Source organism: Simochromis diagramma, unplaced genomic scaffold, assembly GCF_900408965.1.
Source record: "Simochromis diagramma unplaced genomic scaffold, fSimDia1.1 OVJJ01000501.1, whole genome shotgun sequence".
Classification (NCBI taxonomy): domain Eukaryota; kingdom Metazoa; phylum Chordata; class Actinopteri; order Cichliformes; family Cichlidae; genus Simochromis; species Simochromis diagramma.
Genome location: NW_024387320.1, coordinates 4,832,908 through 4,937,428, shown reverse-complemented (window position 1 = coordinate 4,937,428; position 104,521 = coordinate 4,832,908). Strand labels below are relative to the sequence as shown.

Genomic DNA, 104,521 nt, shown 5'->3' with positions numbered 1-104,521 from the left:
TGTCTTTCACATACAGAAAACAGGCACTACGTGGTCGAGCTCTCAAGGATTTCAATAACTACACTATAAATATACATCGTTGAAAGGACTTCTTCCACGTGTTGCTTCTGTGCTCTTTGCACGACTACCGTCTCCTCATTGGTCAAACTCGGACTTGTCCCGCCTCCGGGTCATGATTGGTTTGCCTGGAAACCAAAGTGATGGGCTGATGGCTTGGATAATGAATATTCATAATACCGGTCCGCACGCTACAGCCTCACCCTACGTGCCTCAGCTGTGTGCTTCATCGGAACAGAATGTGGGATGTGGTGATGTAATCTCAGCGACTTTTTTACCGGAAGACAGCGGTACACTGTAGGTTTACAGGACGGCACGTTGCACAGTAAGTGAAGTTTGGGATGAAATTGTTACGCGTAAATACGCACCGTGAAACATCGCGTGTATTGGGCTTTAATTGACGTCTGAACTCGATTTTGAGCTTTTTCTCGAGCTTTGCATCGGTGTTTGAGGTTTACTGTGGAATGTGTTCTAGTCTACCTGTCAACATAAAGCCACGCCTTTTCTAGAGAAAGCGCCAAACCTCTGTTCTCTGCTCTGTGCCATTTCAGGTCATTTGGGTCCGATTACTCTTGGTAGAACTCGACAAACAGGTTGTGGCACCGCCTTGAAACTACCTGTGTGTATATATCCCAGCGCTTTCGACGCGTTTCAGAACGATCGAGAAGAGCAAGCAACTGAGCGATAAAGCTCAAGAACCGAGCACGACCACCAGAGCAAGTCGCATGATTGCTTGAGGGCAGCCAATCTTCGCTGGAGCATTAACAGAAAAGCAGCCTCTGCGTAAAGCCGATCAGCGCGGTATTACAGCTGGGCACACACAGAAGAGAGGAAAGCGAGACAAGACATTCGGATCATTGCTTTCACGTTTGGAGGAAAAAAACAACTACCGCCAAGATGATGATGCAGCTGCAAGAAACCACAACTCAGAAAAACTCCCTCTTCAACGCCATGAACAGCTTCATCGGGGCCGTAAAGAACATGGACCAGACCATCCTGTTGCCCAGCCTGCTGCGGGATGTCCCGCTGGATGAGGACAGCCAGATGAGCTCTCTGAAATCAGAGGAGGACGAGGGGGACATGTACAGCTACTACCAGCTGCTTAAATCTATCCGCGGGGAGATCGAGTGGGGAGTCAGGCACGGCACCTCCGACGAGACTCGCAAAGAGAGCATGAAAGTCACTCGCTCTCACTCCTCGGTGTCGATGTCCTCCCTCTCTTCAGCCTCATCCGAGGAGGAAGACGAGATTGAAGACGAGAATCTGCAGAGCCAGTTCCAGTACCATCTCACCGGGCTGCAAATGGTGCTGTCCAAGCTCACTGACCAGGCTAACTCTCTCACCAAGCGCTACAAGAAGGAGCTTGGCATCGGAGGTTGGGGCCAGTAGAGCCCACATAAACTCTGACGCACAGACTCTTTTCGTTAACTGAATGACAAAAGTGTCTTCTTTGAATAGGCCTTCATGCTGCTGCTGCTGTTACTACTGATGAAATTCATGGACAAACATTTGAATGGTAGAAAAGAAAGCAGCTATTTTTATCTACAGGCCTAAATGGTGTTGGTCTACTTTGTGGTCTTGACTGTAGATGTGTTGATCTTGGAGAAAGCATTTGCGTGCTCATCACACTTGACTATATTTTTGCACTCCAAAGTGTCACACGCAGAATGCTTTCAGCTCAAGTGATCCACAGATGAAACGTATTTAAGCCTTTTATTTAATGTGTAATTTATTACCTCACTCTGTATGTTTAAGAGCCAGATGTTATTTCAAAGTTGGAGAAGAAGTGGTCTGTTGGATCTTAGACTGTTCTTCTGAACCACCTCACTGACAGGGATACTGACAAAAGACTTAGCGTCCTATCTGCGACACTGATGATGTTAGTGTGTTCAGATGAACTGTATGTATTGACTGTTGTTTTAGTCTAATGTGTCTCATGTAAAGTTCTTTGGTAGGAGGCAGATGCTTATTGTAGCTGCCCATGATCGCCTCATGTCCTAAATGGTCAATGAACTGGAAACGATGGATAATTCTTCTGGATGGAGAATAATGAGGTTTTCCATGAGATACATTAGTTATTGTAATTTTACCCTGTTATGTCCATCTGTCAGTTTAAGCCGATGCTTTTGTATGCACCTTATGCCCCATTTTTGTACTTGGTAATATTTGTCTTTAAAATAAACTTTTATAGAAACTTATTGCACTTGTTGTGTTTTGTTTTTTCTTTTTGTAAAATCACTGCAGTTTTACATTTTAGATAAAAAGTGGGAGATTATTATAGCGTATTATTTTGTTTTGTCTCCCTCCCCTCACTCCCAACCTTTGTGGCAGATGGTCGCCCTGCCTTGAGCCTGGTTCTGCTCTCAGTTTCTTCCTGTTAAAAGGGAGTTTTTTCTTCCCACTATCGCCAGGCACTTGCTGATTGTGTGATTGTTGTGGTTTCTCTATATTATTGTAGAGTCTTTACCTTACAATCTAAAGTTCCTTGAGTTGACTTTTGTGAACAGATACTATACAAATTGAATAACTATTGAGTAAAGAAGGCAAAAAATGGAGTTATTTCTTGATTTTTACTTGTGATTTGCTTTAAAGCTAAACACCTAACACAACTGATCTTTCCTCTTTTGATCACAATGAAAGCCTGTAGGCTATTCTTAAACATTCAGAGTGTTGGTAATGTTAAGAGTTGCCACAAATTACGCATTATAAACTTGAACCATCTTTTTAAAATAATATGCAACATGAACATGCATCCAGAGATGGAAAGAGCCAGGTTATACATTACAAAAGAGAGAGAACGGAAACATCCAGACTTCCTGGTTGCATTCAGCTTCAATCCTTGACTTTTAAAAACGACTGGTTATCTCACAGTGATGATGGTTGTGTAAAGTCATTGTTCTGAGCTCTTATCAGCTGGTGACAGATAAAGTATGAGTTTTGTTCGAGTTATTTTATCATAACACCCAAATATTTTGTTGCTCAACTGCACTTTTGTTTTGTTTCTTTTTCTTTTTTGATCATTTGTGTTGTTGTTGGAAAAAAAAAAAAAAAACAGGTTATGACGCTGTAGCATTGTCTGCATTTTCTAAAGACAATCTCTGGGGAAAGGTGGATCTCAAAACCAGCAAGGGAATTAGTTGATCTTTTTGTATTTGCAGTTAATAGACTGCCAACATATGGAGCCTGACCCAACAATACTGCAGTTTTGTCCGTGCTATGATAACCTCTCAGGTTAAAAACCAAAAGATTCACAGAAAGGCATTCTGACCTTCAGATTTACCACAATTGCATTCAGCCATTTGGAATTTAAAAACATGTTATAGAGTAGAAGTAGAAGGAATGCTAACTGTCAGTTAAGTTTCGAGTGACAACACCTTAACCCAACTGGGCTCTGTGTGATAAAAGACTGATAATATTACATGTATTTGAATGCGTCGAAAAAGACTTGTTACTTCCTTTTCTTAAAATCTCATTGTTTCCTCTGGATATTTCCAACTGACTAAGTGTATGACACAGAAAGAAAATATGTAAAATATTTTAAATTACATTGTTCAATCAGCATTTTCCTGCAGTCTGGGAATACCTGTGGCAGTTAGGTGTGCTCTGTAACTACTTTCATCAAACTAACATTTTACAGTATGTAAGCATTTTGGAATGCATGAAAAGGAGTGCCAAGTCTGTTGTGAATGTACACATGTGTTACACATGTGTTACACACTAATGTAACACCCAGAAAACACCCAGAAAACAGATTTCCTTCACTGAGGTAGTGACAACCTCAAAGACCAGCAGGTACAGCTGGAGTTCCAGTGTAACAATAGGGCAACAAAGATGCACACACCCACTTTCCACTTTGATTCTCTGTCTCATTCACACTTGTGTAGAACTGCAGAAAACAAAAAGCCACAATCATCAGCAAATAAGGCAATTTGAAAGGAAAGGTGACATTTGAGGAATGAAGCGCACTTAGTACATTCATCTCTGTGATGCAGCCAAGCTCTCTACAGCTAACTGAAATAAAGATGTTTTCTTTTGACTTTTATTTAACTTGTATATTTAATTATACCCAATGCAATGCATGAACAAAATCTACAATAACTAATAGAAAGCTACTAATGGCTACTACACTGGGTATCTCTGCCTGTTTGATATGGCAATGGCAGATGCTCTTCCTGATGCAGTCCCAAAAGGAAAAATTGCTCCTACGAATGAACTGGGAATCATTAGGTTGTTAAGTGAATGTGTAAACCACTCCAATATTGAGACACAAAACATGGAATGAAGTGAAAACATTGCTTAATTTTCTCTTGCCTGTCTTGTTTCAGAGAAACATAAAATTTACACATCCTTTAAAATGCATATAAATAGAGCCTAGTCCACAAAAATAAAAAAATCTCCAAACATACACACCTTGAAAATACATCTCAGAGGTTTTGCACAAAATCTAAACCCTGCCCATGCGAAGGACAAAGGTAACATGCTTTGCTACATTTATCAGTAGTCTAAATGAGCTGGCAGTTTGTAAAAACATCCGCTGAGATAGTACAATCTTATCTTAATCTCAACCTTAAAATGGCTACCAGAAACGACCAGAAAGGCTTTTGTTGTCAGTCACCAGACAGTAATGCTGCAACATGCTTTAATGGAATCACAAGGTTATGTTTTGTGGGTTGTGCTTGTTTATGTTTGTTTAATTATTTGTGCCCATAATCACGTTAGACATGGGGGACTTTGCGACCTCTTAGTTGCATACTACAGGTTAACTGGTATGAGATATCTTGCTTAAATAAACATAAGAATGCAAAACTTTGTTCATGTGAACATTCACTAGCTTACTCAGCGTAAAGGTTCTTTTAATTTTGGGGAGATGTTATGCTATAATAAAAACAATCTTGTTATTTCATCATATTTTTATGGTCATATAAACCTTACACATTTCACCATAACACATCAGGACAGGTAATGTTTCTGCTTTATTGTCCCTTTGTTAAACTGGAGAACAAAGGTATGGTATTGTATATTTATTTTGAACATATTGAAATAGTGCAACAACAACAGAGAAAAGAGAGACACAAAAACTGAGCAAAATAAAACGAAAACAAAACAATAATACTTATAAATAGCTTGCATGTTCAAAAGGGAGTAGGAGGAAGCATAAGCTCATTTAAACCCACCCCTTTCCAGTATTTGATAACTAATCGTCAACACTTTTTCTTTCTGTTTATGCCCCATCCATCATAAATTCTTCCTTTGTTGAATGTATTTGCATTTATAACCCCACTAACACGCCAAAAGATATACAAATTTACAGATATATACATATATAAACATACATAATAGTGGGTCAGAACACCTGATCAAAACCTTACCTCATCACTGTACTTTTCAAAAACCATAATTTTGTATGGCTTTCAGAAACATGGGCTACAAAACGTCTGCACTCGATTTTTTCGCAAACAGTGTCTATCAGTTTTGTCCCCTTGCGCACACGGTAGAAACAGGAAGTTAATGGAAAGCTACAGCAAAATAAAAACAAATCGAAGCGAAATTGGCTGAAAATCGCTGCGAATCAAATATGGCCAGTCCAGATCCAAAGTCAATAAGTAACGATTCACGCTGCATATTTTTTAACACTCATTCAGGAGACTATCAATGCGTAAGTAGTTGACGTCAGTTAAACTTCAGCTTTTGGCTAATTAGCTAGTTAGCCGCGAAACGTTTTACCGTTTTTCTCTTCTGGGGGACTCTGCTGATTAAAAGAGAGTAAAAGAAATATCTCATCCTGTTTTTAGTTAATGATTAGTTGATAAACAAAGACCTAACCCCTGCTTGGTTCCTGCTGCTAAGCTTTGGCACTTCACCCGATTTCATAGGCATCTCCCATGCTAGCTGCGGCTAATCAACGTTAACGTCATTTCAGAAACCTACTGTGAGGTCCACTGGCTCATTAAACGATAACTGCACTCACCCACACTTAACCAGCCTTACACTGAAACACTACTGTCAATACGTATTGTTAACATATCTTAGTTTATATCTAAGCCGTAGGCTTGGAAAGAGTACGTTCATATGTTGGTCTATATAAAAATGATACGTGAGCCAATTTAGTAATTTTAGATGTTAATTAGAATTTAAATTCATTCAACTCAATTAAATTTTCTTTTTTAAATGAGTGCCACCACTCATAGATTTCTGAGGAAGCGCTGGATCGTTCGTGGAGAACCATTTAGGCCTAAATGATGTGTGCTATCATTGGGCTGCTTGTTTACTAAAACAAAGTTTGTTTACTTTACCAAAACTAGAAAAAGTCGATTTTGAAAAATATTCATTAAATAATCCTGACCACCAAGTTAATGTAAGTAAAAGATAGTCACCATTATGCTGAATACTCATTCAAATTCAATGCAAATTCAGACAAGGCTTAATTTATATTAATGTAAGCAACTTTTCAAATTGTCACACCTTTTATTCTTTCTTTCAGATTTTCACAATGTATACACAAGTCTTTGTTCAAATACATTTTATAATTCAAACTATAAAGAGGCAATAGATTAAACGCTTTTGAGATTTGAGATAAACCATTGTTATTAATTAAAATAATATAACAAGGTTTAAATATACTGAATTTTTAACATTTATTTGCAGTGAGTTTTTGTTTTTTTTAGATTTATGGTAGTGCTAGACCTAGAATTAGCGCTTTCTGAGGAAAGAATGTCAGCTAAATGGAGTTACCTAAACAAAGGAAGGAAACTGAAAATAATTTGTCTTGTTTTGGTTATTTTGGTAACGGAGTTGCATTGATTAGAGCGACAGTCTCGATCTGATCAGGACAGAAACACAAAAGACTGACTGACCTTTGTTTTACCCGTGGTGTTCGCACATGATCCGATCATATCACATTCTGTTTGTTGTGTCATATCACTGTTTATTCTCTTCCTTTTAAACGCTAAATAGGTTTTGGTGGCGGGGTTGCACATGGGGTCATGCATAATTACTGTTCTTTAAAATAGGTTGGTGTCAAATAAAATTGTTTAACAGTTATAAGAGACATGTATGAAGAAATGAAAGCCACATAAAAATTGTATTTATAACTAATTTTACCTCTTGACATGCAGTTTGGGCATCAAGAAGTTGGGACAAGACAACAGGTCATTCTTGGGGTTCTCAAGAGCTATTTTGTATTTTAAATAATATTTTGGAACCCCTTTATAAAGCTAACTTTACATTTTGTTGGAGAGCAAGAGTAGTTTACACAGCAAATGCGTGTTTTAGTATTTTGTGCATGGAATATTTTCAAGTTCCTGGGTGGGACCAGAAGTGTCCTTGTAGAATGGCTCAGTAGCTTTTACTCCACAATATTAATTTATTAGCAGCAGCTGTTTATCCTCCTATAAATTAAACTACTCAGTCTGTTTGAAGCAGTTAATGTTTGTACAACATGAAGGTAGTGCTAACATGTTAATACATCAGTAGTAATTATGCAGTGATAGAATAATGTAACAGAGTTTTATGCAGATATTGGCAGCATATCTGCGGTCAGTGATCCAGTTTTATATTCTGAATATCTGATTGTTGTTCATTGCCCTCACAAAACCCACCACCTCTTTGAATATTATGGTGTTTGTATAGTGTCAAAATGTGTCAGAGAGTTGTGGGTTTTTTTTGTTTTTTTTACTATGGCAACAGCAGTTGCTTCAGGAAGATCAGTCTCTTCCTCAGCAGGGGGTTGGCAAAGGGCATCATCTGTCTGAACTGCTGAATCTCCTCTGCCTGCCACCAGTCCTTTGAAGCTAATTAAGAATACTGCTGGTGTTTAACCTCCTCAAATTTCCCCATATCACTTCACATCTTTGTTCCTGTTGCTGGCCCTCTGTTCTTTGCGTAATCTGGATTGAAAGTCTGATGGTAGGCTACATAGAAACTGCTCCTCTTATCTCTAATCCAAGGCCAAACCCTGCACTCTGGCGGCTCAAACTCTGTGTCATTCCTCTGCTGCTTTGGGGCTGTAGTGGTGTTGAACTGCCTTATGACATAGACAGAAAGCGCAACTGTTAAAACAGCATCTATCAGCCCTGTGCTAATATTTACAACAAAAAAAAGAGACAGAGAGACATGGCAAACAATCACCCTAAACCCAAAGCGGCTTGAGGGTTCAATCAGCACCTCTCTGCAAATTCAAGTGCCAAACCTGGATACTATAAGGCACTAGACATACAGGTGGTATGGAGTGTGCACGCTTTAAAAGGTCATTGATAAATACATTTATCAGGCGCAGCTTTCTGCCTAAACCAAAGTTGACATGAGCTTGGGAGATTAGATTGGAAAGACAAAATCAGTACTTTTTCTGGTACACTAAATTTGCTTGTGTGAGAAGGTGTGGGTCTCGTGTGCCAGCAGTATCAGGCTGCAGGTTATCATCAGTTCTTGCAGCAGCTCAGCTGCGCTTGATAAAGTGTGCTGCAGTAGGGCTGTCCTGTGCGGCGCCCAGATCAGTAATGATGCAAAGGTAACTGAAATTTCTGGGGAAATAGCTGACTAACCCACATACAGATGTTCCTCAGTGAAGAAGGTAGCTATCTGAGTTTTCGGACAGTTTTTATTCATCGATTTCTTACTTTATCCTCTCATTATTAAAGATTGTGGGAAAGATGTTAATGCACATGTTTTTGTTGGCTTAGCAACACCTTGACAATGAGCCTTTCAGTTTGTGGAAATGTTTTGTTTTCAGACACATTGGAGGGTTTTCAAGCATGAGCGGCCCATTTGAGGTCATGTGAAATCAGATTTAATTTTAATTCTTTAATTAGGCTATTGCAATTTGATTTTGATTTTTGTTTTTTGTCAGCCATTCATAGGTGGACTTGCTTGTGTGTTTTATGCTTCATTGTCCTGCTGCATAACTTAAGTGCACTTGACCTTCAGGGCCAGACATTCTCCTTCAGGATTTTATGGTAGAGAGCAGAAGTTGTGATTACATCAACATCTGAAGCAGCAAAGCAGCCCCTGACCATCACACGGCCACCACCTGGCATGATTGTTACTTGTGTTGTATTTTGAGATCTTTTAGCCTATTTCACTTTGTTAGATAAATTATATTTAACTGATTTGTCAATTGAGCAGGTCTAGCAGTAATCAAGTCCGGTTGCGGCTTTTTGAAAATAAACAGCCTTTTTCCTCAATAATTCAAGTCATCATTTAATACCAGATCAAGATAAGTGGAAGGAGACATATGGCAACAAATATACACCGACCCTCTGAATGGATTCTGCTACATCGGATGCTTTGCAAAGAATTTGGTGGATTTAACACAGTGTGTGGTTGATTACCTTTAGAGCTGAAATCTTTAAGTATTTAACTGATGGGTTCATCAGTTAAAAAATATAATTAGCAATACAGTATAGTTTATACACAATCAAATAGGAAAATTAATAAATACTTTCTTGTTCCAGCTGCTTAATTGTGGGGATTTGTTGGGGTTTTTTTCTGACTCAGCCCCCGTGCCTAACCCTTAATTACATAGTCATAGTAAACAGCTATATATGTTAAAATAAGGCTGTTTTCACTGAAGGTTCATTAATTTGTCAGTTTTTGGTAGGAATGAGACTTAGAGGTACAACTCACAACTATGATGTGAGGAGAAAAAAAATAAATAAAAAAATGGAATTATGAGCTTTTGTACCCTGAGTGTTGTTAACATTCCTGCAGTACTACATTGGAAGTCCTTCACATGAAACGAAGACAACAGGAAGGCCACACAGACAAAAAAGAATGTTTGAAAAATATGCCTTTAAATAAATGAAATCTTTCCTATCTTAAAACCTTTGAAAGCCTTAACTTCTAAGTTATGCATTAAAGGAAGACTTAATTTTTTGCAGTAAATTTCCATCTTTTTTTGAAAGGGCTGGATATGACGCAGCATTTGTTTTTTGCGGAAGTGATTATCAGACTGATCGAAGGAGCTCCTTGTTATTGTTGATGTGTCCCTTCCGAGAACACACATGTTGGACGTGTGCAAAGGGCCAGTGCAGCGATGTTGCATGTTGGATTGTGCGGACGTGCCGTTGTCTGTTTTGTATGCAAGGCTTCTGCTGCTGGCTCGTTCATCTACCCAGACTGACAGGACTGACTCACATATAATTCATTCTCATCATTCTTTCGCTTTCTGAGATCAGTTTCAGGTTGCACACAGCTTTTAGCAGAAAATGTAGAGTGTCAGGTTCTAGCTGTGTCTGTGTTTCATTTCCCAAAGCTTCCTCAGAAGCCCTTTCTTTATAGAGCATTAAAATAGGTTCATGGACACTGTAGATGTGTCAGGTGCCTCCAGTTTTGATGCCCAGGTTGCCATAAGTGTATGCAAATCCTGTTCTTTTTTTTTTAAGCTTGCATGTTTGCATTTATGTACACAAACACAGAGAACACATGCTAGAACAAATGGCAGACGTGTAGCCTGAGCTTATCAGGCACAGCGTTTGTACATCTGATGCTGTACGTGCTTCTAGTGCTTTCCAGTGCTTCCAGTAGATCATACAGAGTACACTACAAGGAGTACGCATAAGTCAGCTGAAGATGTTTATATGTTGTTTTTATGATTAGTGCACGTGACCTGGACACTAATAGATTCATTTTTTTTGTTTTGCAGGGGGTGATTTTAACAGTAAAGCGAGCCACAGGAACCTTCTCGTTAGTAGGATGGTGAATATATTTTGACTTATATCTTCCTCAAATTATTCTTTGTGTTCAGGGGTTGATTTTTTCTACATTGCTAAGTATTTAAGATATACAGACTGAGTGATGTGAGAATTTTGAAGACTGTTACCAATATTGGTGTTTGGCAATATAAAAAAGAAATTTGATTTTATTTTTCTCTTTCAGACACAAAAAAAATATTTCTTATGCGTTGCTTATTTACTTGTTTACACCCTGCCTGATTTGCATGGATCAGCTGGTTGCTTTGTTTTTGGTGTTCCAAAGGTGTGACAAGGAAGTTGCAGACTGCCCTCTGATGGATAAATTATGCAATGTCAATACTCAAAACATGGTTGAAGGGTGTTTCTCAAATTAAGGATGACAAAAGGATGATGTATGCATCGCATTTGCACTGCTCACACTGATCTAAAATTTGTGCTTTTAACCAGAGCCACAGAGTTGAAGAAGGACTTGATGACTTGATGAAAATTGAAAACAAAAAAGAAAAAGAAAACAAAACAGGCAACACATGGGGCAGAATCCATAACACGAGGGATGACTGCAGTATTTTGAGCTACTTTGACAATGAAAATGAAATTGCAGTGCTTGTGTTCTCAGACTTAGCAAACTTGTAGATCAAACCCAAAAATCACCCTTCTGCATCCTGTTTGCTTGACATTTCTTTAAGAGTATTACTTACTCATCCATGAATGGATAAATTAAGGTAATCAAGTGGCCATCAGTGCATTATGTAGTACAGTCAGTGATATTTTCCAACACAGTATGTAGGTGTTAGTGGTATTTGATGTTGGTGATAATTTGCTTAATAGGTCAGTGGCCTTTCCACAGTATTACATATTTGGCTAAGCTGCTAATTAGAATTAGTCATATAACATTTATAGAATATAATTAAGAGTGCTTGATGATCTTTTTTGCATTCATTTTTGGAGATGATGTGGGTTGTGTTGGGGTGGATGACATTATAACAGCAAAAAATTCAGTCACCTTTTATAGGAATAATACCAATAATGAACACTGTCCATGTAAAGCTTCCAGTGAGCCTTGAGGTTGCTTATGTAGGTAGAAAAAAAATAGTTGAAAATAGTAATGAAACTAAATAATTTATATCAAATTTTCTGAACCCCCAGGCTGATAGCATTAAGAGTTTAAGTGGACAATTATTTTAGTTAGCAGTTCATATATTGGACTCTAGCATTGATACTGCTTTGACTTTACAACATTTAACCCAGGTGGTCCTTTGTTGACACGGATTAGGCCCTCCACACGACTCTAAGCAAGCCGTAGCGGTTTAGTTTTTATTAATTTCAGCCTAAACAAGCTTTCATGCTTAGTGATCTTACTACAAGCTAAACAGTATTAGCAGTTAAGAGTACAAGAGAGCCCGCAGGGTTACGTGCTGGAGTTGTGATGATGTATAGAGCAGTAATTGGTCTGTAATGCTCAAACCGGTGCCCTTGTAATTAGCCAATCTCACTGATGTTTTTCTTCTCTCTCCTCAGCGTTTTCATGCTGTTTGTAATCTGGCTGCTTCGCAGGTATCACTCTTTGGCGCAGGTAAATTTGTACCTACGGTGTTCAGTATGTGTTTGACACTTCTTTTCCTGTTTGCTTCATTGCCAGCAGAAAGATGTTTAATTAGCCATGGCAAATCTTGGCATAATTGAATCCAATTAAAATGCACCAGATTAATGAAATGTGGAGTTAATTGACTTAATGGTCATTCTGCGATAGTGGTTGCCGTCTTGGTTTTTTTTTTCTTTATTTGTTTTTTCTCTCTCCAAATGAAGAAGTTTAAATATATATAAAAATGTTGGCTAGCTTTTTCTCCACTTTTTCATTCGTCGAGTCAAAGGGAGTTTTTCTGCAGTATGCTGCTCTTTCTGTTTTGTGTTTTTGAGACCATGTGGAATTTTTTGTGTTTTTTAAAGCCGGTCCAGCAGGAATGTCAGGTTTAGAAGCAGTGCATATTATCCTCTTAATCTGAAGTAAATGACAGCTTAGTGTTGGGCTCTGATGGATCCTATTACCTCTGGAGCAGGTTGCAGGGAGTGACCTCACATCCCTAATGCTCTTCCTCCTCCTCCTCATCCTCCTCCTCTGCTCCTCTTATGCCACATAAACCTTCTCCTTTAGTCCATCCACTTTCAAAGGTTATCTGTCAGTCAATAGTCTTTAGTGCTCTCAAGGCCCTCCTGCGCTCTTTTCTTGTCTCCACCTCTCTCTGTTCACCCCCATCCTCCCCACCCCTCCTCCTGCTCTGTAGCCTTGGCCGGGTCACTGTGGGACGCAAATTGATAAAATACTCTGTGTGTGTGTGTTTGTGTTTGTTTGTTCATTTGTCTTTTTGTGTGCAGCCACTTCCACACTGCGTTACCACCTTTACAGGCAGAATTTAACTAACATCTGGCGAGCACAACCTTCCCTCCGGAAATTCTGCAGCGTACAGATTATTGATTCATTTCATATAAAATACAATGATTTTGCTCTAAAGCGAGTGGAAATACGGAGACTCTCTCGTATCTGATATTTTCACTGAGTTGTCACCAGGGATCCCAGTCTGTCAGTTACATCAGTGATCATTCGAACAATAATTTGCCCCTTCTCTCTAAGTGAATATAAATACGCAGTCTTTTTTTTCCACCTTGGATGTTTTCTTAGAGAATAATCCTTTGTCTTTTTTTAAATTTCCACTGTACAGAAGATGATTCTTAGCCTGACTGTAGCCGCCGCCTTTGACAGTGTAGCATATGTCATGGTGAGTTACTCTTGTGTCTTCCACTAAACACACACGCAGTCTTTTTTTGTTTTCAGCGGTTGTAAAAATGTAAAACCGTGCTGCTTTTCTTTCTCTGCCCAGGGTGAGTCCCAACCAGATGGATCACTTTGTGATTTCCAAGCCTGGTGGCTAACGTATTTTGGTAAGAACAGTTTAATTGAGTGTTTATTGGTGCAGTTTGCATGACAAGCATGTGTAACAATAGACATCAAGCAAAGACATCAGATAATCTCCTGATATATAAATATAAGGGGAGTTGTTTGTGCATTCAAGTGAGCTTTCCACTGTTGATCAAATAACTGCTACAACCCTGCTTTTCTGTATTAAAATAGATCCTTAAATCAGAAATATTCATTACTTAGAGATGCTTACTCATATGTTGGTAATCAGTCTGTTTTTTCTCAGTCATAATATGAATGGATATGTGCTTTTGTTGCATTTGGCATTGTGATTGTGGTTATTCTGTTTTATGCAATGGATTTAAAATTAATTCAGGGACTGTGTCATAGATAGCCAGATAAAATTCCGTTAATTTCCACCCAGCGCGTCCTACCCTGAGTTCTCCAAAAAAGGCAATGATCATTGTTGCTAACAAAGTGGTTAGGCCGGCTCAGCTTTTACAAGTATTCACACACAAATATGTGCCAAGTATGGGTGTGTAATATTTGTGACTGTGTTTTGTAGTCATTGGCCTGTTGCTACCTTTTTAGTGTACCTCCTTCAAACCAGAGGGCGGTACATTAAGAAGTGTATGAGGAGACGATTCTCCGCCAATGACAATACAGGACTTCTGATTTCATTTGTGACAACCGGGCACACCTCAAGGTTCTTAGTGTTCATTTGCTTCAGGATTCTCGGGTGTATTTGCTTTGCTTGCATTTGTTGCAATTAGCGTTGATTAGTTTAAAGATTCTTAGTTAGGACTGGCTGTTAATACGACGCTACACCAGGCTCGTTTTATTGGTCTCGCTGGCAGACACTCACCTACACGAACACACACGCGCGCGCAAACACACACTCAGATTGATGCAGGGTAATGGGCGGTGAGTTAGTGCTGCAGGGTTGGTGTGTGTCACCTTGGTTTATCATGAGGATCCTCGCGCTGAGGACAAACGGGCGCACATAAACACCAGCTGAACCGGCACTTTGTTCTGTAGCACAGCGTCGAGTCTGGCGGGAGCCGCAGAGCACAGCTCCGCTTTTAACTCCCACCAATAAAATTTTATGAAATGTGTTTGAAATAGAGGAAGGCGGTATCAGGGGCAGCAGCGGGACAGGAGGTGAAGCCGAGCTGTATGTTGTCCAGCTCGAGAAAACCTTTGGCTGCCTTCTGCTTATGTAAAATGCATTAGCTATTGCAGTGACAGTAATTTATTAAAATAATGACATAAACAGCCATTCTTCTTCTTTCTTGGCAATCGCACAGCAATCCCAAAGGTTCCCTAAATATAAGGGGAGCATGCGTAGTGGAAAATATATTTGTGTAAATGCGAAGCTGTCCTTCTAGACTCTTCCTCGTCTCTGTGTACACCCATTTTCCCGTGCTGCTGACTGTGCCTTCCTTCTCCTTTCTTTATATCTTCTTTTCATTGTTTTAACACTCGCCGTAGTCCACTCCGCCACCTCCACCCCTGATTACCCTGCCCCTCACTTTACTGCTCTTTTTTTCTCCCTCCCTCTCTAGTCTTATCTCCCTTCTGCTTTTCTACAGTTCATCATTATCTCTCTTTGAGCTCCTACCTCTCATCCATCACCCTAAGCTACAGGTTTCCCTCATATTACTGCTGAATGGGCCTTCATTTATCAAAAAGTGGAACACATGCACACACGCGCGCGCACACACACACACACACACACTCACTCTCTTTCATACATAGGTGTATGTTTGGACACACGTTTGCAGGTGCATGCTGTGTGGCAGCGAGCTGTGTTGTAATTTGACCTTGGTGTTTTTCTGTGTGTGCGTGTGTCTGTAGACTGGAGTGCCTTGGCTTGGGTTTGCCTCATCACACTAAACCTCTACCTCAACCTGGTCAGAGAAATAAGCACCAACAGATATGAAATGTAAGTAGGGAACTACTTAAGGATCTTTTTTTAAAATTTTATTTGTATAACTTCTTTTGATTTATCGTTTGGTTTGTTGTGTCTTTAAATGTCCTTTTTTCTAACCTGCTTCACAAAATGTAAATGTATTCAAATTGTAGTGTTTCAAGAGAGCAACGACAATTCCTCATATTGGAGAGGATGCAATCACTTGTTTATCACTTATCAAAGATGTCACTGATTGTATTTTTTTCTAATCTTGCCAGTTATTAATAATTTGATCAATTATTTAAATTTAACATAATCCGTTTATCCCTCGTGTGCATGAACAGTTTTTTTCTTTCTCTCTGTGTCCACATTTGAATGTTTATTTGTGTCTTGTTTTGGGCTCTTCCTCCTTCGCGTGTGTCTTGTATGTCCATATGCATGTTTGGTCTGCCAGAGCATGTGTCTCCCCACAGAGCATTGACAGACCCCTCCTCCTCCTCCTTTTATGTTCCAGCCAGCCGACACTCTAATTGAAAAGGGAGTGAGTGTCAGCCGTTAAGTGCGTTCTAGTGTGTGTGTGTGTCTGTGTGTGTGTGTGGGCGCGCATACCCATCTTCACGCTTTGTGGCTCTATGTCTCTATGTTGCTGTCGCTCAAACTCCCATGAGCACTTTCCATGGCGCAAGTGTGAATTTGCCTATGTGTGTGTGCGTGTGTAATATTTTTGCATTTTTAATGCCTAATGAAAGCTTTGTGAGAGAAATGCACAATCTGAAGGGGGGGAAAAAGACGCAACTATGCGTGCTACGTCAAGCCAAATTGTTAATGGGCGTATCCTGTTGAATTGTCTTGGTGGTCCAGAAAAAAAAGTCCCACCCTTGTGTGCGAGAGGGTGGGCCATTAAGATGTGTACGCCACCCACCACCACCCCCATGGGAGTTTTCCTGCATTGATTAGCAATACGCCAGACAATATAATGGTGGTATAACTCAAAAGGTGACGGTTTTATGGGTGCTGGCAAGGGGCAAACTTGGAGGCCAAAATGAGCTTGCTTCAGAGCCTTATCTGCTGCATACCTCTTATAAGTCCTGGGGGAGCAAAGTGGGAGGAGGATATATCTGTATATTTGCGGCTGGTCGCACATGATGTGAAGAGGGGGAAAAACACAGCGCTTTAATAGTAAGAGCGAAGCAAAGACGGCGTGTCAGTGGGGCTCTCGTGTGTTGACTCTGCGGAGAGAAGCTGCATGTGTTTAGGAGGCAGTATGTGGCTTTGCATGCATACGCAATTACGTCTCAGCCCCCTAACCCAACCTCCCACCCTCTCGCTCTCGCACTCACATTCACGGGGACGACACAGCGCGATGGTTTATGAATGAACAAACTGCTAGAGGAGATGGAGAACGGAGGCCGGATGATCTAAGAATGATTGAAGTGGATGCAAGAGAGGATAGGAAGTGTGCACACGCGCTCGTGTGTGTGTGTGTGTGTGTGTGTGTGAATGTTTATGAGGATTTGAAGTAAGAATTCGCGCAAACCGAATGTGCTGGGCGATAGAAGCTAAAGGGGTGGGGGCGGTAGAGGAGTGGTGTGAGGCAGTGAGAAATGAGATTGAGCCTCGAGAGAGATTTCTATATGAGCTCGTGCGTGTGTGCGTCTGCACACGTGTGGGTGTGTATGCAGGTGTGTGAAATGCGGCACGCATAGCAGTCCTGCTGTGCCTCATTAAGCCCATGTTGAGCGCAGCTCCGGACCTCGTCATCTCCCTCTCAAAGCACTGCAAGTGTGTGATGCGTGTGTTGCAGCGTGCATGCTGGTGCATGTGTGTTTGGGAGGGGGTGGGGAGTGAGGGCTCTGTGAGCTCTCAGCATTGATTTCCTGACAAGCCCCCCCACATATGCACCAGTTGTCATGCCATACACTGGCAGCACCGATTTCACCGTTTGTATCCTCCCGCCTTGTCTTTCTTTGTTTTGTTGTTTTCTTTCTGGCCTCTTGCTTGCTTGTTTTCATCTTTCTCACACACTTCCTTCTCATGTTCGATCTAAAGACAAACTCTGTCTGGATCCATATATTTACTATGTCTCTCTCCCGCCTACTTTTCTGTTCTATTTAAACCAGCAGCCTTTCCTTTCTTCCTGCTCCTCCCACACACTCAGGGCTGTCCATCAGCAAGAGGGTCGGGGAGAGGGGAGCGTACAGTGCGCCCCAGTGAAATAGAGTGATAAAGTGTGTGTGTGTGGGTGTGTGTGTCACACAACTGGAGTGGGATTGAGCGTGTGTCAGCTGTGTCACCACTGCTCGATTGACCGTACTCGGAACAAGTCAGGGCAGGACTTCCACTCTATTGACCAGGCGACGCTGTACGCTCTATGAAGTATCGACTCCCACACAGACGCCGAAGACACTGGCGCACACACCTCGTCTGGCACACACACGCTCAAAAGGCCGTCACCGTCACTGTTATCATTTTTCATCGATAGCCTGTATGAGGCTCTCCAGCCTCCTTAACCTCCTCCCTTTGAAAGCAGACTGTTTTTATAGTGCACAAACATATTTTAGGTACACAGTTACACTTAAATTGTCCATCCACTAGGATCCCCTTGAGTGAGAATCTGCATCCTGCTTGTGGTTTTGATGCAGGGATTTCCACTGAAAATCATCTTTTCCCCAACAGTTAAGCTAATTATGGTTTATATTACCATGAGTAATTGGCTGTCTGGCTGTTATAGACATTCGTCTGGACCTGAAAAATGACCCTAGTGTGAGTGCCAACAAAGGGATGAAGTGAAGAAGAAAAGAATTGATTTATTTATAAGCTTTTTTTTTTCCAGGGAAAAACCTGCCGAACCCTCTGTGCTCATAATGAAATAAATGTGTTCCTTTTATCAGGTTTTACCATCTGATGGCGTGGGGGGTACCTTTGGTCATGGCCTCGCTGCCGCTGTTCAAGGGTTACTATGGCCCCGCAGGAGCCTGGTGGTGAGTACGCCCCAGCTAGAGTGTAGTTTTTGTGTTTTGTCAGCTAGTGACCGTGTATTTTCCATTAAATGTCTTTTCTTTCAAGGGAGGCCACAGCACTGGCCTCATTCCAACTCTAGATTTGCTTCAACCATTATAGGAGTTTATGTGCTTAAAATTGGCAATTATCAGCACATCTGATCACAGTGCAACACCTCCTCGTGCTCTCCGGTTCTTGTGGTAAATGGGAAAGGCATTATTTGTTTGGAGGGTTGTTAAAGGGGGTGAGGAAAAGTGGAAGAGGCCAAGGAGAGGAGGCGGTGGAATGAGAATTGGGACAGAGCCTTAATCTCCGGGCTCGGCTCTCTCTTTCCACTCTCGGCTTATTAATAGCTACAGCTGCACAGCTTCTCCCCTCTGCAGTCACACAAGTCTCTCTTCCGCTCACGCTCTCCCTTTTCCTTTGTAACCCCCTCATCGCTCTCTCTCTCTCTCTCTCTCTCTCTCTCTCTTCCCCCAGCTGGATCACAGACGATCACGTAGCCTGGAGATTTGGGATGTAAGTAGACCCTTTCAGCACCGCCATCAAAGCTTCCCCCACTGGGGGAGATGGGGAGGAGGAGGGAGGAGAAGGGCTGTCTCTGCGGGGAAATGTGAAGGGTTGCATGTCAGGGGAGCCTGCAGGGTTTTTTCCCCCTTGGTGCAAGGCCAAGAAGTGTGTGTGTGTGTGTGTGTGTGTGTGTGTGTGTGTGTGTGTGTGTGTGTGTGTGTGTGTGTGCGTGCGTGTGTGGATGTTCCTGTGTCTGCCTCTGCCTTGTCAGATTTAGGGGAGTTGCTACACTGTGTATTTAAGTGTTTAGGACGGCTATGAAGGATTATGCCTGTCTACTGCTTTCTGCAACTGGCCCTAAGTCTGCAAGGGCTCTGCCAATCTGCCGGTGCAGACACGTAAACACACACACACACACATACACACAACAACACTTTGCTATGAGCCAAGGTAATCGCGTTGCTGCTCGCAGCATCAGCAGGGAATCAATCTTTTTAAACAAATAAGCACACAAACGTATACACACACACAGAGGCAGACTCACTCAGACAAATACACACACGCACACATATATAGAGAACAACACATAGCTATCAGCTGTGCTAAACGAGCCCATGTCTCTTTTATCAGTGCTCCTCTGCTCCCCGGCTCTTTCTAGTTTTCCACGCTGTCGTGGCCCAGGGGGACGAGCCGCTCAGAGGATCAGGGAATCTTCATTAGCCTTAATTACATCAAACCAGACGAGAGATTAGAGGCCAAGGCAGCACCCGTCAACGGACAAAAACACATGCACTCAAACACACACACAGCCTGCCGACACCTTGTGGGGGGCAGAGGCTGTAGCATTAAAGGTGAAAAGTGGAAAAGGCGGGAGGGGTAACATACAGAGTCTAGTTGGACGGAGACAGGGAATTATTCAGCACGAGAAGGAAAGAGGATCGGCATTGCAGGACGGGAAGGAGAAGGGAGTCAGAGAAATAGATTGTCCTCATGTCTGCCCACGCCCTGTAGTGTGTCTTCATCAGAGTTCAGCGAAGCGCGCGGGCAGAACAGAGGAGGCAGGGAAGGTTTGATGGAGGAGGGGGTGTGCGAAAGGGAATGAAAAAGGAAGGAGAAAGCAAAGCGGAGGACAGGGCTGTGTGATGAAGGTGCAGAGTTTCAGGGCTTGAGTCAGCAATTGGAAGCACTCGAGCTTAGCTGAGTCAACGCTCTTAGAGGTCCCCCATCGGTGTGTGCCACGGGCCCCACTCAAGCATAAGGCTGAGAAATAACAGTGAAAATAACTTTGCAAGTGGAAGTTAATGGTTATGTGGTTGTTTTAGCTGCATTGCTTTACAGATGTTACAGAAGTCTGTGGATCTGATCAGTACTTTGGTTCAGATTTAAATACGCAAAAATGCGTGCAGATTTTCTTACAAAATGCATTTTTATACCTGTGATCATTGTTATATTCTTTTGCAGCACTGACGTTCTTCACAGCGGCAATGCAAGACTTTTTTTTATGCTTCCCATGTTTACTTACCATTTTGTCCACACCTGAGAAAGTGTGCATAAGGGCACTAAGAGTTAGCTTGGACTGGACACCTCATTTCTTTGCTTTTGGTCATCATGTGTTTCCAGTTATGTTTTTATTAGACATGCCCCTAAATTTGAACCTAGCCTATGTAGTAATTTCAGTAAATCTCCTATTATTATAAAGTGCTGTCACTGTCTGTTTTATATTGCAGTCTATGAGTTCGGATGTAACATAAGTGGGGGCTTGTCCGGGATTTGACCCATACCCATAGATCTCCTGACTGATTGATCTCCTGGCTCTTTACTTCAGTTCTAACATGAGGCTACCATTTGTGGTTTTAAATAACAACAATTTTAGCACTCACACGTAGATCTTATGCTTACTTCAAGTATGTAAAGGTCCAGGTGGGACAGAGCGATGTTAATTTGATGATCAGTGGGTAAATATGAGGCTCCATTTGAATTCAGTTTGCTGTCCATTTCTGTTGTGTTCACCCAATGACGCTGCACGCTTGGGTTGCCTTTAAGTCAAAGCACCTCTAGCTAGGCTGTAGATACCTTATGGCTTTTCCATTAGTGCATCAAGTGAGACCCGACCTTCACCCTGAACACACTTCTCCTCCTTCCCTGCTTCTAAGTCTCCACCTCTCTTTCTGTCTGTCAGGCCATCCTTTCTTGCGTAAGTGGTTGATCGTGATCTTTCACTGTGTGCTAGGATCTCCCGGGTCAAAGCTGACGGCTGCAGTTGATCATTAACCTGCATAGACGGGTCTCTACCATGCTCTCGTCTTCTAGCAGGCACTTCAATTAAGACTTCTTTCAACCGAGCCTCATTCTTCACTTCAGAGCCGTACTGGAGGGAAGGCCAGGCTAAGGCCGAGTGATTGAATTTGTGCACATCTGCGATGATCTTTCTTTCTGCCACTTTCAGGCAATCCACTCTTGCTCACTGTTGTCCTCTGAAAACCCCACTGTGGTTATCCGTATTTCTATCCATCTTTCCCTAGTCGATCTATCGGGTGCAACGAATTTCTGCTGTTCCTTTCATTCTCACTGCGACCTTATCCCTCTGCTTCCCTTTTAATCACCCAGAGCTTCTTTCTTATTTCTGCTCTTTCTGGTCCTGAGCCGCAATCCGCAGTCATCTATCCACCTTTGCATCCTCTTCTCTATTCATCTCATCACTTTTATCATCCTCTGCCCACTCTGAATCTTCTCTCCCTCTGCTTTTACTTCTTTCTCTGTCTCTCGCCGTCTCCCTCCTGCTCTGACTCTCTCTCTCCGGGTAGTGCTCAGCTGTAGAGCACAGCGGACTCTAATGGCAGATCATTATCATGCTAATTAGAGCACTTTGTAGCTGCCGCCCGTCATTCTCTCCTCCTCACAGCCCCCCACACTATCGTTAAAAAGGCCATCCCTCCTTTTCCCCTCTCCACCAACCCACCCACCCCCCAAGCTCGTCTTTCCATCATTAACAGGACGTGCGCTGGCGTAATTGGACGCTGTTTATTCCGGAGAGCGGGTTATTAAATCACACCGGGGTGACGCTCGCACAGGTCTCCCCCTGAAACGCTTTCATCAGTGTCCCATGCCGTTATTGAACCTGCACAGATGCACACATGCAGATGCAGTCATACCAGCTTTCAAAGACAGGCAGTATCCTTTGTCTGCCGATGTTCCCTACAAGACATAAAGGCACATAAAGGAGCCTTTCCCTCAGCCTGTTTCCTGCATTGAAACAAACGCCTACTGTATCGGATTCCTCCTCCAATAAAAAGTTTAATTTAATAATGCTCAGTGAGTTTCTTTCAGTCCTCGGGCATGGAGGACAACCATGGGTGAGCACAAAATAGACAGACGAGTCAGTGTTTCGGTTTGGAGTTGGCATGTTCGTCCAGTGTCTGCGTGAGTTCTGTCTGAGTAATCTGGCTTCCTCCCACAGTGCAAAAACATACACATTAGGTTAATTTGTGATTCTAAATTGCCCATAGGTGTCATTGTGAGTGTGAATGGTCATCTGTATCTATGTGTTAGAACTGGGATAAATTGCTAGCCTGTCCAGGGTGTACCCTGCCTCTCAGCTGGGGTTGTCTCCAGCCTTTCCACCACACTGAATTGGATAAGCAGAGGAAAATGCATGGATGGGTGAATTATTGGATGTTTGGATTCTGCATTTGCCTATGCCAGGGACTTTGATGATCTCTGTTGGACATTCATCCATTTTATAAGTGTGTGTCTGTAAATTTAAGGGTCTGAGACAGACTCTTTATTTTAATAGTCAGCTGAACCATTTTGTCTTATCATGAGTGCTATAATTACTCTTGGTGGCCTTGTTCAGTACTGTCCAGTATGTTTTGCCTGTGTCAAGTGCAGGTGCAAGCCAGAAAGTTGTATTGAAAGTTGTATTTGCATGCATAGGACGACACAGGTGGGGGATTGGCCAGTCATATTTCATGTCTGCCCTTGAGACTTCTTTAGATATGAGGTAGGTGACAAACACAACAGTTGTGACTGCTCAGGGTTACCTAGACTGAAAAGACAAGTTGTGACCAGGAACCTGTATATCAAAGTGAGACAAAGACCTGTTTCACAATTACAGGGAGAGGTTGAAACTCCTCTGAGCTTCCCTCCCAAGAGGTTGCATAACATAAGACTGCCATTCCACCAAAAGTAATCACCTTCATTTCCCCTGCTCGTCTTGCTCGCTTTCATCCGCTCTGAAATACCTGACATATCATTCTCCCACACCTCCCCTTTATAAATTGCAACCCTTGTCCCATAGGAATGCCATGCATTTACAGCATTGTGACTTTGCTGGAATGATCTTTTGTTCTTCATCTACCTCTTGACTCAGTATGTAAAACTATATGGAGTGAGGTCCAGAGTTGCCTCGTCAGGTTTTTTTACAGTCTTTGGTGACTGTGTACATACTGTGTGCCCTTTACGCATCAGCTGTTTAGAATAATGCTTTCTAGTGTCAGCCAGCGAAACAGTCTCACCTGAACTGGTTATGGAAAAAGTACTGATAAACTCTAACCTTTAATTTCTTTTTTTTAGCTTAAGTTTTTACCTGTTAAGTTGATATAATCAGCTTCTTAACAAACAACTGCCTATTTAAATTCCTTCTTATAGGGGCCTACATTATTATAAGAGTAATGTGCCTGTCTGCTTGGTGAATGCATGTCGTATATTCACGGCCCATTTGTTCTTTCTTGGTCGTTTCCCATCCTCTGAGAGAAATAGCTGCCTCCTCAGCTTGTAAATGCTCTTAAGTGTTTACCAGCAAGTCTTTAACTATATTTCCTTTTGGTGCTGAGCAAGTAGCACGCAGTGGACTTCAAGACATTTTTTTCCAAAAGTGCAACACTGCTGCAAGTAAAACTGGTGGCCAACAGCTAAAAATTGAACTGCAGAGCTCTGTAAAGCTAAGGAAAGCAGCACAGAGGTGGTCATTTGCTGTAGCTTCTTTCCTCCAAGCGATGTCGTTTACTTTATCATAATGTTTTTACATAGTCATGTCATAAATGTATGTTATATAAATTTGTAAGTTGGTGTATACACTCATATTGATAACGCTGCCTAGAATGAAAAAAATGTATCTGTAGGCAGATCATGAGCAATGATTTTATGCGACACGCCAGCTAAACATAAGCTTTTATTCAAGCCTGGACTAAATCCTTTAGCAACAGGACACGTGGCTTGCTTTTGTGTTTTCCTAAGGTGTGAATTCCTTAAGAATACATAAGAGTATATCACAGTAATCATAACTTTTGATATTGTTCATGTGATTTCATGTCAAACTTTCTACAACTGAAGCAAGGAGGCTAAAGAAACAACCTCCACCGACAAAACAGCAAAAATGATCTTTTAATAATGTTTCTCGTTTGGAGTTTTGTTATTGATCTGTTACGCCTGTGCTTTGCAGATGGTACGTGCCTCTTTTTGGCCTCATCTTCCTGATGATCTTCTGCTACGCCAGGATCATCTGCGTGGCCAATAAGAGAGTGAGTACTCAATATACGTCTATTTCAAGACAACTTAGCCGAACGTGACGGCGCTGTGAGCTTTTAAAACCTGGCATTAGTGGAACTGCTCTGTGGGTGTACTGATGGGGTGGGGGTGTAAATGTTCTCACTGAAGTACAGATATAAGATAAAATTCCCCAAAACACTATGCGCTATGAAACGATCCTATCCTGTTGATCAAAAGTCATGTAAAGGATAAATGTGGTTTGTGGAGATTTGAGAATGTGTGGCATATACTTAGCAAAAGTACATGAATTCAGACAACTAGACACATTTAAACAATTGTGATAATTTCATAGTTTGCTTTCGTTTTCATTTTCGCTTCCAGTGCATTTGGAAAAGGTAATAATGGCTGTTTGAATGTCAAGCAGCTCTTTAAGGAAGAGAAATGACTACAGGTCAAAACTGCTGAGATACAGTTTACAAGAAGCTTGCAATATTGTTTAAAGGTAGCAAGGAATAATCTCATCTAACTTTTTGAGTGAGAAATGTGTTTCGAGATGCATTTCTGGGGACTTTTTTCATACTAGAGTAACGGTGTCATAAAATGTCGTCCTGGTTCTATACTTAAAGTAATTTATCAAGCAAGAATACCTTTCTTTCACTTGGTGCAGCTGCTACATTGTGCCAATTTCTGCTTTTTTATTCATTTTAAATTGGTTTTTAAACTGATGCTTGGACAAAACATAAAATATAATGGCTTTGATTTATTAATTATGCTAACATTTACTTGGTCCAACTACTAGAATATGAGGATTTTATGCTTCTCTAATTTTTGTGTGACTCTAAATTGTCTACTTTGGCTAATTGGAATTGATGTTTGGGCAAATAAACTGTCTGAATTGATATAATTGTGGACTTTCAGTTCTTGTGTGATGGGCATTTTTTACTGTATTCAATATTTTGTACTGCAATCCATTAAATTGTGCAGGAAATCAGATAAGTTCATTTACCACTTAGTTGATGTGCTCACCATGGTAGCTTGTAGTTTTGCGTTGCTCTTCATCGTGCTCGGTGTTGTAGGAGCCCAGGGGCAGCATTCCACAAAGTTCGCATAGCTGCCATTCCCCTGATCTGACGACACCCCACACTGCGGCCGCTGGAACAGCGACGGTAGACTTACGTTGCCACAGTATGCTCGTGAGTTTTTGACGTGAAGGGAGGACGAGGCCAAAGCCTCATCAGACTCACAGTCGTTGTGTTGCTGTTGAATGTTAGCATTTATTGCTTGGGCTGCACAGGGAACGGTGGAGTGAGAGAGATTCTGCAGATAGCCAGGCTGCAGGAAGACGACAACGGAGACAGACAGCAGGTAGCTGAGAGGCAGGGAACGGGAAAGAGACTACACTCTTTATCACGCCTGCGATAAAGAGAATGAATGAATGTCGCTGGTTTCCAACCTGCATCTCATAACTCATTCAGCTCACAGTATTCAGCTATCACTCCCTCTACCTCTTGTCTCTATATCTGTTTCCCACCTTCCTTATTCTGAATCCCTTTTTTGCATTCATTTGTCACTCTCTCTCTCGCTTTCTCTGTGTTCCCGCTCATTTTCTCTTCCCCCCCCTTTTCCTTTCCCCCTCCATGTCTGTCTCCCCCTTTCACTCTGCCGTTTTGCTTTCTCTGTCGTATTTATGAAGAGCTCAAGCCTTATCTCTTTTCAGCTGCAGGCTGTCTCACTTGAAAGAATTTCAAAAGCTTTGAAAGCAGGGTAGGTGGCGACGCTATGGAGAAAGGGATAGAGACGAATAGGCTGAGTGAGGAGAGGTGGGATGTTAGCTGGACGGAGAAGTTTTTCCACCTTCCGATTTCCCCGAGACAGATGGGCGTGGCGAGGGAGGGGGTTCCAAGTCCTTTACACCCAGATTGTTTAAAAAAACAAAACAAAACAAAAAAAAAAGAAACAGGACACATTCTGAGTGGCTGTGCGAGTTCATAATAACTGGAGGGATTTGAAGGCTAATGAGTCATTTCGGGCCACACAGAGAGCTCTGGGAGTGTGTTTGTTTTACAGATGCAATTTGTACATGTCCACTCCCTTCCTTCCAGCCCTCACCCCTCAACACGCCACTAGCATAACCGCTTCCCTTTCAGTAGCGTGGCTTAAGAGAGACTGCAACGAAAGCCGGGTATGTGGAGACCTGGCCAAAGCCTAATGATATTGCCACTTATTATCAGCGTTTGTTGATTTTGATGGATAGCGGTGCTCAGCTGGGCAGCAGAGGGCTGCTGTGGAAACAAGTTGAATCTAATGACCAAACGGCTGTCCTTTTTTTTTTTTTTTTTTTATCCCCGCACTGCACAAACACCACGGTCACACATAGATTTACAATGACAATCACGTCAGCACCGAGAAACCATGGCAACATTGAGTTAATAAATAGCAGAATAGAAGAGCTGTTAGTGCATGTTGTTCATGCTGCCTTTTTGTTCATGCGTATGAAGCTCGCACAGGGCCTCCAGAGATTTGTCTCTGATGTCTTGGGTTACATAAACCTTCTGGCTTCATACAGCCCCCTCCCTCCTATCCCACCATCGCCAATCCCCAGTCCTGTGCATGGTTGTGTGCATGTGTGTTCCTGCGCCTGCCTGTTGACATTTTCCATTCATTCCCCCGAGAGAGGACGCAGAGGAAGAGCGAAAACTATTCCCACGTTCTTTCCAAAGGCCTCGTGTCTGCCATGTTTGCTCCACTTCTTTTTTTCCCGACACTTTTTTCTAAACAAAATTCTCTTTTTTTTTTTCTCCCCCACGCAACCCCCTCACACACACCCCTACCCTCCGCCTTGTTTTCTTCTTCCTCTGTCAAATTGTGTGCACTGAAGCTGATCAGGGTTTTTTTTGCAAGATGCTGGGAGCTGTTTAAGAGCTCCCTTCTGCCTCTAAGCTGTGCGCTCGGTTGTGAATTGGGTAATTTTGCTGAGGCGTGTGAGAAGGTGGTGGGATTTTGCATTGATGTGGTAGTCAGTGTGATATTTGTTCAGGTTTCTCACTGCAGGCAATGACCTCTAAGCACAATGTCACTCCTCACTAGGAAAACCCATCTGATTAAAATCGTAAAATCACTGAAATTTTTCTTCTTTTTTTCCCCTGTTTTTTAGCTGCCCTGACCTCTTTCTTCCTATTTTGTGTCTTTTCTGCACAGATGCAGTCATGGCTGGGAACTTTCAACCCAGAGCGAGAGAGGCGCAAGGTAATGGTCTGACCATCAAATTTCTTAGCACATACACGCACATGTACACGTATAAACACAGAATGTGAGGATTAGCGTGTCTGTAGGATTAGCTCTTGCCTTCACGCTGGGTAGGTGTCAAACACAGCAGGGAGCAATTTGACCTCTCAAATCTATTCCTGTGTGAGCTCTTGTGTATGTGTATATAAATGTGTGCATGCACGTAAAGGTGTGTTTAAGCTTCATTTTTAAACGGAGCAGGAGATAGGTGTAAATCAAGACAGATTGAGAAGTGCGACATGAGGAGGAGGAGAAATAAGGGGAATAGAAAAAAGGAAAATTAATTGGGGAGAGGGTTAACCTAGCCTAGTCTGAAGGGGCACTTCACTGATTTTACACATTAGTGCTGGGTTATGCGTGAACAGAACTATCTCGCGAAAGTAATTTTTCCGATCGCGGCAGGACTCAACGTGACTGGAGACATAACTTTATTTAAATGTGTAAACCACTACACAATGGAGCCACTGTTTAAATGGGAGGACAGTCAGTTCTGCAAGCTTCTCATAGTGTTGCCACAACACACGAAATATTACAGAAATTAAATAAAGGCTGTAGGCAGGAAGGGTTTATGAAATAGCTGGTTGCATGATGGAAATCTAAGATGCTTGACCTGCACTTGAAAATTAAAAGCCTCTTGTCTCCGCTACTTTGATTTTTAACAATTTTCTCATCTCTTGTGAGCCACAGAGTTTGGAAAAGCTGAACAAAAGTAGATTTCTTGAAAATCCTGGTACTAGAAAGTGGATCGTTAAACAGGTTTTTGCCACGTCTTTTTACCTGGTTCATTGACTGCTCATGATGCATTGTTCACCAGGAAGACTATAAAGCCTTACTTCTCCCTAACCAGGTGCTATTGAAACAATATGACTAATGCATAGTAGGAAAAACTAGCAGCAGCAATCCCTCGCACTCCCTCCGCCCTCCTCCCTCCTCCTTGTTTGGTGTTGCCTCTCCGCCCAGCAGGGTGAGGTGTCGGAGGGCAGGTTAGGGTTAAGGTTATGTAGATGCTGCCCCTAAGTGGCAGACATAATTACTGCACGGTGAACTGGCGTAACCCTAAGCGGAGTTGCGTGTGCATGAATGTGTGACCACACACACATAAATGCACACACACACACGGTCTTCATGTGGGCTAATTGCTATGTGTAGCACAGAGTGTAAATAAGTCAGCAGTGGTTTTTATCACACTCTCTTTCCTCGTATTTCTCTTTCCCGGTCACTCCGCTCATTTCCATCTGTTTTTTTCCTCTCTCCCTGCCTTTCACTTCACGCTCTCTCTCTCTTTTTCTCCCTGTCTTTCTCTTTCTGTCTTTCTCACCCCCTCTCTCGCTGTCTCTCTCACTGTTGTGCTCATACCCAGCATGAATAAAGCAGCAAGCCAGGTTCATGGACATGAATATTTATGAGAGTTTATGCACGCGCTGCGATGCTTTAAAACAACAACAACAGCCTCCCAGATTGTGCTTGCCAAACCAGTGAGCTCCTGCTCATGTGTGTACGAGTGTGTAGCAGCAGGTGTAAACTAGAGAAAGCGATTCCTGCTGGGTGTCTGAAGACCGCTGGCTCTGGTGATTTCCATTCACTCTGCCACGTCTCCCTCCTTCTGTGCCTCACACATTCTCTGTTACTGTCACACGCACACATACACTCAAACCCCTAATGCCCTGTGTCCACACGCATTTCCCAACCCTTTTTTTTTTTCCTCCCTGACTCAGCGCAGCATCATCCCCCCTCCCGCTGTCTGAGTGCATGTGCGTCTGCATCTGGCTGGAGTGGTGACGTACGTAACTAGCGCTGGCAGTTATCAGCGCTGTAAGTCACATGTTGTGACCCATCTGTGTGTGTGTGTGTGTGTATTTCTTGAGCAATTTGTTTGTGTTCATGCATGAGCACACATGATTGCCACAAGGTTTTGAAGCGGCACAGGTCAACGAGAGGATATTCGGATGACGGTTTTTCAGCACCCCTCACACATGCGCGCGTGCGCACCTTTAAATACATTTGCACAACTGCACACACAGCAGCTCAGTCCCGTCGGGTAGCAACAAAACTGGCTGAGCAAACAGCAAGTCGCTTGTTCGTTATCTTCTCAAGATGTTTGTTTACCGATCCACACAAGCTTTGCCTTGAGTAACAATGCAGTGGCCTCTACTTTTATGTCTATACAAGTGTGTGTGTGTGTGCGCATGCATGCACAACCTTGCAAGCCACTAAGGGTACGCTCTATGTGTGTGTATTCTAATTGGTCTATCAACTTTTTATTTTATTCTTGGCCAGCATATGCGGTTTTTCTCTTAAGGGCTCTCAGTAGGACGTTTGACTTTTTGACAAAACACACATGCCTCCTTTTTTTAAGGGATCAGCTGTCCAGCTGTTAAACGATCAGCAGTGATATACAAATATATGGCTGGAACACAATATTACTAAAGCAGTTCTTCCTCTTGTGTTACGTTATCGATGCCCTGCCGCCAGACATCTGTATATTTAAACGCACAGGGTGTCTAAAAGGATTCCCCACCAGCTTCACTTACCAAAGTCGCTATTTAATAAGTCAGGCTTATCAAATTAATGGTAGTAAAATGAATATAAGTGAAATAACTTTCAAAGAAGATGAAGCAGTTCACAGAAGAGGAAAAAAGCAGACAGTGGCACAAGTCAAATTAAAGAGCTAATTAATTTAATTATTTTTAAAATGTATAATAAAGTTCATACATAGATAATGACAGCATGCATACTAATGCATGCTAATCTAACACAGATATAATGTATTTTTGACGACTGCCTTGTAATAGCCTAAATATTGCAGAATCACCGTATCGTGATATGTTAGATATGGTGAGCATCATACGTGATGCAGCATGCAAAAGCCGGCCAAAGACACAGACCGAGAATCCCCACTGTGCTCAAAAGCAGCCAAGCAATGACACAGTCATTAACAACCGGGCTTTCCAACTTCCACTGCTCTATTTTAAATGTTAGTTATCTCAAAAGTATGTCCTGTCTTAAACGTTTTTTTATGCACAAGCTGCAAATAAATGATGCAATATTTTGACCCAAACCCTCATCCAGCAAACCTCTCAGCTGCGAGGGGAAAACCCAGAGCTCAGCACAGCCACACACACACACGCACACCTGAGGGTTTGAGCTGGCCAGTTCGCCGGCAAAATTTACCGATAGTGATGCTGGTGACTTTTCTGTGTTCAGCCTACGGCGATGAAGCTGTGTGGATTGTAATCAGTCGCCGTTTTCTTGTAAACCTAGCCAAGTTTTTTTTTTTTTTTATCAGAAGTGTAATCAGTTACGAATGAATGCACAACAAAGGAGTGTCTGTTTGCATCATTACTAAACCACAGTAATTCAAAGAATCGGCAACGTTTGACATCTTCAAGGTAAAAATAATCAGCAAAAGAGCACTTTCAGGACTTCTCAGCCATGTTGGCTTAAAAGTTGTAACTGAAAGTCTGAAATACTGCAGCAGATGCTGCTGCTGCGCCTTATGTGGTACAGCTTTTTAAGGAGAAACATTTTCCATCTATTATGTTATTCAGTTTTAGTTCCTGAATTTTACTCCCAAAAATCCTTTAAAAAGTCCTTGAATTTAATGCTAAAGTGCCCTCAGTAAACCCGATCCTCTTATTTTTAGAGGAAGTTTTTCCTGAGACGAGCGCAAGCCCGGGTGAGTGCTGTGCTTGGTGGTGGAGGGGATGGGTCGCTCCCGATTGCTGTCTGTAATCTAGCGTGTGTCATTAACGTTGGGACCGCTGCGCCCTCTTCACATAATTACGGTTTCATTCCCCCCTCTGCTTCCCAAGCAGCGCAGGGGCCTCTGACACTGGAGGACTGTGATTAAAAACACGAGGCAGCGGAGGCACTTTACCCACACTCTTCCTGTTTCTCTTCAACCCTTCTGCACCCTTTCCTTGGCTCACTGAAATTCCTCAAATGCCTGTTTCTACGCCTCACCGAAATCTGATCTGAGATTACTTGGCTCCAAGCAGTCTTTGAAGTTGTTTTTTTTTCTGGATTTATTTTTTCCCCCCCAAAATATACACACACATGCTCACACAGCCACAAATTGCCTTTTGCATGCAGCATCCTTCAGGCTGTCCTTTTCCTCTTCCTCATTGCAAAATTCTTTGCAGTATACGTACACTCAAGTGCCCAACCATACACACACCATACACACAAGTTAGCAATTGGCAGATCTTGACACGGCCAGTGACGTCAGGGCTTCCCGTGATAATAGATGCTAATCGGGCTGAGCTTGGTTTTTGCCTTGGGGTTGTGCTGTTAAAGACAGTGATGTGGAAATACGACTGGTCTCTGTTCAGTAGATCACATACAGCCAGCCTTTCTCACACGGTGAAACACCGCCTCTTGCATTCGGTACCCCCCCACAAGAACACACACGCATATATGCGTTAGATAAAATACCACTGGATTTCATCTGAATTGTTTAAAATGCTTGCGTTAGAGCCTGACTGCCTCAGGGTTTTTCTGGTGAGTAATTAATTTCCTCCATGTGGGGGTAGAGACCAGAGCTTGTGGGCCTGCCTCCTGGCTCCGACTGTGTGTAAGTGTGTGTGTATGAGAGAGGGAGAAAGAAAGAGAAGGAGGCTCTGCGCTGGCTCCGCTGTTGCGACCTAGCCTTGAGGAGGAGGAGGGGGGCGAAAAAACAGCACAGCGCAGAAAATCAATCCAGGGGCCGCGCTTCTCAGCCTCTTCCGGACGCAAGAGTCCTCCTCTCCCGGGAATTAGATAACGGCTTGTAAAAGCTCTCCACCACCAGCCTCTCGCCCCCCTCCTCGACTTTTAGCTGCTGCTGCAGCATGTCTCTGTCTTCCTCTCAGCTTGTCCACGAGATATTGAATTCATCCCCTTCACATTTGCTGCAAAGTATTTGCTTCTCGTTTAATTGAAATCCCCGCTTTCTTCTTATAACTGTGTGGATGTTGCGTATTATCAGCAGGTTAATATTTTATTAGGTTTTAATTGGCCTTTGTTTCTCGCCCCTGCGCTCTGATCTTCCAGTGAAGACACTGACGCTGCGCGTGCACGTGTATGTGCGCGACGCACAGGCGAGACGAGAGCATTAACGTGAGCATTTGAGTTTCTCTACATGGGTGAGCAGCCAATTTTCTCTCATCTAGGTTTCCTTGGCGGAGGAGATCAAGCCGTTGAAGTGGTATCCCTCCGTTTACCTGCTCGTGTCCATCTTTCCCCTCATCAACAGGTAACACACAGACACACACCTGTGCAGCTATAAACTCTGTTGTTTTATTTGCATGGGGGCTTCACTCTGCTATCTTATCTCCTCCCACCCTCCAAGCCCTGATGTGCCTTTCCCGTTCTTTAGCTCTCTCTGTTATCTGAACTCTCGGAAAGCACTGCTCTGCCTCTTTCCATTCGTAGCAGTTGAACGCTAAAGGAGGGTGTGTGTGTGTGTGTGTGTGTGTGTGTGTGTGTGTGTGTGAGTGAGAGAGAGAGAGAGAGAGAGAGAGATGGAGGTATAGAGCGTTTTATTGGCTTTTATAAAACCTGAGCTTCGTCGGCTGAGGGTTGGGTGGGAGGAGGCGGGTGGTCCAGTAAATGATAACCCCAGCGCTGTTATTACTCCTTCCCTCCCTTTCCTTTCCTTTCCTTACTCCTCATCTCCCTCCCTCTCCTTCTTCATTTATTTGACCCCCCTCCCCATCTCAACACAGCACTGGTGTGATTGACAGGTCAGGGTTACTAAGTGATTAGCTGCAGCGGCTCTGCTTGTCGCCACGGCGATGTAGGCGGAGACACAGGTCAATTACAGGGTCAACGTCTTTCAAAGGCTCTGCTCAAACACTGCCCATCACCCTTCACCGCTCGCCACCTCACCCTTCCCTTCTCCCCCCATTCACCTCTCCATCCATTCCAGACCCTTTCCTCCCGTGCCCCGGCTGTCGGCTGATGAAGATGACAAACTGCATCCTGTGCTAACGCTGCCCCCCCCCCCCCCCCCCCCCCCCCCCCCCCCCCCCCCCACCTTACACACACCACCCCCTTTCCCTCCCTTAATGCCACTTTCCCTTCCTCTCGCCTTCTTTTACGCTCAAAAAGTCTTTGTTATTGTCCTCTTATTTTCACTCTTCCTCGCTCAGGCGCTCCATCTTTCTGCTGCTGTGTTTTTATGTCACCCCACTCCACCCCCTCCCTCCCTCCCTTTTTCCTCCTCCTCCACTTTTCCTCTCCTCAGCGACACAAAGCCCCCCTCTCTCTCTCTCTCTCTCCCCTCTCTTGAGCAAATACGCTCTCGCTCAGCTCGGCTCTGCCTTTCTCCAGAGAGCGAACGAGTAGAAAACGGGAATGAATTGCTCTCTCGTCGTCGTCCTCCTCCTCCTCCTCCCCCGTTCAGCAGCGCTGGCTGTATATATCTCCGGCTCCTATTAATTTGTTAGCCCCCCCTCCCCTTCCCCTACTCACTCGCCTCCCTCCCCCTGCCTCATATCCTCCACCTCTTCCTCCTCCCCTCTTTCTCCATCTCTCCCTCCTTCCTTCCCTCCCCTCTGCTGAGTGCTGGAGTGTGTAAAGTGTTTGTCACGGTGTCGTGCCGATGTCGCTGTGCTCTGCTTCCGCACGGCAGACAGCCTTAGTGTGTGTGTTTTGTTGTATATGAGAGCGTGCGTGCGTGCGCGTGGGTGGGTGGTTGGTTTCATGTCGAGGCGAATGTGCTGTCTCTGCTTGTTCCCCTGTGTGTGTGTGTGTGTGTGTGTGTGTGTGTGTGTGTGTGTGTGTGTGTGTGTGTGTGTCGGCGTGAATGCGTGCGCACTTGTTTGTCCGCCTCAACCAGAGTGTGTGCTTCTTCGCGTCTGCCCGCGACAGCTCCCATGTGTTTGCGTGCGTGCGTTTTTTATTTTGTGTGTGCATGCCTAGCGCGTGTGTGTGTGTGTGTGTCTGAGTGGGGGATTATTTCTATCTGAGCTCCAAAGCCTCCTAAACAGGGCTTAGAGAGACGGCCCAGGGCAGCAGCTAAAGCCGTCGGGTAGAGCTCTCTCTTTCTCGCTCGCTCGCTGTGCAACCCTCTCTGCTGCTCTCTCTCTCTGTGCCATTTCTCCCTGCCCTGATCCATTGCGTTAATACACAGACACTCCCACACACAAACACACTCTTGTTTTGGCCCTCATCTGCTGCTGCCACACATACACAAACACACACACATACACGCACATAGTCACACGCCACACGCAATTTTAATCTGTTCCAAATGCACACTGGTAAATGTGTTAATTCGACACCAGCTGTTGCGAATTGAAATGGGAAAACGCTCCTATTTCGTGTCGCCCGCGCTTGCACACACTCGCACGGACAAGCCATTTTACGTCATTTCGGCGTACACATCCATCTCTCTCACACGCTCGCTCTCTCTCTCTCTCGCACTCACTCATTCGCTTGCCCTCATTTGGCAACACAAAAGTAGCACCAGACACTCGCACCTTCGCACTCATCCCTCCTCCTTCTCCTCCCCTTTCTCCTTCTCCTTCTTTCTCTCGCGCTCTCCCACTTCAGTCTCTCTCGGCTCTTTGTGTGCGTCTGTGTGTGTGTGCGTCTGTGTGCGTGTGTGTGTAAGCACTGCCTGGGCACGACTAGAGTTTTCACAGTCTGCTTCTCACATCGCCTCCCCTGTGTGCTTTATGGTGTGGGTGTGTGTTTGTTTACAAGGCTTGTCTAGATTCCTACTGTGCGCGCTTGTACGCTTGTTTGCATAAATAAGCCCTCTCTTCGGAACCTAGCTGCCGATTTCTGTGGCGCGTCGCAGCTCGATGTGCAAGTGCTCCTCCCGGACAGCCTGCTCGTCTTTTGCCAAGACTTCTTGCTCTCCTCAAAAGCACCCCGATCCCCTTTTAAACACCAAAGCGCACCACCAAATCGGCCTTACCATTCAGTGCTTTTTTTTTTCTCCCCTTCTTTTTCTTTACAGCTTTGTCTTGAAGCTGCAGCTCCAGTTTTCAAAGCCGCTTGGCTTTGAGCAATCAGGGTTACGCGCCTTGTGCAGGGGGGCGCTTCAGCGTGGATAGATTGGCCCTGGCGGCAGGGCTTGAACCGGTGATGTGTCTGTAACCTTGAGTTCACCCTGCCGCTCCAGGAGGTAGCTTGCATCCTCCTAGTTATTCTTGGTTTCACTCAGTGCTGTCTGTGTGGTTTTCGTGGTGTGTGCATAGGCCTATACGGTGCTAGCACAAGATTTTTATTTTTTTATTTATTTATTTTTTTTGTATGGGCTCCCTACAGCGCCTAGCCCCCCTACACCCCCACTCGTCTTTCTCTGGAGGAGATCTGATTTCCCTGCTCCAGGCGAGCAGCGAGAACAAGACAGTGTGCGCACGCATCTGTGTGTGCTTCAGTGCGTGTCTGCACTTTTGTGTGCGTGCGCACACACGCAACCCGGGCCAGGCAGACCTTCCCCATCTCCGCTCTGCGCTTTGAAAAACGAGGGAGGAAATCTCAGAGCAGCAGTTATTATTCATCCCTCAAAGAGAACGGGGAGGAGGCGGGGGAGGAGGAGAGAGGGAGGGGGGGATGGATGGATGGAGGGAGGAAGAAAGAGAGAGCCAAACGGGAGGGATGGAGGGAGGGGCGTGGGGGGGATACATTAACTCTTATCACACTGCATTCGGCATTCTGCATCCCAGGATGCGCTCTTGCTCTCCCTCTCTCTTTCTCACTCCTGCTTTCTCTTCCCTTTCTACAGTCCCCTCCTTCCGTTCCTTGCCTCTACGCTTCTCGGAATATCTTGCATTCAGCGCATATGGACGTGTGTTTGTGACTCCCCGTGTGTGCGTGTGTGTCTAGTCTGGTGTGTGGTTCGTACTGTATACCCTTACTATCTTTTGTGGTGTATTTTGTTTACTTGAACAAGTAAGCTGATGCTGAAAGGCAGTATGTGAGGTTCCAAACTCTCATCTTTCTTTGTCTGAAAGCCTTCTTTATTTATCCATCGCCTCACTTTCAATTTACAGTGTAAGAGTGGCAGCGTTGTCCTGTTTGCTAAAATAAGTTTTGAACTTGATATAACTTGCAGATAAGTGGTGTTTTGTTTTGTTTTTCAGATCTAGAGGCAAAATGAACCATTCTTGTCTTTTTTGGGATGCTTTGATTTGCGGTTTTGCAGGAGTGACATGACAGTCTATAGGGATTTGCCACTAAAGTTGAGATTAGCTTGGTTTAAACTGTAATTGCGCAGAGTGAAAGTTAACATTTTAAGAAAGCACATACTTAAGAGTGAAACCTCTAATCCTTTAATTTTGACATTTTATTTTAACCTATTTACACACAGAGAACATCAATGTTTGCAAATCTGACCTGTCTGTAGCATCAGATGTCATGCTCTTTGAGCAACCCGATTGCCTGTGCGATAGCGTAGCCACAGACAGCTGTTCGACCCACATAATATTTGGTGGTTATGTGACCATGCCTACTGTGCGCGCCTGCATGCGCACACTTGTATTTGCATCACGGGCAGTGATTGGTGTGCAGCTGGAGACGGAGAGCCACACAGCCATTCGTCTCCCATTGAGTAGCAGTGACTCTCCGCTATTCATCCCCATTTAGCGAGACGGCGAGATGGTCTACAGGGCTGTGTGTACTACACACACACACACACACACACACACACACATACATACATAGGGGCCACCCGTATCAAGGCTGGACACACACACACACACACACCAAGGCTGAATTTTCAGTTTTGAAGTAGAAACATAGTTGTAACATGTATCTCTTTGCATACATGTAAAATGACACCAGCAGAACACACAAACACATTTGCATGACCCCAACACATTGCACTGTACTGACCTGACTGTTCTTACATACATGTAGGTCATGTAGTCAAATATCCATATATAGGCATACGGGGTCATTCTGGTGTATATGCACATGAACACATATGCATATGGTATACACATGCAAAACCTAAAGGAGATACTGGATAACCTCCCTCACACTCTGCCGTATGCAAACATAAACACATACACACGCACCCACACATACCCTGTTCCCCCTCCCTCTGCTCTTTCAGGCACGTCTTTAAATATTCATCACTCTGGCTGCTCTGTGAGTGCCGTAAACGCTGCCTCACACTCCAGGGAATAGCTAAAGCCTACTCTATCATCTGCTCTCCCTCCCTCCCTCCTCTCTCTCACAGACACACACACACGCGCACCCACCCCTACACACACGGACACACTTCTAGCCACAGCCGCTCACAAGGACGAACTGACTCGCACAAACACTCTGAGGCACAGCCAGTGGCATCACTGGACGCACAGACACATGCAGGTACATGAATCAGGTGCAGGGAAACACGTATGCTTCGATGCACGAAGAGATTTTGTTTGTGTGTGTGTGCGTGCGTGCGTTTACTGGCTCCCAGCACAGTGCGTTGAGCGGTGTTGTGTTCCAGGAAACAGGATGTCTCTTTGTTTGGGTTTTATTCTGTTGGTGAACGTTAGCCGCTTTAGTCCCTGGGGTCTGTGTATGCCGCTTTGTCTGTTACCGTGTGTGTGCGTGTGTGTGTGTGTGTGCGCATCCCATGCAGGTGTGCCTGTTTGTGTGTTTCAGGATTATTCCAGAAATTTTGGCAAAAATGAACGTGTTTGGACCAAGCATGTGCGGTTGTCTATAATGGGAGCATTTACACCCATATTGACCTTATGCTCAAAGTAGATCATCTTCCAGTTTTCAGTTGTAGCACACACGCATGCAGACACACTAGCACGACGCACATGCAGACCATGGTTTCATCTACGTGTCGTTACACCCAGGAGAAAGAAGATTAAGCGCACCATCCTCTAGCAGATAGTTCCCAAGCAATAGAGCTGAACACACGTTTGCGCGGTTGATCACATGTTGTCACTGTACAAAGAAAAGCCTGTCCTGGGCTTTTGCTGCCCTAAAGGCCACCACACATGTATCAAAGAGACGCAAGCAACCAACGGATCAACAGGTCAAGCTTTAATTTAAATGAATTTCAGGCACTGAGTTTAAAAAACCCAGTGTTGAGTGTTTAAAAAAATCTTCTTTATTGCTTTGTCTATTGAGATTATTAAGAGGAAAAACCACAAAGATTAGAGTTTTTACGTGTGAAGAATCTGGATTCAACAAGTGGATTCTACCATATTTTGAGTCCTTTAAAAGGCTATCATGGCTCGAAGCACTGTGAAGAATAATTAGACGAAAATAAACTGTGACAATGTCTAGTTCATTTTTCATCCTCTCTGTTTGAGATTAGTGTTTGTCTTTTTAAATGTTTTAGAAATATAGATATAATAGAAACCTTAGAGCTGGATTTAGTTTTAGGGGCTTAAAAGCTAAAATCTTTCTGAAACCTTCAGGAAAGGCAGTAGAATATCATGTGAGCTTGGCATACATTTAAAAAATTATATATAAATCTCCTTCTTTACTGTCCTATACTTGCATTGATTTTGTCCCACCTATAATGTATCTTGGATATCAAATTCAATTTTACAGAATTAGACTTTCTAGTCAAAGAAAAGTTCTGATTCGCTGTCAGCAGTGGCACCGCAGGGAGAATGAGAGCCTTGTTTGGGCACTGCGAAGCATGTGATTTGTCTGGAGGGAAGAAAAAAAAAAAGAAGTAAGGCAGTCAGTCATAGAGCGGAGGAAGTGCAATCGGGTTCAGGATGACTTCTCTGTCTGGCTGCCCTCCACTCTGGGGAAGGAGTTCTCGTCCAAGCTGTTTTAAGTGCGTTTCACCCACAGCTCTGAGGATGTTCGGCACAACAATTAGAGGCAGACAAAAAAAAGAAAAAGAAAAGGTGAACGCTGATAGAAGGAGGAAATGGAAACGGAGGGAAGGAAAGTGGTATAGACTGGCAGGGTGGGATATTGGAGGAGATAGGGAGAGGCAGTAAATGAGGGATTTTGCAGAGAATGCGGAAGGTGAGATAGACGGGTTCAAAGAGTGAGTGACAGCTTGATAGATGGAAGGTCTGAATAAGTGAGCGAGGCTTCGGAGACGCTGCGCGAGTACTAATGATTGACTGCATGCTTACAGGTGGTAGCAGGCTGAGACTTAAGGCTACATGCGCCCGCGAGCGTGAGCGCAGAAGCGTGTCTTCGTGTTTATTGTTGTTGACCATTTGCTCCCGATATTGTGTACACAGCATCATCCCTTTTGTGAGACTTGCTCAACTACGCCGCACACACAAAACCCCCGACACGCGCGCACACAGCAGCTCAGCCAGGCATCGCCCGCAGCCACACTCTCCTTCTCACCACTGCCTCCCTCATTCATCTTTCATTAGCCTGGCTCACACAGGAGAAACAGCCTACCACCCCCTACCATCCTCCCCCATCCTCCGCACGCCTCCACCAGCCTCTCCATCTCTCCCTTCTCTCTATCTAACCTCCTTGCACCCCCCCCCCCCCCCCCGTCTTATCTTGGTTTCTCTTGCACGTAATCTCTTTTGTTTGTCTCACTCATGTCTTGCAATCTGTCTTTTTAGATATCTCTCCTACTCCTCCTCTTCCTCTTTCCCTTCCCTTCTCTCTCTCTGCCTCTTCGGCTTCTTTTTTAGTCTTTTTCATTCAGCCTCGCTCCTTCACCCCTTTGCCCTCTTCCCTGCTCCTCCTCCTCCATCGCTCTCGGCCCCTCGTTCCCCTCCACGGCCTCCTCACTCTTCCACGTTTTCACCTCTTTTATCGTCTTCTCCGTTTTCGCTCCCGCTCTCCCTTCTCTCCTTCCTGTGCAGCGCCGTTTCTCTGACACTCGTCTCTGCCCAGCCTCCCCCCTCCCCCCGCCTTCCTGTCTCCCTTTCTCTCCCCCTCGCCTGCTCTTTTTCTTCCTTTCATTTTGCTCTCCGTCTCTCCCTCGATGGAGGGGAAAGGCTCTTCGCCTCTAATTGCGGCTGTTCCGTTGCCATGGCGCGTGTTGCTCAGCGCTGCGAGGTGCTGTCTGTGTGTGTGTCTGTGTGTGTGTCTGTGTGTGTGCGCACGCATGTGTGTGCGCCTGCATGTGTCTGTGTGTGTGTGTGCGTGTTTGTGTGTGGCAGGCAGATGATTGCTTGCTGCCAGCTCTCGTTTCCCGGACGCCGATCGTGTTTCTTTGCGGCAGCAGGAAAAAAAAATGAGACGCCAGAAATAGCCCCCCTTCACACAGACCCACTCACTCTCACCGCTGTGCTGTCAGAGAGACACACATACGCAGGCAGGCGCACACACACAGCCGCTCACACAAACACACATCCACTGCATTTCCTCTCCTTCTGACATTCTCGGCGTATGTGACCCAGGTTAGACTGAATGTAGACACCTATTTTGCACACGCACGGGCAGTGATGTGTGTTTATGTGTATCCACATGTGTCCAACTTCCTCTTCGTGCGTGTCCGTGTGTGTGTCTTTGTGTGTGTGTTTCCTGCATCTCTTAGGAGGTTGTGTGGGGACTCCTGATTTATTTCACCTTTAATGGGAAGTGAAATGAATGTGACTAGCAGCTGGTCTGGTCCTCGGAGATATTGCGGTAGGCTAACCCAGAAAACAGTTCTGAAATGGTCCCTACTCTGACAAGCACCAGGATACGCCACTCTACGCTCCACTGGCTGCACTGTTGGTTTTATTTTAAGCTTCGTTTAGACATTTAGTCGACACCTTTATCCAGAATTACGGCAGGTAGATTCTTGTTGCCGGTTTATATTCGACCTCTGGCCAACTCAACTTGTGCTTTTCTTTCTGTCACAACTTTTTAAAGGGTTGTTGGAAGGTAAATGGAGACAGATTAATGGCAAATAAACCTTGCAACCTCACGCTGCAAAAGAGGATAAGAGAGGATTATAACCAGATTTGTGGATGAATCTCCATAATCATCTTCTGTGCTTTTCTCCTGCAGTTCTCACTGGGCTTTTAAGGGAAAAAAACAACAGCCTGTTTATGTGCCTGCTTGGTTTTGACAAAGTTTGCGTAACTTAAATCTAAAAGTTTTAGGAGCTGTTTGTAAGACTGCTAAAAAATGAACAAAATGTGCACAAATGACAAGAAAAAATACACTAAAATCTCTTTAATCATCCATCCTTCCATCTGTTCATTCATCCATCCATCCGTTTTTCTACTGCTCTGGATTCCAGATCATGGGGGTAGCAGTTTAAGCAGAGAAGCCCAGACCTCCTTTTCCTTTCTCCAGCTCATCCGGCGGGAATTAGGTCTTCCTGATAGAACATGCCCAAAACATCTTACCTAGGAGGCATCCAGGAGGCGTCTTAGTCAGATATCTGATCTATTTCAGTTAGTTTTGTGTGATGTAGTGGGTCCTGCCAAACGACACAACTCACCCTATCACTAAGAGAACGTCCGGCCATCCTTTAGTGGAAACTGATTTCTGCAGCTTGAATTCTCAGTCTCATTCTTTTGGTCACTATCTAGAGCAGGGGTGTCGAACTCCAGGCCTCAAGGGCCAGTGTCCTGCAGGTTTTGGATAACATCCTGGGTCAACACACTTGAATCAAATGATTAGTTCATTACCAGAATTGTGGAGAACTGCAAGGCACGTTGAGGAGGTAATTTAGCAATTTAAATCAGCTGTGTTAGATCAAGGACACATCTAAAACCTGCAGGACACCGGCCCTCGAGGCCTGGAGTTCGACACCTGTGATCTAGAGCTTGTGGTCTTAAAGATGAGGGTGGGAACATAGATTGGCAAGTAAATTGACAGCTTCACTTTCACACTGAGCTCTCTCTTCCCTACAGTACAACATCTCTCCGGTCGCTTTTGGTGACCGTTTATTCCCTGTCACATGCACCGCTGTTTTAGTTTTTCTTTGACCTGTTGACTTTTGTTACTTGGCACATCGTACCACTGCTATCGCAGCTGGGTTGAGGTACGGCCATAATAATGATATAAAAGTTACCGCTCAGACAGAGGGAGATGGTGCAACAGTTTCTGTGAGACTGTGGAAAAAAACATCTTCTCTTCCTATATCAATACTGATATGACGGTATGGTTTGAGTGGTGCTACCTATCGTTCAGGAGAATATTAGAAGAAGTCTAACCTCTTGTGAATTGCTTGGAGTTGAGGTGAACCAAGCTCTCTTCCCACGCTTAAGCTTACTGTCACACTGTTTACAATATGCCCTAACCCAGCCCGTGGCATCAGGTGATGCTATACTGTCTGCATTTCCCTCAGTATGCAAGTAAAAATAAAAATGCCTGAATGTGGCAAAAGCATATGGGCACAGTGCCACAAAGGTATATAGATCCTCAAAGCTTAGATGGCGACATGTATCCCTTATATCTTTATGCAGTCTTTTTTTGTTAGGAAACAGTCTGGTTTTCAACCAGTGCCGACTGTTTCATTCACTTGTTAAAAAAAGAGTTCTGTCAGCGCATAATTTAAGCTTTCACTAATTAATTAATACATTTTGTGAGTAATTATTAATTCTCTGAGCAACTCGATGGTAAAGCAGAGGGGAACCCTCAGGACCATTTAGACTTTCTCAGAAGGATTTGTTGCATTTAGCTTCTTTGGTTTAATAATAATAATTCTGTTCTAATTTGAATTTCAGTCTAATTTTCTATCAGGTTTCCTTCATAAAATGGCATAGATACCATCCTTTCTCAGCCGGCTGCAGGTACCATAGCTGGATCGCTCACTAATTAGGACTTCATAATGGGGCCAAAGACCATAGCCGTGTGTGTGTTTGTTTAGAAAGTGACAGGTACATGAAACAGTCGCATTTCCTTAGGCCTTTCCAAATGGCCAGGCCTACCTTGCTTGTAGCATAGATGGAGTGAAGGCAGGGCATGACGTCTGTAGCCACTACGACTATTTCCCCTTTTCCTTTTATTTTGGTGTGTGTGGCTAAGTTTTGACAGAGCTGAAGCCTCCGCTCTCATAGTTACGGTCCTCCACTGTGGCATGCCAATTTAAAACATATTTGTAATAACAACCATAAACCACGAGGAGACTGAGTTTCTCTGTCATCCCAACTCAAACAGAGTGAGACACTTTACGCAGTTCTCAATTTCTGCAGTTGCATTTGCCCAAAGAAGCTTAAAATCTAATCCATATTGGCAATTAAAGATCATTTGTTCTTGAATCTGGACCTTCAGTATTTGGGTCAGAAAGGTGCGCCAAACAGATACACAAAGACTCGGGATCAGTATCAAGGCAAAAAATAGAAATAAACACTGAATCGTGCATCCCCGTTTTCTATAACGAAAGATTTTGGCAGACATTGTAGTCGGTTCATTTATACTAGAAAAGGGAATTTGGCATCATTAAACTTCATGGTTTCTGTTAAATTAGCAATGAGCAGACAGCAGTCAAATTCTATGGCGTGTAAAGAATTTAAATTATCAAAAAATAAAAGAACTGGACTGTTGTTCAAGCAAAAGATGTTAGTGTATGGAACAGCTGCAAGGAGCCTATGTCTTCATAGCCTCCATACATTTTATGTTGTTAGTGGGGCAGTTTGAACTCTTGTTGGCAGAGCTGGGAGCACATCTGAGGAGGTGGGGAAATCATTTCAGAGAGCCGATTGACCCGCAGCAGCATCTAGCTGTGTGTAAGAGGTAAAATAGTGTTATTTTACTATTTGTGTATCCAATACTGGTGCACATTTTGAGCTACAGCACACTTGTTGCCGAGTGCAGCAGTCCGATTGGTCAGATATGCTTATTTGAATCATAAAAATTAAGCTTGATTTGATATTTGCAAATATTATGTTAACGTGTCCAGTGACTGAAGGCCTTTATTGACGCATTTAAGGATCAGAGTTTGGTTTCACTTAAACGTTGAGATTATTGAGTGTGGTTACATCAGGAAAAAATAATCATTTATGTATTATTGCTCCAAGAGACCACAATTAAAATGATGGATAGCCTCTGTTGCAAGCTTTATCTTTTTCTTTTCATATTTAAGAGTGGCTTGCAGGTTGGGAATTTATCTGTATGAAAATGAAGCAGAAAGCAGATTTAGCAAAACCGTGTCTGCAAATGCACTACAATAAAAAACATTCACGGTCGTTATTGTAGTATCGGGTTGGAATTTGCTGTAAATAAACACACTGTAATGACACAAAAGTGTGAGTGGCCAGGCTAGGTTAAGTTTAGGAATAACAAATGGATCCGAAAACGTATAACCTTAAAATATTTTAAAAATGCAGGGTTTTTTTTAATCATATCTCGCTTGGGTAACATAAATCAACGCTGTGTTTTTAGTTGTCACGTTGGCGAGAGCAAGGTGGAGGAAAAAGCTGGCTAATTTGGAAGTTATCAGACGTTAGGAAAAAAGCATGTACAGCGCCTCGTTTATATTTTCATCAAGCAGAAACTCAGGCTCTGCTACCGCTGCTGCTGGTAGTGTAAGAGGCTGCTGTTGACAGCGCACCTGAAGCAGCTGTGTGTACCAAAGAAGCTGCACCAGCTATTAGTTTCATACAGCTGCGACATCCCAACTGGAGCTCCATCTTATCTCCGGGAACAAAATCTTCCCGTCTAAAAATGGGTGGTGCACGCAGCCTTTTTCAAGACCGTGATGCAGAAGCAGAAGAAGTCTACGTACACAAAAGAACTCAAGCACAAAAATGAGCTCAGTAGTTCTTTTTTTTTTTTTTTTTTTCTGGACATGATGTCCTGACAGACTGGGCAGAAAATTGTGAAATGCAGGTGAAAACTAGCAAAAGACTCACTACTCAGACTCTCTGCCATCTACTACTGAGGCCTGATTTAGACTGAATCGAGCCGACAGTTTGGCCCATGTGCGTGGCTGACGTCGAAGTGTTTATGCTTGTGCTGGTGGACTTGTGTGTTAATTGCTCCATGGTTTTTGTGGGGTAAAACATTTTTTGTTGCTCAAGTTTTCCAATTCCTTTTTCTGATAGACAGAAATTTGCTGAGATCCTTATATTGATGCTTATGATTATCACCCCTCACATTGAGGTGACAAATTTCCTGCTGAAGCGTAAATCCCCAGTAAGAAAGAGAGGGCTCCTGTTTGGGATATATAGTGTTTTATTTTATTTTATTTATGTCTCTAGAAATGTAAGACATTGCATTAACTGTTTAGTCATTTCCAAAAAATAATGACAAATATTAAATATAAATCAATTTGCTCCGATTTTAGTTGATTCTCACGGCAAGTAACAGAGTCGCTCATCTTCCTGGCACCTGGGTGCTTTTCAATGCTTGCTTTGTGCTTAAATGTGTTAAAATGGATTTATCCATTGCCTTTTCAGTGCTTAAACCATCTGCCATCAAATGAAACTCCTCTGAAGGATAACCCTGCCAATGTAAGTTTATGTGTTTCCTATTGGAAATAAATCCTGTTGCAAGCCCTGAACCTACTTTGGACGTCTCCACTACACAAAGCTTTTTGTTTATTTTTGATCTGGCCTTCAGTGTCCTGTTATTGTAAGTAGAAAGTTTCCAGTCTTTTGAGTAGTATTCTCTAAAACATTATCCGCCTCTTGTGCGACTAGAAAGTGACAGTGATGTAATAGCATCACGACATTTAACATTGTTTTTATAAAACACATTTGGTTAGTCACCAGGAGTTATTTTTATTAGCCTGGCTGATGTCACTGCAGCCACGAAGACTCGTCATGTTCATGTGCAGGGTGCAGTGATGGCTCAGTATTTGTGGTGCTATTGTGAAGTGATTGCTACAGAGAGTGATTTAAAGCACAGCGGTGTTAAAATTGCTAAAGACTTCCCCAATATAATTGTCATTTCAAAAACTAATGAAAAAAAATCTCTCTGAGTCAGACAGTCACATAGGAATAGGTGATTGGAGAGTCCCACGTAACTTTGTGCAACCACAATACAAGAGTGGCCCACCCTCCCCCAAGACACAGATGACTTTGGCGACCCTGAGGTCAACCACTGTGGCCACTTAGTTCGTGCTGCACACTAAACCCAAGAACACAACACATGCAGAAAATGCCATGAGCCGCGCGGCGGTTTGATTCTCACGCTAATAGATCAATAAAAGACATTAGTGGCGGGCTAGCCCAGCGAGCAGCGCTAATACAAGGTTAATCCAGGGTTAATGGCTGAGCAGCATCGTTCTCAGAGGCAGCCATTAGTTCTCAGCCGCACCATACAATATCAGGTTCTTCTCCTAGTCGTGCCCCAGGTTTCCAGGCGCGGGGAAGGAAATTGAAAAGAAAGGAATAGCGGCTCACTCTCACGAGTCAAGATGAAAATGAGATATCCAGATAGATGAAACTGAATGCAAAGAAATGGGGGCGATATCTGAGTGAGGCCGAGCAGCGTGCGGGGGAAACGTGCGCGGAATGAAAAAGAAGGGAAAGATGGGATGGCGAAATTGTGGTCAGGAGAAGTAGGAAACTGAGATGAGAGAAAGGGGGTGAGAAGGAGAGGAAGGGAGTTGAGCGCTACACATCTCCCTGTCCTTGTAAAGTGCTGCGTGCTGTCGAAGCGGCAGCCAAGAATGTGTCAGCCCAGCCGTCTCACGCTGCCTAATGGGCTCTTAAACGCTGATATAAAGCTCACTCGCTCTTTCGCCCTCCCCTTTTCCTCTCTCTCTCCTTTTTCTGCCTCTGCCACTCACTCTCATTACTTCTCGTTCTCACCCTGTCCCTCACTCTGTCACTCACTTGTCCTCTGCCTCTCTTTCCCTCTCTTTCTGCTGCTCTATCAACCTCTCGCTCTCTGCCGTTCCCCTTTCCCCCGTTGCCGTCTTCCCCCTCTGATTTCTCCCTGAATTACTCCATCGTCACGTCTAAAGCTCTGCTCCTAGTTGTCTCTGTATTTACAACTTTTTTACGGGAGAACCTAAAACTTCTCTGTCTTCTCTTTTTTTCCTCCTCCTCCAGGCTCCATAACGCCTTCTACCCTAAGGCACCGTCCTTCTCCCTCACACTTCTGCACGTCCTGTCGGCACCACTCCACGGCCTGGCCAATGCCTTTGTGTTTGGCCTGGATAGGGATTGGTGGAGCCTCCTGAGCCCAACTGGCATGCAGGTAAACTTCACACACACCTGTGAGAACCGCATCGTTATTTAAATCTGGAGGCTATTTATACACAGTGGTTACGCTTGAATAGACACTCAGTCATCTTTCATGTGATTGCATACAGTAGATTGTTCAAAGGCTTGCACTGATGCGAATCAATCCTGGGTGACAAAAAATAAAGGTAAATACATGTCCGTGTCACTTGAAAATATTTAACCCAACACGCGAGGAACCAATCAGGCTGTTGCACTGACACGAGCTCTCAATTATACTGGTTTATACTGGTTGAAACTGTGCATTTGGTTAAATGCTTACAGTTCAGCGCTAAGTATGCAAACATGGTCACAATGTGTGCATTTACATGGACAGAGTATCCCAGGTTACCTAAGCTTATCCTGGTTTTAACCATATTCAGGATATGACACTTATATACATTTGATTAGGCATGCAAATAGTTCCTCACAGTTCATCTTCATAGCTACTAAACATAAGCCCAGGTGGCTTTGACCTGACTTGTTTCACTCTACATGTTGAGAAACAGGCATTCTGCAAACTGTCTTCTGTAGACTTGAATGTCTTGCTCCCACCATTATTTGTGTTTCTATGAGGTAACTTGGCTGGAACGTTCAGACACCTGGATGTGCTGTATAAGGGTACTTCAACATGTTCAGAAGCATATCCAGGTTTCTTAACACCTAGAACAAAGGCCCATTCAAGTGTCAGAAATAAAGACGCAAAGACAAAAACAGAGTACTTCTAAAAGATTGTCATAACCAGGATACGCATGTAGACACACTCAGCAACCACCCAATATGCAGCTGGTTAGCAGGTATAATTCAGTTTAACTGTAAAGTAATAGACACGTGAATTAAATGGGCAAATTTAAATCTGTGGTGACGGATTAAAAGTCTGGGATCACCAAAGTTTTCCAATACATTTTAGTCCTAAGAAAAAAACATCAGCTTTGCTGTGACATTTAGCAAAAATGATCGCTGGGATTACTCATTTGAATTATGTGAATTTCAGATTGAGCATCATTGTTATTCCTGCTGTTAGCGTGGTTTAAAATCCATTCCTTCAGCAGATCTATTCAGTCGGCAATGTCACAGATTCCACGTCTGAAAGGAGCTTTATAAAGCTCTGAATGCCATCTGTCCTCTGCAGTGTACCTTTGCTTACTCCTTTCAGGGACTCAGGTGGCTGAAGCCCATCCCAGCAAAGACATACGAATTGAAGGGCATCGAAATGAGTGGCTGAATTTTCTGTTTATACCAGTGTTGAAATGCTTACGTAAAGGAAGATGTTTAAGTTTAATGATGTGGTAATTCTACAAAAGTCATTTTACTTTTTTTTCCTTCTTTTTTTGCAACATCATCTTAGCCCTCTTCCCAGTGAGAAATAATTGCTTCAGGATTTGTAATTAGGCCATTTAACTTCCCACACTGACTGTTACCATCTGTTACAGGTGTTCACACGCCACCTGTACGGAAAATACTTGTTGGGTTTTGGTACAAACCCCCCCCTTTTTTTAAAGTGTAAAATGGCAAATTCAGGGCTTAGGAACATGTAATGAAGACAAGCTTTTCCAAAAAATTACGTGTATATATTATATTTAATTTCTCTCTTTTTTTAAAATTTGAACCACAAACCTGCGTGGTTGCATTTCAATAAACACCACAATCAATAGGGTTCTCCACAGATTTGTCTCAATCTGCAAACATTGACTGTATCTGCAGATACGAGCCAGAGCAGATATTGAACCGCAAACACAGAAAATTCTTTGTGGTCTTAGCTCACGCGTACACAAACGCGCACGCACGCACACAAACGCGCACGCACGCACACACACACATTGTCGCCTAGTCAGTACCACCAACCACGCTGATAACGGGTCGTGAGCGCAGTGTGGAAGACTGGAATGTGCGGTGTGACCTTCAGCCCAAATGTCAATGTTGCACTGTGGTGAGCGGAGAGAGAGAGACAGAGAAGTGAAACGGAATCTCAATGTGTTCGTAAATCACAGAGAAAACGCTGTTTGCGCGTCTCACGGAGAACGAGAGAGAAGGTGAGAAAGAAGATGACAGAGCGAGAGCGAGTGAAAGAGAGAGAGAGAAGGAGAGAGAGAGAGGCGGCGTGTGTTCGTGCGCTATCGTGACTAACAGCCGGTTGTTATTCATCTTGGCATGCGGCTCCCAGCAGCCCCCACACATCAGGTGTGAGATTGGCGGGGAAGAGAAGGGGGCGCGGGGGGGGGGGGGGGGGGGGTTTGGGAGAGAAGGAGGTGGGGGTGGTGGTGGTGTGGAGGGTTTTGCAACAGCGTCAAAACATTCCTCTCTCAAAGCGACGAATCTGCGCTTTCAACCCTACCCCCCACCCCCACCCCGGCCCTCCTAACCCTGTCTCCTCGTGCTCACTCACCAGCGCTCTCTCCCTCTCTGCCTCTGTTGCTGCTTGCCTGCAGTACATTTGCATGATTTAAAGGGTAGGCTCCTTTTTTCCTTCTCCCTAGGCTGTCTTCACTCTGCTCTCTCGTGCCGTACGTACTTTGGAAAAGTTGTTGGTGGCTGTTGCTTTGGGTAGGCGGAGAAAATCAGTTTAATTAAAGGTGACCTGTTATGCTCGTTCCCACCTTCATGTTTTTATTCCTGGACTCTGCGATAGTAGTCTTGCGTGATTTACAGCTCATAACGATCCATCATTATTCCGATTCGCTGCTCCTCATAAACAGAGGCTTTAAACAGCAGGTGGATGGGACCTTTGTGCTCACAGGCAGAGCTGTGTGCCTGAGATGACTACATTAGGGACAGCTGCTCTCTTTGACGTCATACAGTACCAGGAGCAAAAATGAAAAACAACACTGTCAGGGTGCCCGTGCTGACCTCTGTCAACCGTCGAAAGCAGCATAAATGGGAACTCGAGCAGTAGAACCGCACCACAGATAAATGGTAGAAGGTGGCCTCGTCTGATAAATCACATTTTCTTTTACATCACGTGGATGGCCAGGTGTGTGTACATTGCTTATCTGGGGAACACCTGGCACCAAGATGTGGTATAGGAAGAAGGCAAGCCAGTGGAGGCAGTGTGATGCTTTGGGCAATGTTCTGCTGGAAAACTTGGGTCGTGCCATCCATGTGGATTTTACTTATGATGCTATGATTATTACCACCTACCCTAAGCACTGTTTCCCTGATGGCTCTGGCCTCTCTCAGCAGGATAATGCTTCCTGCCACCAAGCAAAAATGATTCAGGAATGGTTTGAGGAGGACAAGTTTGAGGTGTTGACTTGCCCTCAAAATTCCTGATTGCAATCCAGTCAAACATCTGTGGGATGTGCTTGACAAACAAGTCTGATCCATGGAGCCCCCACCTCCCAGCTTACAGGACTTGAAGGATCTGTTGCTAACATCTTGGCACCAAATACCACAGCTCACCTTCAAGCCACTAGTGGACTCCATGCGTCGACTGTAATGTAATGCATTTGCTGTATCTGCATCCGCACCTGTACTTTGGGTAGAGACCTCTTAAAATGTTAGTTCACCCACAGTTTTTAATCTAACTCCACCCCCACGTATTAAAAATAAAATGAGGAAAAAGGGTGAGAAAGGGTGAGGAGAGGGCTGCCCACTCTCTTTTCCAGTCCAGAGAAAATGGAAAGAGACACATGTCTGCCACAGAGGGTTTATTTGAGGTGAAGAAATCCGTAATCAGCTGAAACAGACATTAATGTGGTGGAAGGCCATGCTGGTCCTGACCATCCTGGTCTCGTGCTGCATCAGTTCAAGCCTTTGGCTCCAGCGCGGATACTGCTTAAAGCTTCTGTGTGTCTTTGTCTCTCACTAAAAAGGGGGCATCTTGCCACCTTTATTGCTGAGCTATGTGAGGGTCTGGTGATGCTTTCGCAGCCCTCAAAAGCACAAGTCCAAACCACTGCACCAAAACTGAAAAACCCTAAGTAGAGCGTTTGCAGGAAATGGCAGACATTCATGTAAATGAGTTTCCATCATTCAAGTATGAAACACTAAGGGGTGGGAGGGGTTCTCCCACAGCTGATTTGAGCTGATCTGAGACATGTTGATGAGCCCTAAACAGTCTGACCTGTGGCAGTCTGGCTTTGCAAGGTTTAAAACAGTAGATTGCTTATTGAGCCATTTTCAAACAGTGACATTCAGGTTTTTATTATTTGCAAAGAAATGTCATTACCACCAGCACTGACGTGTTTCATCCCAGTAATAGTGACAGTAATATCATTAAGTTTATAGCTCAATAAACTCAACATTTAAGTGCGGAGTACCTTTTTAATATCCAATATGTTCAGTCATTCAAACATGCCTGGTACTGTGCCATTGGTATTTTTTAAACCTTGATACTGGACTCCAAGATTTTGAATTGTTCTCAGTTTATTAGGTTCCCTTTTGGCTTATGCAGCACATAGCAAAAAGGCATTATTATTGCTTTCCGTGGCCCTGCCAGTTTTGTTCTGCTCAGTGCATAGATAGCACATTAGGATGAGACAGTGCAGATAAAAGCACTTTTGTGAGTTCTAAGAAAGGCTCACGCATTTTATAGGGTATGGCAAAAATGTGCCATTTATTTGTTTCAGTGCTTGCAAATGGCCACTGGAGCAAATTGGCAGCAACGCTGAGTTTGGGCACCACATTTAGATCCCTCAAAACATCCACAATTTGTTCCACTCTCACTATGAAAAGTAGCTGCTTTGATTTGAATGGTGACGTGTGAAAGATCGTGATGCAGAGTTTGCTAAAAATAACTAATTTACATGTTTTTTAAAAAACCTTACAAAATAAATGATCTTGGCAGCCACTCGAGCAGCTCCCATGTCAACTAAAAATAAAACTGCAGGATGGAAATGAGATTAAATTTAATGGCATTTCAGGCTGATTATTAGGCTAGCATGCATGATTGTGAATACCACTGGGTTTCCCTGGGTCTAGACTCGCAGTGGACATGGGTCCTCGTCACTAGAGACATAAAAGCACAGCACACTCTGCCTGCACGATGTCTATTGGCCAGCTTCAGTTGAGAGATTGAGCAAAAACACAGGAAGCGCAGTGGCTTTCAGTACACTGTTTACTTTGAGCCATAGAAATTGTAGCTGTTAAATTTTTCAAATAGCCTTTGCTGCATACACCCACACATTTTCACTGCCATTCATTTTTTTCCCCCTAAATTTAGTTAGACACTGACCTTTAAGGTGAGTAAGCCTACCTGCCAGTTATGTTTCGTACTGCAGTGCAGAGAATTACAAAGTTAAGTAAAAGACTCGGCACACACCAGATTAAAACTCAAATCATGACACCAAAAAACAAAAAAAGAAATCGGACCAGGTCGTGATTTTAGCAGATATTTCCATTCCTCCTCGCTTCCTCTTGAAGCTAAATTTAAGCGTGAGGAGAGTCGGTCTAACTAAAACTAAAACTAACACACTTTCACTGAGAGGCCTCTTCTGGTTACAGATCTGATTCATGCATTCACACAACCAGGTTATTACTGTGAACAGAAGCGCATTTTTTTATTTATTTATTTATTTTTTTATTTTTAAACCCATTTTCTTCCATTAACCTGCTTCTTTGTCATGGCATCTCTTTCTTTATCTAGTCCTCGGTTTCCCCCACCCTCCTCCTCTTTCGCAGCAGTGAAGCCGCTCTTCTGTTTCTCCCTCTCTCTGCCCATCTCTGCCTCGCCGTACTCTTCTGCTGTCTCCTCTGTTCCCAGTACCCTGTTACAGCATCTCTGGCATTTATCTATCTTACATTATTTTTGCTGCTCTCCAGCATCTCCCTCCCACCTGTGTACTCTCCGTCTCGTTCCCTCTTCCTCTCGCTCCTACCCTGATATTGATCTGCATTCTAGCCATACAGCTGAACCGCCCGTGGCTCTGCAATGAGCTCACATCTCACTTCTCCTTCTCTGTGTTTATGAGTGTGCACGCAGGAAAGGAAGCTCTTCCAAAGCCCTACATGTCTCGGTATCGTGGCAATCTTAACGCAAAGCAGGCTGATTTTAAAACACGATTGTTGTTGTGGTTTTGGTGTTTTTTTTTTAGTGGAAACACCGCGTGCCCACACGAGCATGGCCCCCTTTTGTCCACCAATAACCGAAACTGCGCATCACAGCTGTCGTGTGTTAAGGAGAGGCAGACAAAGCCTTGTTACGCTGCTGAGGCTCAGCTGGTTAAACCTCTGTTCAGTCCTCCCCCTTGCTCTCTTATAGTGTATGTGTACTGTATTCCCTTCTGGCAGGGCTGCCAGTGAAACCCCAGCAAAAAAATATATAAATAAATAAATCCAAACTGCAGCAGCACATCTGAGGTTCAACCAGCCAAAGACGGCATATGTCACTCTGCGTTTCTTTACTCTTTTCTGGGTATTTCAGCAGAGTAGCCATCAGCACATCTCCCACTTACATGAATATTCCCATGCAGGTTTGTGAGCAGTCCTATTCATATGATCTGCAATGGAACAAGAGCTAGTCTTGGTAGCAATGTGGATTTTAAAATCCCAGTCTAAACTGGTCTAAACACCCTTCATCTTTCCATCCTACTGTAGCTCACATTGTCCTTCTGCAATGAAAAACCTGTGAACTGTGAGCTACTCTGGCTTGGCTCGGTAACAGTACTTTAAACAAAACATCTGCCAGTTGAATAAATGTAAATATAAAACAGCCAAACATCTGATTCGGTTTGCATAATCACACCATTCAAAAAGCATAAAAACAGTTGCTGTGCATTAATCACATTCCCGTTTCACAGTCACTAGCTCATCTGACAGAACCAAAGTCAGTGGAACCCAGAGACGAGATTTGTGCTGTGAATTTTGTAATGTTTGCGAGATTGAAAGGGGACAAAAGTCCCCCCCTCTCACCCAAACAAGCTTATGTAATTGTTCACTCTTGAGTTCCATAGGTAATTTTCTTTGTTAGTTCGAAAACAGCCCCACACTGAGGGGATTTTCAAGTACCAGTGAAGCAATTAAATGCAATCAAGGAAGGGAAGGGTGGTTTGACTGCATTATGAATGATTTCCAGGGCTTAGCAGAAGCCAAAACACAAGACAAGGTGTTTTGGCAGCTTAAAAGTTAAAATGTGGACCGTTATTCCCACTTTCATTTGGAATGGTGACTGAGATAAACAGGAAAATTCCAGATTTCCAGATCCAGTGTAATCTACTAAACGTTTTCCCGGTTTCAGTATTGTTGGCTAGGGCACTGTGCATCGATATCCCTGCTCACACGTACAAACTCAAATGAGCAGAATCTCATTTGCCTCTCATGAGCCTGACGTTTGTGAGCGTGTTTAGAAGCCTGCATATCATTTACATGCTCAGGCTTGACTGGACAGTTAGGCTATTTTCTCCCGCTACTCGCACACATCAAAGCAGTTCATGCTTAAGTGATGTAGGGCTGCACACTTTCTTCTTCAGATTTAGACGCTCATTAAAGTTTTATTGCACTGCCGTTGATTTTTTCTTTTTCTTTTTCATATTGTTTGAAGTACGCTGCTTTCATGGAATTTACAAAAGGTGGAATCTAGTGTTGTGCAGGATGACCAAAGATTCTAGCAGAGCCACAGTATGAGTCTTAAAATTAACTCTGCATAAGTGGCCCTTTACAGCGGCTCGTACTTCTCACACTAGTATATAGAATTTTAAGCATTTTAATGTCACCATAACAAAAGTTTTACTGTTGCGTCCCGAGGCAGAACATTCAATGCTTAACGACCTCAGTTGTTCCTCGTGCCATCCTATTCCAGCACACACTGCATTGAAAAGGCGGGATTTTGTTGGTCACACCACAGCGACCTTCACTTCCCACTCAGTCTGCTCAGCAAATCTCCCTCCGTGCAGTCTCGTCTCTTAGCCAAAATGAAATTGAAGTTGAATGGCCAACGTTTTGACACATTAAAGATTGTAACATGGATGCTTTAAAAACACAACAGACGGGGTTAAAGCGGTCCAGAGGTGCATGAGAAAATGAACTTGAAGGGGATTATTGGTTCTTATGGCCGGCGATCCACAGCTTCACGAAGACACCTTGGATATGCAAATCTGGGGTTTAATATTTTCATTTTTATCTACCTGGGGTAGTGTTTTTAGTTTAATGGCCAAAAACATTTGAGTCTTGAGCTTTAGTGTGAACATCCTTTCTACACCAGTACAAGTGGTGTGTACTAATTCCAAACTGTATGCGTGTCTGTTTTCTAGCTGGCTCTGCAGTCACGGCTCTGTGACAGAACACGGATTGGAGAGTACTACCCCGGGGCGGTGCGCTACACGCAGGCTGACCTGGCCGACCTCAGCGATGACGATGACACCAATGTGCTCTTCTACTCTCCTGACATGACCCTGAAAGACCGAGGGCCCTGAGAGAGCAGTAGGGAGGGAGAGCGAGGGAGACAAAAGAGATGGAGGGAAGGAACACGAAGGAGGGTCAGAGCCAGAGAGAAACGCAGCAGATTAGAAACTGAGAGGGAGGAAAAAGAGGTAGGGAGGGAATGGAAGGGAAGATTGTGGGGGACAGTCAGGCAGATAGGAGCCGGAGATGAGCTGTCAGGTTCCATTATTAATCCCCATCCTTTACTATTTAATATCCTAAAGACACACACACCACACATACTGAACAGAGCTCCAGCTCAGCGCATTACTACAAGAGAAGGGGAAGGACTAGGGCGCTGTAAAGATCCTCTCGATGTTAAACGCATCTGCTTCTTCCCAAAAAGGTCTTGAAACGATTTCCCTCTCTGCATCGTATTCTGTACGTCTGCAGCATTTCGGCATGCCAGAACAATAAAATGGAGAAAAAAAGAACCCATAAGGACCGCTGAAAGGCAATCATAACAAGGTGTTCCTTTAGCATTCTCTTTTCACGTCTCTGCAGGAGATTAGTTGAAAAGGAGGCCTTTAAGATGTATCCCGTGTGTCTGACGTGAAAGCATCTGCATCTACCCTGAGATTGATCCTGCTACTGAACAATTTTCTTGCCAACAGGGGGGATGTGGGTGCGGAGTTGAACTACAGAAGTGGGAGGGGTTATAAACAGTCAAGATGCCTCAACAGGGCAACTAAATCCCAAAGCACCCATGTCACCTTCCTCACAGTATTTGTTTTCTGCCTGTTTTTTGTTACTGTTGATGCAACTGCTGCACATGTATTCATTTCTGGAAGGTTATTTTGTATTTTTTTTTTAATGAAAAATACTACACTTGTTTGTTATAAACTATTTATATCAGATCAATGTATTGTACATATTTAACTGTACACTCTATTTTTGTACTTTGCCTTGGACCAGGATGAGATGAAACTTCTTTTCTTGGTCCAGATCTGCTGCTCGGCGGTGTCAGTCAAGCAGAGCCGAATTCAACACGCACAGCCTTATGAACAACTACAGAGAGATGCTTTTAGTCAAATAAATCCCCTCGTAGACACACACACGGATACTTTTTTATTTATTTATTTTTATTTGTTTCTTTAAGGTGCCTCTGCCAGCCTGTTTTGAAGTAAGGAACAGTGTCGCTGATTGTCAGGCTAATAGCGTGAACCACCTGCTGTGCTCTGCCACAGCCCATTTGGTTTTTTCTGGTTTCAAGCCTTCGTTACGGTCGGATCTCTCCCAGCCGTCAGCTCCGTCTTTGCCAAACTGAACTACGAAAACCAACTCTTGACCTTTTTGTTTTAAATCTTTTCTGCCGAGTGTCAGCCACACCTGGGTGAAACTTTGGTTTGCAGTTCACAATCACACCACCGTATCACCCACACTGCCCCCCCCCCCCCCCCCCCGGCACTGTTGCTGGTTTGATTTGGCTGCGCACTCCATCAAATAAATGAGCAGGAGAGACATTTCATAACAAAGCTGAGACTAGGCCTGTTTATTTCATTTTCACATTGATGCCATTCCTCATTCCCACTTGCCTGCCTGCAAAGTGTTTGTCTGTTTATGTGTATGTACATTCAGGCATGTTTTAGGTGGGGCCTGCTTAAATAATGGATATTAATTATTGGTCGGACTCTACCGGACCCTGCCCATCTCCAAACGTTATTAACTGGATTTTGATTAATGGATCATGGGCAACGTGTCCTCCGGAAAACCAGATCTTTTTCCTCCACGTGCGTAGACAACACAGCTTGCCCACAAACGTGTGAACACATCGAGCCCTGCGCCCCCACTTCATATAAAGATCCCGTGAAATAAGCGAATCTCCCTGTCACGCAAGAAGAATTATTATTCCCCCCTCATATCGTCGCATGCGCCGTAATTGGATACAATTTAACACCCGCGGCCCACGGGCATGTCAGCAGGCGCACTGCCTACTATTAGCTCGCCTCGCCTCGCCACCCTATCATTTGTCAGATCAGTGTTTGTGTGCTCCTGGTGCCTTTGTGTGTGTGCGCATGTGTGTGTGCGTGCGTGTGGCTCGAGAAACCGGAGCCATTGTTGGAGTCCGGCCATGACCTAGCTGTGACGCACAGAAACAGAGAGGAGAGGAGAAGTGGAGAGAGAGGGGAGAGGCGACAGCGCAGCAGCAGACGCTGAAAAACAAGCTGGAGCTCTGTCACCTCTGAGCCAAAGGGAGGCAGGCAGGCAGTCCTGATGGGTGTTTGTGGCTGCTCTGCTCTGCTTCCACAGGGAGCCCTGTCTGCTGTTTTTTTTTTTGGTTGTTGTTGTTTTGTTGTTGTTTCTTTAGAGCCCCGGCAGTATTTACAGGCATCGTTGGGGGAGGGTATAACCTCCTAATACCAGCTCACCGGCTGCTTACAGTAAAAAAAAAAAAAAAAAAAAAGGCTGAAGAAGGTTAATGAGGAGATTACAGCATGACTGATCTAAATAATTGAGTGGAAGTTGTTGCAAATGTAGAGAAACCTGTAAACTGGGCTCCTTTCCCCCCATGCCTCTCAATTTGTGGCCTAGTGCAAGACCCCTACCCCCTTCTTATTATTATTAACCTTTTGCCCAGGTGGTCAACCAACAGGTCAATGTGGCCATTTTTGTGGTCATAAAAACAATACCAAATGCTATAAAAGTTGACTGCAGTGTACAAAAATCTTAAAACTGTCTTTCACGCATGGTCATCAAATCTGGCAAAACCAGAGTAGCAGCTGCAAAAGTTTCTTACTCTGCTGTAACAGTAAGAAACTACTCGGTTTTTGATATCTGTATAGGGGCACAAAAGATGGATTTTAGCCTAGTCTCTTCTTTTAAGGTGTTGGTATTGGTGTTGTTTGAGTGCTTAAATATCTAGAAGAAGAGTGTGCAAAATCCTCAGGTCCTCTTAACGCTGACCTTGGGTCTGTGATCATTTGCTCAGAGCAGATCTGATCAAACTGTAAATACAGAACAAATATCACCAAATACCAAAATTCTATTTTTGGGGAGCGCAGCTTTATTAAGATGTGAAAATGCTCTAAGTGTATGTTCCACGTGGTTTTTCCAGGCGTCACTAAAAACGAGACGGATTTGCCCAATCACAGTGCAGTTTGGAACAAAATGATTCAGTGTCTACACAAATGTGAATCCACTTATGTGACAGATACCATCAGGTTCCATTTAGAGTATGAACCAGGATTTCGTAAAAGCTGAAATGATCAATTTCCCCCAGATGCTTCGACTCAGCCGGTTCTCTTCTCAGGGGGTGTTATTTTGACTGCTGGCACGGATCATTAACGCACAGTGTCCTTTGGCTTCTGTGCGTAAAGCGCTGAGATGGTCGCTCGTTCCCAACTCATATTTAACGCACAGGGCTACCAGTTTGAAGGGGAGGGTTTTACACGGAACCACGATCCTTGCCTTAATATAACCAAGTAATTTTTAGCACTAAAACCAATCAGGAAAAAAAACGTTAAAAACGCTGGTCTGCAGGAGGACAGGCCTGCCACTAAAAAAATTGCACCCTAATCTCTCTGCCATTGCAGTCACGACTGCTGCGTCGAGATGTCGAAGGTCACCTTCTGCGTAACGGCTTTGACAAAATCGCGTCATATTACGAGAAGGCACTGAGGTACCTACGAAGTTCTAGCCACAGACCAAATTAGTACATTAAGAGAATTTTGAAAACAAAAAAGTTGCATCCACTCGGAATTCAGTATAATGTACTAGAAAATAGTCCAAACGCCCCTCACCATCACGCATATCCCCAAATCCTTAATATTTGTGTTGCCTCCCCAATGCAAACACACAAAGCCAGAAGCAGCTTTGCTTCTTTTCTGTCGATCAGTTAATCGACCAGGCGTCATTGTTCCAGCCCTATAATCTAAACATCGCATGCAGTCTCTCCTAGTGCTGCCAACAGGCTGCACGATCCTTTCAGGTTTTTCATTTTAACCTCTGAGGATTTGGTCCAAAAATATCAGTATAAGCTGTGCAGAAAACCTGCCTGTGTGTGACTCGAATAATCCCCTGAAATTCGAGAAACACCACCAATGACGTGACCTCGGTGGCCGCGATCTTTCCTATTTATAGCTGTCGCTTGCGAATCGTCTGTTTAACGTCCCTATCTCCCAGCGTGTCGACCGCAGGCCCGCTACTGCTGCTGCCTGAGCACAGTGCAGCAGCGAGCGGCGCTTTAAGCGCTGCGATCCGGCCCCGAAAGAGTTAAATTAATCTCTTTCTCTACCCTCGCTCTCTCTCAACACACACACAGGCTGCCACCGCCCCAGATAACAGAGGGGCGCCTCTCCCCAGCCAGCCAGCCTCCGCTAATCGCAGTGGCAGGAGGGGGGAGTGGAGTGCCGGCGGCCTCTCACAGCGCTGGGCTTTTTATTGACGCTGCCTGCCTGTGTGTCTGTGTGTGTGTGTGCATGCTTGTGGGTGCGTGTCAGAGCGAGAGAGAGCTATAAAGAGGTGTGTGCGTGTTTCCGTGCGCGCGCGCGCGTGTGCGCTCCCAGCCAGCAGCGGAAAGCAGGCAGAGGCGGGGAACTGGGAGGGTGGGTGGCGAGGTTATGAGCGGAACTCGACAGAGGCCGACAGACGAGAGAGAAGGAGGGGAGGATGAGGAGGAGGGAAGGCGGGGGGGGGGGAGATCTTTCTTGTGCTGCGCTGCTGAGAGCCGCCACCGCTTCTCCTTCCTCTCAGATAAGGTTCGTTTGAAGGTTTTCATATTCTCCAAAAAAAAAAAGAGCGAGAGAGGGAGACGGGTCTGTTCAGTGTTCTATGCGCGCGCATTTGGAAGCGGGGATTGCCGTTTCTAATCCCCACCACCCCATCCAAGGGCGAAATAAGAAATGCGTGACAGGGATCGCATTTTTTTATGTCATGAGCCCACTGATTGATCGCATCGATGAATTTAGCAGCCCTATTGATTAGGGCTTAATCTATAGGTTAATGTCTCTCAGCGCTCCAATTATTCTCTCTCTCTCCCTCTCTCGCTCGCTCTGCTTCTCTCGCGAGCAGCAGCGTTTTGGCTCGGAGCCACGCTCGCCCTGCCGCGCCAGGCTGTAATTATCCCCGGTGAGGCCGCGCTAACACAGCGTGGCGCGCCTGTGGGGAACCGGTTAGCCCTACAACACCGGGGTGGGGGGGCAGCGGTGCGCGCATGTGCGTGCCAGAGCGTGTGCGCGCGCTCGTGATCGTGCGCTGGTGTGGCACAGAGGGAGAGAGAGCGGCTTCTGTGTTGATATTTCGGTAGCCTGTATCAGAGCGTATTTCGAGTCCTCGCACGAACCGCGGAGCTTTGAATTGCAGATTAGACAAAAGTGATTTAAAGCAACTGATGGCGGGGCCTTACACTTAGGAAGGAGAAGAAAAGAAAAAAAAGTCACGATTAGTTATTAGATATGCAAATGAGCCCCCCCTCCAGGTGTCCACGCTTTAGCGCAGTCACCGTTTTTAAGGTGAACTCGAACAAAGCAAAACATCAGTGAGTGTGGACTGTCGTGAACGGCGTGCTCCAAGCGAGCATAGATCTATTGATTGCACACGTGCACATGTCCGGGCTTGTGCGTGCTAGCGAGTGTTCAGGCAAGTTTCTGTGTTTGAGTTGCAGTAAGCGATCCATAACGATCTGCAGGTGGATTGTGCTGATTAGTACCGGCTGCTGTGGACTGAGCTGCGTGCAAAGAGCTTCCTGCAATCTGAGCCCGCCTGCCTAACTGGAGTGTGTGTGTTTGTGCGTGCGTGTGTGTTGGCAGTGAGCCCCCTTAAAAAAATGTGTGTCGGCGCTGTGTGGCTTTATGTCTCCGTTTTTAGGCAACTGACAAAACGTGCGCCATGCGAACTGCGTGTTTTGCCAGGCCGCTGCTGCTTCAGTGTCTGATTGCAACAGCAGATGGCTGGATCGCTGTGACCCCCCAGAGTGCAGCACTTTCCACACCAGGATGCATCTGTGTCTGCGCGCGTGTGTGATCACGCTGTTTTGGTTCTTTTAACAAGATGCACAGGTTACATGCGTGCTTTTCTGACATGACATAAAATGGCAGTGAGAGGAAGGCATCACGATTTAAAGCGGGATGTTTTGTCACTCTCATCCACTGAGAGGGTTTTCAAAGGCACATGCTGTTCTCAGGGCTGGCTTTTCAAACCGCAAAGTTCACACACAGCCATAAAAGTGAGGCCATTATGAAAAAAGAAAAAAAGGGCTGGACTCGCTCTCCCCAGACCTGTTTATGTGTCTCCCTCAGACTCTCTGTCAGCGAAGGTGTTTTTCTGGAGCTGCAGCTGTGTGTTTTTGTGTCCAGCGCCAGAAATCTGGTTTGGCCTGCGGTTTCTCCCAGCAATATTCATCCTAATCCAGTTTCCCAGTGAGTGATGGAGAGAGCCACTTGCCATCAGCGCCCCTTGAGTCAGAGCTGGAGGGGAGAGAAGAGAGAGGAGGGTGTGTGCAGTGATGTCTGTCTTTCCAAAATACCCTCTGACTTCCTTTTTCCTGCCTCTAGACTCTGTCACGTGAGCACTGTAGGTTTTCCATATTTGTAAACGATCTTTCTGAGAGAATTCTTGGTGACTTTGTATTAAATGGAGCCTCATAATAAAGCATACTGTCGGGACGGTTGGACAGTTCTGAAAAGTAGCCCGTCAAATCCCTTTATAAGCCAGTATTTACACTAACAGCACAAACAGCCCGTGCTTTGCTAGGAGATCTCAGGGTTGCCAGGTTGGATCCTACCTGCAAAAATCTGGGCAGCAGAAGTAAATGGGACATATGGTGCAATGTGGCTGAACGTGTAGAGCATGACACTCACTTTGCCAAGGCTAAAGATGGTGTTATATGTAGTGGGGGGAAATAAACGTTGGCATATTTCTTTAGCCTGGAAAGAAACATTTTAGCAGAACCAAAATCTGGCTACAGAGCTACGAGGGCAGTTTGTCACATGCCAGCTGCCGCTTGTAACTACATAAATAATACATCTTAACCAGGATAGTCCAGAATGCGTAGTTTAGAGTCTCGGCTTGCTGTGTTTGATGGAATAAGAAGATTATTGTGCGTCCTGGGCCTTTTCTTCAAAGTGTTATTGCAATTTCGTTACCTCCCTTAGATCCACAGGAAAAGTGGAGGAGAAAGCAAAACACAACCAGCAGTGACTGAATGTTAAAGTTTATCTTACAAGTCTCATTCAGCCAAGTTCATTATCTTCTTTTTTTCTTAAGAAAGACTCAAATATTGCCTAATTCTTCTATTCTTGTTTAATGTAATCCATTCATTGTCACGCTCCTAAAACCAACATGAAAAGTCTATTGGATGGTGTGTGTTATGTGTTACACACAGTCCCATCTGTCAGCAGCTCCTGTTCAGCCTCTCCTAAAGTGAGGTATTTGAACGACAAGCTACATCCTCGCCAGCTGGTGAAATAGGAGTGGGCAACAGCTCCTGGGAAACCGTGACGTGAACCTGCTCTGTGGCAGTGAAGCTTTCTGTCATCGTTAACCTTCAAGGTCAAAGGTGCCAAGCATGCGGCCTGTGGGCTCAGAAGTGGTTCGCTAAAAGGTCCAAATCTGTCCAAAGTGTGAAGATTTCTAATGAAAGGCAGAGGAGGATGTCAGGACTTCTCATTGCATTTTTCTTTTTCCTGCACCAGGAAGTGTTGTGTTGCAATCCAAACAAGAGGTCTGAATCATTTTCATTTTTCAAACTTTCCTGCTTACAAAGATAATAACCACGGCCTACCATAGCAGTGGTTACACCATAGGGCCGTGCCCACGTGTTTCACTTGGTCACATTGGTAGTGTTTCATTGTAATGAGAGCAAAGAGCCCATCATACTTCTGTTTCTTAACTGTTTCTTCTGTTCCTTCTTTGTGGAACCAGCTCCCAGTTTGGGTTTAGGAGATAGACACACTCTCTGCTTGTAAGATTAGGCTTAAAACTTTTCTTTTTGATAAAGCTTATAGTTAAGGTTGGATCTGGTGACCCTGAGTCCTCCCTTAGTTACACTGCAGTAGGTCTAAGCTGCTGGGGGCTTCCCACGATGCACTGAAAATTTCTTCTTCACCCACCTCTTTTCACTCACTACGTGTTTATACTCCACTTTCTGTGTTTTCAGTGTGTCTTTGTACTGTCTCTCTCCCATCACACCAAACCAGTTGCAGTGGATGGCTGCCCCTCACTGAGCCTGGTTCTGCTACAGGTTTCTTCCTGTTAAAAGGGTTGTTTTTTTTTCTTATCACTGTCACCAAGCCCTTCTCATATGGGGATCGTCTGATTGTTAGGATTTTCTCTGTATTATTGTATTATCTATACCTTACAGTGTGAAGTGCCTTTAGACACCTGCACTTGTGATTTGGCCTTATGCAAACAAAATAAAACTGAAGTGGATAGAGCCCACTCTAGATGAAATTTTAGTTTATGTTCTAAATGTGGCCCGTGAACTTAAATGACAACTTAAATGTCAGAGTATGGCTTCATTTTGCAGTCACATCGGTAGTGATTTGATTGGAGTCTTGTTGCAGCAGCTTTAGAGTTATGTCAACAACAGTGCATGACTCAGTCCCGTGCTACTTTATCTGATAAAAGCTGACTCAGATTTAGATTTCTTTGTCAGACTTTTTCTGCTTCTTTATGAATGTTTTCCTGTCTCTCTTCTCTCACCATCAACTGCTCAAGGCAGACAGCTTTCCCCTCCCCGAGCCTGCTTCTGACAGAGATTTTTTCCTGTTAAAAGGGAGTTTTTCCTTCTCGCTATTGCCAAGTGCTTGCTCACAGGGTATCATCTGATTGTTTGGCGCTTTCTCTTTCCTTTTGAAGGTCTTTATCTTACAATATAAACTACCTTGAGACACCTGTTCTTGTGATTTGGTCCTGTACAAATCAATCTACATTGAATTGATTATACTTTTTCAGGTTCTGCAGGGCAACACCTGGTGCGTCAGTGGACAAGCATCATTTAAGTGAAGCAAGGCGTTTCCTTTTTTCACGCTATGCTGAAATTATTCTGAATGCAGCCTTGTTGTACAGCAGCACCAGCATAGACAGCTCACTAACTCAAGCTTTTTCATTTGTCTGAAGACACACAGGTGAAAAAGAAGTGTTAAAAAAAAGTGTGTCTGGTTGTACATATGTGGTCATAAAATGAAGGAAGGAACTGCAGAGAGGTTTAACCAGCTGAGACTGAGCAGAGTAACCCGCCTGCCCCACTTCTTGCCAGATGTTGGCTGAGATGCACGATTTTATAGGTTGTTGACCAAAAAAAAGAGAATTAAAAAGCAATTAAACCATTTTTCCTATTGATTAAACATTTCAACACGAATGACAATGATTTTAACACCTCGCAAACGGCGCTTTCACATCGAGTTGGTTAAGCGTGAACACGGGGCTCAGCTGTCTTGTGGTTTAGCAGCTGTGGTTGCAGTGGGATAGGTCTCATTTTTGAGAGGTACAGGTGGAGCTGATCAGAGCAAACGTGCCCGGCAGTTCACCCTGAAGTTATTTAGGTTTGGGAGAAAAAAAATAAAAAATAAAAGGCTCTTTAAATTGCCTGCAATAGAAACTTGCACCATGGCTTTTTCACCTCGAGTTATGTCCAGCCTGAAAAAGCATTGCTCTTGTCGTGCACCCAGCTACCTTTTCTTTTCATTTCACAGAAGAAGCCCTTCTCTCAATTCCACGTGCTCTGACGCCAAACTTTTGGCCTTTGCGATGAGTTGAGCTTCTAAACGCGTCCATATGTGAGTGCTCTGTGAGCTTTGTTTATTTGTGTGTGACTGTCTGGTTTAACTCCTACTTTCAACAGCTGTGGCAAATGCAGCCAGACCTTCCATTGCCAAGTCTCCCTCTTTTCCTACTCCTACTCTGCTTCTGTCTGTCTGTTTTTCTGTCTGTGTGTCTGTCTGTTGGCTTTCCTCTCTTTCTGCCTGGAGCTCTCTCTCTCTCCCCTACACACACACACACACACCCATGCAGGCACACGATCCACACACCTCAGGCTTGATATTCATAGCCTCCTCCTCCTTTACTTGACATGGGAGCCTTAACAGATGTGCCCCAGCCTTGAGCAGCTTCCCCCTCTCTCCCCCTCTTCTCTCTGTGTCTCTACTGCCTTGTACTTCGCTGATTTTACCTTATCTCATCTCAGGGAGAAAACGGACCAAACTGGCATTTAATTTGAAAATAAAACAGTGGAGTCAAAATTAGAACATTCACGAAGAAGTGGATGAAATAAGGAAGCTAAGAAGATGCTGCTGTTAAAAACATAACCCCCCATGTATGTGTGGTTAGGTTAGAGTATCGGGCAATCTTAATTACCTTCACTCAATCAAGAGACAGAAACAGATTTACATGCATATATGTAACTTTTCGTTATGTCTCTTTATATATTTAAACATAAATGTCCCTGTATCTGTTACCAAACTGCACATTGAGATCTAGAAACCCAAGTTCTTCATTGAACTTTTCCTTTAGTCAAATACCTATTTTCATTTTTCATCACTGAATTATTCTCGGTTAAAACCTCAGCTATTCCTGTTTTGGAGTTTCGGCGGATCTCGTGTGTGTGTGTGTGTCGGTGTTTCTGTGTGTGTCTCTCTTTGCGCGTGCGCGCGCAGTGAGTGCCGTGAGCTGGAGGCTTATGGTAATTGCGGTCTCCCGACTGGCCTTCTGGGTAGAGCTGCGCGAGTGGGAGTGGAACGAGCCGCACGGTCTCGGCAGCGCTCATCCATTCTGTGCGGCACTCCCCGTACAGCTCCGTGCGTCCTCGGTGCGAACCGAGGGCTCCGACCGGGCTGTTGTCTACGATCCTCGAAGGAAACGCGCGGGACGGAAAGCTACGCGGAATAACCTTCAGCAAACCCTCTGCGACACAGATTCCGCCGTCGGAGAGGACATGGAGTGACGGAGAGCTGGAGAAAGGGGCTTTTTCCGAGGACGGCGTGCTCCGCTGAAACCCAACATGGCGCTGCTGCGCGGTACGGCCGAGCTGAATTAATTTCTCCGCGATTCCGCCGACCTCGTCACCTGTATCCTTCAGGGGTCCGGGCCATACGGCGCAGTGCTCTCCGACTTAAAGGACCTTAACGGATTTTCTTTAGTGGATTTCTCTGTATCCTGCCGTTTGTTTTTGCTCGGCGCAGGATCTTTTTTTGTTTTTGCTTTATGGAAACCCAAGTGACATTTTCAGCAGCAAAAACTCCTCTTGAAACATAGTGGAATGGATGAGAGCTGCTTGTAGACAAAAGAATAAAGACCCAAAGCTTTATATGTAAGACTTGTTTTGTTTTATGACAAGTGAGTAACCTGTTAGGCACTTTTAGTTGTTTTTTTTCTCCCTCTGGCCGGGATCGTCTGTCTCCAGCGGACAGGACCGTGACCGGGCAAGTCTACGTACGCACGGATCGCTGCCCTTCCAGTTAACTTGGAAAAAAAAACAGGGGGGGGGAAGAAGAAAAGAAAAAATAAGGCGTGAGTTGGGGCGCGCTGAGCACGGTTGGAACTTGCACCAATTAACCAGGTGAGGCAATCAATGGCAAATCAGAACCTATTTTCCTTAACGTGTGTCTTTGATGTGAAATCCCTCGCGTGACGATCGAAAACGTGTAGCGCTCTGTTTTTTAATGGCAGTATAACGTCCAAGATGTTTTAAATTATCCTGTGTTTTCATGTGGTGTGTTTTTGATTAAAAACAGTCCCCTCGTGGGGCTGAATCTAAGCGCGATCGTCCAGTGTTGTGCGCAGACTGGGGAGAGGATCGGCCACTTCTAAGAATAGCGCATAGGGTGGTCTTTGTGCGTTTCGGCGGGGCAGTGGCATGTGGTTGATAAATAACGCACACACACACACACACACAATTATCCGAGCATGAGTTTGTCCTTTTAACAACTGCCCTGTCAAGCTGATAGAGGTGAGAAGGACATCCCAGAGATTAGCGAACTTGAAAGTGGCGCCGTCCTCGAAGGTGACTATTCAGGCTTTTCGCACCCTGTTGTGTGACGAAGAGCGCGAGTGTGCCTGTGGGGCTGAGGGTAGGTAGTGTGTGTGTGTGTGTGTGTGTGTGTACGCGTGTACGTGCGCGCACACGGGAGCTTCTGCGCTAAACAAGGTTACGGAATCCAGCCTCGCCCTGCCAAAGGCGAGCGAGCGCTGCTGCTCCGTTTATGCACAGTTCAGTTCAGTTGGAGGGCATCCCCGCGGTGTGTGTGTGTGGGCTGTTGGTGTGCCGCGGAGTGTGTGTGTGTCGCGGGGGAGGTTTGGTTTGGACGGAGTGGACGCTGATAATCTCTTGTCTCATCAAAGGTATAGCGCTGGGGGAAGAGACGGGACGCGGGGGCTGCACCGCTCACCTTCGTGTCTACTTGATGGAAACCTCTTTGTCTCTCGCTCTCTCCCCACTCACATGCCGAGTCTTGCAGGTGTTTTCGGATATGACTTTGCGTTACACTCATACAGGCACACTTGCTGTATGACTAGGCTTTGCAATGCAGGGGATTATTCTTTGCGCACGGAGACTCGTCGTAGCGCCAGTTTGGATCTCCCCCCCCCCTTCCTACCATCTCCACCTCTCCTCCTCCTCCCGGAGCTCCGATACGCGCTGCTCTCTTGCACAGAGAATGTGTCACCGGGACGCTTTCACTAAGAAAAAACCCCAAACACTTAATAATAATAATAATAAACTTCCCGTAATTATCGGTTTCTTTCTCTCTCCCCCCCTACACACACACTCCACTGACTTACACTGCGCTAACTTTAAAAATCGTTTTCGCCACCCTCCCCACGCTGTTGTGCGCGACGTCAATCGGCGCGATCCGCTTCTTCCACTATTGCAGTTTAATTGAAAATAAGCGCCGCGAGGCGCGTTGGATGCGTTCCAAACTGAGTCGTCTTTTACCTCGCGATTCTTTGAAGCTCCTCTGTGAGCAACGCAGACTGCGTTTCACGCGCGTCAAAGCAGCGTTCATGCGAAGTGGGGTTTTTTTTTTTTTTTTTTTTTCATTTATTAGAAGGTTGATGTTATCGGACCACATTTTCCACCGCAGACAAGACGGTGAGAGAGATTCGTATCTGGGGAGTTTTCTTTCCGTGCTGCCCTGCCTGCTGCCTGTCCTGGAGCCACGCATGCACTAATTAGGGGACGCTCTCTTAGGACGATCGATGTGCCTCATATTGGCTGGCTCCAGCTCATTGACGAGCTGAGTGAGGGAAGCAGCTACTGAAAAGACCACTTCAGCCCCCAGCAGCCAATCCGCGCAGGATAAACGGTCGAAGAAACGCTTGCAATAACGCGAACGTCTGACGGCTGCCGGCAGGCTGCAGGAGCAGGACCTCGTGTTGGGACACTGTAAAGGGGTGTGTGTGTGGGTGGAGGGGTCAGTTTCAGGTGGCTTTGAGTCAGAATAAAAGAGCTGTTTATATTTAAATTAAACGTCGGTCTTACTTGGGATGGCAGAGAAAAGCTGGACAACTGGAAGGCATTTATTTGAAGTTAAATGTGACTTTGCGTGACAGTGGGGCTAATTACTTACTGAAAGGGTATTTTTAAGTTTAACTTCTATTATAATTTAAATAACTGTTCAACAACTTTTGCTTGTGTGTTCAGTGACGATCTCAGGTTTAGTCCGACTTGGGTTTTTTTTTCCTCGGTGTCCAAATAAAAGTTACGCACGGATTTCATTGGGCCCCGTGGAATAAACACTATCTGCACAAACTTGGACGGCTGCTTAGTTTGATTCGTCTGCAATAGAGTCTGGTTCCCAAGCGCTGCGCGCCGTGGAAGCCTAAAACAAATACTTCGCATTTGTGTGGGCCGAGTTTATTTTTAGCGAAAGCTCGTCGGACTGTTTTGCGCATCATTTTTCCACTGTGCGCCGCGAAGTCAGTGTGGGACTGATCTGTTTTCCAGGTGTCGGAACACAGAAAGGGAGGGCTGCTTTCGCTAGATTGACATACTTGAGTTTTCTCTGTTTCACACGAGAAGACTTCACACTTCTTCCACAAACAGTGTTGTATTGCCAAGGCCCATTAGCTGTCAGAGTGCGGTTCAGTGCCACCCCCCCCCCCCCCTTTAGCAAAACAGGATTGCATCTGGTGCTAATTTTATTAATTAGACATCATTTAGAATCAGAAACGTGCAAGGAAAAGAGGGGGTTTATTAATTACTTTCACCTTTGCCAGCGTCACCTCGCTTGCATACGTGCAGCCAATTCATGTGCAGGTTTTTAATCAGCAGAGGTGGTGAAGTGATGTGTGAAGCATTAAAGACATTTGAGCAGGAAGACGTGGAGAAATCCGCAGTTGTAAAAAGCGCAGAGGTCCGTGTATACTGATGGGCGCACAGTTCACCTGGAGGCAACAGCAGCCTCGGGGACTGCCGGACTTATTGTCCCGCTGAATGATGTGTGACAGCGTGTCAGCTAGTGCCCCGCGGGGGGGGGGGGGCTGGAGATCTGCTTGCCTTTAAGAGAATAGAAACAACCCTCATCACCTCCATTTTAAACCAATTAACCCCCCCGGTGTTTGTCCGCTTCTAATCCGGAATCAATAGGGACCACGCGGGGAATATTGTGAGCAGAGAGAGCGTGTCATTACAATCACGGGACCCGCTCCTGCTTATCAAACCTTCCGAGCTCTAAATAGTCCGGGGGGGAATTCGTCAAAAGAAATGCCCTGTGTCCCGGTAAACATCCAGACAGAAATATGAAGGCGCTCTTATTCTTGTCGCGCTCCTTTGTGTGTGTCTGTGTGTTTGTGTGTGTGTCTCTCACACGCATGGCTATAAAACAACAGGCTCGTCGCTGCCGGCGCTGCACTCGCTGCTGAGGCGAGATGCGTGTGAACAAAAGCGGGAGGCACGGCAGAGAGCCGAGGAGAGATCGGTTTTCCAGGCGCTGCGCAGCTCCCGGAGGAGACGTCACGGTTTGATTGAAGCTATGCTCCATGCTGGCCTCCCGGGACCTCGCGATGAAACGGGAGAACCCACCCTCCCCTCCGCCTTTTCTCCCCCTTTCCCTCCTCCTCTCCCCTCTCCACCCACCTCTCGCTCTCTCTCTCTGAGAGAGAGCTTTTTGTTTCGACGAGGTCTGGAGCTCACGGGTCACTTACCCTCCCACCCCCTCTCTCCACTGCTTTACCCACAGAGAGAGAGAGGGGGGCACATAGCATTATTCTTTCCTCTAGCAGCTGCTTTCTGGCGCCGATGACCCAGGGATGTTGGTTTAATAGCGATTTTTTTTTTTAAACATTTGCTTATTTTACAGCAGCGATCGCTGATAAATGTCATCAGTGGTGGCTTAATGTAACGTGAACGAGTGGGGGGGGGGGTTGTAATTAAAGTCTAAATCTCACTCTGAATGGATTTAGTTTGCTGACCTCGCTCTGGCCCGCGGTGTGATTGATTTAGCGGCAGAGTGATGATGACACACCTCACCTCCTTCCTCCCTAGTCTCTGCAGGCTCGGTCTTGAAGCTTTTTTTTTCCTTCTCTTTTTTAGACCGCGTTGCGCCTCGGGCATCTCTGACGAAATCCCACAGACTCTTGGCAACGCAGCATGTTAATAGCGACAGGAGTTTATTACGCCGACAGTCTTCAAAGCCAGGAATGCGTCATGCGCTGTCTGCACGTAACATCGCACGAGCCTGTGTCGGCCGCGGAGCTTTTGACCTCGAGGTGGGGAGGGTGGTCACGTGGGTCGTACCGCGAGGGTAAACACTTAATTGTTTCAGCAGAGATTGTCTGGCCTAATTTACAGGGCGCAGTTAATTAAGCAGCGCGTATGAAAAGAGGCAAAACATCCTCTTGTCTCCGTCTGCGCGAAACACTTTGGAACTTCAGCCTTTGGAAAGTAGCGAACAAATAGAGGGCACATGAAAGAGGATCATTCCTTCATCATCATGTGCTTTTATCAGAAACACATGAAAGCAATGCCAGCGTTTCCAAAAACCTCCGGTAAACGCGGGCCGCCTCGTGCATGCGCATCTCTGTTACAATCGGGTCCTTTGGTGGAATAAAGAGCCATTTAGTCCTCATTTGGCCTGGGATGAATAGAGCCAGTTCAGCAGCCGCCGCCCGAGCCCTGGTGACAGCACTGGAGGGAGAGCGAGGGGGGAGGGGGGCTCACAATGTCGCCGTTGTTGACGGCCGTGTTGCTGCGGGGGGGAACTGAACCGTGCACCGACTTGCGTGCGGCTGTGCAGCGGCCCGGGAGGACGCGGGGGGCCCTTGTTTACAACTGCGCCGCTAATAATGTGACAGCTGAAGAGGCGCCGCCATCTCTCCTTCCAGCTCCGCGCTCCGGCAGCAGCGCGCCTCTCCTCCGAGTCCCCGCACAACATTTATCTCCTCCATCTCCTGCTCACCCCCCCTCCCCTCCCTCCACTTTGCGCTCACAGCTCTGTTAAATCTGAAACTACAGCGAGAAACAGCGTGTCAGCTTTCCATAGATTGCGCAGCCTGCGCTGAGATGATCAATTGGTCCATTTGGCACGCGTCGGCTCGATAATCAATAACCATTAAAATTGGGCCGGCGTTCTCTTCCGAGGTTTTTTTTCCCCCCCTTTCCCGGCTCATTACGGTGCTGGGTGCTAATGCCGGGGATCGGGTGACCTGAGGCTGTGGAGTTTGTAGCCAGACTGTAGTTGCTGTTCACGTGTTTTGCCGCAGATGTTCTCCGCCTTGTGCGCAAAAAAATTCCTTTCGTTTCGAGTGCGCGTAAACACACCGCCGTCACGGTGATCCCGTGTGTGTGTGGTGGGGGTGCGTGTGCGTGTGCGCCCGCATTTAATCCATGTTTATCCCCACCCCACCCCCGTCGCTGCGGAGATTATCCTGCGTCACAGTGCATTTTTTTTTCTTTTTTTTTTCAGAGCTGATCGCAGCTCTGCCGCTTCAGAGAGTCTGGCAAAGCTCCAGGGACAAAGAACGAGAGGGCGCCTATGTAGCCTACATTCTCCCCCGGCGCACAGCAGAGACCCGCCACCCGGTTTCCTCGTTTAGTCTGAGAGAAATTCAACAACAGGGTCGCGCGGCGGGCTGATCGTAAAAACGGAACAGCCGTGTTTAATATATGCCCCGAGCTCTTTCACTGAAACGTTTCTAGGCGGTCATTTATCAACTTTTAAAAGGAGATGAGGCCTATACACGCATGCACGCGCGCGTTATTGGTATGCACGCAACCACTGAGCTGCGCGGGGAGAGGCCTCAGCCCTGGAGGAAATGATGAGTGGTGCCGGTGTTTGTTCTGGTGCGCCTGCCGCGGGTCACTGAGAGTTCAAGTCGCTGTCATCGGAGACGGGAAACAAAGGAGGGAGAAGCGGGACTGTCTTCTGGCTCTCCTCTCCTCCCTCTCTCCTATTTTTTTTCATCGGTCTGTCTCTTCGGCTTTGTTTACAGCTGCTCCGTTGAAACGCAGCGCTGAAACCAGGTTCCGCTGAAAAACACCCGGTGGTTTTCAGTTTAATGGTGCGCGTCGGGGCTGCGCTCCAGCGGTCTGGTTTATAAACGCAGCAGCACCGACCGCTGCCCCCCCTCCTCCGCCTGCTGCAGGCCAGCGTGATGGATTGGACGGCCGTCGGGAGTTGTTTGTTGCGCAAACTATTCTTAGCCAGTGGGGTTGGGCGTCAACACGCTGCCTTTTCCCTTCTCTCCCACCTCCTGCTTTTCTTTTCATTTTTTCTTTCCATCTATCCACTTAGAGTGAGAAAGTATGTCAGGACTTACTCCCGGAAAATCCTCAAACACCTATTTTACAGGGTTCTAATGACACCTTATCTGCTTGCGTCTTGATAGCCTGTGGCCCTGATTTAATCTCTTCCTGCCTGCACACGCGATGTGGATGTGAGCTGAGCAGCAGGTTTTAAAGCGTCTAAAACAAACACCAGCCCATTTATCATATTAACATAAACATATGACTATATATCCCACTAATGTAGGAGGCAGAAAGAAAGCTTTAGCGTTTTCGTGCAATTCTGAAGTTCATGCGGGAGACACGCAGGCACGCATTCTCCCCCTCAGCGTTTATCAGGTGCCTCATCCTGACTTTTGCCCCGATACAACCTCTTATCTCGGCCCTGGTGCTGCTCATTTCATCTAAAAATAGTCTAGGTAGAGATAGTACTGTCATAAAACGCTAGATCTCAAAGTTGCTGTTTTTTCCTTCCAGAGAAGCTCAGCAGATTTATGTGTTTATGATAGTTTTCTTCCATTTGGAAAGAAACGCTGGTAAAGGTTTGAATGAGGGTGTTTTGTGTCCGCTGCTGTTGTAGCTGTTTGCTCTGGTTGAGCGCAGACTTTTCAGTGCAAGCGCAACAAGATCCGCTTTTTGAGAGCGGCACGCAGAGAAACGCGCTGAGGAAGGAGCGATGTGATTTCTGAACAGCGTCCGCGTGCACTGACGAAACTCCTGCAGCTGAACACGTGGTCGTGCACACGTGCGTATACACCGTCTCGCTTGTGCCCACGAACTCTCACACACGCTACCCGTTTCGCTTCCGACGCGGATGATGTTGACGGTGAACTGGCGGCGGAGCTGTGGCTTAGGGTGGTGGTGGGGGAGGATGGGACGGGGAGAAGCCGTGTCGAGGGGCCCACAGCAGGCTGATTAATGTGCCCCGGGTCACGGCAATAAAAGTGGCGTGCCAGCGAGGCGCAGAGGCGTTTTACTGCAATGATCGAGGGGCCGTGTTTCTCTGCAAAGCTTCATTTTCCCCTCTTTAAAGCCTCTTCTCTCTCACCGTCTCTCACCGCACTCCTGTGTGTGCTTGCTTACCACGGCTGCCCTTCAGAAAAAAAAGATTTTTTCGAGTCAGAATTCAAAGTAAAATATTTCCCAAATCGTGAAAAGGGGATCAAATTTAAACATTTTTTTTCATCGTTTCATCTGTTTGATGGTTTTATTTCATTTTTAATTTTTAGGGGAAGGGCCTCTTGAATGAAGCAGACCATTCTGTTGGTGTTAAGATACCACATGACCCGTTAAGGGTCCGAAATATTTCATTAATATCTCTATTTTGACATTTGCGCAATTAAAATCTTTGAAACCCTTTGTGTGTGTGTGTGTGGTATGTGACACATTGTTTTTCAGGGCATTGTGATGTCACTCAGGCAGTAACGAACATGCAGGGTTGACGTCGGTTGCCACTGCTCTTTAAAAAAACATCCTAGCTCTTCAGAAAGTTTCTGTACATTTGCTTTCGCAGCAGTTTAATTAAATTAGGCGTGTTTGGTTCTTTTCCCCCTTTTGAAATCGAACTCATCAGCACCCAGCTGAGAAAAGCACAGGTTTAGCAACCAGTTGTTGAATCTGTTGTCTTCAGAATTTGTTGCAGTAATGAATAATTGATAACCATCCTCTTGTAACTTCTCACATTTTCCCTTTCATTACAAAAATACAACAACAATAACCCTGTTGTACTCTGGCGCTTTAAGAAAATTCTAATCTATACTAAACACAAGACATTAAAGGACGTTTCACACAAACCGGGGTCTTATGAAGATTTCTTTTTCTTCTTCTTTTTGTCACTACCTCTGGGGTTTAAAAAAGTTTCCTATTGTCAACTTAATTGTTAACATTAATGATTTATTTTTCAAATCTATGGTTTATTTAAAATTCTGCACAGTCGTCTCTTTTCTCTTGCTGCCTGATATTCTTTTTGTGTGCTTGTGTGTGCGTGCGTGTTCTGGTGTGAGTGTTTGTTGATCTGAAGCTCTGTGTTGGCGGGTGGTAAATGGTCTCCCACCGAATTGGTCTGTGATGCATAATCTTCCCTCGCTCTGCTGGCTGAGGCAGCCGAGGGGGCAGGTCAAAGAGGGCATAGAAAAACCAGTGTGTGAGGAACGTGACTGAATAGATGCAGCTTCACAGTGCACGTCTAGCCCAAGGGTGGGCAGGTTGGGGGTAACGGGAGGGGGATATGGGGATGGGGGAGATGTTGACAGATTAGAAGGGGCGGGAGTGGGGAGCCCACACTGTGCTTTCATCTCTAGCAAGCGCTTCAGTGGACAGTGCCATTTTGTTGCTCTTGCCTCGTTTCACTTGCACATCCCTGGACTGCGTTTAATCCCTGTGTAGCAGAGACACATTTGTTGCATAATTTAAGTCTTGGTAAGAATTAAAATGTGTTTCCTCTTTTGAAATCTTATGAACTCGCTTTTTTGTAATTGCTTGTTTGTTTGTTTTTTGCTTTTGCAGCAGGATTGCAACACAGCTGCAGTGCATGCCTGCATGTGTGTGTGCCTGTTTGTGAGTGTGTGTGACGGAGCCAAGACACTGACAGCTAACTGTTTGCTCATCTCCACAGGGCAACATCTGTTCGTGATGTCGATGCTGAGGCACAAACCAACCTGGAACTAAGACAAGGGAACCATATCGCACGAAACATGGCAAGTCCCCGTGCTCATCCCCATGTACAGATTGTACTCATTTGTCGCATAAGTCACTTTAGCAAAAACAAGCCAAGATTTTCTTTTTCAATCTTTAGTAGTATTTTTTCTTTTGTTTTTGTGGTGATGTCAGGATAGTGGTTTTTTTTTTGTTTTTTTTTGTTTTTTTTTGTTTTTTTTTGTGCTAATAGATACTTTTTCCTTTGTTGCTGCAGGTGGATGCAAGGTTGACGCCCCTGGCAGCGATGGGGCTGGACCGAAGCACTCTTTTACACGATGGGCTTCATCTCCATGGTGGGGTTGTGTATCCAGGGATCAGAGCACTTCAGGCAGAGAAGGGCAGAGAGGCGCCTGCACTTCCACTCACTTATAACAGGGATGGACTCCCAGAACTCATCTACAAGCCTGATGGCCCTCTGGACAGTCGTAAGACAGCGAATGGATACCTAGGCCTCTATAAGGGCGCTCATCCAAGTCTCCACAAGCCCGTGCTGGTTCCTGGAGCCGAAGGTCTCGGCTTGGAACGCAGAGTAGGGCCTGGAGAGAAAGCATCTGAACTGGGCTTGGCAAGTGCTGGTGGCAGCTACCTCCGCATGCCGTGGCTCAGCCCTTACCCCGAAGCGAGCATGTATCCCTTCATGGACACATCCAAGTATGCAGCTCTAAACATGTACAAAGCCTCTTTGCTCAGCCAACCCAACCCCTATCTTCCCCAGCACCTGGCCTATCCTTCTCTGTGTGCAGCCCAGGGAGGCAGTGTTACCCCTGCTGCAGCGGTCTCTGCTGCTGACAGGCTCTATTATATGCCTCCCTATCCTGCTTCACCCATCTCTTCACCCCTGGTGGCACCACCTATGAGGATTCCTGCAGTCACCGTGGCCCCAACATCACTGGTACACTGCCAAGACAAGGGGCTTGGTGTTGCACCTCCATTTGCACAGCAGCTTCACCAACCCTCACCTCTTTCTCAGCACCATCAAGCTTCTATAGACAGGGACCGCTCACCTAACAGGAGTATCAGACCGAGCAGACCTCCGTCCAGGAAGGGCTCTAGCAACAATATTAATACAAGTAGTATTATTACTAGTGGTATCAGTAGTCTGCCTACTGATTCCTCTCCTCGTGTTTCTTCTCGCCTGCCACAACCTCCCCTTCCTCCTGCTCTCCTCGACAATTCACTGGATTTGCAAAGGCCGGTTGCCAGGATAGGACAACCGGTGTCGTCCACTTCCTCAATATCTGCCTCATCCACATCCGCACAGTCCATTCCTCTTACGTTCTCTGTTAGCAGCATGGCATCAGAGCAGCCCTCTCCTGCCCGACCCAGCCCCCACAAATCAAGGCCAAGAGATGGGGCCCCTGAACCCAGAAATGCAGGAGTTGAGAAAAGACCCAGCAGGTCTCCCTCCAAAGCCAGCTCTGAGAGGCCAGCTCACCAACCACAGGCAACCAAAGACCCAGCAGAGAAGCCTTTGGATTTGTCTGGAAGAATGCTAGACTTTGGATTGCCCTCCAATGGATTCCCAGTTAAGATGGACACTTCAGGTCCACGTTATGGACTTCCCCCTAACAGAGAGCTCTTAAAAGAAAACCTTTCCCCTTCTCCCCATCCACATTGTGTGGTCAGCAGCACTTCTTCAAAGGTCTCAGACAGACCAGAGATGATCAGCACTTTACACTCCACCTGGGTCGTACCTAGTCCATCACCTTCTCACGCACAGCACACACCGGGCCTGCCCACCTCCCCAAGACCTAATACAGACTTGGGTCTTTCACAAACTAAAGGCTCTTCACCCTCTGTTATCAAAAATAAAGGTCTGGAGAGAGTACTCCCTCAGCAACGTAGCTCATCCTGTCCAAGGATAGAAGAGCCCAACCACTCCTCGACTCAACCATCTGGCACTTCTGTGGTCAACTCCAGGGCTCTTTCACCCAAACATAATGGTGAGTGGGTCAAACACAGCCCCAGCCAGTCAGAACATCCACCAGCTGCGGGTCACCACAGAGAGGGAACAGAGAAGCCCTCCCAGACCAGTAAGAGAGCTGAAACAACCCCAGATGTGCCATCTTACAAGAGGCACTGTGTAGAGAACGGTCATCCTCCTGGCCATCTTTACCTTCCACAGAATGAGGCTTATCTAAACCACAGCTTGGCTTATGCCAACAGATACCTACCTTACCCCATCACAGACAACATGACAATACATTCTGTGCCAATTGGAGGAAAAGGCCCAGTTTACCCTCACCCAGTACTGCTGGGCAGCAACAGCCTTTATCCAACCCACCTGGCAGCAAAACACCCTTTACCATACCACAATCTCCCTGGTCCAGGAGGAGAATATCTCACTTATAACTCACAGGAGATGGCCCATCCCTTGATGCAGACGCACTCTGACAACAAGCTGGCAGAAAGGGCAGATGCAACACTGAAGTCCCGGGGACAGGAGAAATCTCGGGGAACTGTTGAAGAAGGTGGAAGCCACAGAGATAACAACACTGGGAAAGAGATAGGTGAAGGAAACCAAATGAAGCCTGACAGGGAAGCTGGAGCACAAGGACAGTGTGGCAGTCAAAGCAAACACCCCTCTTCCTCTTTAACATCCAGAGAAAAGATTGTCTGCATTGACCTTGTACACTCAGACACAGATATGGAGACTACACCATCAGGCCACAAACAACATTCTGCCGAGACCAGCACCAAGGCTTCCCAAAATGAATGTTGTCATAGTAACCAAAATCTCACAAAGACTGAGTATGAACCAAAACACCACCTTTCCCTTCCTTATCCAATCCACTCCAGACAGAGCCCTAACCTTAAGCCCAACCACAGTGACAGACAACCAGAAGCTCCCTTTGGGAGAGCAGAGGTTCCCCAGGACACTGGCTGTGCTGGGGCAACATCTAGCATATCCCCAGCTTCTCCGTGCCTGGTTGCCCAAGCAGAGGAGAGCTGTGAGGAGCAGAGCCCCAGCCCAGACCTTGAAGACCAAGATCAGAGCACCTTGCGCTGTGCTCGAACATCAGGGGAGCGCAGCTCTGGTAGGGACAAAGGGGACAGCAGAATTTCTCGCCTTACACAACACTGCACAGATATGGTGAAGAAATCAGACCTGGAAAAAGTCCCCAAGAGAGAGACTGAAAAAGAAGACAGTATTGTTGACCTGGGGGAGTCTCAGGGAGAAGGGGATGAGGAAGAAGACGGTAGCCAGACTTCATCTAAAAACTCTCGTAGATCCAGCCTGGCCAAAAGGATTGCTAACTCCTCAGGCTACGTTGGCGACCGCTTTAAATGTGTCACCACTGAGCTATATGCTGACTCGAGCAAGCTGAGCCGTGAACAGAGAGCTCTGCAGGTAAGGCTGCAAACAACTGTGCACGTTTGTGTATACATGCAATACGTAATGAACTGGGTTTAAGATAATTGATGGGATGGGGAGAGGTTGTTATGAGCAACTTTTCTTATGTGCAGACATTTCAGACATACTTTGATTTCTAACATCCACACAGGAATAAAACCTCAAAGGCCACTCTCAGTTTTCCCCTGCTGCAATATTCAGATCAGCCAATAGAGCAAACCTTGCATGGAATTGGCATACTTTGCATACAATATAATTGCTTTCACGCTACTGTCCTGGCCGTAGATTTGATTGTCTCTTTAGTTTATCATTGTTTTAGGGATCTGGCCAGTCGAGACCCTCCTTAATGGGGTGGCAGTTCAAAGGTTAACCAGAGCTGCCATCTTTGTATGTTGATTAGTGAGCAGCCATTGTAAAGGTTATTTCTGTGCGTGTGTGCGTGTTTGTGTCTCCGTATGTGCTTGTCCTTGTGTGACTGCCTTGGGGCTAAAGCATGTTAGTGCTGAGTGTGCTAAAGAGACATGTACAGTAGTTTGGGAGAATGACTGTGGCACCCTCACAGTTCACACTGCCTTTGGCTACGCTTAACCCCAAGGTTAGGGCCAGTGGAGGGCTTGCAGTGTGCTTAACAACCAATAGCTGCCCTCTTCAGGGTTTCTCTAAGGCTTTCTGCATGCCCCCATCCGCCATTCACTATCCTCACCCAACCCACCTCCCTCCAATGGCCTGTCCTGCCTGGTTGCTGTCTAAGGTCATAATTCTCCTCATCCCCGCTCCCGCCATTGGCTAAAATACCAGCCCTCCTAACAAAGATCACATGACCTCTATAAACATACTATTACAGTAGTATCACCTACATTTAGCTATTATCCACTGTCATTCATACATGCACACTGAGCTATTCATTTCGAACTGTTTATGTCTTTCGGGGTTGCCTTTTGCTCAATGCTGAGCACAGAAACACAAAGACACACTATGCTATATTATCCACTGGCTCATGGGCAGAAATGTTAATAGGTTGCACATGTCTGTCTATGTTGTGAATGCACCCTAGAAAACTGTGGTTTTTGTCTTTTGTCATGCTTGTCAATCCACAGCTGCAACTCAAAGCTATCAAACACTGGATTTCTGGATGTGTACAAAAAAAAATCAGATGTGGTCTGCTTGGATCACCCCCCTGCCGCCAAAAAAAAGAAAGCAAGCAAGACAGCTGAAATTGAATTGGTGTCATCAATTATACCTCAAATACCCGTGTTATTTCCATTCAAATTTTCCAATTTGTCACTGGTGCAGTTCAGAAATTATTTGATGGTTTTGATGCAGTGTTAATTGACCTGTTGATTCACTTTAATTTGATTGTTATTTTTGTTGGGATTGTGGCTACCTGTTCTGTGTAAAAGAAACATGTGGAGAAACGTAACGTAAATTCATTTATTTAAAAAAAAGAAAAAGAAAAAGATGAAATGCTGGACAGATATATTGAGCCCCCCCCTCCCCCCCCGTTCTAATTGCTTAGATGGAAGTCATATCACGAGAGGGGAGTAATATAAGTCAACCTGCAGCTAACTGGGAGGTCAGTTCTTTACATTTCTTATCACATCTGCCTCTGACGGGCTCTGTCTCCTTTGTACTGTGTATCGCTGCACACTTCTTTTTTTTATTTTTCCCCTCCCCACTCCCTTCTTTCCTTCTTTCCTCCTTTTCATCTCTTCTCTCCGCCTCAGGGCTTAGATGTATATGTTTCCAAGCCATGTTTATGTTTCAGGAAGGGAGAAGCCAGGATTTAAGCCCCAGAGCGCATGGACTGACAGTGGCTGCAGTAGTCTAACCTGTGTCTTGACGCCGTGCTTGTGATTTATCTGTCCTCCTTTGTGTCCTGCGTGTATTTGTGTGCGTGTGTGTGTTGTGAGTGTGTGTGGGGAGGGGGGGGAGTGGGGGGAGGTTAATTCTTTTGGCATATTCTTCTTTTGTTTTTTAAGACGATGTGATTTCTCATGCTTTTTTTTTTTTTTTTTTTGCTTGTGTAGCTGTTGAGGCCAGATTTAGGCTTAGAGAGGTGCGTGTGTGTGCGCGGCATGGGCAGATGATGAGTGGTTTTCATGGGTTTTCTCTGCATTTTTGTGTGTGTATGCACAGCGGGCAATGATGCGGTTCTCGGAGCTGGAGCTGAAGGAGAAGGAGGGCAGCGGTGTGTGTATGACTGCCTCGGCAGCAGGACGGGAGCTGGCAGACGGCCAGTGCGGAGAGAGAGTGCTGGAGTACTGCCAACACACCACCAGGCAGGGAGAGAGGGAGGGTGAGTAACCCAGCACCACACACACATATACACAAGGCATGCACACACATACATGCAGACACTCTGCAAATGAACACTCACAAAAAAAAGGGACACGCACGCAAACAATAGGAGCGTACACACTCGCTCTCATGCACTTGCAGCAAATGCTGAGGCAAGACCGGGTCACTCTAAAAAAAGACACTCTTCCACTCACACACAGAGACACAGACACACACACACACAAGCGTGTCCGTGTGTGCACGCACTTTTACACAAGCTAGGCAGCGCAAGCCAATGAGCGGGCAAGAGAGACAGCGAGGGGGAGTTTTATTTTCAAGAAGCCTTTTGTGCTTATCTGCGCAGAGAGACGATGGCGAGGGGAGGGCAAGGGGGGAGAAGGAGGGGCAGGGAGTGCGTGAGTGAAAGCTGTGGTGTGGGGGGAGTTGGTGGGTGAAAGCGGATGGGAGAGCGCAACGGAAAGAGCGGGGTGGGGTGGGGAGCGGGGTAGTTACATTGGCTGGCAGCCCAGCTGTGTGTTGGAGCGAGGCCGCAGCTGACGTGTGAGCCTAATTATGGCATGGAGAGAGACAGAGAGGGAGTCGACGACGAGAGAGGGGAAGGAAAAGGGGGGGGGGGGGGGTAGAGTCACGCTCTGTGTGAGAAGGGCGTGGTGCGGTCATGGAGGGGGGAGCAGGGAGATGACGAAAAGAGGGAGAGGGAAGAGGGATGGGAGTCGCCATGCACAACATGTGCGCAGGATGTTTTCGTGCCTCTCTCTGCTGGAAGTGTGCACGGCTGCACTGAACCATCAGGCCGCTGGCTCGGCTCGCATCAGATTAAAAAGTCTTTACCTCATCAAAGTTTTACTGCCTGTCTTTAAAGCAGAATAAAAGCTGGCTGGTGTTTAACTGGCATTCTCGCTCCGTCAACCCCCACCAACCACACCTTGTGTCACCCTGTTTCCCTGCTTGTTTTCTGTCTGAAATCTCTTCCCGTGTGTCTGCACCCTTCCCATCATCTTATGTTTATTTTTCCCTCTGTTCGCTTCATGTCCCCGTCTTCTCTGCTTTGCTCAGGTGTCCGGCCGGCATACACAAACAACAGAGTTCCAGTCCTTCAGAGGTGTGGAGGGCAGAGGGAGCCTTTGTCCCATCCTTATGAAGCCCAAGATGGGGCCAGAGGTCTGGGCCAAGGAGGGCTAAAGGATGGTGTCAGGAAGGGGATGAAAGAGTGCGAGGAAGGTCTCTGTATGCCACCCACACTGACGCCATCAAAGGGCTTTCCCGACGAGAGGACTAGCCCTGGCTTTGGGGTCACCAGGAAACGCCCCCTTGGCCTCAAAGCGGAGGACGAGGACACAGAGATGGAGGGAGAAAGGGTGATCCACTTGGAGAAAAGAGCCAAGCTTTGTACGGGTGAGAATTTCACAAACACGCGTGCATCTCGCATGCCTCAAATAGCATCCCCCTTCTGCTCTTCATCCGCTTTCCATGCATCCTTAGAATTCCGCCCAGTTAGTTTTCCTTCACTGTGTGATGCCGAGCACCGTTTCATCCCTTGTTCTTTTTTTAAAAAATCCCACTTTTATTATCACTACTTCCATCCCAATCAATTCCACCTCACATCCGTTCCATCACAACACGCTCTTCCTCCCCTTTCCTGCTCTCTGTCCTGTGTTTCGCTCTGTGTGGCAGCCAGCTCTGAGAAGTGTTTAATCCTGCCTTTGAGCGGAGTGCGAGAGAAGCGACGAAGAGGGACAGCTATTCCCTCTGTCTCTCTCTCTCTCTCTCTCTTCTTTCAGCACTGCCGTTCCTTCGCTGTGCTTACCCACCCTCTTCAAAGCTGCTCTTTTCTTCTCTTTTCATCTCCTTTCTTTTTTCCCTCATCTGTTTGGGTTTCCTTTTTATTTCTTTTCTCGCTGGCATGCGGTATCGTGCTTGTTCTCCTCGGCACTGGCAGACGAGTCAAATACCCGTCCCCTGTGAATTTCATGGGGGAGAACCCTCCCTCTGCTTTTCCAGCCTTTATTGCTTTGTTTCTCCACCCGACTCTTGACTTCTCTCCCCTTTCACTCCGCAATCTGTCTGCTCTACATCCTGCTCCCTGCCTCTCTTGCCTGGGTGTGTGTCACATGTAAGGCTTAGATGGGGTTTTACCAGCCATAAGAATGTCCTGATTAATGGCCTTTGTTCTTGGTGCTCTGTAGCTTGCATGTCAATATCTACAGTAGTTCTGCACGTTGCAGACGGTGACAATGACGGCTTTAGAAAGCAGAAAACCTTTTAATCCAAATGTCAACTCAGAGACACTTAGAAGAAATCTTTTAAGTAGCTCATAATGCACTTTTCAGACTATCTAGCGGTTTTTTTAAATGACCTTTTTATAATAACCGAGGCTCGAGAGCTTGCTCTTCACATCTTTGCATCAAGGTTTAAACGCAAAAACCATCAAATTGTTGCGTTTCAATCAACATTCTGTTTGTGTGTTCATCTGCAGATGAGCGTGAGAAAGCCAGTGCGGACGATGACGACGACGAGGAGGTGCGGAAGCTTAAGGTCTGCATAGAGCTCAAGGGACTGCGACTCAGCAAGCCCGCCGCGGGCGCTGCTTCACCTGATGGGTCCCAAATCAAGCAAGAGAGGGCATGGCCTCAGCCCCGATTGGTTAGCCCTACCCAGGGCCTGCGCGAGCGCAAGATCAGGCCCGGCGAGCACGAGGACAGAGCCGCGGCGCAGAGAAGCGAGATCAACAGGAAATGGGGCTGCGAGAAGCTGCCTAATGGTAAGAGTGAACCACCAGCCGTACAAACCGCCGAGTTCAGCTAGGGTAACGGAAATCTATCTTTGGCTCACGTTTCACTTTCTTGTTGAGCAGTCTGTCTTTAGGGGATTTCCCAAAAGCTGTCAGGGAGCACGAGGGGGGGGGGGGGATTCTTCCTCTTGCCAGGGTAAAGGCTTGAGGAATCAAAAAAAAAAAGGGGGACGCAGAGAACCACAAGATAAAATGCCTCTCACCACCCTCCCGGTACGCATAGATTTAGGCTTTTTCTTTCATGTTCAGCTGATCTACAGCGGGGTCTCTGTGAGGACGATTAAAAAGCAAATGAGGGGAAGTGGCTGGTGGAGGTATGTGTGGGCAGGTGTAGTGTGACTAATGTGTGATCAATGATTTTCTTTTTCTTTCCCCTTTGTTGGGTGTGTGAGGTAGAGGGGTCTTACTAAAGCCAGGGCTTTCCCTTATGAGAAACGCAAAATGGCGTCTCCGAGGCAGAAGAGAGAATAAAAGAGCAGTGGAGAGATTAAAGGAAGTGAATAAAGCAGAAGAGGGTTTGAGTATTTTTCTGTAGAAACCACAGACCATTACTGGGCACTGATTCTTTTTTTCTCGTTCTTTTTTTAAAATAATATATATTTATTTAATTACCTCTCACCTCTCATGACTGTGACAACGGTTGTGTTGATAATGACTGTGGTTATTCCACTGTGTCTATCTGTGTGTTGTTTTTTTTCTTTTTTTTTTCCCCTTCAGAAAACCACTAATCACATGAAATGCATAAATCTGCCTGTTAAGGATATTGCATTGTAAAAAGCTGTTGTCTCTGCAACAAATTGCTGTTATTAAATTGTTATTCTAAAAGTTGTACTGCAGCAGAAATCAGACCTAGACCAGATCGCGAAGTAGATTAAAGCGGGTTTGCAACGATCCTTAGGAGCAAATGTATTTCCAATAAGCTTTTCGACATTGAGGTTTCAAGGGCAGCTTTTTTATTTTTGTGTAAATATGTACTATAAGAGGCTGAAACCAGACAGTGCCACATTTGTTTAAGGAGATTACTCCTAGCCGTGTCCTTGCTGCAGTGAAGAAGTGCACAGGAATCACTATAGCGGTGTTTATGCGAGCTTGCGTGCGAGAGTGTGTGTTTTTTATTTATAATTTTTTTTTTCCCCTGGGCGAGCAGGCATGCTGCGCTCCCAGACAGCTCTGTGTGCTCATTAATAAACCAACAGAGGGTGAGAGATGGCCTTGCAATACTTTCCTATCCTCGCACTCGCTCACTCTGCCTTCCTCTTTTCCTTCTCCAGGAGTAGCTGCTGCCGTCGCTCCCCTCCCCCCCAGCCAGCTGAAGGACAGAGCGCACCCGCCGAACCCCTTCTCAGGTGACCGTGGCCTCAAGGAGTCCAGGAGGGGCCCCCCCTCTCCGGCCCCAGAGCAGTCCGTGGGAGGCACCCCTCCCCTCAAGGTCCGTCGCCATAGTGACACGGACAAACCCAAGGGCAAGCGGCCGTGCAAGACCAAACACACCAGCCAGAGGGAGCGAGAGCGGGAGAGGGAGAAAAGGAAAGAGGCAGTCGCCAGCAGCCCGAGCCAGCGTTGTGGGACTGAGCTGGGAAAAGCTGAGGATGACAAGGTGAGTGCGACCAAGACGCAGGCGTCTGGATGTTTGCAGCGGCAGACTCTGTTTCAGTATGCCTGTTGGCGCCTCTGATTATGCAGCTGGGGACGGGAGGGAGGGACTGAGGAAGGAAGTATGTTTACAATGTTTAGAGGACTGCTGGAGCTTTGACCTCCCCGCGCCCTCAGCGGCTCCCTGCGGAGGGCCCCGCGTGCATGTGTTTGTGTCTCTGGCCTTAATTGTCGAACGCGTGTCATCTTTTTTGTGTGTGTGTGTGTGTGTGTGTAGGTGAGAGACAGGGGTGCGAGTGTCTGCGTGTTCGCAAGCATTCAAAAACCCTGGAGCAATTATATATCACACTCACTCCTGAACACAAAGCTACACACACGCACACTTTCTCGCACTCGCACAATGAGGAATGTGGCAGCTACGACTGAGCGTTTGAAACGCCGAGTTCAAAAGGAGGAGGGAGGGGGGAGAGCACGGGGGAAAAATTGAGGGGAAAAAAAAAAGAAAAAAGAAGGCGAGTCGTTTTCCGCCCGTGCTGCTCTCCTCCCCTGCTCCTCCTCAGCCTGACAGCTGCTTCGACATGGAATTCCACTGAGAGGGCTCGCAGTGTTCGCACACACTCAGTCACACACGCACACACTCAAGCAGGCAACTCCCTCTCTCGTGTGTTATGTTCAGAGGGCTCTGTTGGTTTAGCAGTTAAAGAAAAGTGGCGTGCCAACCTGCACTGTTTTAGGGCGTGAACACTCGGCGTGAAAGCTTTGTGTGTGAGTGTGTGTGTGTTTTCAGCGATGCATAGCGTATCTCCCAGACACAATAGTCGTATATAAACACAGATGTTGTTGATAAAAAAATCAATCTGAGTGTGTATATATACAGTAGGTATGCCGTTAAAGAGGTAGTTTGGAAGTCATGTGAGGATAAGTGGGGTGGGGGGGGGTCTAAACACATGGCTTAAGAACAGATTTGAGCTTCAAATTTCAGTATGAATTTTGAGCCCTGATTCGAATACTTAAACCACCTTTTTAATTGATTCTCCTTTTAACTTATTTAAAAAAAGTGGATATCATTTCCTGTGCATGAATGCACATTTTAATTTCCCTCCGTGTGCGTAGTCTCATCCCTGTCCCCTTGGATGCTCGTGTGTGTCTGTGAATGTCCCGTCTGCTTCGTGGCAGGGACTGTAACGCTCTCTCCCCATCTCTCACTCTCTCCTCAGCTGAGTGAGCAGTGCAGCGCTCCGAGGAAGAGAGCCGCTTCTCCTAATCATTATCCCTGCTCTCCAGTCAAGCCCTGCTCCCCCACCGCGCTCTGTCCGCCCTCCCTGCAGCTCCAGGCTAATGACAGAGCGGGCGGTGTTCCACCAGAGCCGGCGGGCTTGCACAGAACCCCCCCTGCCGAGCCCTCCGTGGTGCGTCCGATCCCGCCAGAGGCTCGTCGGCTGATTGTGAACAAGAACGCCGGGGAGACGCTCCTTCAGAGAGCAGCGCGACTGGGCTACGAGGTAATAGGCTTCAGTCGAAGTCATCCTCCCTTCTTATCTGCTTTCTCTCTTCGCAATTTACACCCTCAGACTTTGTCTTTTCCAAATCTCTCGCTTTCTCTCTCCCTTCTTAAATTGAGCTCATTTTCTCCACCTACTTTGTTCCTGTCTGTGACTCTGCCAGACGTCGCTTTACTTTTTTTTTTTTTTCTTTTTTTTTTCCCCTTCTCAGAGTTTTTGAGATTCTTCTTTCATCTGTCCTATTCTTCCTCTTCTTCCTTCTTGTATGATTTCCTCCTATTTCGCCCTCACTCGCGATTTCTACTTCACATGCTCCATCTTTTCGGCTCGCCCGCTCTACTCTTTCTCTCTCTCAGGTTTCCGCTCTCTCCCTCCCCCCCTTTCCTCTCAGCGCTCTCTTTCTCTTCCTCTCTTTGTGACTCAGATTGTCGTTGGCACCCCTCCTCTTCCCCACAAGTGCGCACACACACACACACACACAGCCTCCCCTCTTCTCGCCTCGCTCCGCTCTCACATCTCATTAATTTTCCGTGAGGCGAAGTGTGACACACACCCCGGCGCGCACACACGCACAGAAATGAGCACGCGCAGGCAGCATGAGGGGATCGGTGGGATCATTATGCGCAGACTGATGCTCGCTGCCTCTCCGTAGCATCGGGAGATTTTTTTTTTTCTTTGCTGCCGATCATTTGCTCCTAAACCAGATCCTCTCATTCTCCCCACACGCAAGAAAGAATGAGACTTGTGTATATTTTACCGACTCTTTCTCGCTCTCTCTCAACTCCCATTGCTCCGAAAGCTTTTAATTAAAGTTGGATGGCCCACTCTCTCGTTCTCCCTCATCCCCCGTGTTTCTCTTCTCGAGCCTAAACGTTTCTCCCCCTTGTTGACAGATGTTACAAATTGATTTATTGATCTGAGTAGTTTTAATGCTACTTGAGCTGCGGATTCCTGCTCTCTCAGTGTGTGTGTGTGTGTGTGTGTGTGTGTGTGTGTGTGTGGGCGCCTGTATGCGTGTCCACTCCTTCGGTATCTCCTTTGATACCGCCTGTGTGCGTGCGTGATAATTTTTATCACCAGCAGAGGAATCTTCTCAGAAACTGTAAATAGGTGTGGGTTTCTTTTGTTGCTCATTCATGAGTTGCTTTATGGTTGTGTGTGTGTTTGGACACGTTTATGATGATGAGGTGCGTGCGCGCGCGCACGTGTGTGTGTCAGTGATTATGTGTGTGAGTCTGAATGGGAGAGAGTGAGAGTGTGAATGAGAGGTAAGCACTGGGAGTATAATCGCGTTCTAATGGCCCTCTAATGTGCCGTGGTGACTGTGGTTAGCAGTGGCGGCGGCTGTTTTTCTCCCTGGCTCGCTCGCTCTCTCTCACTCACACACACACTCTCACACACACAGATCCACGCGCACGAACAGGGTGCAGCGCAGCAGCAGGGTTCAGTCAGCCGTGCTGGAGAGAAGCTGGCTCGTCTCTCTGATTTATGCGTCTCTCTCGAACGTTTTTTTTCCCTCCCTCTCCTTCTTTTTTTTCATTCCCCCTTCGCATTTTTCCCTTCCTGCGCTCTGCATGTGGAGAGGGAATGAAGGAGGAGGGAGGAGAAAACCTGAGACTACACAAACAAGGCGCTGACCGCTGCGCAAACAACCCCCTCTCTCCCACTCTCTCTCTCTCTCTCTCTCTCTCTCTCTCTCAGGAAGCTCGTCTCTCACTGCCTGTGTGCGATAAGCCTGGGGCAGGCCCCCGGGGCTCCCACACATGCACACACAAGGACGTGCTCAGGAACACACACACCAACTATGCATAAGGCCTAACACACACACACACACACTTGCATACAAGCCTGTAGATGCGTACAGCGCTTGTCTCACGCTGGTGTTTAAGCGCCGCGAGCTCTGGGCTTATCACATGCAGGCAGAGAGATATGAGGGCCTGCGAGACGGAGGCACGCACACGAACACAGCTCACATGCCGATTATGAGCATGCGACGGAATACGTGCGCACACGCACACACACACGTTCTGACCCAGTAAGCACATGCACAGGCATCCTGACATGTTTCTTCTCCATATGCCACACAGACAAGACGACTCTCGGCGTTCGCTATCGCACACCCACATAGACCTGCACATGCAAATTCAGTGTCTCCTCATGCACGCACAAGCCACTAAATACACCGCTGCATCTTTTTTGTGTGTGTGTGTGTGTGTGTGTGTGTGTGTGTGTGTGTGTGTGTGTTTGTGTGTAAATCGGCACATGCAGGATGCAGAATCACCTCATGCATGCGATTTTAGCACACATGCACTTCTCCGTGCTGTTCTCGCTGCCCGGGCCGACACTGTGCATATTTCACGTTCATTTAGTTTTGCAATCCGTGCCTCTGCACATGAAAGCCCACTCTCTCTCTCTTTCTCTCTCTCTCTTCCTTCCTCCCTCACTCCCCTTTTATTCTCTCGCTCTCCCTCGCTCTCTGAGCATTTGAAATGGTAATGAGCAGAGATTCTGCGGATGTCTTCATCCCTCTAGTGCTGGGGCTCGGGGCCCCTCAGCTCTCTGCCCATTGAAAGCTCAGATAAAGGTGCAATCTGTCATTTATTCTCCCCATGAATCGCTTCTGATTTTTCTCCTCAAATCCATGTATGATCCAAGCAAAGAGGAAAAAACTGGATTGCATTTTAAGTGTGTAGTTGGACCAGAAAGCGTGATGGAAAAACTTGGAAAATGAAATCACTGTGATCGGTGGTTTTTCTGGTAAAGTACATCCACAGTGACTTAAAGTTCAGCTTTGACCGATGGCAAGCAGTCCCGACAGTGCTGACCTTTGATGGAACTACAGACCAAAAAGTCCAAAATTTAACACGTTATCACACTAACTGTATTGCATTTCATTAAACAGACTAATACTGCACATCTCTTTAACTAAACAATTTTAAGCTGAGGTCGTTAGGGTCGTTAGCTTACTCGTCGCAGGCCAGCTAGCTATGACAACTGCTTTGGCGGGTTCGCACCATCATGTTGTTGGGTAGTAGCAGTATCGCTTGCTAACTAGAGCTAGTTAGCAAAAGATTGCTAACTAGCTTCGGACGTAACATCAACGTTTTTTGCAAACTTACATTTGCACTCTGTCATCTTCTGATCCAACGAAATACCAATAGCTACTAATCTCTGAGTGACAAAGGATTATGCTTTCCGTATCCACAAGCCTGCTTGGGTCCAAGTAATGTAAATTTCATCATCAGACGGTGAGTGTGAAGTTCCGTGGGGACGTTTGCGTCTACCTGCTTTTGGCGACTGCAAGGAGAATTTACATTACAGTGCAGCAGCTACGCATGCTCACAAAGTGGTGGACTTCAAAGAAGCATAAAGCAGGGGTTATACTTCCGAGTCTGCTTGGGACTTGATGTAAATTTCATCATCAGACGGTTAGCATGAGGGTCTGAGGATTCAGTACAACTCGACTGAAACGAGACGAGTCGCCCCCTGCTGGTTATTAGCAAAAAATTGTGGGCAGTCTATGTCTAATATACAGAATATGGTAAACAATAACACAACTGTAAACGGTTATTGCAAGACCATTCGCATACCACAGGGTATGCATGTGCAGCAGGCAACGGCACAACAGGATTGACGAAATTCAAGACAAGGTTTCGTTTTTTCCACCTGGACTACCAACGAGGTGGAAGGTAGAAGCGGCAACAAGAAAACCAAAACAGACTTTGCGGTGTTACAGAGAAAATGTAAGGACAGTGGCAGGACCATTTTTCATCGTTAGTAAAAGCCACTGGCATTGGCACAAGAAGGACGACCTCAAAACAAAAGTACGCAAGCTTAGCCGTAATGGTTTGATCAGTGAACGCGGGTGTTGCGTTATCATTGTTTGTCCAGATTAAAACAATATCTCATTATTTTCACACAAAGGTTGGGTCAGCAGAGCTTCCATAGGTTTATTTTCGGGGCTCCTAAACCGGCCGAAGATTTTGGACAGCGGATGTGAAAGCAGAAGTTTTAAAATGAAACTGGATTAGTGTGGACGTACCCATTTAAAAGACACCTGTGGAGAAGCTTTAATGTGCAGGTTACTGATGAGAATGGGACATCCTCCTGTTTTTCATTCTTCTTTTTAAGTTGGCTTAAATGGCATATGTGTGGCTGAGTGTGAGATTAAGTCTGACTGACATCATGAGTAGTTGCATACTGAGGCTTCCCGTCTCCCTCCAGCGGTGCCATTCTAGGAGGGCCGGGCTTTCACGCACACTTTACACATGCACTCAATCATCCGCACATTTCACTTTTCTGAGCACGCACAAACTTTGCTGCCTAGACTTCATCATTCAAAGGAAAGCCACTCGTGCATCTGCACACGTGATTCATCTCGACATGACCACATGTGCTGTATGCGAGGACTCTGCGAGCCGCGAGGGGTTAAATGTCTGAGTGATGCATTGATTGCAGGCGAGCGCAGGGAAGCATTCTAGAGAGGGAGATTAGAGGACGGAGCGAAAGAGCGAGAGGAGGAGGAGGGGAGGGGTGTCTCATTTTACTGCGGAGGAGTGCGTGTGTGTGTGTGTGTGTCTGTCTGGCGGGAAGCCGGGGCTCTCATGCTAAGCTCCTCGCTCTCTCCCAGCGATATTAAACACGGCTCCGGAGGTTTAGCGCTACGCCTCCTCCACAGCCACACACAAAAAGGCACACGAGCGCACAGACACAGACCGAGGAAAGCTGCATATCAACACTCTCTACCCGTCAGTCTCTCTAACACTTGCTCTCATTCACTCACGCAGACACACACACACACACACACACACACACACACACACACACACACAGCAAGTGGAATCCCCCAGAGGGGAGCTTGAGCACAGTGCTCCTGAATCTCTCTCCAGCAGGCAAACAGAGCGTTGGCAGTGAAAGAAAACCAGTTGGAGCGTCTCTCCACCTTCCCTCATTTCTCTCTCTCCCTCTTTTTATTTTGCACTTCTTCCTTGCCTGCTTTCCCTCTTCCTTCTCTTTCTCCATTATCTCTCCCGCCTCTCTGGCTCGTCCGATCGCTCGCTCTATCACTCCTTTCACCCCTCCCCGTTTTCACACCGCCACCCACCACCCCTTCATCTCTTGTTATTATCAGCTGCAGCCCAGAGGACTGCCCCGGCAGATTTCATCCACAGATTCATTTATCTGTCATCTGTCGGGGTGTTGCCTCTCGTCTGTCCCGTTCCGCGTCCTCTCTAACCCTCTGCTCGTCCCTCTGTCAGTCTGTTTTCTCTCTCCGCTTGCCTTTCCTTCCCTCTTCCTCCCTCCAGCCACCCTGTTCTAAAAGCGCGAGTGAGAGAGAGATAAACACTTGGACTAGATGGCAGCCTAGAATTAGCATAGAAATGGAAGTTTGGAGTCATTTCCCAGGTTCAGATGAGCAGCTCTGCTCCCCTCGGCACAGGACTGTCAGCAGGACAGGGTATGAATGTGTCTGGATATAAGAGTCACGTGTGTGTGTGTGTGTGTGTGTGTGTGTGGTTACAGTTGGATCCATAAGTTTAAAAAAAAAAAAATATTTATATATAATTTTGCTTCTATATACCACTACAATTGATATGAAATATAGCAATAAAGATGTAAATGTATGCAGCTTTAATTCAAGGGGTTTTAAGACAAATATTGTGTTAATGTTAATGAGTTCAAGCTATTTTTTTTCTATATTTCTACACGACATTTCCATTTTCACAGGCTCAAAAGTGAAAGGACAATTTACTGGTGTCGTGGAGACGGGCCACTCGTGGTCACAAAACTGCTCATTTCATGCGAATTTAAGGACATATTGGATTTCAAAGCTATTTTAACGTCTGGATATATCTATTTGGGTTTACAAATACTAGTAATAGCCAGTGCCACACTAAGTCGCCTATCCAAAAGGGCACAAACTAACAAAAAAAAAAAAGCACACTTGTCTGACTCGAACGGGCCCTGTATCGACACACTTTTAGGCTGCTTTCTGTCTCTCTGGCTCGTCTCTGTTTAATGGCAGCAGACGCTGCTCCAGTCCAATAAAAACCAGTCTGACTACTTAGTGCTGGACCTCCAACTGTCACAGCCCTAGACCAGAGAAAACGCTTCCAGCTCTTGAGCGGCGCTATCAAATCTCTTTGTTCCACTTCCATTATGCTGTGTTCAGAGCCCAGCCATTGTAACTGGCTGCCACAGCAGCGTCCAGGCCCAACCATGCCCCACACACACACACACACACACACACACACACACACACACACACACACACACACACACACACACACACACACACACGTGCATGAGGAGAATCTGGCAGGCTAAATACAGTTGAGTCACACTTGGTCTCCTCGATGTGTTTGGCGCCAGCTCCAGTATTATGGAGCATTTGTGTGCGAGCGTGTATGTTTGTCCAGCACAGGAAACACACTCAGTTCCTCCTTTCCTTCATTTTTCTCCCTCAGGAACCGTAAAGGGAAGGACTGTTTGCGCATGCATCTGACTTGTGTGGCTGCTCTCGCAGTGTTTGCTTCGCAGATGCTCACACACTAAGCCCTGCTCTCTTTGTTGGCTCTTTTTTTTTTTTTTTTTTAGGAGGTTGTGCTGTACTGTCTGGAGAACAGAGTGTGTGAGGTGAATCACAGAGATTACGCCGGTTACTGCGCGCTCCACGAGGCGTGCGCCCGCGGCTGGCTCACCATAGTCCAACACCTTCTGGATTACGGGGCTGACATCAACTGCAGCGCTCAGGACGGCACCAGGTAAACAAACTCTTTCATGCACGTGCACACTCGATCACAAACACCAACGGTTACATAAACACCCCTCTTAGGAAAATGCAGAAATGTAGGGATTTTCTTTTTTTGGTTTTACATGAATTCCCGAATAAAGAAAACCAGGGCTTGGCCATCAATAAAGTGACGCGAGCTTTCTCATAACTAAAATTTCTGGGATTTATTTTACATTATTGTACAAGAGCAGTGATTTGGCTGATTAGCTGCACTTTTGGAAAGGGAAGGCTAGTACTTTCATTGCAGTGTTATTAAAATTTACACTAGGGGGTCTGTTCTAAGAAACTGTGCTCAGGTCTTACAGGAGTATTGCCCATGCAGTTTTGCTTTTGAGATTTGCAGCATCTGCAGTAAGAACAACGGTAGTCTTATAAATCTGAATTTCATTTTACTTTATGTGTCGCTACGTCTGAGTTTAGGGAAAATCTAAATAAGGAAAATATATTTTGTGGCGCTAGATTGTTGTTGTAAGTTTGATCAGAAGTGAATTCCCAAAAATATCCTCCACACCATGTATAAATTTTATCCATGGATTCTGAAGGATATGTGGATCCGAGTTAGTTTAAAATATTTTCTGAAGAAGGTAAAGAAGACATTTCCCTCTTATAATTTTAATTTGATATGTATTTGTAAAGATATGATGCAAAATGCAATTTCCCCCCTAATCTCATCCTGGTAAACCACTCCAATAGTTAATCAATGAACTTACTTCCCTGTGTGTGTAGACCGATTCACGATGCCGTGGAGAACGACCACCTGGACGTGGTGAGAGTCCTGCTGTCTTATGGCGCCGACCCCACCTTGGCAACGTATTCTGGCCGTGGCCTTCTCAAGATGACCCACAGCGACAGCATGGAGCGCTTCCTCACTGGTAAATGTGATTTTCTTACATATGAAAGAAAGAAATTGACATTAAACTGAGTCCTTGACTTCAGATTCTTACATTTGAGTCTCATTTTGGCACGTGTGATAGATGGCTTGCAAACAAAGCCTTCTGAGTTAGGCCATCATATGTAGGAATTATCTGCAATATGAAGAAAGACAAAACAGATCTTAACAAAAAAAAGATTACTTGGAATTTAAGATCCTTTTTAAAATCGCAGTGTAGTAAGAGCTAAAGTTGGTAGAACGTTTCTTCTCTCATGCAGACAAAATGAAATGCAAAAGCCACAAAGTTTGAATATTAATGTGCCTTTGACCACAGATCATAAAACTCAGCAATGCTAGAAAAGGGAAATAAAGGCCAGCGCGAAGCAAGGATTTCTTTTTCAAAAAACACACACGCGCACACACAAAAAAACAAAAACCAGACGGCACACCAGAGTGTAGGCATCAAAAGGTGAGGCAAGGGTAAACTGTTAAAGAGATCGGTCACGAGCCCGGTTCCCGAAAGCTCCCATCTTGGCTTGTTCGCTGTTTGCTGTTCTTTCAGCGCTCTGACCTCTGTGCAACCTGTTGGTGTGAGGCCCCCTCCGCAAATCCTCCCAACTACAGCTCGACACGTCCGTCGCTGTCATCCCCGTCTCCCCTCCAGCGACCTCCCTACCCCTCCTCTCCCCCTCCCTCCCTCCCTCCCTCCCTCCCTCGACCACCTGTTAGACAGGGAGTCTGAGCCCGCCAGGGTGCGTGCTGCTGCCTCTGAGCTCCTCTATCTGGTTACTTAGCAACGGCAACTGTGTTTGCTCAGCGTACGTGCGGAAATGGGCTTTGCTCTGGCTAGAGACTCTGCTTTTGTACGCGTGCATGTGAGCGCCTGTCTTTTCACAAGGCTGCCACGCTACAGTCTGACGTGTGTGTTGTGAGGGCTTGATGTTTGTACTCGGGTTGAGTCAACACGAATCTGTGCACAGGAGGAGGAGGAGGAAATGAAAGCACACACACACACACAAACAGGCTCACGTTTCCCCTGTAGCCAGCTGCTTGGTATTACCTGAACTAGTTAAAAGCTATTGCCTGAGAGACACTCGGGGGCTCGTAGCGAGCAGGAGAGACGATCGCGGAACGGAGGCGAAAATAAAACAGGTGGCAGGAGGAGGTTTATGCGAGTAGGTAGACGCCTGCGAAAGCTGGTGCTGAATGTTGAAGAGAACGCGGGTGGATGGATCGATGTCGGCAGGGAGATCGAGCACCGGAGAAAATGAGCGAGTGCAAGCGATTGCTGCCCTCCCTCCACCTGGTCCCACTCATCTGGAGGCCGTTAATCCCTCCAAACACACGCCAGACGCCCCACGCCTCAGCACTGGCACAAAGCCCAGCTCTCACTCTGCAAGTGTGTGCGTGCGCGCGCATGTGCTGAATACACACTTTGCTCTCACTGGGTGTGCTTATCCAGCTCCCTCTGCCTGTTTGTTTCCATCGCTCTGTGTGTGTGTGCGCACTCGGCGACTGTGTGTGGTTCTTGTTTGATTCCTGGCAGCAGTCTGCAGCCCTGCTCTGCACTGAGCCAGCTCTAACCCAGCGGAGACAGCCACTCTCCTCCCCCGTGGTAGAGCCGCTGGCCCCTGACCATCAGCCCTCCCGTCCTCCCCTCCTCCCCCCAAAAACATTTGCTCTGTTTGTTTCTCTTTTCTCTCTTGACACTCCCCCTCACCCTCCTCCTCCTTCTCTCCTCTCTTTTTTCCTGCGCTCTTTATCCATTTTTCTGCTGTATTCTCCAAGGGCAATTGTATTTGCCTCGTTGCCTGTCCCCAGGGCTTTGGCTCTTGAATAACAGGCTTCGCTCCTCTCCTCTGTCCGTAGATTATTTTGCCGACCTTCAGGGCCGCTCAGATGACGACCCAGGGCTTTATTGGGAATTCTATGGCAGCGCTGTGTGTGGTGAGTACTGATCAGCACTCTGCGTGTGTCCTTTAGTGCTTACAAAGTCTTTATTTTTAAACATCATCAGTGTCTGTACGTCGCACTGGCCTCTTTTAGGCAAGGCAGCTTTATGGTAATGTTGACGCTCACTAAAAAACGATCCGTGCTTTTCCTTTTTTCTGTGTCCAGAGTCTACTGAAGAGGGCGGTGTCTATGACATTTTAGCAGACGCCCCAGGTCCAGATGATGAAGATGAGGATGATAAAAGGGAGGTGTTTGAGTTCGAGTTCTCCGACCGACCTCTTTTGCCTTGCTACAACATCCAGGTGTCCCTCTCCCAGGGGTGAGCATTATTCTCAAAAGCAGATTACATTTTCAACTCTGTTTTTTCCTAAATTCCTAAACGTCTGTTAATTATTCTCTTTCAGGCCAAAAAACTGGCTGCTATTCTCCGATGTGCTCCGTCGGCTGCGGATGTCCGCTCGCGGTTTCCGGCAGGCCTTCCCTCACATGGAGGTGGTGACGGTAGCGGAGGCGGAGTTTTACCGGCAAGCATCTCTGTCCCAGCTCTTCTCCTGCCCAGAAGAGCTGGAGGGCTTCCATCCCGACAGCAAGGAGCTGCTGGACCTGGTGGAAGACAGCGCAGAGCTCGCAGCCCTGCTGGGCTCCACGCTGGAGTTTCTGGACGACCGCTGGGATCACCCCGGTGACAAACTCAAGGACAAAATCAAGGCTGTGGAAAAGTTGGGCTCATCCTGACCCTTTGACCCACTGAACCTTGATCATTATCGACTGCAGTTTGCTTTAGAACCGAGCAGGGGTTATGACGATATGCCTTAGCCTGACCTTTAGTTCCTGCGCTTCGGCCCGACTCTGGACCAGCACTGGTGCACTGTACAGATGGACTGACCTACTGGCTGATGGGCTGCTGAAACATTTCCCTCTGTTAACTGAGGATCAATATATTTGTGACTCAATAGACTTAATAATGGTCTTATTTTTATAAATTAATATATGTATAAATAAATATATAGATATATATATATATATATATAAATATATAATATCAAGAGATTTTTTTTTTTTTTTTTGCTCACACGCCCCTCTGAAAGATTTTGTATGGCAACAGAGCGTAAGCGTGTTGTCAGCAACTGGATGGCGTGTGTGAGCGCGCGGCACATTGCGCATGTGTGTAGTTGTACAGAATAGTACCGAGGCTGTGCTATTGAATGTGGTATTTGTGTTTATAGGAAGCACATGATGTCCTGTTTTTCTCCCCCCAGCCATCCCCTCCTCAGACTTTAGTGCTCGCTTGAGCCTCAGGGGCTTTTCTGTTGTTGTTGTTTTTTGGGTTTTTTTTCTGGATGTTCAAATGTTGCTTCCTGTTTAGTCTGTAATTTAACATGCAAACTACAAAATTGTATAATAAAGTTTTAAGATAATGTTGATATTCACCCCTTGGCACAGCTTGTACATAACAAGGAGGCTACTGCAGTAAGGTAATTTTTGGTGTGTTCAGTTTTGTTTTGTTTTGGGTTTGTTTGTTCTTTTTGTTCTAACTTTGTAATTAAAATATCTCATAATTTGTATTTATATTTTACAAACGAAGTTGCTTTAAAATAAATATACAAACCGCAAGATGATCTACGTGTCCTGCTCCTCGTTAAGTCATTCGTGAAGTCATTTGAATTCTGAGAAGTTGAGCGGTGATGGGTGCCCTGTCGATTTCAATCTGTGTGTGTAATTACTCCTGTGCCTGATGGAAGTGCGATCCACCACGATCCTCTATTGCCATCTCTTGGAAATTTTAAGTATTGTAGGTTTAGTGCAATTTATTGCTGCAACCCTGAGAGAACAATGTGCCAACTCCCCTTTTGCCGCCTATGTGGTGAACAGCTGCTGGCTTGCAGCGTCCTCTAGTGTATAAATCTGCAAACACCACCCATTCAATGGGGCTTCAATTCTAAATCCCAACTTTTGTGTGGGTGCCGATGCTTTTTAATGTTAATGGAAATCCAGGAGGTTTTTGATTGCATCAAGGCAGGATTGGAAAACACAATATGTGAGTGTGTGTCATGATTTGATTACTTGATTAGCCAAATTAAAAGTTTTGGTTTTTTTTCAATGGTAATAATCACCTAATGATCTTCTTACTATCAGCAGTGAAGTTCTCCTTCAAATGAGCAGTATCACTGAGGCTGCGGATCTCTATTCATTTGTGCCACAGATCTCTACTGTTGTACACAAGTGACTTTAAACTTGGAATCATTGTTGGTGCCAGACAGACTAGTCTGAGAGTTTCAGAAAGTGCTGCTCTACTGGGATTTTCCCACACAAATGCTTAGAATGGCTTGTAAAAGAGAAAATATTAAGTGAGCAGCAGTTCTCTGGGTTAAAATGCCTTGTTAATGCCAGAGGTCAGCTCATACAAAGCCAACAGTTACTCAAATAACCACACACTATAACCAAAGTATGCAGAAGAGCATTTCTGAATGCGCAACAAGTCTAACCTTGACGCAGATGGGCCACAGCAGCAGAAGACCACACCGGCTCCCACTCCTGTCAGCTAAGACCAAGAATCTGAGGCTCCGGTTCACACAGCCTTAACAAAACTGGACAACAAAAGGTTGGAACGGCACTTGGTCTGAAAACATTGTTGCTGACCATGTTCATCCCTTTATGACCACAGTGCACCATCTTCCAGCAGGATAACGCTCCATGTCGCAAAGCTCTGATCACCTTAATCTGTTTTCTTGAACATGACAACTTACTGCAATGGCCTCTATCGTCACCAGGCCAGATTCGAAATGGGAGATTCACATTATGAATAAGCAGCTTCAAAATCTCCAGAAACTCTGTGATGCCGTCATGTCAATATGTTCCAAATATATTCACTATTTACTATTGTTTGAGAAATGTTTTCTAAATCCACAGTGTCCATCTTCCATAACACGAAAACGAGAGTGGGAAGCACCACAGGCACGTGCAGTGGGAGTTTGCCAAGAGCACGTATATGTTACTTTATTCACATGTTTAGGTCTTGTAGTGCTGCTGTGCTTCTGTGGCACATAATTCTGGAAATGTATATTTCAGCTAAGCAGTTTGGAGCCAGGTGATAAGGTGAGGTTGTGTTTGATAGTGTTATTTCGTACTGTAAGCCAGCTGTCACTCAGGAGTTACTGTAGCGATAAGCAACACGTGTTTGACGTCACTGAACAAATAATCCACGGTAACATTTCAGCATATTGTTACTCAAGTGGTCCGGGATGGGACCCAAAATCTCGTCTGGGCTCTGCAGGTTTTTGTTTTTGCTAGACTTGTGCTATTGGAGTTTTAATAGACAACATTTTCTGCCACTGTCTCCTGGAAGATATTTATAATGTTTCACTCCATGTGAAAAGAGACAGAAACGCTGTAAATTTGTTCAAAAACAAAAAGAAGACCACTTCAGACTCTGGCTGCTTTCCAACCCCTGCACAGTTGGCCAATAGCCAGTGAAGGTGGTGAATGTCAAATTGGTAGTTTCAGAAAGTCAGACAGGTGTGGAAAAAGGGGGTTTCCTAAGGCATCTGAGCATTCGGTGAGCATTTCTGACAGACTGCACAGACGCCTTTACGGTATAGGAATAACAGTTCTATCCAGGGCTGCGGGCAAAATATAAAATATATTAAAAAAACGCAATGCAATTGTCAGCTGTGTGCACTCTACTAGATAAGCAATGATTGCATGCACGCTACAGGGTTTGCTGGACTTGTAGGACTAGCCCACAGCCCCACAGTGAAGCAATCTGCAGTCTGCATCACAACTTCCACATCCCCTAAATGTTTAGATTAACATCGACACATCCGTTCAGGAAATAAATATCTGGATAGACAGACTGCTGTGGATGGAAACAGCAAATTGCAGTACATGAGCATAAACCAAATCAAGTTCTTCAGACAAAGTTAAAGATAAAGACAAACTAATATCACTGTGGGGATATAAGATGATCTTAGGACTTCTTTTTAAGTCCAGCAACATCACTCAGAATGCTCAGTGTGACTGCTTGCTTTTGCTTAGGTGAGGAAAGTCTGAGATGAACTGCTTTCTGCATGCAGGTCGAGAGGAAACGGCCCATTGCAGATATCCTGGTAAAGGTGTCAGACTCGTGTCAGGTGTCAGAGTCTGTCAGACAGCTAATTTAGATGCTGAAGGCGTTAGTTTGTCAGCCGAGACTCTGAAGAGTCATATCCTGAGGCAGAGGTTGCAGGAGGGTCACAACTCAGTGTCAAGAGGATCTCTACTCTGACTAACTTCCCACTTTACTCAACAACAGGATGTAATTGCAGATAAGGGCTTTGTCTCTGAATATAAACCTCTAATAAGCACTTATTATGGGCACTATTAAGTGGAAAAATTGGGATGACACAGAATATGGCGTGGATATGCTCGTCACCCACGGTGAAGGCTTTGTTTCTTCCTAATTGTCAGTAAAATTCATTAGAATGGAGCCAAGCAGACTGAAAAATGAACGGTTGCGTGCAGCTCGATTTAGTTGGTAATGTCTGAATCTTGGGGTTTTTCTCCATTATTAATGAGCTCCCAGAAATAGTCTGATGATTTAACTGATTTATGGAACTGAAAAATCTCAAGCAAGTGTTGTGATAAAATTTGATCTGCAGTGTCGATAAATCAGCGCTGAAACGTCTTTTAGCCACTGCAACCCTGACAAAGGACAGAAAGAAAAGCTTACCACTCTTACTAAAAGGCAAACCAACCAGGGGGCACTGTCAAAGTGCATTTGGATGGCTTGTTGACATCTACAGGGATGCAAATGGACACACTTCAGCTTGTGCACAATTCTGACACGCTCTTACTTAACCCTCAGTCATTTTTTTTTCTCTATTTGGCACGGCATTCTGATGAAAAGTCGTGTTTTCTCTCAGACATTTCTTGGGTTAGATTTTCAAGCTTTGCATGGAACGATTTGTAATCATTTTAGAATTAAGACAGCATAACGGATACCAGATGACTTTTTTCACCGCATCATCATCTCTGGAGATGATGGAGCGGTTATCTTATTTTGACACAGCCCTCAGACTTAAGGATAAAATCGCGGCGACTTAACACTGAACGTGTGGAAATATGGAACCGCCTTAGGCCAAGTCAGAAAACAGGCGTGTGCTTTGCTTTGTGCCATCTTCTAAACAAACCAGTAGGGCCACAATGATAAAGGTCAAATACCGATTGAACATATCCACAACTGGCAAGTTTTGTGTGCTTTGGTTACTACATTGATTTGGACCCTGGTTACACCGCATTCCCAACAATGGTGACAAAGTGCAGCTGTAGAACCATTTCCGTCCCTTTGAACATCTTTCGATGTCATTTCTTCTACTATACATTTTTAAGTGCTGAGCTATCACCAGCTTTTCTGCAGTCTTTTTCCCCCCGATGAAACGCTCTGATCAACTTAAGAATTCAAGGCGTGTAGATGAAAATGAGGAACTGCCAACTGTAGTTAACACACACACTCACACTCATTTTCATATCTTAGTGGGGACATTTAATTGACATAATGCTTTTCCTGGCATCTTACCCTAACCATGAAAAATGAATGCCTAACTCTAACCCTCTAAACCTAACCATAACCTAATTGTCACCCTGACACTAAAACCACATTTTGAGTCTCAAAAATGCCTTCAAACTCATGGGGATGGGCATTTGGTCCTCATAAGTGACAGTTGGTCCCCACAAGTATAGTAACACACACACACACACACACACACGCGCACACACCTTCTCCCAAACATAAAGACAAAGTGCATTCGATTCCATTTATTCCTGAAAGACTGAATCTCTAACATAAAGGAGACCACAACACCTGCACTTTACAGCAAGTTTGCTGCTGGTTTTAAAAGGAAAGTAGCATTAAGTAGCGTTTCTATTTTTGTCTTGATTTGCTGCCTTTTATTTTATGTGTCTGTGTGTCTGTGTGTTTTTGTCTATACTGTATATTCACGTGCTTTTTATGTGTCTGATTATTGATTATCACTGTTGATTGTCAGCATATAGTGGTGGTCTATGGGTTTATGTCTGTTTACAAACCATATTTCTCCCATGATCATAATAATGTTGAAAGGAACAAGGAGAAAAAAAAACCTGGATGGTTATTGCACTGTTTTGTGTAGCTATAAATATTGTTGGTTTCATCATTTAACTATTAATTTACAGAGGAAATGAAAAATATTATTAATGCCCTCAAATTTACAGTTTTATCCACAGTAATTCTAGTTTGCAGATATACGAGTCATTAAAAAACTTTTTTGTGTACAAGGCCTTTGTTTATACACCAGCAAGACAATTATAGCAGAGTAAATAATCTCATATATCTCACAAAAACTTTTAAGCCCTCCAGGGGATATGTTTTTTAAAGATAGGATAAGAAAGGCTTTATTTAAGGTAAAGGTTGGGGTGGAAAATTCTAGTTTTGACTCATCAAAACAACATAGTTATTAAAAAGTAGCTTTAACTGGGTAGAAAAACAGTATAGCTTAATTACATAAAAAAAATCCCCCAAAGAGCTGAATTAAATACAAAAAACAAAGCAAAATAGAAACTTATTCTAGTTTCTTGCAAGAGGTCACCACAGCAGATGGATCTGCATGTGTAGTTTAACAAAGATTTTTACTCTGAATGCCCTCCATGACATAAGATTATTCATCAGCACCACAGTTTTCCCTCTTAGTCTTGAGCTTTCAGGTGTGAAGCAAAATAACAAATAATAATAATTTAAATAAATAATTTACTGCATATTTTAGGAATTCTGTTGTTACAGAAGTTGAAATCATC

General features: G+C 45.4%; 3 protein-coding genes across 9 annotated transcripts; all 3 read left to right on the top strand.

Moving 5' to 3' along the window:
* The first annotated feature begins 251 nt into the window (after positions 1-251).
* On the top strand, positions 252-2,255 carry mid1ip1a (MID1 interacting protein 1a). The gene is made up of 2 exons (XM_040005832.1): positions 252-382; positions 609-2,255. Exon 2 carries the CDS (start codon positions 955-957, stop codon positions 1,444-1,446), a length of 492 nt encoding a protein of 163 aa, XP_039861766.1. The 5' UTR covers positions 252-382; positions 609-954; the 3' UTR covers positions 1,447-2,255.
* A 3,219-nt stretch (positions 2,256-5,474) lies between these two features.
* si:dkey-100n23.5 (cyclic AMP receptor-like protein A) lies at positions 5,475-58,587 on the top strand. 4 transcript variants are annotated; one of them, XM_040005813.1, is made up of 13 exons: positions 5,486-5,713; positions 10,697-10,749; positions 12,264-12,318; positions 13,463-13,519; positions 13,622-13,682; positions 15,517-15,604; positions 18,463-18,552; positions 19,052-19,090; positions 24,522-24,600; positions 27,767-27,814; positions 33,004-33,086; positions 47,680-47,827; positions 56,037-58,587. In XM_040005813.1, the coding sequence occupies exons 1-13, from the start codon at positions 5,633-5,635 to the stop codon at positions 56,196-56,198; spliced, it is 1,044 nt and encodes a 347-aa protein (XP_039861747.1). In that variant the 5' UTR covers positions 5,486-5,632; the 3' UTR covers positions 56,199-58,587. The 4 variants fall into 4 exon arrangements, with proteins under 4 accessions (XP_039861750.1, XP_039861748.1, XP_039861747.1 ...); XM_040005815.1 differs by lacking the exon at positions 10,697-10,749 and having other exon boundaries at positions 5,600-5,713; XM_040005816.1 differs by lacking the exons at positions 24,522-24,600; positions 33,004-33,086 and having other exon boundaries at positions 5,475-5,713.
* A 2,211-nt stretch (positions 58,588-60,798) lies between these two features.
* Positions 60,799-99,144, top strand: bcor (BCL6 corepressor). 4 transcript variants are annotated; one of them, XM_040005756.1, is made up of 14 exons: positions 60,799-60,902; positions 76,476-76,557; positions 76,773-79,910; positions 81,430-81,486; positions 82,050-82,209; positions 83,268-83,606; positions 84,688-84,972; positions 86,274-86,599; positions 87,813-88,097; positions 94,695-94,861; positions 95,617-95,762; positions 97,631-97,708; positions 97,880-98,033; positions 98,119-99,144. In XM_040005756.1, the coding sequence occupies exons 1-14, from the start codon at positions 60,814-60,816 to the stop codon at positions 98,447-98,449; spliced, it is 5,637 nt and encodes a 1,878-aa protein (XP_039861690.1). In that variant the 5' UTR covers positions 60,799-60,813; the 3' UTR covers positions 98,450-99,144. The 4 variants fall into 4 exon arrangements, with proteins under 4 accessions (XP_039861690.1, XP_039861691.1, XP_039861692.1 ...); XM_040005758.1 differs by lacking the exon at positions 60,799-60,902 and adding an exon at positions 61,364-65,921; XM_040005759.1 differs by lacking the exon at positions 60,799-60,902 and adding an exon at positions 65,973-67,699.
* The last annotated feature ends 5,377 nt before the right edge of the window (positions 99,145-104,521 follow it).

Coding starts and splice junctions, on each gene's coding strand:
- mid1ip1a (XM_040005832.1), top strand. CDS start 955: ATGATGATGCAGCTGCAAGAAACCACAACTCAGAAAAACTCCCTCTTC.
- si:dkey-100n23.5 (XM_040005813.1), top strand. CDS start 5,633: ATGGCCAGTCCAGATCCAAAGTCAATAAGTAACGATTCACGCTGCATA. Junction 10,750..12,263: donor ACCTTCTCGTTAGTAGGATG/GTGAATATATTT, acceptor CTCTCTCCTCAG/CGTTTTCATGCTGTTTGTAA. Junction 47,828..56,036: donor TGAGCCCAACTGGCATGCAG/GTAAACTTCACA, acceptor TCTGTTTTCTAG/CTGGCTCTGCAGTCACGGCT.
- bcor (XM_040005756.1), top strand. CDS start 60,814: ATGAGGAGGAGGGAAGGCGGGGGGGGGGGAGATCTTTCTTGTGCTGCG. Junction 83,607..84,687: donor AAGAGCCAAGCTTTGTACGG/GTGAGAATTTCA, acceptor GTTCATCTGCAG/ATGAGCGTGAGAAAGCCAGT. Junction 98,034..98,118: donor CAGGTGTCCCTCTCCCAGGG/GTGAGCATTATT, acceptor ATTCTCTTTCAG/GCCAAAAAACTGGCTGCTAT.